We start from the raw sequence: 124,363 nt of genomic DNA, 5'->3' as shown, positions 1-124,363 counted from the left end.
TATTTAAAATAGATGTAAATTGTTGAAGGAGCAAAAGAAAATGCACTAGTGCCTAAGAACATATGATTGAGACTTTTTATAGTTGGCAAAGCAGCCTCATGTCAGCTGATAATACTGTTTACAAATCTGGGTTGGTACGTGTGGGAAAGGATTAATATCGAATGGTGAAGCTAATAGAAATAGCCTGAGAAATTGACTTGAAAGTAGGCACTTATTTCTGGGCTAGCGGTGTATGGTTTTATGTTGTCTAGCTGCTCTTCAAAAGGGTAACATTTTCCAGCAATATATTTGGAAGCTTATTTCACAACAAGAAATTTATTTGATTTTGTGAGGCAGTAGGCATCATAGATCAATAGACGGATATAAAGTAGAACTTCTTACTAGCCTGATAAAGAAGCAGGTAAATAAATTGAGCAGGTAAATAGGACTGACACATAAGTAGAACTGAAATTACATGAACAAAGGAAAAAATGGATTTTGTTGCAAAAATGAGTAACAGTAGATCAATTAGTGTATATAATATTTATGACCCAGCTGAGGAGGACATTGTATCTAATAGTTTTTAATTATTGAAGTAGTCAAAGTTGAAGCTGACAGCAGTTACATTAAGTATTGTTTTAATTAATGATAGAATGAACTACCAAGCAGTCCAAAAGTGTCATCTGTAAATAAATAAATCTGTATATGATGACCAATGTCTGATAGATAGTGGTTCCCTATTTGAGAGTATTTTACTGAAGCATTGCAAATATGCAATAGAATAAATTAGATTTGGATTGGTATTAAAGGGCTTCATTTTAAATAATAAATATTCATTAGAGCACCTGTTTTCATAAAACAAAGTCTAATTCAGGATTTAGGGAAAGAACTAGGAGAACTTAGCAGTAGGTTACTAAAACCCAAAGATTTATGAATAATCGAGAAACTATATAAATAAGGGCAATTTCACAGATAGCATAGTCCCGGTAATAACATGAAGCCCCTGAAGCATGTAGTATAGAAGGTGTTATTTAATGCAAAGATTCTAAAACCAGGAATCGGACAAAGAAATCTAACTTCAAAATAAAGGGACTAATGGTAAAGCTTATTTCAAAAGATGAGGAATGTGAAAATGCACTAGAAGCTGCAAAACACAGGTTTTAATAGAAGGAAAAGTTCTCCTATTGGGACTAGAGCTCTATGAATGGCGAGCAGGTTAGCGCATGGATTTCTAAAGGTGCAGAACAGACAGACCTTGAAGAAAAAAATGGGCTTAAAAAAAGCGGGGGGACAACGACGACTGACTGAGCATCTCTGAGAGTGGTGGCAGATATGTTAACAGAGAAAGTCTGGTCAGTGGTGTACCAGAAGATCTGAAATTGCCTACACAAAATCAGAATGAAAGGCACTAAGTGTCTTGATAAGGAGACAAAAATGGAGAATAGTGCTGCTGTTAACTGTGGTGAAGAGTAAGTCAGACTGCTGAATTTCTGAAATAAAAAACTTCAAAGTGAACCTTCTCTCCAGTGTCCTATTTATATATGCCATGGAAGCTTTCTTAATATCTTTAAAAGCCTCTGAGCATTTGTATAATCAGACTCGAGACGGAGTGGCAGAACGATGAGCTGGTGCTAGCACATCTCAAGCAATCCTCAATAGTAGCACAGAGCAGACTGTTCCCAGGGGGGAATTCTAATGGAAATAACCTGTTATGGATAGGATTGGACAAAAAATATGGAAACCTGCCCTTTTTATGTAATTGTGTATTAGATGATATTCCAAGGCACTTCTTCTGAAGTGTCAACTGCTATTAAAAGTGTATTTAATCAATTATAATTTAGGAAGCACCTAATAAAAAGAACGGTTTTTTGTAAAATACAAGGAAGAAATAATAGTAATTTCAGACCTGGACCAATTAAAAGGAATATTTCACACTTACTGTAAATGGAAAAATGTATTCAGGGACGTGCTTTAAAACCAGTTTTGGATTGTTTTATATATGTAAGTACCATGTGTCTGCTGTAGGGAAGTAGTCCAGCAGAAATACTGAAATTATGACAATAATTTGCAAGAGATACGAGAACCTTGTACATGTGGCAACTTTTAATAGCCAAGGACTCGTACAAAATGGTCTGTAAACAAATAGTTACGGATTTAGGCATGCCTGCTTTCTGTCTTCTGAGACTCCCCTCCCCATTCCCAGAAAATGCCAGCTTTTCGGTAAAGGAGTTTAAAAAAATGTATGAGTTAAATATTTCATATACCAAGTTTTGGTTGTGTTTATTTTTTTGAAAAGAAGAAAAAGTAATGATGTGATGTTGTACAATTAATAGCTTAAAATATTATTAATTGTGTAATAGGGTGCATTGTTATGTATTACAGATGTTTTATTGCAATATCAATAAATAACGTATTTTCTTTTTAAAAAAAGAAAAAAACTTTAAAAAATAATGCTTAATATGTCTCCTTCACTGGACTGATTTTGCAGTACAGATTTTGGGGAGTTTGTGGTTCAGCATCTTTAACCTACTTGAAATAATGTTAAAATAGTGGGTTTAGACTCACTGACCTACTAGTTTTAGCATAGTGAATTTTCTCGTATCTGTAAACACGATGAAATTGCATGTATTTGCCTCAGAATTCTGTTATTTTCAGAAAAATGAATCATAACTGTATTTATGCATACCCTGATTTAGCAATACAGGTATTTTAAGGTTATTAACTGGAACAGTTGGCTTCTCAAACTCAGACACAATTCATTCTCCCCTGTTGTATCTAATTCTGGAGGTAAAACATACCCAGGATTTCCCAAGCAATTTCATGAAGTATGTCCTTTAGTTTTAAAACTTACTTTATTCTGGTTTCTTCTTTTTTGTAGCATTTTGTCTTTTTTGACCCAGTGGAATTACTTTATTTATTTAACTGTGGCTACCTAAAAAAAGCTTCGCTTCATTAGCACTAGTTCTCCCTTATACTGAGATCAGAATGGGGTTTGGCATGTAGTACTATAGGGAAAAGGCTGTACGCCCATTTTGTCTCTAGAATTTACTTCCTGAACTAAGCTTTTGCTTGTTCACATCAGGAGGGGCTTGCAGGTAGTTCAGGAAGGTTCAGACGATCTGCCTCTCTTCCCTGAGCGGTACTGAGGAGTCCCTATCGCGTTCTCCATCATCACTGCCGTAGGTGGCTCCAGAGAACCCCCCCGCTGTCCGAGATGTCACTGAACAAATAGCGTTGCAGCCTGCGTTCCCTGAAAGACTCGGGCTCTCATCGGTGGCCTTTTGCACCTTCTCCCTTGTTACAGACTGCAGGGACTTGCTGGTGTTGAGGACCTCAGCTTCTTGGTTCAGAGTCTGCCCCGCTATCAACTCTGTACCTGATCTAGGTAGAGAAGCACTAGAAGTCTGTTCTGTGTGGCTGGAGCTTCATGATCGAAAATGTTTGAGTGATGTGGATGGCATGTGACAGGAATACACGCATCCTACATGAACAGCAGTTTCCAGGGTGATCTCTGTACCTATAGGTAGCAGGCAGCCCAGTATCATTTTTACTGCTGGAAATTCCTGTTTCTCTACAGATGTTTCTCTACAGCATTCTCTACAATTTTGCCTGGTTTCTTTTTCTTTTTTCAGCCCAACTCTGTAAAAGGCAATTTGACCCGGAGTTCTGTGATAGTCACAATATCCACTGAGAAGCTGAGAGGCATTTCAGTTTAGATAAAAGTGAGGTTTATCCAGCTTGCTCCCAGGTAACTTCACACAAAAATATCTGCTGTGGTCCTTTAATATACGCCTGGTAAAAGCAAATTATCATAGAATCATAGAATGGTTTGGGTTGGAAGGGACCTTTAAAGGTCATCTAGTCCAACCCCCCCTGCAGTGAGCAGGGACATCTTCAACTAGATCAGGTTGCTCAGAGCCCCATCCAACCTGACCTTGAATGTTTCCAGAGATGGGGCATCTACCACCTCTCTGGGCAACCTGTTCCAGTGTTTCACCACCCTCATCGTAAAAATTAGATTAATTCTGACTGATACTAAAGAACCTAAATTGCAACTGGTAATTTTAAACCTTGTATTTGAGAAGGATAAAATGAGTACATATTTCTAGAGGTCTTTGATTTAGAGAACTTTGCTTACTTTGAAATAGGATATTTCAATTCTCAATGTTAAATCGTAAGAGTAAGATCACTTCATAATAAAAGCTGTTTGCCATTTTAAGTAGTTTCAAGTAAATAAGGAGTATCTGCCTGAGAGAGAAGGGACTATGTCCGGCTTGTATTTATAGTTTAGGATTCAAGAAATTGAGTTGAGGAACATATACCACTAATTGTTAAGAACAAGGTAGATTAATCTGCATACTAACAATGTAAAATGCATGTGAAATCTGTAGCTCCGTATGTGGAAAGCACCACAAGTGAGACCACCAGTTCTGCCAATCAGTCATTCACTGTTTTCCTCTATTGTAGCAAAATGTGAGAAGCTGCTCTCAGGCCACACAAACAATGCTCTTTATTGGTCTTTACTGAGGCATGATCAGGCGTCTATGCTGAGACTGCCAGCCTCAAAGAAGTGCTACTGGATGACATCTGGCAGCCTGGCTTTGCTACAGATAGATTTATGAGCTGTGAAAGATGGTCAAATTAACATCTTCTGCATTCTTGATAGGATTAGGGTTTCTGGGACATGCAGCCATTTGCATATTGCCCTGACTTACCACATTAGTATTGTGTTTGTGGCTCATTTTAATAGATTGGGGGGTGGGGGGCTTTCTCCCTTTACACCCTACCGTTTTTCAGTCACTATTGGCAGTGGCACAGCTGTGTTGGTTTAACAGACCTAGCAGAAATCGTACTTCTTGCTCTGACTTCTTCCAGTTACAATCTTAATGCAAATCAAGAGCAGCAGCAGTTGTAATAAACTCTTTCACTCAGGGAAGGATGCTCTTCACTAGGGATGAGCGCACACGCATGCACACACACACACACGAAATTGAAAGACTAATGCACTTCTATGAGAGTCCACAAGAGAGAAGATCTGACCCAAGCTATCTTTCTACAGCCTCAAGCAATTATTCAAGTTCTTGGAAAGCTTAATTTCATCAGTAAAAACTTAACTAAAAACCCTGTTAGCATTAAATGCCTGTTCCTTTCCCTTTACCCCTCCTCCCAAATACACACAAGACTCAGACCACTTTTGGGGGTTTTTTTTTGCAATGCTGGTCATCCAGTGTTGCTAAAATACAGCCTGTGCTTGTCACTAGGCTGGGGATGGCATCAGATTGCTGTGTGTGCGCTGAGTGACAATGGCCACGCACCCCTCAGCAGCTCCCCAGTGGCCCGCCTGGGTGGTGGCACAGGACAAAGCCTCCTCCTGGGGGACAGGGAAGGGTCTGGGCTGGAGACATCGAGCCCTGGTCAGCACCAGGGCAAGGCCGACAGCAGGGGTGGGAGAGGGGGCTCGTGGGGCCCCTGTGGGATGGCAAAGCAGGTGAGGGCTGGTGGGGCAAGAGCATGGCCAGTGCTGGCAGATGCTGTACGAGAGCACAGGCCACCAAGAGTGACCATCGTCCCTTCAAGCCTTTAGTGTGGCTCTTAGCCTTCAGGTGTGGGTAGGAGTGATAGTGGAGGATGTAAAACACAGCTTAGATGCACCATTATAGCCCCATTAAATGCAAGGCCAAGGACTGTGTTGAATTCAGCTTCTGATCAAGATATTAGCAGGCAAGCTTTTAGCTCATGTCAGTGAGGCCATGATTTTTGTCATTACAGAAAAAAAATATCACATTCTCGTCAATAGTCTAACTGGTTGAACTTCTCTGAGCGATCAACCCCTTTAAAAAGCTATTTTTTCAGCCCTCCAGCTTTGTTTTCCAGCTAGAAATAAGCGGTGTAAGTGAGACACGCTGTGGCAGGATGCTGGAAGGGTGGTTTTGGCTGCACAGGCAGCTCACTGCCTGTGGGGCTTGGAAACAACAGCAAGCGGCCAGCCCAAGCCCAAAAAATACAACTCAGAGCATTTACAGATAGAAGGCAAACAGAACTGCAGTTGATTCTGCGTAACCGCATAGATTTCAAGTTTTTGGTGAGCTTTAGAGCCAGAGATCCATGGCCTTTCCATGCTGCTGCTGGGACAGCCTGGCACCCTCTAGATGCTCTGGCAAATGTGTGGGGGGAGTTTGGTAGTTGCAGTGGGTCATCTTAACTCTGCTGTGTAATTCACTGTACATGATGTTAAGTGAAACATCGCTGGTAGCTAGTTTGAAATCACCCTTTCCTCAGACCAGATATAGGAAAACATAAATAAATGGATCTTTGTGGACCCCTAATTGCATTCAGTTGCAAGAAACGAACAGCTTATGCTGTAGACTTACAGCCATTTCAAATGAGATTTCAGCTGTCCTGTCACTGAAAGAGCCAGGCTCGCCTGCCTTTGGACACTCACTTCAGCTCCTGTGCCATCCCTTCCCTGATGCTGATGTGACCATCTGGGGGATCCAACCCAGCCGAAACCTCTCCTGCCCCAGAACGCTTCAACCCAGACTGGTTCCCTGATCTCGTTTGCGATGTGGCTGCGTAAACACTTGCACTGACATAAAAACATGGGCAATAGCAAAAAAGCAGAAGGACAAGGCTGCCTTTTCCAGCTGCAAGGCCAGCTGCTCCCAACTGCAGTTGATGGCGTAAGCAACGTTCCCCAGCCTTGGGGTGCCGGTGCGAGATAACCAGGTTAAATGCACAAACGTGCCGTGAATGGGATTTCCAAGGTGCATAGAAAAGAGAGGGCATCCAACAAATCACTATTTAGACTTTATAAATAGCACTTATATGTACTTAGTCCTTACCTAGAATATGTAATACTAAAAAATAAATGAGCTATTCTTCTTCAGGAAATGACGACTTTTCCAGCCTTATCTTCTGATCTCCCCACTCCAATTTTTTACACTCACTTCCACTCTGATTTGAAGTTAGCTGGTGCCTTCTCTCTAGAGCCAATTACTTTTGCTGCAAGTGATGCATGAGGAAAATATTGTCATAAACCTTATTCAGGAGTTAGCTCTGAATTTCCAACGAGTAGTTCACTCTGCTCTGGCATCTTAGTTTAAATAACTTGAAAGGGTTTAGCATCTCTGAGGGTCTCATCACACTGTCAAGTTGTGGGCAGAGGAACTACATAGGCAGAAACGGACACAATCATCTCAGTCTAATTTCCTGGGGCAGCAAAGAGCACGGAGAAGGCAATGAAACACCTGCACGACCATGGCAGGTGAGGACCCACACAAAAGGCAGAGCAAGCTGTGACAGATTATATTCTGGTGGCACTGGGTGCGTACTCCTAATTTTGTGGTGTTATTTCATTCCTAAGCCACGTTTGCTACATGGGCACATTAAAAGGAAGAAGGCAGCCGGTGCCAGGCAATTCAGGCTCTCCCCACCATCCTGGCGCTGGCAGAAAGCCTCAGCCAGAGCCTCTTGGTGGCCCAGTGATGTTTTGTCCCCACAGGTGCCCCCTCCACACGACTGGCCCTGGCCCCAGGACTGCCTCATCTCCCAGAGATGAAAGTAGGAGCCTTTATCTCCCTTAGATCTATAATAACTTCTTAAACCAAACTCTTTTTTTATTTTCTGGTACTGTTTTCCTACACATCTACGGCACTGTAAAGTTCCTGGCTCAGAGACGTCCATTGAAACAAACCGTCCCATTACCACTGCTATTTACCATGAACCAATAAAGCTTTAAAAAGCCCCCAGAAGCTATTAAGATGCCGTTGATGTGTACGTGTGTGGTGGAGCCGGGTGCCGGAGGACGTTCATTGGCCCCGCGCTGGGTGGGATGACATCAGGCCCCGCTTTCCATAGGGCCTCCAGCTTGCCCCGACGTCTGCTGAGGGCTGCAAGAGAATAGAGCTGAGGGGAGAAAACCTTCACACTACACCCTCTCGGCTCCAATGAGAACACAGGCAGCTTCAGCCAGGGATAAAAGAACTTTTAAAAAAGAAAGAGAGAGAGAGAGACTGTAGTCTTGGAGCTGCTATTAACAGGAGATGAATCGCAAGAGACCATTTCATGCCAAGGGACTTTAGAGAGCAGCATCCCCAAGAGCCATTAGCTCTCAGCGAGAGTCGTGCCAAAGCCCTTTGCTGTCAGGACAGAAGCATGCATATAAATTTTATACCATTTGTCTTTGAGCAGAGACAAAAGATCAGCTCTAAATCCTCAACATCTTGTCTTGACTAACTCGAAATAATACTCTCTTGTGTGGCTGTCTTGTTACTCTTTTCCCATCAAAAGAATACTAGTGATAAATTTATTCATAATTTTGAAAGGTTTTGCTCTTAAAATTAAAAAAGAAGCAGCAAACACATGGGGTTGAGACTATATGTATTCCTGTTAGTGCAAATCATGCTGCTGGTAAGGATGGCAACTTTGGGAAGCGCACAGTACTTTTTTTAATTGAAAAGTAGCGTAGCTTTAAAAAGTTAGCCACTAGGTTTTCTTCTCCTCCTTTTCACTAAACTAACTCTGAGGCTGATACATCTCATGTATTTTCTAGTTACAAATGCAGACTGAAAAAAAAAAAGAAATTACTGCAGGATTTTTTGCTCTTTTTCAACCGAGAATTCAAACCCTATAGACTTTTTGGGACCTAAGACCTTCACTTACTCATGCAAGAAAATCTGCTGAATCCAGTAGTCAGGCTAAATAAGGGCTCTGGATGTAATTTGCAGAATAAAATGCTTTAAGATCTTTTTTATTAAATTAACAATGTGTGCCAAAGTAGATATTACATACAATTTTACATTTTAGGATTTGGATCTCTTTTATTGGACCAGATTTTGTTCTATGTATTTCCTTTGTTAAATAGATATTTTAACTTCAGTACTTTGTGAACATGTAATAAGAAATTATTTAATTCTGTGGTCACCATGGTACTTTCATCAAACATTTTCTCATTTTATGACAGTTTAAATACAAAATAATATCATGTTAATGTCTGAAATTAATTACAACTTAATCCTAAGAAGCCTTTTTTACAAGGAGCAGTTATTCCCAGATTTCCTCTGAGAGATGAACATAAAACTTCTCCAGCTGATCCAAAAGCTCTACAGTGGGTGTAAAATGGGTGACTGAATGGCATGGCACCAGTGCTAGCATGGCGATGGTGCTGCGCGTCTCGGGCACTACCCGAGCAGGCAGCAGAGCCCTCTGCCCAGGGCACATGTCGACAGCAAGCCATTATTAAATGCATGTACCCGTACAGGGTGCAAGGGCCAGCAGCAAGGACAGAGCTCTGAAATATATGTATATATAAAAAACATAATGTATATATAAAAATATATATAATTTTTATATTTGAACATAATTTTTTTTTCCTTTTTTTTTTGCTGTCAGTGAAGCATCCGTGTGTTTCCCTGGTGCGCTGAGACCCCACGGGCCAACCCTCAGCATTTGTCCCTGGCAGCCGGGGCTGCGTGGGAGCCCGGGGGGAGGCCGGGGCCGCCCGGGACACAGGGGGGGTCTCTCCCGTGGGAAGGCTGGAGCAGACAGTAAAATCAGAGCCCGGCGGTCAGGCCATGCCGCTATTCAGCCAGCGGGAATGTGGGCTGCGCCTTGCCGCCCCTCTCACGCCCTCTCCCCCCTCGGAGAAACATGCATCATTAACCTTCTGAGTGCTTGAAATAAATTGGGCAAAATATTTGCCTTCCGAGAGGCCAGCGCAGACTGTACACGCTTCACAAAGCACGGCACATACCAAACAAGGTTAAGCCCTAAAACGCTGAATTATTTCTAAAGCCATAGATATTTCATACATGCTTGTACTTAACAGATCCCTTCCACGTAAGGAAGGAGCGTGAGGGCTGGGAGAGTTAATCTAAACTCTGTAATACTGTACGGTTAAAAGCCTCTTTCATGTAACTGCGTTCATGAACTGAGCTTGGAATTCTTAAAAATCCAAGTTATTACAAAGGAAGGGGTTTGATGTTTGGCAAAATGACAAAGCCATTCACCCACCTCTTGTGTTGCTTGGCTTTACAGTGAGTCTCAGACAGGGCTCGTGGCACAAGCGAGAGCCTAGAATACGCCAGAGGCATTTAAAGAGAAATTCCCAAAGATTTCAGGTTCCGTTATCCAACCAGCTCCCACTCGAATGGTTGCAGGGTTGGTTTTTTTTGTGCCTCCACCTTATTCTTATTTGTTAATAGCCTGATGGCTTTTAAGTTGCACGACAAGTCTCCAAAAACATAGCATCTCTTTGTAGGCTCCCCCAGAACAGGCTGGTTGTAAACTCAGGTAGAAAACATCAATGTCAAACAATCAGATGTGGAAACATTAAATATGCAAACACAGGCATGTGTAGCTGGTAGAGCTGATAGTTGAACTGAGACTGCCTGGCCAGATTTCACTTGTTGAAACTGTGAAGTGTTCAGAGGAATTGTGAAGGCATGAATGAGATGGAAGTTCAGCTCTCCTCTTCCTACGCGGTGCAGGAAAGCGGGTTAAATCCCAGTTTGTGTCAAACACCTGACAATTAAGCTCAGTTTGTGCCGGACTCTCTTTAGCTCTTGTTATCTCATAGGAAGTTGAACTTTCTCATTCAGCCCGTGTGACATTCAGCCTCAAGGAGGGTTGGGACCCAGGCTAAGCATAAATCCTGGTAGCCCAAAACACTAGCCGCATCCCCTCTTCCAAAAAACAATTTCTCACAAATATCTGTAATAATTAAAGGACTTCTCCAGCCTAGCTGAGGCCTCAGTTTAACCAGCTTTTGGAATAAGCAAGATTTACACACATGCCCTCGCTAGTTGTACAGGGCCTCGAGCGCTGGTGCTCGGAGGCAGTGCTAAGGGCTCCCACAGAGAGATGGCGGGGACATGCGGGTGCTGAAGCCCAGGCCTAGGAACCCCACAGCACGCACCCCTTGGCCAGGGCATAGGGGTGCTGGGGGCAGTCTGCGGGCTGGCTGGGACCAAATATGTCGCAATATATAGTACTAAGTACATTTTTGCACTGCTGCACATGTAAATAATGACATCTTGCTCAAGTATATTGCTCCCTATTCCATCTTCCTGCTTTTTGCCTGATATCGGGCATTTTCCACATGGAAGTGCCTAGTGCAGAACCTGGGAAAGAGTAATTCCTGTTGTGCGCTGGGATAAAAGACTGAACTTCTCAAAGTTTGGGGTCTGCAACCCCAGAGCCATCCCTGGAGCAGCCACCTCGGGGCTGGCAGCTGTGCCGGGGATGTGTGTGCCGCCGGTCCCCACACCATGTCTCCTGGCAACCTCCTCTGGCAGTCCCCCACTTTGTTTTAGGTTTCATGGCCACCAACATTTCTGGGTGAAACTCTCTGCGGCTTAGCCATTTCAAGGGTTTTTGTCTTTTTAAATGGACCTCCATAGACTGCTTCCCGCAGTACCATGCTGCTTGTGCTGGCAGTGATCCAGTGCCACTTGCGGGAGCGTCGTCCTTTAATTGACTGCACTGAGCACAACCTCGCTGCCTTTCGATACTGTGTCTAACTCTGCATGTCTTGAAATGGGTTGGGAAGAGAGGAACAGGAGCAGGAGCAAAGCTGGGCGCTGTTGCTGCAGGTCCTGAGATGTAACAAATGAAAACAGGACAGAGAAAGTAATTTGCAGAGTCAGTATTAGTAATGTAGGTGTGTGCGAGAGTACTTGTGTGCTCTGCTGCAGTAAGTAATCCACTGAGGACGTACAACAGCCAGTGCCTGCTAAGCCAAAACTGTAAGTATTTAAAATAAGCTTATGACAACTCAGTAACGCTGTGGCACCTTAAATTGCAACAGGTATTCTATATGTGGCAGTATATTGGCATGCATTGGCTTATTTTAGTTTCAGCTTCCCTTTACAAACTGAGAATAAATGGATGGATGGTCCTTCAGAGGACAAGAGCTAGTCCCGTTGTCCAGACAGGGCTGAGCACAGTAGCGTTTTGTGGATACTGGACTTTTCTCCCACCTCAGTCCAGCATAACTCACAGGCGTTAAGCTGACTTACAGAAATGGAACGCTTTCACGTCTGTCTAAAGCTGCCGCCACTGTGAGTATCACTCCTATGCTGAACCTTTGGAGATTCCTGGTTTAGTTCAGCTCTGCTCAGATAGTGAAGAAAGATTTATTTCATTTATTAATTTTGTGATGTCACTTTATAGGAAGGGATTGTTGCAAACAGCAAGACAGATTACTGCCTGCTTTAACCTCACAAATTAGAGTAACATCTTGTAATTGTCCCTTCAAAATCAGAAAGTGGTGAGAGATTATTAGTTTGCTATTTAATAAGATAAAGGGTTTTCTGTGTATAAAAAGAGTAATTAAAGCCAGCTGCACTAAAAACATACCCCGATTCAGCATCACTGATTTCTCTCCAAAGGAAAATCAATAAGTGGTATTGCCAGCTCTTGAGATTCTGTTGGAACCTCCAGACACTGAGATATCTGTTTGTATGGTCTCACGAAGACATGATGAACTGTGAATTCAAACCGGCTATGATCTCTACTGAGCAGCCAAAGGAAAGAAAACTATGCTGTGTGTGCAATATGGCACAAAGCTGATTGTATTTTTTTTTACCCCTGAAAACTTCAGAAGAGTTAGATCTCCCAGAATTCAAAATCCAGAAGCTAAAAAGTCAATTGATTCTTTTTTTTTTTTTAAGGTAGCCCATGCTTTTCCTTGAAAGACAGACTGAGTATCCTGATACGTTTAGCTGGCAGCACCCTTGTGATGATAACCCAACCTGCAGCTGCATGTGGGGAAGGTGCCCTCTCATTAGTTATGCCCAGGACCATCTGCCTCTGGGCTGGGAGAGCTTATCAGGCCTGCGGGGCAGGCAGCCAGGGTTTGCTCCTGGCAGGTTAGCTACACTGGCTTTTCTTGCTGAGGACATTGGGTGGCCAGGAGGAGCTGAGGAGGGAAGGATGAGACGACAGGAGCCAGCCAAGCCAGGAATCAGAGAAGTGGTGAAGGACCACCGCAGCTGCAGTGGGAGAGCAGAGGTAAGGCTGGCTGCAGAGCGGATGTGTGGGCAGATTTGGGTGGCTGAACTAACCCTGGAAGGGTGACAAGTACGTGTTGTGGTGGAGCTGTCACAGGGCTGGAAAGGAACAGATTCTGTTGGAGGTGAAGATCTTGGCTACAAAGCCTCCCTGTGTTTGGTTGGCTTAGCTGGTGGTGTCAGCTGTCACCTAATCATGGGAGAGGATGAAAAGGTTGAGTTAGGAAGCAAAAAGCCACAGTCTTCCCCCTTAAAAACAAATCTGAGGATCTGACTGTGGTTTTCCAGCCTTTGGGATCTGCAATACCCAATACACAAAAACGGAGTATTTGTTGCTATTCAGCTCTAGGCATTGGTGTTACTAACCACAGTACATGCAGCGAATACAGTCTGTTGGGTTGTTGTGTTTCATTACTTGGTGGTGCTATAGGAAAGACTTTGAGCCCTTTTGGAGAGTCAGGGGAACAATGTGGTGAAACACAGAGCAAGGGATCCTCCTCTTTCTTCTTTACCCTCTCGGGTAAAACAATGAATCTGTTCAGAGTTCCTAGTTGGGTTTTTCAACACAGAGTGGTGTGGGTAATCAGATCAGTTGCCATGGTATTCCACCTTTGCATCTGATGGTGTGAAATGCAAGCTCCAATGGCACTGCACAAAGCTGCTGTGCCAGTGCCATGGAAGTAAAACAAAGCTGCGTATTATTGCAAGATACCATGCAATGCTATGGCCCACAGCCTGCTGTATGGCTGTTTGTATGACACGGGAAGGAAAGGGAGCTGTAATTTTTTAAAAAAAGTGTGCAAGTTACATACATTGATGATGAAGCTTTTGCATAGTGCTGCTGAGGATTATCCAAGCTACCTGCTGTAAAGGAAAATGCCTTGGGACCAAGAGCTGTATGCAACAGTCCAGATGCTCTTGAGAGCCACTGCACAGATCCTCATTGCCTCTTGGTGTCCTCCTCATAGCCATCCTTAAAACCACACAGAAAGAGTCTGCAAGTGTTCCCAGTCATGGGCAGGCACCTGGGGCTGTGTAGGACCACAGGCACCTAAATGTGCCTGGGGCGGCGGAGGAGGGCTGGTTTGCAGAGCAGGGCATGCTCGTGGCTGCCCTCCAACCCCCCCTCACCTGCACTGTGACCGTACTCAGGTGTATCTGTGGCACTTGGTATATGAACCAGGGTCTGGGGACTGCAAGCAAGGCGTTCAACTCAAATACTCCTTCTCTATTAAACATGGAGATTAATGGTGCAAAAGAAGGGCTAAAGGACAGATTGCGAAGGTACACACGCTCTTACAGAGCTACATAAGCAACGGTTCTGTTTTGGTGCTTTTGTTGGCTTTTCCCTTTTCATGTGGCTTTCTTCAAGCATGTTATCCTGTAGGTTGGGTGCATTTAGAGGTTGTCTGAAGGGGCCACATTTAGGATTAGCAATAAGCAGCTCTCATTGCATAACCTTTCTGAACACTCTGTAGTTCAGCTTTTAAAAAATAATTTCAAAACTAACACTGAATTTGTCCCTGGGCAGTATTTCATCAGTCTCAAATTCTCTGATTGAACAATTATGTTATGAACCTACATTAAGGAAAGTGAACGCTACTTGTTATCTTGCAAGATTTTGAGCATCCAAGTTGCAAGCGCTGTAAGTCAGAAGCTTACGCTGTTGTCTGGGTTAAATTCAATTTAAAATAGCTAAAATTCTGATTTAGCTCAGTTGCATCATGTCTGTAGGCTGCTGTGCCTACCTGTGAGGCCGAATAACGCTTTGTCCTAATAAGTTTGCCAACAGCTTAGCTGTGAAATTCAAACTTTTGCAACACATTGTTACCATTTCCCTTGTAGGAAAAGGTGAAATTCTGTAATCCAGCAAGGTAAATAACGCTGCCCTAAGAATATATATGACATGGCTGAACGCTCACTTATCTGTAGCGCTAGAGCTTTGACAGAGGTGTATTTTCCCGAGGCAGAGAGCTGGTTAGGCAATGACCGCTAGCCTTGTAAAAATAGTGCTAGCTTCCTCTTCTAACCCAGCTGCTTTCCCAAATGATTCTTCAGGTTAAAAAGAAAATACACCTGGTGCTTCCTGATGTGAGTGCTCCTTTGAACCCTCTTGTTTGAGGGGGACAGGGTTTTATTTTTGACTTTGCCCTGTCTGCTTCACCCATGGCTTATGTGGTTGTTTTACTGCACCTGCCAGGGATCTGATGTTTAACCACTGGTCCTGTCTCATGTGAGGGGACCACGATGGGTGCTCTGCTGCTGCTGGGATACTGCTCCTCTGTGCTCGGTCTGCCAGTGCACTGAAGTGTTCTGGTTCAGGAATAACGTATGAGAAGCAGCCCTCTGAGTGATTGCTGGGGTAATTTCGAGATATCTCTGCGGAACAATTAAATTAATGTAAGCCTCTCTGCAGACAGGTATTGTTCCAGTTTCTGCAGAAGTGACTCCCGAGGAGCTTCTTTTCTTATGAATGAAGGGGCTAGGTCCTTCCCACATTTACCTCAAGTGCAGTCCTGCTTTCTGCACAGCTGTACTGGGCAGTGGGGCAGAGAAGTTGTTGACCTACAGTCAGTTATGGGCTGTAGAAATCACAATCCCTTTTTTTAGAATCTGAGTGGGATGTGTCTAAAAGAGAGAAATCGGGACTGAGGAAAACCTGAGCTTTCCTTACCAAAATGTACCACAGAATTGTGCTGCAGTAAGTGGATAAAGTATTTAACATCTCAAACCCCTCTTCCCCCTTGGTAAAACAACTTGCCTACTCCAACACTACGTCCCTCTAAATGTGACTGTTGCTTTGCCCTTAGCTCGTTAGCTAGGTGAAACACCATTAATCTCCCAAGTCCAGTTTGTGTACCTAGCTGCTTCTGAGTTTCTCAGTCTTTCCACAGCTGGTTTCTCACCCAACTCTGTTCGTGTTCCTGTTTGAAGTCAGTCAGTGACCGTCTGCTCTGTGGGAACAGGACTGGATTGGCTTGTTTAGCTTGTGAAATCTTTGTAAGCAAGAAAGTTTTTTTTCTAGGATTTACTGTTTAGTGAAGTCTCAGTTATTCCTCATTTTGGTATAAATGTCTGGTTTTCTAGCTGAGCAATTTCAGTGTAACTTTAACTTTTAGGCTTATAGAAATTGATTTCGGGGAGGGAATAGCTGTCCCTCGGTGTCTGTCCTTTGAAAAACTTTAATGTACTCAAATACATGAACTGTCCCTAGATGCTCTCATCTCGGTTAGCTGACAGATGTCACGCACGTTGTTCAGCAGGGTAATGCTGCTGCAGGCATTACAGGGCTTCGACGAGAAAAGAGTAACGTGAGCTTCTTGTCATAAAATAGTTACCGCTTTATTGGAGAGGAAAAGAAGAAAGCCGGCAAAGTCGAGGGACACCGGTGGCGGGCGGGTGAGGGCAGGCAAGGCTGGGAGGGCGGACCGCGCCCGCCGGCCGGGCGGAGCAAGCCCCTTCCCCGGGGGACCGGCGGCCGCGCTCCCCTGCGGCGGGGCGGGGGCGGCTCAGCCCTCCCAGAAGCCGACGAAGAAGCTGCACAGCGAGTGCCACCGCTCGGCGCAGTAGCTCTCCGCCGGCTCCGCGGCGGGCTCCGCGCTGGCGGCCGGCGGGGAGGGGCCGGCGGCGGGCAGCAGGCGGAGCTGCGCCTCGGGCGGCGCCCGGCCCGGGCCGCAGAGGCGGGCGCTGAGCGGGCCGCCCCGGGCGCAGGGGTGCCGCCGCCGCCGCAGCCGGCCCAGGATCTGCCGCCAGTACTGGCGGCTGCGGGCGCCGTAGGCGGGGCAGCGCCGCGGCTCCCCGCGGTAGGCGCAGCTCCGCGCCGCCCCGCCGCCCGCCGGCGGCCGGCAACTCAGCCGCAGCTCGCTGGCCCCGGCCGCCGAGCGCAGCTCCCAGCTGCAGCGGTGCTGCTCCGGCGTGGAGAACCGCCCCGCCTGCGCCGCCGCCTCCGCCTCCCGGCCCGCCCCGCTGCCGCCGGCGGCGGCCCCCAGGGCGGCCAGGGCCAGCAGGGCCAGGGGCAGCCTCATCTCCTCGGCGCCGCGGGAGCCTCCTCCGGTGCCTCAGCGACGGAGCGTCCCGGCGCGGGGCCCGCCGGCCCGCCGCATCCTCCGCGCCCTGCGGAGACACGGACACTGGCGGGCGGGTGCCCCCGCTGCTCCCGCCCGCTGCCCGCCCCGGCGGGAGCGCAGCCCCCGGGGTCGCGCCAGGCTGAGCCGGGTGGGGTTTGTTTCGGCAGAGGGGCGCAGAGCGGGCTTGTCCCTCCAGGGTCGCAACCGCCGGGGCTTTTAGCTTGGTTCCCCCCCCACACTCCCGGCTCCGCTGACGGACCGCCGATGGCGGCGGGGCCCCGGGACCACCCCAGCCGGGAAGTCGTAACCCTGGGGCGGCGTGAGCCGAGAGCCCGCACCCGGCGGCTGCAGCATCAAAGCAGCGAGCGGCCGCCGCTCGGCAGCCAGACCCGGCTCCAGGCAAACCGCTCCCCTAAAGCCCCGTCGTTTCTCCCCCGAACCCGGTTTCCCCCAAGGCACCCCGGTATCTTCCGCTCTGTCCCGAGGGCACTCACGGTGCGCTGTGGGGTGGCTGGAGGTGCCCGGGGACGGGCGTGCGCGAGGGTCTGCGATCTCCGGCTGCCGGCGGCGGGGCCGGGCACGGGGGTTATCAATGGCCGGGGGCTGCCCCCGCCGACGCCCCTCCCCGGCCCGCCGCCCGCGGGGGGACAGCGCGGGGACACGCGGGGAGCTCTGTGTCCCGACGGCACCGACTTGCGGGAAGTTCCCCGAACTCCCCCCCCCCGTCCCCGTCCCCTTTTGTTCGAGGAAACCGCACGCCGGTACCGCAAAACCATGCGGGGGCTGCGGCGCCCTTGGGAGATGGCCGAGGGAGCGGGGTCTGGGTGCCGAGTCGGGCAGCAGCGGCCGTGCAGAGAGCTTCCCTTCGGGGGGTGGGGGGGTGGGGGGTTCTGGTGGGCGAGAATCGATTTATTTATTGTCCTTGGCAATTGATGGAGTTAGATCACGAAAAGGGATCTTCATTTAGGAAGTAAAACACCAGTGTGTGGATTATTCTAGGATGGTTATTTTTTGTTAATGTGGAGAGAGGCTTCTACGTAGGGAGGATGTGTTTAAAAAAATGTCAGAAGTTTCAAGAGAACGTAGACATGATCTTTATGTTACTGCAGTTTCAGAGGTCTCTGGTCGGAATTAGGCTTTCAAAATCCACATGTGCTTCAGTTTCATGGGTGATGATGTACTTTGCACATCTGTTCCAAACTACTTAGCACTCTGACCCTCTTACGAAGATCGAAGACAACGAGCCCTCGAGTTGCCGGCAGCTCCCCGCTGTCTCCGCGGTGGCGTGTCACCAGAAGACCGTGTCCCTGCTCGGCACGCCGAGCCCAGCACCGCACGGCAGAGACGCTCCTCGCCCAAGGCGCTTGCAGGGGAGGTCCAGGCCGTCCCCTGAGCTGTCACAAGCTTTTGGAAAGATTATTACTGAGCTCTGTGTATAGATACACTCATATCCCCCGTGTATATTTATACCCTGTGTTTACACTGATGTGGAGATACTATCCAGACCCATCGTACTGTCGGTGTAATGTGATAGTTGAACCGCAGCTATCCTAAAGCGGGCAGGGCTGCGGGTGCAACACGGGCTGGGACAGCCCCGGCTCTCGCCCTCCCGGTGTGCGGGGACACCTCGTGTCAGCCACCGCCTGGGCCAGAGCGCGGCAGCAAAGCTGTTGGCAGAGCAAAGCCAAAACGTAGCTGCCTTTGCACAACGAGGTAAATGTTGCTGTAGTGAAGACTGACTGGGACAGTGACATCTGCTCTAGGCTTTCTTCTTGTGTCATCCCTCTGTTACAGTGACCTCTATAAAGATCCCCCGTGCTTATAGTAGGGTAAAGTCTGGCAAAGCATCCCAAAAGAGTGCCTCAGTTACAGATGGATATTTGGGGGTACCAGTACCCCTCTAATCTTTCCTCATGGGGCTGTTCTATTTTGGACAAATACTATTCAGTGGGACTCAATGGAGGAGAGAGAAGCTGATATTGACTCATTTACCTTTCTGTGCAATAAGTCCTAAAAGGAAAGACTTCTGCAGAGACTGAGAGAATGACTGCTGGAGAAGAGGTGGGATGCAGAGTCCTTTCTCCAGTTAGGGGGAGGAGGGAGCATTTTCAGATAGATCTCCCATTTCCTAGCTGCATTTCATACTTAGAGCTCTCCGTAGTTGGTTGGTTGGGGTGGAGGGGAAACAGCAGAGGAGAGAGGGTCATGAGAAGGAAATAACATAGCTTAGGCAACAAACCATAGGAGAGGGTTTACAACCAAGAATCTCAAATGGAAGCTTCTCCTTCTGTCCTGGAGTTACATACATAACTCTCTCTGAAGGACAAGGCTTGGCTGACCGTTAGCTGTGCGTGGCTCCTTGCTCGGCATGGTGGATTGTGTAAATCCCTTTTATGGGTGCTGAGGACTTCCTATGGGCTGTAGGAGGAATCTTGGCATCTAACTTAGGGCTGTGGGTACCATGAAGCATCGTAAAGAACTGCATTGTGACTTTTAAAACCCTCTGTGGCTCCAGTGAGCATAAGGCACATCATGTGCCTTAGCTTATTAGTCCACCAAACCTTGGAGCTGCTTTCAGATTAAGTTCTGACCACCTGTAATTGCTATATAGTATTAAACTGAGATCCTTGTCCATGTTCCACATTCTTGCTATCACTTATGCAATGTGAAATGGAGTTGTCGGATATGTTTGAAATCACTTTTATAGCAGGTTATCCTAAGTGTATCAGGTTTGGAGGGAAATATTACTGCGTGTTTTAATGAACGTTTTGCTGTTATACTTTCTGGACAGTTTACTTTAAATCTCATACAAGTTATTACTGTTCAGGATCTAAGGAAAGAAAGTGAAACAGAATGAAAGCTTGCCTAGCCTCCCCGTATAGTAATTTTATGCTCCTTAATCTTCTTCACCATGTTCTCCTGGTACCTATATTTACACAGACATTATCTTCCCTGATTGAGACTCATCTTTTGCAGCAAAGCAGATGTTAGTCTTTGATACTCATTGCTTCTATATTATTTTTTCTGCACATGCTACAATTTTACCTCTTGGTTTTGATGGGCATATGGGGGGGGAGATCATTCTTACATTACTAAAATCACTGTATCCTTTTGATCTGTGTTTGCAGTTAAAATAATCTAGTTAGTCTCTGTTGCTGCTGTAGCTGGGTTTTGACTTCTCTTTCCCTACCGTCACCTCCTCCTCACCACCTACCGTCCTCCTCACCTCAGAATATAACCTTTATAGTTCTAGAAGTCAGCTGGTTATGGAGTTATCTTTGAAAATATGGTCAGTGTGCACTGTGGCAGAGATACTTGCCTTGTGTCTGCAGAGAGCCTGAAACAAATCTCTGAGGAGTTAATGGGCCTGTCCATCTAAGCCAATGAAATAAAGAGTGGGCTTACTATGTGACTCCTGCAAGGAGACTAAACTGGAAGGAATTACAGATGTACCGTGTTAGATTGCAATTTGGACTCCAATCCAGATTCTAACCCAAATTCAAAGTTAACGTGAACACTCACAGGAACAGTCTAAACCATGGGATTCAGCTCAGTGGAGAGAAGTGTAAGATACAGGTCTGAAACACCTACACGAATCCAAGATGATGGATGCTGACTAAGTGACATGTCTGCAGAAATGCATGTAAGAGTACAGTGAATCACAAGCTGAATGTGAGACAACATTTGTCATGCAACTGCAAAAAAGGCAGACACATAAATAAGGATATCACCTGTAAGACAAAAGAAGGAAGGCATGGGCTAAATCCAGGCTTTGATTGGGGATTGTATCCAGTTTTAAGCATTACTCTTCAAAAAAGATAAAGCTCGACTGGACTGAGTCTGCAGAAGAGCAATGAGAATATCATAGAGCTAGAGAACTTGATTTATGATGAAACAATTTAAGCAATGGGCTTGTTAACCTAAAGAAGAAAAGAACTAAGAAGGCAAATATGGCAGTAGCTGTCTCCTTATGCATCTTTCCATTTCAGAAGTTCGGACCATAGCTTTAATCACATTTTTCGTTGGCCAACGAATAAATTATCCTGTTAAACTTTAACTCTGAACTGAAAAACCTATGTTCTGTTTATAGGCCACTTTGCCCACATTGAAGATATTGTACAGGACACTGCGTCAGGGCTTTGACTTCAGCGTTTTGAGCTTTGAAAATTCAGTTGAGTTAACCATTTGTTTTTTACAAAAGCACCAGTCACTGTGAAGAATAATACTTATTTCTCTTCTTCTAGCCCCTAGGATTGCAGCAACAATTGCTAATGATTGCAAGAACAGTTTTGCTTTACAAGTGGAAAGTAGCCACAGTCTCTAGCCCTGTCATTATAAGCTCCTTTTCAGAGAAGTGGGTAGTGCAAAGAACGTTGATGATTCATAAACCTAAATTGTTTTAAATATACAACATGAGCATAGCTGTGTTTAACCTACTTGAGCTATCAGTTTTCTGATTTCTTGTTACTGGCTCAAGAGAATAAAATCATATTTAATGTGGTAATAAGCATCGCCTACAGGGAGATAGACTGACCCTCTCAATTACCTGGTTTTGTTCAGGGCAAGCCAAGCTCTGCAGGGTATAAAAGACAAAAACTGGTGGCTGCAGAGCCATGCAAAGACAGATTTCTCAATTTGGTCATGAAGCAGAATAAAATATTACCTTACACTGGGAGGGTGCCCAACAGTTCCATCCATCTCTGCTGGGCACCTCAGAAGTTCAGTCCCTGAAGGGTATCATGTATTTACTGGCTTTACTGGCAGAGGTGTCTAATGCTTCATGTCCAGTTATGCTGGAGGATCTTCTGAGTGCAGACAGTTGAAAGGTCCTTCACTCTGAGCCAGAGCACTGCAAGGCAAACTTCTGAAGCATTTTTCATCATTTCTCATCCTTCCATCACAAGGTGGCAAATAAGTGTGACTACTGAAACATTTTGTAAGATTATTTACAGGTTAATACATTATTAACACCTTTGACCTGCAGATAGCTGAAATTCTGGCGTTTGCGTCCCTTTTCCAATAGTATAGAAGGAACAAAGTGAAACAAGAATTTCCTTGCTCAAATTTTCCTTTCTTGTTAAGTCTCTTCTAGATCCTATTTAAGCACTTCTCTAGGGTCAGACTGATGCCTTTGTCTGGGTTTTTGGCATGTTTGTGTGTTGATTCTTTCCTTCCCTGCTAATAAAGTTCCAATGAAGTTCAACCCAACCTTTCATTCAAAAGACGGCTTATTGCAAAATGATAGAAAAGTTAAAGAAACTGCATGGTATTGATCAGAGATTAGCAGATTTATAAGTCAGCTTTTTATGCTGCAGCATCTGTTTGAAATCCTCCATATGTCCACCCTTCAGTCAACAGATCATGCTGATGCTGAATGCTCTCTTGGAAGCCAGGGCTTCAGAATCATCCCAGAATACAGTTTCTCCTCAAATAATTTGCTTTAACAAAAAATGTTCCACATATGTTTCCACCATCTTTTCCATCTCGCATTCCCTGCAGGTTTTTTCACAAGCTGATCTGAGTCGTTTGCCTTGTGTTCTCCAACGCTGTGTTTCTCACACTGGAGTTCAGGAAATCTTAGTGATTTGAGTTTTTGGTAGTGGTTCCTTTGCTCCACAGGAACCGCTTTGTTTCTCACCATGTGTATATATATTCCTTTCTTGCTTTGACTTGTATATTCTCAACTCAAATTGTTGTATTTCTGATTAGAGATACATAACTACGTGCTAATTTTTCTAAGCATGTGATTTTTCATATTTAAAATGCCACCTATTAAATGTTTTCTTCTATAACCTGCCTTCCACTGTGAGGATGCCTCTTTTTCAGTCCTGTAAAGGTTACCATGCTTATTCTTTACTTTCATAAGAAAACTTATGAAGTTTTTTCATTTCTGTTTCTCAGATGTTTGTCAAAGAGTCATTGTTGTCTCCTTTTGCAGAGAACCCGCATGACCACTATTTCCTACCTTCATTCTTCACTGTATAATTAGCGGACTGACCTCGGCATTGACAATGCCCCTTGTTGAGCTTGGTATGGGAGCTGCTAAAACAGCCCTACCGCTCCAGGCTTTTCTATCAGCTGATCAAAATTTTAAGTCTTGTGAAAGGCTGAACTTCAGCTTTGCCTGAAGTTTCATTCTTTAAGCTCGTTCAAAATAAATCAGCCTCTGGCCTCTAATAGTGAAGGAAATCACAGAAAGAATTGATTTCAGCTACTACTAAACAGAGGCCTTCATTAGGATACCAAAAAGACCATGTCCTTTCATAGAACATATGGCTGGTCATCCTACAGTCGATTTAAAGACGCAGAAAATATATTCCTCGTTGTAGCAACACGCATACAGACCTATACGTAATTAAAAAACCATGCAAGTATTGTAGAACGAAAATGAGTTGCCTTTTAAATTGATCTTGGCCACTTATTTTAGACACAGACAGAAGGGGTGGGGGGAACCCATTTATTCTGAACATTTCTAGAAATATGAAGTGTTAAAATTAACTCAACAAATGCATCTTGAGACTATTTCTTTGCTGTCTTTCACAATGTGGTGGAGACGACCAATGTGCCATGAAAGGCTTATTTCATCATTTAAGTGAAAAGACTAGCTAAAGGGGGGTGGGGGGGAGGGGAAGCTAAAATGATGCAGGAGATCAACTATTAAAATGTTACCAGAGAATGCTTGTATCAGATGGTGTGACAGAGCATTTTTATTCAAGAAGCAGCAGGCAGAGCGTGAGGATAGCAGACGGCTGGTAATGTAAAACCTGGTACTGCAGCATGAACTCCCCATTCACGTGTGGGAGGAAACGTGTTGTACAGATCACTGAGAAAACTCAGAGGGGTGGGATTGCTTCTTAATTTTCTTCTTTTTGTGAAATGCGAGGAAATTTCACATCCTGAAAATGTAAGTTGTGAGGGTTTCATTAACGAAATGTAGTTGCAGAGCTTTTCAAAAAGGAAACAAATTATAATTATTTGACAACCAAGTTGTAAACAGAAGACTGAGTTCTTTAAAATAGATTAAATGTCTTGTGGTTTGAGTAAAAAACTTCAAAGCTATATATTGGAATACAAGTTTAAAAAAAAAATATTTCTAGAACAAAAGGTCTGATCTGCCAAGTTCCAGTTAAAATTCCAGAAACCCTAAATGGCAAATTCATAAAACATACAATAAACTGACCTGGTATGTTTAATTTTATTTCATTAAAAAAAATAGAAATACTCTATTTTTTCTGAAGAAAAATGTAACGTGGATAATGCTTTCTGTACATCCTCACAGTAAAGTACCTCACCTGAAACTGGAGCAAGTTCAGACATTTAACTTGTCCAGACATTCAGTTTATTCACAGCTTAATTCTCTTACCAACTGCTCACAAACTGAAGGCTGGAGATCGGTTTTCCGTGGTGTGAGCTGATATGTAGACTATTACAAGGAAGAGTAAAAGTCAAAAGAGATAATTGTGAAAGATGTCATATACCTAAAAGGTGGATGTTTTTCTTAAAAAAACTACATTTTTTAATGGGTTATGTTTATTTTTATATTGTGGTTTTATCTAAAGATCTGAGGTAGTGGGGAGAATGCTGGTGTATTAGACACTAGCAAACAATGAAGTTGGCCCTGCCCTATAAATGAAAGTGATTTTCATGGGGCAGAAATGCACAGGCTCTACAAGCCCGTGTATACTCTGATGACATATGATTCATGGCTCTTGTATTACAAAATTAAAACCAGTTTGATATTGTGTTTTTTAAGTAGTACTACACTATGCATAAGTATCAAATAAAAAACCACACGATAACAAAGAAACATCAAGGAAAGACATGTGATTAAAAGGAGAACTAAGAACCTAATATTAATAAAAGCAGCTGAGCAGCATATTCTTGCTCGTGTGTTTGCCTTGACACTACGCAGGCCACTGAGTTTCCAAAAGTGTGTTTTCTGGTTTGATACAAACGTGCATCCTGTTACCAAGCATTTGCTGCAGGCACAGTTTTTCAAGCAGTTCTGGCGTTTTCTTTCGTGTGTTAGAAAATATGGGTTATATAGAGATTATAGCTCGCTGGGTGACCACTGAGCCTCCAAGAAGGACCTGGAACTTGTTAAGCCTGGAAAGGATCATTCTTTGGGATCTACATTTTAATCTTTCTAAAGACCTGATGTTTCTGAAATAAGTCTTCCCATTGTGGACTAAGTGCATCCAGAAGAAAGCTGCTTGTTGGAGACAGGAGACAAGAGGTGTGCAGAGCGTTAGTTCCATCGTTGGACAAAGCACCTCGTGCATGCACTTTGCCCTTTCATGCAATCTCTCTACATCCAACATGGTCAGGTTTGTGTCTCTTCTGTTAGCAGATTATAGTTGCTTTCCCCTTTCTGCATCCTGGTCTCTCTGGGCCTAAAAGGCTCCATTAGAAATGGAAAATATTTTTTCCACACCCTGGCTTATTAGGAGAGCATAGTGATGAGACCTTTATAATTACCAGGTCAAGCAGTAACAGAATCACAGCAAATACCACAGTATCAGGCAGGGAAGGCACTGCTTGTAGTGTATGGAGGATGCATGCTAGCACGGTAGGAGGCAATATAGAGCAGGGGGATTGCATGCAGGCAGACTGAAATTTAGGAAAAATCTATTTTGTGGGTACAAGATTGCATGATGTTAGATGCTTAGCGTAAAGGCTATCAAAATCACAATGACTCGTTCTGCTCAATACATCCAGTTCTTCCAGGTTAACCCCCTGGGGGTGCTGAAATTCTTTGTATTTTCCATTGTAACATGTATCAGTAGACTGAAGTTATAGAAGTCTTTGTTGCTGGAGCAATATGCCATGAAGAGCTTTTTTCCTTTCTTACCACACACGATACCCTTGCCAAGAGTGATGGGTCTTCTGCCTCTAAAATCCTATAGCCTAAGTCAGAGTATAATGTTAATGATGAAAATTGTCTGTTTCATTGAAAACACACTATAGCTGAGGCTAAGAGACAGTGATAAGCATTTCCTGAATGGAACTGTATGATTTTTCTAAGTAATACAGAAATACTAATGTCAATACTCAGTGGTATTAAACTACATGAAAACTTTCCCCTGTACTGCTGTTCTGCCTTCAAGGTTGGTTCTTTTTTATTGTATATAGATTTCCTTCATCTTCCATCAGTGTGTTTCCTAGGAATGACTCTTTTGACTGGACTGCAGGGGAGCAGGCATGTTGTAGCAACACCTAGGGCGAAAAAAATATATTTGGAAGCATATGACTTGAGGCATTGTTTGAACTCAGCTTGTGTGACCCCAAAATTACACATTTCAGCTTTATAAGGCAAGACATACTAAACAACAACTGAAGCTCAACAAGACATTTACAATTCAAATTTTTTGCCTGTCCAGCGTGCTTGTCTCTGAAAGTTAGGCTTAAATTCACAAAGGGGATTATTCAGAAGCTAAATAAAATGTTGTTTCTGTAAAAAAAAAATAAAGGTAATGCATATTCAGATAAGCAGCCATTGTGCATTATCTGGAAGAAAAAAGTTACGGTAGTAGTAAGCGCAGTGACCTGTGCTTCAAATAAAATCGGTTTATTTGAATTGTCAGATATCAGCGCAGCACAAAAGGCATTGCACTTCATCTCTATTCCCTTGTCCCTGGACTAGCCCCCAATGTGCTAAGACGGTGCCTCTGAGCATCATCACAGCAACTTTTTACCCCACCTCAAGGAAATAGCTTCCACTATAAACATCTTCAAAGCTACTTTATGCTCCTTCAGTAGCATAAGTTGTCAGCAGTACAGTGAAAATCTAGCCCCTTTTTGAAAGAAGCCTGCAGTAAGCTGTTGTGTCCTAAAACCACCCTATGGTTCCCAGTAATAGTTGCTCTCTATGTTATGCTTTCTTGTGCCTTGTATATGCACATTTTATGAAGTCATTTAGGCAGCTATCTATCTTGAGAGCTATCTATCTTAATACCTATTAAAATCTAGCCTTAAAAGGTTCTGGAAATGCATCAGTGGTGCAGAACTTTTATTGCAGCTCCATCAATAAAAATTGCCTTTGTTTTCAAGAAGAGTCTTCCTATAAGTAAAATGCTGTTAGGCTGGGTTAAAAAGTAGTCTAGGTGGCCAGACTGGCCCTGGGGTGAATACCTGTGGTCAGTGTTAAAGTGTTAAGACGAAACAGGGGGCCTAACAATATGCAGCTGGAAATGAAAAGTGGGAAAGGAAACAAAAGCAGAAGTAGTCACTATTACCTTTTAAAAACTGTTTGAAAGGAGAACGTCACACTGAAGGAACATCTGCATAAATGTAACAGCAAATGTGGCTTGTGTTGTTGATGCCACTTATCTAACGATTTGGTTTGTAAAGGATTCTCCTCTTTCAAGCTTCTTCATGGACGCTGTGAAGAAGACAGCGAGACGGCACCGTCAGTCACACAGCAAAAGGCGGCGCAGTCGCAGGCCCGGCAGGCCGGTTCCCTGCAGCACCCGCTAACTGAATGGCTGCCACGGCAGGAACAGACGTACCCGAAGTAATGCAGCCACAGTGCCGCGTGAAAGGACACGAGCAGAGCGCCTCAAGGATGTCCTGTTCACGTGGAACAGCCACTGTCCCCAAGTGCCAGCGCCCTGGGAAAGGGACAGGCTTTTGAGAATATGGGCAGCCTTTCCTGTTTTTTGGAGGTCCATCTAGCAGAGCAGAGGATTTCTTTTGGCCATTGCTGTGGATGTGAAAGGCCTAATAGTGGGAGTGACTGTAGCAGAGGGCTTTCTGGGTTACGATGGTGCAGATGTTTTCTTTTAAGCTCTTGAAGAGCTTTAGACTGAAGGCTGGCAACACACCAAGGAGGTATCAGTTTGGTGCTACTGTAATTCATGGCTTGGAAGCATTGGTACTACATGATAAGCATGCTTAGAGTGCAAACTACGGTTATTAATTACCACTATCAATTAATTTATTGTCACAATGTAGTTTGGCAGCACTAATATTCTGCTATAGTCTAAAACATGAGGCAAAATGTCTGATTAGCAATTTGCTGTCTTGAAACTCAGCTCTGTTATATATTTCCCTCCCTCTGTTAACAAATGTGCACCAAGAACATTTGCCGTGATGTTGCCTCTGATGGCTATGTTACTGATTTAGGCATTAGTAAACACTCTATGCTCTGTGTTATTTTATGCATTCATTTATTTAAACTACTTTGGAAAATTGATAGTTCTTATCACTTTGATGGTTTATATCTTTTTATTTCCTGAAATCTAAATGGTAAGGTTAGAGACACTTTTCAGACTGACCATCAAACAAAAGAGCACATTCAGCTCTGTGTGCATAGTAAAGATCATTACCTCTTGTCAGGTTTTTAGTATGATCTCTAAGTGGTTCAGCTTTGTTACCAACAGCAAAAAATTGCAACTAGTTTGCACGCTTGATCATGTTATCTCCTGTCTGTTCCTATCCCGCATCGCTGGCTTTTTTTCCCCCTTCAGCTAGTCAGAGTCTAGGGCGTTTTTCCTCCCATCCCAAAGTAGGTATCTTCACCTGCTCCAATAAATCACTCTAGACATGTTTGACTGTTTGGCCTAGAACTCCATTGATTGTAATAGAAGCTCAGACAACTTGCTCACATGTAGTTAGTTACCTTTCATGCAAAAGTCATCACAAGATTTGAGCCCATGAAATGGTGTATATCAACTCCGTTTAGCCAGTTCAGATTTAAATATGAAAAGAGTAAAGTGAAGTGATGTGTTCTCACTGAGGGTGGGTGCAAAGATGAATTTAATTAGTTAAAAATATGTTACAATGTTGAACTGCAGAAAACTCTATGAAAATGATCTTTAAAGAAAAAGGGGAACCTAGCAACGGTTTCTGCAAATTTTACAAATGGAAATGTCTTCTCGCTACCTAAACTAAAATAAAACTGGCTCAAGATGAAATCTGCTCTTCTGGTTGATGAAGATAAACCTACATTTTCCCTAGCATCTTCATTCATTTTATGCTATGCACATGTAAAGATCCTGCATACATGTCCACGCTTCATTTATTTTGTCAGTAGTTCCACTGATAGGCAGTTTTCCTATCAGGTAGCTAGTTAACTTATAAAAATGTGAAATGCAGGCATAAGCCCTGGGTTTTCTAAAATGTCTTGAATGATTAGACATAGGTAGGGATTGGGGAGGGATAACAAGCCCAGATCAGGATTACCGTAAGTTTTTTCAAGCCCAATATGCTAGAAAAAGTCATTACTTTAACATCTTTGTGCCTTTCTTTGGTGTAAATGCAGATCGGTTCTTAAGAGAACTAGAAATCTGAGGAGCAGCCCGTGCCCAGGGCGTGCATCCTGCTGTATGTCCCTTTGCAGTAGGAAAGGCGAGAGGATTCAGGAAAGTGAGTTAGATTATAACAATGAGATAAAGTTAAGAGTTATGTGGTGGGAGTCTGTAACCATGGTGATGAAACCACTTAAGTACATCAGAGTCCAGGGGGACTGGACTGATTGTGCTTAATATCCAGAAAGCCGCTTCAGCCTCACAGGTGAGGAAAAAAACCTGTTTATAAAGAATAGAGAATTTTTCACAGAAGAATTTTTACTGAGAAATACTCAACTCATTGAAATATACTTAATATGGTGTGCGTAGGTGCATCATCTGAAATCCAACACAAGAGGCATGATTTTGGCAAAAGCAAAACAACAGATGCTTCTGACAACCAAGTTGTATAACAGATTTCTCTTTTTTGCTACCTAGGTCAGCTGTTTCTCACTGAAATTAAAGTTTAACTGAAATGTTAAGGCATCAGCTTAGTATCAGAGGGATAAGAAAAAATATATACAGTTGAGGTATGATATTCTTTTCCTTTACGTTGATATTTCCACTGAATTCAGCACTTGTTAAAGTTACACCTCACTATAAACTTGTGGATGAGGTTTTTTGGTTTTTGGGTTTTTTTATCTTTATCATAGCAACTATATGTAATAGTTGCTAAATCAGAACTATATAATTCATTTTCCATTTGTACATATATTTGGATGGAGTTTCTAAGGACACAATGTTATTTAGTCTGTATTCAACTCAGCAAAACAAATTACAACAATTTAGCAAGAAATAAGGGGAGGAGGAGGGAAGACTAATTTTGGAAAAAGATTATTTCCTCTGATGCCTTGGAAATATACTTTGCAATACATAAGGGCTAATATCCCTCTGCAATATCCACATGTCTGTGGGCATTTGTGAAGGAGAAAGAAGATGGGGAAGGTGGAAAATTTTCCCTGCAGATTGGATACATGGGTAGACTTTTCAGTCTGAGGGGAGGGGGAGATTGGGAGGAAATCTAGTCTTTTTAGGTTTTGCTTATTAGGATTTTGCTAATGGGGAGTTTCTTTGAGAATGTATTTTTCTTTTATTATGGTTTGAATTGCAGAATTGTCCCAAGGCATTATGTTTTCTCATGCCAAGTGACACATGCTTTCTCAGTCCCTTCTTGTTCCTGGAACTGATACATGTAGAGGCAGTGTTGTAGCTGTAACAAGCTGCTTAAAGTCAATGGCGATCTCTGAAAGTTTGTCTGTAATGCAAAATAAAGCCCTACATAAATAAGATGATAGGCAAACAGATAAGCAATAAACAACAGAGCACAAAAATGTAAGCATAATGTCAAGGATGCATGTGTGTTGTAGTTAATCTTTTTTAAATAGTGCTTGGGAAACAAGATGAAACTGCATCAACGTGGTGTTCACGTACACCTTTGCTGTCCTACTGTTACCTCCTGCTACAGAGGTGCTGCATGTGACTGGTGGCACTACATTTGTTTTTAGAAACAACACCGTGATGGCTGGTTACTGAAATGTCACCTGGCACCTCTGCCACGCAGGGGTGTGGGACCAACCTTGGCCTTTCACCAGGAAGGAGTTCTTGTCCTTGCCCTGCTGTATCTCCTGCTCCAGACAGCCCTGCCTTGAGGTTTAAGTTTCCTTTTCATTGAAGAATGTTGTTTACTTTCTATCCCAGTTGTCTAAGAAGGCATGCACACCTGCATGCACGTATCTGTCTCCGTTTACCCCCATGCTTAACTTTTAAACCCAATGAACAATTTCAGAGAAATCTGACAGCAGGGAAAAGCTTTCAGCTGGATAAGCACCTCTACAGCCACCCAAGGAGGCTACAGAGACATTATCCGTACTTCTGATGTGCAATGTAATAGTGAGAAGGGCTGCCATGGCAGCTTGGCTACATAAGCTTTTAATTGACCACAAGAAGTTTGTATTCATTTCAGTTGTGTAATAAAGAAATAAGATCTGTAGCTGGTTGAGAACTTTGTAGACTGACAGAAGGAAAGGGAGTAGGAATTATTTGAACAGAGAAGGCATTTGGTATACAGCGTAAAGCCCTACCACTGGTACTTTACTGAACTGGAACATGTTTTGATTCGGATGTTTAGACGTTGGCTAATAAGAGTGTTTAGATAAGGTAACTGTGAGGTTGGACAGTTTTGACACCAAGGCTATTTTTTTAGGTCACTGTGACGTTAATGGTATTCTAAATGTGGAACTACTAGGCATGGAAGTGAACTGCTTTTAGTCAGTGAAATACCTTACATATATTGTGGTGAATCCATAAAGCAGCATGTAGATTTGATGATCCGAGTTACAAAAAGTGTGTTTGAAGAACAGCCATAGATCTCCCTAAAATAATACCTTCACCATTTGTGATTCATTTTGTCCTGCCAAGCCAAGAAAGTTGTGATGCAGAAATGGATAACAAAGCGCTGCCAAGTTTTTGCTTTGGAAGGTGTTTCTTTTGAGTGGCTGCAATGGTGTAAATAGGAAATAATTTTGCCTCTTAATTTCTGCTGAAGCAAACCTTTGGCTTTTTGTAATAATTTTAATATATCTCATCAGACTTGAACCTAACAATGCTAATTGAATCTTGTGTAATCTAACACAGCAGCTTGCCCTGTCATGAGAAAAATGTCAATTAGAAATCACAGTTAATCACTAGAAAAAATTCTTGGGAAAATAAGTCTTGCTCGTTTACTGTTCACAGAACTGTGGTCTGTAGTATGCTTAACATTCAGGAGCCTTCCCAGTCTAGGAAAATAAAAATACATACAGTATTAATATTTATGTGTTACTAAATCAGCACCAGCAGAAGATGTATTCTGAAGGGCTATGCGGTGTAGCTTTCATATGAAGTACCTTCAGTAACATGCCACTTAAAATGAGTATAAACAGTTTATAATATGCAATTTCTGAAATTTATTGCAGCCTTGAACATTACACTGCACTTACTACAATGGACCTTGCAGCTGTAAACTATTGTAATGTGTATCATCTGCACATCAGTAATGACCATTATCAATTAGGTACAAACAATTATTTCCAGTGTCACTTAAAAAGAGCAATTTTAAACTGGCCCTTTAAAAAGCTTCAGTAAAGACCAGTTTTTTTCTTCAGGTAAATATCCATTTATTTTCAGGTACAATCTGACCTATTAATGAACCTTATTTAAACTATAGCCACGAGCACTGATACAAATAGCTTTTTCCATTCTTAACACAAATATAGTTTCATAAATCAAAGCTACCATGCATTTCTGATTATTCTTAAGATAAAATGTTATTCAAATACATTTTTTGCTTAATTTCTGCCACCCACTCTGTCATACACTAAGTTTTCATCACTCTGTGTAGTTAAGTCCAGACTACTTCCTGGGCAAGACAGCTCCTATAGGCAGGGCAAACACTGTGAGAAGGTAAATCTCTCCCTTCCATTAATTGACAGCTTTTATCACTAATAATATGACTGTACACACACTAAAAAAAGAAAAAGCTCCTGTGCATAATAATTTCATGTGTGGCCTTGACTGCCAGAAGACTGCTTGCCCATGAGAAGGAAGATGTGTGTGGGCAGGGAGAGTTAACTCTCTGAGGGATGGAGCCAGCTGAAGCTCTTGCAACAGATACAGAAGTGTAGCAGGCAGCGAGGGAGTCACACTTCAGGATAGTGTATTATCAGGTGTGTCAGTATATCCCCAGGGTGGGTTTTGGTGTGGAGCGAGTGAGATGAGAAGTCTCTTACAGCTCTAAGATATAATTTTGGGTTTTTGGAGGAGATAAAAGATGCTGACACTCTTACGTGTTTCTGGTTTGTGTAAGAAGGAAGAAATGTAGCAAGGAAAATCCTCTCACAAATTGATTGACCCTTTAGCATCTGAATCCATGTACAGTTCACGTATGATCACCTAGAAAATAATCAAAGGGAATAAAACCAAAAAACACAGATGTTGTGTCTCTTTTAAGGAAACACTAGGTTTATTTCAGGGCTGCTCTCCAGATGAGGCACTAGGCATCCTGAATTATAGTTGTTAAATGCTAAGAAAAATGGGTAATCACTACGAGAAGAAAGGAAATATACCAATGGGGTCTCAAAGTTCTCATCTGTATGCTTTTTTGCCTTCAAGAAAATAGCTAAGGATCATTGTATGCAAAAAAAAAAAAAAAAAAAATCAGACATCTTGAGCTCAATGCTTAAGGAGTCATGTTGTCATAGTGAGGCAGGACTAGAAAAGATCTCAAGAGACCATTACACTATGCCTCTGCCCCCAGACAGGATTAACAATGCCAATGTCATTTCTGACAGATGTTTAGCAATGTCATCTTAAAGATTTTTACTGAGAGAGATGTTATAACCTCCCTAGGCAATTTACTCCGGTGCTTAATTATCCTTATTCTTAGGAAGTTTTTCCGAAGTCTAGGCTTTGTCTTTCTTACAGTTAAGCCCATTACCTCTTGTCCTGCCAGTCTTGGCCATGAAGAACAGATTAGAGTCACACCCAAGTATCCATCAAGGACACATTCCTGAAAAGAGCAGGATAGCAAAAGCAATTTTTCCCATAAGAATTAATGTGATGAGGGGAAATGCGTACAGGGACTTAAGAACTACGCACGGTTTAAATTCACAGGGAGCAGGAGCAGGATCACTGGGAGGAGAGTCTGGCTTTTCAGCAGCTGGCTTTTCAGCATGGATCACTCTTCTGAAAGATATCAGCTGTGCCATCTATGAGACTGAATGTCCAAGAAAATTCTTGTAGTGTAAGCATTCTTGATGTCTCTTTCTGGACAGTTGCATCTTCATCATCTTCCTTAGATGAATCAAGGTCAATCCACTCAATCATAGGTGAAGGACAGAAAAATGGGGTAATGATGGTGATTAGTGGAGCACAGTATTGAATGGGCAGCAGCAGAACTCCTAAGTGGTAGACAGAGATGTGGAAGACAGTGAGGTGCCACTGTATTCCCTTAACATCTGCTGAACCCTTTTACACATACAGAAATGATCGTCAAGTTCCCCCAGTATTTTCTCTCCTGCAAGCCATCCAACACCCACTTGCTCTGCCTTTTGTTCCTGTTCACGTCTACAAGTAGTGAAATGGGTTCAGAGAGATGACCTGGTCACTTTTTATTTTGTGGACCAGCTTGCTTTCTGGAAGGATTGGCTGCCTGAACTAGTAGGAGAAAGGAAGGATTGCAGCTGCCTCAGCTGATAGCAGCTTAAATCACTCTGCAGTTGTAGTGTTAGTTCTCAAACACCATCCTGCTGTAACTTCAGCCTAATACAAGAATACATTTTCTAACATTTGAGGATGAGGAAGATCCTAGCTCAATATCATCCAGCCTGGATACCAAAGTTAGGCACCTGAAACTGTGTTTGGGGTCCTACATAAAAGCAACTTAATTTTCCAGGGTTTTGAGCCATCTTTTGACTCAACATAAGATAGTGATGTTTTAATAGAGCAATTTTTATTTAAGAGCCTAAACACAGATTCAGACATGTAAATCCAGACACGTGGCTTGAAATAAACACAGAAGTAGAACGAAACACAAACCTTTAAGACCAGAACTATGCATATGTATGATGTGAAACCATGAGAGGGGGGAGAAACGAGTTTTAGCAATGAAGCTAAATCTAAGGTTAACTTATCTAGGTAAGATTACATTATAAAGTCTCAAACTATGAGTTGTTTTTATTTTGATCTAATTATCTCACTATTCTTAATAAATATCACAAGTTTGATTGAAGAGTGGGGGTAAACAAATGTGTGGGAAATGTCTACTGACTGTGAAAGAGAGTAAGGGGTGAAGGCGGCCGTGGGAAGAGGTTAATATGTGGCTGCTATACGCTTTTGGAATGGACTTCATACGCCTCTCACCCCTCTGGGGTAAGAGCAGCAGGTGGGATGGGACTTTGTTTGCTGGGGGACGGGTGCAGCTTATGTGGAGGCAGAGTGAACTCTCCCTGTGGGACGGCTGCGTGTGTGAGAAACGCGCCATCACTTATCCCTCTGGAACAGGGTGATGGGGTCCCTCACACCGACCAAGCCCCGTACAGGGGGTAATAGTTTCCAGGGATAGCTCTGCCTCACAATCCAGTTGCAAAATAGCTGGCACCTGATGACTCTTGGGGCTGCTGTCAGGGGCAGCCTGTGTCTGAGAAGTCACAGGCCTCTTTTCCATAGACATCTCCTCACTGCTGCCCTCTCCCTGAAGGCTTATGGCATGGGGTACAGGCTGCACCCAGGCAGTGATGGCAGGGGGGGGTACTGACGACGAGGCAGCTCCTTCCTTCTGGCAGGTGGTGTCATGGTGATAGGAAACCAGCTCATTGCTGAAGTTGACCCTCTCCACAGTGGATCTGGGTGTGCCACAGCAGAAGCACCGGCAGCCCAGGAGGTTGCTGAAAGCCCGTCTGAAGTCTGCGTTGAAAGCATAGATCACTGGATTCACTGAGGAGTTGGCCCAGCCAAACCACACAAAGATGTTGAAGGTGGTTTGGCCAACGCAGGGCGTCTGTCCTTCGTGGTCTCTCTCGAGCTCGGGCTGGCAGAAAGGCAGCAGACAGTTGAGCAGGAAGAAGGGCAGCCAGCAGCAAACGAAGACTCCCATTATGATAGAGAGGGTCTGCAGCACCTTGGTCTCCTTGCGCAGGCAACTCCGCAAAGAGGAGGTGGGCTCCTTGCCGTGAGCTGGCCACTGCCCCCCTGCTCGCTCGAGGGTGGAGATGCGGCGGATCTGGGCCTGGGCAATTCGGTAGATCCTGGTATAGGTGATGATCATGATGGCCACGGGGATGTAGAAGCTAATAAGGGAGGAGGTGATGGCGTAAGTGCGGTTCAGGCTGACATCACAGCGGGGCGTCCCAGGCAGCCAGGAGCCCGGGTATCTCCTGTCCTTGGCTTTATGCCAGTGTAGCTGCACTGGGACGAAGGAGATGAGGATAGAGAGGGCCCAGGCCATGGCTATCATGGCGCAGGCAAGGCGCTGCGTCATCCTGCGCTCATAGCGAAAGGGGCTGGCGATGGCCCAGTACCGGTCCAGGCTGATGATGCAGAGGTGGAGGATGGAGGCGGTGGAGCACATGATGTCGAAGGCCACCCAGGTGTCACAAAAGCGGCTGCCGAAGAGCCAGGAGCCGCCGGCCACCTCGGTGACCGCCTTCCAGGGCATCACCAGGAGGGCCACGCAGAGGTCTGAGACGGCCAGCGACAGCACGAACCAGTTGGTGACCTTGGCGCGCAGGTGGCGGAAGCGCAGGACGGCCAGGCACACCAGCGCGTTGCCCACCAGCGTGCTCAGCACCAGGGCGCCCAGCAGGCACCCGGTGAGGGCCCGCAGCGCCCGCGGGCCGCCCCCCGCCGCAGCGTTCCCCATCAGGGGCGCTCCCCCGGCCGCCGCGGCTCCGCCTGCGGGGCAGCGCCGGCGCCGCTCCCCCGGAGGGAGGGCCGGCCCCGCTCCCCCGTGCCCCCCGGGCCGCTCCTGCCGGCGGGACGCCCCCCGAGGGGCGGCGGGGCTCCTGGCAGCCGGCGCCGTCCGCGGCTGGGAGGGCGGCCGCCCGCGGGGGCATCTCCGTCCGCCGCCCCCGCCGCCTGCCTCAGTTTCCCCCGCGGCGGCGGCGGGCGGCGGGGCGGGCTGCCCCGGGGCTACTCACCGCGCCGGCTGCTTGGGGCCGCCCGCCTTTCGCCTCGCCGCGGCTCCGTCCGAGGAAGGGAGCGTCCCGCTGCGGCGCGAGTGCGGGGCGGGCGGCGGCAGCCCCTCGGCGCTGGAGCTGCGTCGTGCTGGCTGGGGGAGACCCGCGGCTTTCGGCCCGGAGCGCTGGGATGGACGAGCAGCAACTTTCCGTGGCCTTCGTGTGCCGCACGCCGGCGGGCTGCAGCTCCCCGTGCAGCGGCGGGGAGCGGAGGGACGAGCCCGCGGTCAGACGGAGCTTGCTGCCGGGTGGGGAATGGCGTGGAAAGTCCCCAGCATCAAGCGACCTTCGTAACTGCACGGAGGGAGATTTCCCCACAGCATCGCCCTGGGAAGAGTCCTTTTTCAGTCTTCAATTTGTACTTGCGTAAGTGTCAGGGACGAGGATCTGGCGCTTTCCAAGAATCTCCTTCCTTTGGAGACCACGATCAAATTTCAGGTTTCTTAAAGAGCAGGATAGCACTTCGCATCTGTTTACACTGAGAATGCTATCAAATCTGAGTATTAGAAGCTGTGTTTTCACCCAAACAGTATTTTGCTACTTATTTTTTGTTTTGAACTGAAAACCTATGTAAAGAAACCAAAAACGTAGACACCTAAGACATCTCTAGTTTGGATTTGTTGCATTTTGGCAGAAGGTTGTTCATGCATTTCCTCAGACACAAGCACCCAAAACCTGCCTCTTTATTTTTCAGCCAAAGGTGTTTCCTGATGTATTTCAACAGTCTTTCATTTGCTGTTACAATAATATACATGTTGTCATATAAATGTCTTGCATATATTTACAGCCTACTTTCAATAAAGTATCCTAATGCAAATAGGGTATAATCCTTTCTTTTGGAAGAATTTATACAGCAATCCTGTCATGAGAAAAAAGAGATTGGGATATGAACAGAAAATATCAACTCATGTAATTAATTAACACGACAAACAGGTATTTATTTTTAGATGAGGTATTTTATATTTCCTTGTTGCCTCCTAATTAAAACTACTTCATCCACTCGTGCTAATACAAATAATTTTCAAGCTAGTAAGTACCTGATTTCCATTGTACTGTTATGATATTCTTAGTAATTAGAACAGACAGGAAATTTTATAAACAAATTTTGAACAGCAAAGCCTGCAGCTTAGCCTGTAAAAATCAACATATTTAAAATAAACTGGCTGGATTGTACAGTTCATAACAGATTGTTAACATTTGGTCATGTTTTTTAAGATCCTAGTTGCTTTGTGCCTTGGAGACCACAGTCTTCATAATGCAGCCCACTGTGTTATTCCTGCTGTGACACTGAAAATTGGAATACGTTGCTTGTTAATGTGTTTGTCTATAAGACTAACTCATAATTCAAACAATTTACCTAGAATCTTCTCTGATAAAATATGTATTTTGTTAAAACAGTAGTAGCTGTCAAAATAACATACGCTGTAAGGTAAGAGCCAACTCCACACCTTGTCTTATTTGGAACCATCTGTAGTTCCACATACATGGATTTTGCCGACATCTGCAAACCACAGTAGGTCTCTGATTTTCATTCCAGTACTAAGGACGAAATCTTAGTTTGTAAGAATTATCTACACACTTGCTAATTTGATTCAATACATTTACTCTTATTTAACAATCAATAAAATGACCCTGAAGAACAGAATATATCTGTGAAGAATTGTAAATGGGACAGTAGATGGAATTAAGGCAATATAGCACTGAAAAAGAAAGAGCAATGCTTTTGCATATTCAGCAGATAGTAGTGCTACAGGGCTCTGTAGCGGAAGGTAGCTAGCATTATCCTTATAAAAACAACTGTTTTCAGTGTCTTTGTGTATCTCCAGTTCCCAGGATCTCATTATGCTCTACAAGTATCTCTAGCTCCTTTTTAGCATGCATTATAAAGGGAAGTGTATGTGATCATGCTGTTTTGTGTGCATGTTTTTATGCGAGTGCCCCACCCCAAAATTTTGAGGCTGTTGGCTGAAGTAAAATCTGACTGAGAGGTAGGTGTCTCAAAAAGTTAATTTCCTACAGTTGTAATTAAAGTAGGCATCTGGGTAGAAGTCAGAATCCCTCCTAATATCCGCACCAACAGGAAGGTTGCAGTGCACACTCAACCCTTATTAAACACAAGAGAATCCACACAGCGGGAGACATTATGAATGCTCTTATCCTAAAGAAAACATCAACAGACACATTCATCTTCTTAGATACCAGAGGATCCAAGTGCAAGATGCAAATGCTTAAGAAACTATACAGTGAGTCAGTGGCAAAGACAGGAATAGAAACACTGCCCTGCTCTTATTCCTATATTGGGCATGGTGGAGTGAAGTGTAAGCTTATCGGAGAGGGAAGAGAGAGAGACACGGGGGAGAACACAATGCTGTGTGAAAATCAGTGTACGCAGTGAGTTCAAAATGCTGTAAACTTTGATTTTAAGGCCTGTAGCTATTTCTTGAATTAATCTTACTCGGGATAGAATAGGAAGGATCTGAGCAAAATAATGTAAAAAATACTGATGGACTGGACAAAATGGTCTCTTGTGACTCCAGAAAAGTTGCAAGCTCATTCCATCTGTGAAAAAATAAACTTACCCAGAGAATATATGTAAAACATATTGCAATGTATATAAAGTCTCTATATTGTACGCTTTTTAAATGCAGTCACTGTATTCAAAATCTCTCTCCCTCCAAGAAGAGAAAGAAGGAAGCCTGGACAGACAGACCTATATAAGAAACCAAAATCAGTTTCCTTCTCCCTCCCCTTTCCTTCTCCTTGTCTTACTTGTCCCTTGTAAACCTATCTCATCCTAGACTCAGTGCTCACGTATTTACAGCACAGATTATGATTAAGAGGATATCTGATTCAGAACTTAAGATTAGGCCTTTAATGGTTTACTATGATTGCATTCGGAGCTCATGCCTCTGTCTAGGTCCCTGATGTGCTAGCTGGCTGGACAACTGAACCAGGTTAAAACTCAATGCTCAACAGGACATGACATTTCAACCCAAGCCTCAAGGTGCCTCCTGGAAGGGCACGACAGTTCTCAGGTCCTGCACTGTCATGCTGCAGTCGGCTGGGGAGAATGAGCCTCCAGCAGGTTAACGACAGGGTCCGCACCATGCTCGCAAGCTGCGTGCAGACTAATGCCACATCTCACTGACATTACGTGGTCTCATAAAGACAGCGACTGTAGATTTCAGCCACATTTATCCAGGGCCAATCATTACTGCTTTGTCAAACGAATATAATACCAACAGTGGTTAATTAAATAGTTCATTTAATTTTGAGATCTTGTCCAAGTAGGGGAGCATTATTATAACCAGCTTCATGAGGTGGTATCATTTAATGGAATGTGATCACACTGTGTAAAGCTGTATTGAGATACTGGTAGAATGATGCTCTGAATAAGTTTTCTTCCTTGCAGTCTGAAAAACCATTGATACTATGTGAATCAGACTAAACTGGGTTTTGTGATTACCTTTACAGCTACTTTTGGGGACTGATTTTAAATGTCTTGAAAGAAAATGTCATTGAAGGCAATAATGTTACATCTGAAACCAATATGATTATCTGTCTATCCATCTATCCATCTCTGTATAGCTAAAGAATCTATCCAATTTTGTACATGTATGTGTGTGTGTGTGTACACTTACCATCTTCGCTTTACATATTATATTCATGCTTTCAATGCCATGTGAGTTTTGTGAACTTGATCATATACTGAGACTGCTAATCTATTTGTACAGTGAATCCAGCATTTACTGTTGAAAATAAATGACCTTTTTATTACAGAGATATGGATTAGCTGTATGATAGAATTGGAAGTCACTGAATAATTCATTGTTTCAGAAACTGTCTAGACAAGTTGAAGAAAGAATAACTAAATCAACAGCTAAGTATCAAAAGCATGTTTAGTCTGTTCAGGCTTAACAGAAATAATTTGAATTTGTGATGTCCAATACAGAGTCCACTGTAGCTCTTCACATCATTTGAAGTTAATATGGTTCTTACAGTGATTTCACTATGAGTTGTTTAGTAAATCAGCTCTTCAGTTTGGAATACCTTTAAAGTCAAGTAAGGAAGAATAAAAGTGATGTAATATCTAACTAAATTACTTTTCTGGGAAAAGTGCCTGGCTTCTCTCCCAGATATTGAGGCTAGAGATGTCTAATTCACTTTTTGGAAAGGCCCTCCAAGTGTCATTATATGATAGCTTTTGAATATCAGTCTGTGGGGGTGCTGTGATGCTTTCATATGATCTAATTTGGAAGACAGTCCCTATTCACAATTGGGATTTCCTGTGTAAGGGCGTTAGGAGAACGATAACTACAGGTAAATGGCTTTTCCACAACACTTGCTGGTATCACAGCGCAATGAGTACTCAGCAGTGAAGATGCTACCTCTTGCATGTTTGGACCACTAAGCAGTTAAACAGATTTCCTTGAGAGATAAAGGGAAGTTTCTTAATGTTTTTAGCAGTCTTTCATGAAGGATAATATTTAAGGAATTTTAAATGTCAAAGAATTATTGCCATCAATTCTCCCTTGTTGCTATTTTGACAAAATCAAGACAGTATTTTATACCAGTTCAGCAAGAGAAGATGGCTCTTTGCAGAAACTTTGCCGATCAGATCCTTTCCTACCATAATCAATCAGGTGTTCTATTGTAGTGTGGTTGACAAATTGACTGGATGCAGGGTCTCTGCATTATCTGTGTATCTGTTTTATGCAATCTAAACAGAGTGGCTCTATGTTCTTCTAGTGACTGGATCATTCAAGCTTTGCCTAAATTGAGCTGTAGGTGCGTATTGCAGCATGCTCCAACATCCTCATCCAGACTGGGAACTTCATTAGAGCATGTCCTGGATCCCTTCCTGCTGTTGTACCCGAGTTTCCTTCCCGTGGACGCCAGCGTGCCCAGGGAGTGACGGGGTTAGCACACACTGGAGTCTCTCACTGCAGCTGGGTCAGGACATATCTAGGCAGTATACACAAGAGTATCTGGACCTAAAAGTTTGGAAGTTTTCAGAGGTTCCTCAGCATAGAGATCATGGGTGTTAGTTAGGGGCCTGATACTGGCTTCTAGCAGATACTGAGGCATTTGGCCGATACTCTACTGAGCTATCCTTTTCGATCCAATGTCTTGAGTAAATCCTTCATTGGGAATGCCTGGAGACAGCACTGTAGAGTTATAATTTAAATACAGGTGCACTATTTTGACCCTTCATGTCTCACACAAAAGCTGCGTATTTTTGCTAACAGCCTAACCACTTCATCTATAAGTGCTTTCAGAGTTCTTGGGTATGCCACCTGGACATGATAACTCTTATGCTTTTAAAATTATAGGATTGCTTGGATTTATCTTATAGCTACTCTTCAGTCTGACAGAATGCTTTATTTTCACTACTAAAAAAGATTAGGTCAAGGGTAGCTGTCTTCCCATCGTGTTCTCCAGTTTAGAACTGAAGTAGAGAAGACAACATTCCCCTTCCTAGGACTGCCTAAATCTTCTTTGATAATTCCCTTTAACCTCTGGTGATACGGGAAATGCACAGATCCATTTAGGGCCATGCCAACCCTTCTAATTCCTTTCTTATCCTCTGTCTGCTCTAGTTTACTATTCCTGAGGCTGTTTTCAGTAGTTAGTTTTGGAGCTGGATCCCAGAATTCAAAAGGACTGCACTTTGGCTTAGCTATCGCTGGACATTAATCATTTAGCCACATTGCGTTTTTGGCAAATCGCTGTCCTGGTATTCAGAGGTACGCATCTGTTTGAACATCTCTGTGGTTTCCTTAAGTAATAGCTAGCGCTAATGTAAAGATTCTGCCTCCTTCACTATTCCCTTATTTGAGCATTTTTATTAGTTTTGTCATTTTATGGAAGTCTACAATTTCACATATAATTAAAGTGATTAAAGTGATATGACTACTCTAAATAATAGCTTCTGTAAATAACAAAAGAGTATGAAATATATTTAAGTAATAAACTGGTTTTTTTTTAAATAATAGGTAGATTGAAAAAATCTTTTAAAAACTATAAAAATAAATATGGGAAGACTGAAGCAGTATAGGAGGTTCAATCAACTGTCATTTGAATTGCAACTTTAATGTGAACAGCATGAAAGAAAACAACAAATTCAAAAGGGTTTGCTTTGCAAAGCAACATTTCCTAACTGTGCATTTAGCCTCAGCTATCTTACTTCAAATTTCTATTTAATCTTTTCTGTTAACGATAAATATACATAAAGAAACTTAACATTTCTAGACTTTTTCCTTCAAAAAGTCAAACAAATGAGTTCAGTATTGTGCCAAGAAACAAGTGAATACTTACTACTAAATAGAAAAATCATGCTCTCATTTCACCACAGATAGTGCTAAAAGGAGTCTTTGTCCTTTATTTTAGTCTGCTGGGTAAGGCTTAGTTTAAAGGCAAAATCCATGTTTCGAGCATCCTGCTTTGCATGTTTTCAATAGGTCACCTTTGGTGATGGCACTTTTCTGACCAGCTTCAGTAATTCAGCCGGTTCTCCAAGGAAGTTCTGTGTTGATATCACACTGATAACGTCATCCTATTGTTTTCTTTTATCAAGATATTATTCCTTCCGTTATTCTCCAGAACTAGCATAAGTGAGTGTGCTGGTTTTGGCTGGGGTAGTGTTAATTTTCTTCACAGTAGCTAGTATGGGGCTATGTTTTGGATTTGTGCTGGAAACAGTGTTGCTAGCACAGGGATGTTTTAGTTACTGCTGAGCAGCGCTTACACAGAGCCAAGGCCTTTTCTGCTCCTCACCCCACCCCACCAGCGAGGAGGCTGGGGGTGCACAAGAAGCTGGGAGGGGACACAGCCGGGACAGCTGACCCCAACTGACCAAAGGGATATTCCATACCATATGACGTCATGCTCAGCACATAAAGCTGGGGGAAGAAGAAGGAAGGGGAGGACCTTCGGAGCAATGGTGTTTGTCTTCCCAAGTAACCGTTATGTGTGATGGAGCCCTGCTTCCCTGGCGATGGCTGAACACCTGCCTGCCCATGGGAAGTGGTGAACGAATTCCTTGTTTTGCTTTGCTTGCGTGCGCGGCTTTTGCTTTACCTATTAAACTGTCTTTATCTCAACCCACGAGTTTTCTCACTTTTACTTTTCTGATTCTCTTCCCATCCCACCGGGGGTGAGTGAGCGAGCGGCTGTGTGGTGCTTAGTTCCCGGCTGGGGTTAAACCACAACAGTGAGTCTCTTGGTTTTTCCCTGCTGGTGTTCTCAGTGGCCCAGCTTTTATCAGCTCCCTTGGCTCATCCCTCCCCAGCACAGTTCTAGTTAGCTGCTTCCACCAAAGAAGCTCAGATCAGAGACAAGGGCTGGCGATTTATCACCTCTGGCCCACTGATTTGGACCTTCCTGGGAGGGTGCCAGTGACTGAACACTAGTATTTTTCACCCAGCACCTTCAAAGGCAAATAGCTTTGAGCGGACACCCTTCGCAACTCAGGCAGGGATGAAATGCCCATTGTGACATTTAGGTACAGTCCAAAATCCAGAAGGTAAAACCAGAAGCTTTAATGCCCAGGGAGCCGTGGGACAGTGCTCTTGACTCTTCTAATCTTGAGCACCATTCACTGGCAGCCGTGAACCACTCCTATAAGGCAAAGCAGCATACAAGCTGACTGCAGTAATGGTGGGGTTGAGTTGGCTCCTGACACAGCCCATAATTTAGGAGGCAGAAAGATGGTTTTACTGCAATCTTTGCCCTCTTGCACGTGAGCTGTATTTTTGAGTTGCACAGCACAAAAGCCAGCACTTTCTCTATTGAACAAAGTAATGTGTCCAGCTGCTCGGGTATTTTATGACAGTGGCTGCCTTTTTCCAGAGAGGCAGAGCACAGTAAAGAGCTTTTTGATTTTGCTTTTTAAACAGAAATGCAAAATACATTACATTGCTATAGTAATCAGTACCTATGTTATTTTAACCAGTGTTTAATCTAGATTAAAGCAATCAAGATAATAGCAACGTGAAAACCAGTCTATAATAAAGTGTTGACTATTTCAAAATGCTACCTCTGTATAATTTAGGATACAAATGCTTTATTGACTGTCATTGCATTTATAAAACAAGCTTTAAACTTAAGATTAAAAAATGCAATCCATCATATGTTTCCAATAGAGGGCACACATAGCACTTTGCAGAATGAAAAAATTTTAAATCCGTTCTTCCTAACTGATGTGGCAGAACTATTGCCAAATCATGCTCAGATTCCTAAAGAAATTAACAATTTGTGCTCCACTTCTGACAAAGTTATCTGCTAAGTTGGGAATGTATCTCTTTGGTTTGCTTCAGAATATGCAAATTTTAATTATTCAGAAAATCAGCGTGAGTTTTCCTTACTTTTTTGCCCACGTCCCCACAATGTGCAAATAGTTTTTTGAAAGAAGATGTGTGATATCTTCAAAGGGTAGACTGCAAAGGGATGTTCTGTCTATACGGGACAGTGCTTAGCACTCAGAATTAAGAAGTGCACTTTAATCTCTACTCAAAATGATTTGACTTTAAAGAATTCCAGACAGCCACAGCATTGCTTTTTGTTTTGTTTTGTGTTCGCTTATTTTAGAGATTTAGTGAAACAGAGCCTGTCAGCAAGCTGGAAAGCTTTCTAGCACCCAGCAGATGTGATACAAGATAGCCACTGAATTTTAGTGTTTCACAAGGACCATTTCAGTCTCTCATCTTGTTAAAAGTCTGCATGCAGCCACTATCAGAACTGGTTGGACTACACGGTCAGACAACAGAGGGATGATGCGCGATTGTTTCTGTCCTGAAGAGATGACCACGCCACTGCCACCAGTAAGGCTTGGTGCTTGGATAACCTGTGTTTGAGGAACAACAACAATTTGGTACACAGAATGTAAGCAAGGCAGAAGTGATGCCAGGAGGCAGATAAAAGCCTTTTGAAGGCTTCAGAACCCTATATTCACTCTTCTTTCTTTGAAGATCCCGCATCCCTACAATCTATCCAACGTGTATTTTAGAACAATCTTTGGATTCTTCTAAACACTCATTTGACAGCACAAACTTTCTATTATCTAAGCTAGATTATTAGCCCATACTGGCAAGCAATGGCAAGCCTAATTTACCCACTTACTGCAAGCTCATGGCTGGACTACAGCATTTAAAGTAACTGGGCATTGATGTTCAAGGACACCTACAGACATGTGGGCACAACAGATAAGGTCTCCACAGCCTACACTGGCTACTCTGAAAATTGATTCAGATTCAAGTTCTTGTTCTTTATCTTCAAGGCTTTCCCAGACTTCATGCTGGTAAAAGCCACATAAAATGTTCACAGTAAAGATCATGGTTAATAACTACTTTGGAACTGCCCCTGGTCAGAAAAAAATGTATCCTGCAGGAGTCACTTGACTGCAATCTTTGCCCCAAAAGTTCCAGCACCTCGCACACCTTGCCACCTAGTGCTCCATGTTTCTTCTCTAGCAAAAGCTGAGCAAATTTGTGTTTGAATACAAAACAAATAAACAAAAGTCCTTGTCTGTAGTATGTGCTGCTTTCCTTGTGGTAGAACATGGCAAATATTAGTTGCACTGGCTATATCTTGATTGCATGGTAGGTACTTCTCATGAGACACCCCAACCATTTAGACTGGGGACAGGTCCCTTGCAGCCTTTCCTTGGCTTTCCATCTATGGAAACCGTTGCATGAAGAAGTGGAGGCATGATGTATGATTAGCTCTTAACATCGAGTCAGGATAAAATGAGTTATACCCCTGGAACGGAGAAATGAGAAGTGTTCCACTGTCCCACAATTCAGACATAGCCATTATCTAATGGCTGCGCTTATAGCCATTACTTAATGCAGTGCTGGATTGGGACACCGCAGTGATGAGCACAGCATTAAAAACTGTATAGAATAACTCAGCAACACAAGCTTTCAGTGCTCTCTGGAAAATAGCTCAGGATATGTGTAGGATGCAACACTGCATAACTAGAAAGTGATATTTCTGCATAGTAAATATATGCCTCAGGTTTTTTTCTCCTTTTCCTCATTCCTTATTTCTATCCATCCATTGTGCCAAATGTCGCATGTTGGTTTTTATAAATAGACAAACATTTCTTAGTAAATGTACTTAACAAATGGCTTTAATAAATAATACACTTAAGAAGTTTCTCCCCTTTTGCACTGCCTGTGATTAGCCCCAGTCATACTGGCTGTGCCTGGCTGCAGCATTTCCTAAGGGACTGTCTGCCAGTTTAGTGCAGCTTAAACACAGAGCAGTAAATTGAACCTTACCCTTTCCAACCACTCCCTGTTATTCTGTTTGCCCAAGATAAGGGAGACCTGTTCTTTTAAGGATAAACTCTTGTTTACTACTATTTAGGACCTGGTTCAGCATTCACAAGCAGCACTTTGTAAACTGAGGTAGACAACTCTCGCTTCCAGCTATTTATTCATGTGTCTGCATCACCCAGCTTCATGTGCTGTGAAACCAACAGAACTGCTAGGACTGTAAAGTAACATGGCAAAAAAATCAAGTTATTTTTTATCCATATCACCTTCTCAGTCTGATTCATTGCATTGCCACACAAACAACTGAGATGGCATAACAGCAGGCAGGATTAGGAAGGTGCATGCATGACCAGGAGCTGGGACAGAGTAAGGTCTGTTCACACCAACATTGTCACTGAAAAATTGTTCACTCATTTGCTTTTATACACCCTGTGACAATTTCTTCAACTTTCTGTGAAAGGTTTGAAAACTTCTATGCTGGTCATATCTCAAGAAAATAATTTATAATAAAATTCAATTAAAAGATTTCATCTGCAGGTAGTCCTAAGCCCAGTTCAGTTCTCACTGAATTCAGGAGGAAAGACTCTTTCAAGTTTCATCTGTTTTTCTTAGTGGACTCCTCTTGCCACTAAATTTAGTGGACAGAATTCCAGAGTGCCCAGGACCTGATGCTCAGCCTTGGCAACATTTTACAGTCATGCTGTATATATATACATAGCACCTGTACGTTCAGGGCAGCATAAAATCAGATCAATTAGATTATTCCTAAATATTTAATATGAACTTAGCTTATGAAGCAAAGAGAATGTGTTTGGAGAATGCAAAGACAGATTCCTATTCTCATAGCCCCTGATGTGCATTACAACACTTTTTTTTTTTTTAATTTTAATTTAAGAACACAAATCCAATATGACTTGGCAAAAAATTAAAAGGAAAAATCCCAAGAATCCTTTTTTTTTTTTTGCTGCTTTTGCTTTATCAGCCATAGAAATGATTTTATTAGTATTAGTGACACAGTGAGCAAACAGAGCACAAGACTGAGACAGGAATTTGTGATAAGGTTGTAATCACCATGGGGGAGGACTAGCAAATCTTTATCAACTACATATTAACTTTAGAAAAGTAAACAAAAAACCTATAAAACACTCTCATTGCATGTGACAATACATGTTGGTAGGAAAAGTACAAAGTAGAGTCCATGCAGTTGAATGAGCTCCCACAAAAATATTTACTGCTGTAGGCTAAGGACCATGCTGATATCCTGCCTGAAAACAGGAAAGGGTTGAGGCTGAATGTAAGTGATTCAAAATGGGTCTAATTAGTGGATGAAATAAGTAAAGGAAGAACTGCTGTTGGGCCTAAAAAAACCTCTAAACAAACCCAAAAGGGTTAGGTGGAGAATAACTGACCAAAATATTCTCAGGGAAAGGAGAAAAAGGCTCAGCTCTCTGCTTCATTACAGTGACTCCCCTTTCATTTCACCCGAAAAATATGCCTCCACTAACAACACAGGGTTACTGCCTGAGTTGAGGGAGGATCTCAGGCTGGGGAATGTGAGATCCTGTGTAGCCTGTTTACCCTCATCTGTTCCTTTTCTTCTGCTTCATCTGTGTCCGCTCTCTGCCAGCCAGCTTGCACCTATTCCTTCGGTGGATCTCAAAGGGTGGATTTGAACAAAAAGAAAGAGAAAACTCACAGTCTCTGGGAACACAACCTGAGGTTTCTGGTAGGCAGATGGACAGAGCCTGTGGATCAGGTGTGTGTCTAATTGATTAGCTGGGTAGAAAGAGGAAAGTAAAAGCCTTTTGGATTGTAGCAGAAGCAGATCTTTTTTTTTTCTCATTTCCCTCTTCTGTTCTATTAAGAACCAGTGTAACTACATTTCTGGTTTGGATGTGGTAATAAATACTTCTGTTTGTTTCTATCTTAACCTGGTTTCAGATAAGGGTGATTTCTAGGTAACTCTCTGTCCCTATGACAGTGACATTTAAACCAGGAATACTGGGATATGTTAGCAGTCTTTAGCTTTTCAGCATCTTGATGGTGCTATCCAGAGGGTAACAGGAGTCTCTACATAGGTACATCATCTACATAGACCAGTCTGGCAGTGGCAACATGGAGGTTACATGGAAGGAGAGTCTTCCAGTGACTGTCAATAACCTGGAAAGCCTTCTAGCACCTAGCAGAGCAATGGCAAATACAGCTTACCCCACTGCAGTGCTCAGGGAGGTTTTGGCACTGTTTGAACCACAGCAAGCATAAGCATACACAAGCAAAGCAACACAGGCTGAATTATCTTAATACAGGTATACAGCATGTTTGATCCACAAGCAGTGTAATTTAATTCTAGGACTGCAGCACGACTGGGAGTGTGCTAAGGAGAAGCTTGCAGTGTGCAGGAGTCTGCCAAACATCGTGTCTCTGAACATCTTAATTAATTGTTAGTTATACTCTGCAATGAGATCTCGTCCAGAAGGCTTTGTATTAAAAGTGCAAACTGCTGTTAGCGGGGTGCAAAGATGTTCTTGCCAAAGTAGCATTTCCAAAGAAACGAGAGCCTCTGGAGTGAACTGCCAAAGAGCACAACTATATTGCAAATGGAAGAACATCTGAGGTTTGGGGAGCCCTAGGGTACAGTTCTTCCTATATATTGATTTGAGGAAGCCATTCTGTATTTTAATTACAGAAGTAATGAAACAGCACTGGGAAACCACCAGCTACATATTGTTTATGTGTGTAACTATTAAATGTGTATTTCAGTTATCAGCATTGCTTGGCACAAGAGGTAAACTAGTATCTGAGTCCTTGCTCTGTTGTTCTTTTGAAGAGGAGAACCTAGTGATGGGCATTGGCTTACTTATGGTACAGTTTGTTGGGTTTTTTTTTTACAGAGTAGTGTTGTTTCTCAGCACTTGGGAACAAATTATAAATTGACAGTTTCCTCATTCATAATTTCCAGAACTGCAGAAAGTGTCTGATTCATGAGCTACAGACGGGAATTGGAGAGAACTTACATAAGAACATAAGAAAAGTCATTCCTGTCAGACTAAGGGTCTGTTTAGCCCAGTATCCTGCCTCTAAACCAGAGGCTGGGGCTCTCTTACCACCGCTAGGAAAATGTCTGAGTCTCCCTGGGAGCACAAGCAGCTCCACGTCAGTGGCCTAAACTTTGAAACGATGGATGAGAGCCCCTGCAACCTCTCTGAGCAGTGGCGTGCTCTGACTCACTGTACCTTGCTGGATCTCTCAGCCAAGCACTTGGCCGGTTTCCCCTTGAATCCCTGTAAATGTTTTGCATCCATAGCACCTAGCCCCGAAACTTCCCCTCTCACTCTTTCCTAGGAGAATGCCCCTTGCTTGTGTGTTGCCTGTGCCCTCCTTCTGTAGACAGTGCAGATGGGCTTGTGAGATTGATTTCAAGCAAGCTAACTTGCCCTTTAGATAAGTTCTCTCTCCATTGCCTATAAGGGGACCTGTAAAAATGCTTAGAAATAAGGAGGATGAGTCTGGGCCTTGGACTGTTCATCTCTTGGCCTCAGTACTGGGGTGCCCTGAAGTCCCTGCACAGTAGCTGTAAGGAAAAGTAAGTATACCTCACCACTCTGTAGGAAATTACTTTAATGACACAGAAGCACATCACCTGTCTCCTCAAATCATTTGCTGTTCTTTTCCTTGAAGAAACTTAAATACAGGAGAAAGGAAGACTGGCTGGAGCTTAGGCTACTATATCTACTGTGGTAGACAGCCCTGGCCAAAACAGTTGTCATGATTTTGGAGTCAATAGGGATATTCTCTTTGCTTCTCACCACCAGACCTGTTACATAAAGAAAATTATTTTTTAACTATTTCAGGCTTAGCACTTCCAGTAGCCATCCTGATGTCAAAATTTACTGGTTTATTACATTTTGTTTGCAGGCATTCAAAGTACAAAGCTGCATCATCTTCTTGATGGCAAAGTGCTAGTGATAAAAGACTTAGGTGTTTACTTTTCTTCGATCGGTTTTCTCAAGTTTCATTCAACATTTCAGCTGGCTGGCATTTGCATTGGGATATATTAATGCTAAGACTAGTCCAAAAAATCTCAGATATCTGGCCCTGAAGAGGAAAGATGGTTCCTGGTTTATGGCAAAGGCGTGCTCTTGAAGAGACTCTATCAGCATTTGATGAGCAGTCTAGGTAAACATACAGTGTTACTGCAAAGTAAGAATATTTATAGTAATATTAGTTTGCAGGCTTTGCTATCTAAATTCACTGTGCTAAAACGATGGTCAAGAGAATTGTAGCCACAGCGCTTTTTTTGTTCTTGTGGTAGAGATCAGCCCTGACAGACCTTTGAACTTAACTACTAGATACTTTTGCTCAAGGTGTTAACATCTGAGGTTTTTAAAATTTCACACTAAACCTGAGCCCCCATGGAGATGTCAGTTTGGTGGGGAAATTAGATCATTACATTCTGCATTTCAGCAACAGGTTCTTGCTCCTGAATGAATGCCTTACAATTTTCTCCATACTGCCAGTAGCATTGTGTGAGTCTAGTTCTGCAAGAACCACACACCAACGTATGCAGAGTTCACAACCATGTGTTTTTAGCACTGCTAACAGTATACCTTGTCATAAATGTTTGCAAGATTAGATCCTTTGCCTGTGTTCACAGCCTCCTTGAAAACAATTGCCTGGCATATGTTATTGCAGGATATTCCTTATGCTTTAAACTTGGGAGTAAAAAATGGTCCGTATCACTAAAATCCATAACTGCATGGGGCAACACAGATCAAAATGGAAACCAGAGCTGGAACTAACGACTTAGAATTGTGCTAATTATATGAGAGATGTGTGACATTTCCTAAGTGTTCATAACTTTGAAAGGGTGCAGTTATAGACAGGGGCTATTCCTAATGTGGGACGGTGTTGAAAGGTCAGCTGTTAAAAACAGACAAGGACGCACACAGGTCTAGTTCTCTGTTGCCGGTGCATTTAACAACCAAGAAGGCTGCCTCTCTCGGGCATCAAGTCTGGGTCACTGTAGGACACTATAAATCTCTGGAACAAGGGGCAGGGTTGCAGTTCGTGCAAACCTTAAGTAAGGAGTATTGAAAAGCCTGACTTGTTCCTTACATGGTATTTTAATTGTAAACTCTTTGGAACGAAGTCTACATGCATTATTTATTTGTACACTGACTCAGTGAGAACTTGTTTAGCTGAAAATTGTACGTGCTGCTTGCAATATAAAATAATGAATCCAGTGAAGATGATTGCTTCCTTTCTCTTTCAATGACTAACAGTGAGAACAAACTAGCCAGATTCCTCTCACTTAGCTCCTGTTTCATATGTATTCTCTTGCTACCACCCCAAAACTGGCATAGCACTCAGAGCTGACAGCCTTCTAAGGTAGAAAAGATACTGCTCTCTTCTTTCTGACATCCAAAATGCCTGGAGTATCATCTTCTCCATAGCTGAGATATTTTATACATTGAGCTAGAGGCTTTGTTACTGCAGAAAAGTTTTTTGCAAAAGAAAAAGAACTTAGCTTCACATTTATGTAACATGACTCACTCTTTCTTCACAGAATCTTATTTGGTAAAGTTGCCTCCTTTGTAAGGGTCACCTTAGAGAGCCAGGAGCACAAAGGATCTTATGACATGCAAATTGCCCTAATCAGTTTGAGGACAATACAAAATCACAATATTAAATTAAGCAGCTATTTTCTGTTCACTAATAAATTACGCTATGTCTCATGTGAATATGTCTAAAACATTGGATACTAAGGGTCTCACTACCAGATCAGAACTATAGTATAAATAATGTCATTTTTAACAGTATCAGGCAACACCACAGTTACTATACGGTGTGGTGAGGGTAGAATCCCATGTTGTAATTTCTTCAATGTCAAGGTGAAGATAAGAGGTCCCCACTCTGGCCAGTGATTCCCAACCTCCAGCCACAGTTTAACTCTCTTTCACTTGTGATGATTCAATTGTTTGGGGGGCCTTGCCTTAAAATGAATCAGTGAAATGATGTGGGATTTTGATTTTCTGAACCAGATGATTTCACAGATCTGCTGTAATAATTGTAACATGGGACTGCACTCTCACAAGGCACAAAATGTGTTCCTTCACTCCTAGTCCTTTCAGCAACGCTGCTCTTAAAATTCCTGGATTTTATAACCACCTAGCTGCTGTTTAGTCCCCACTTCTTCCCTGCGGATTGCTGACAACCCTCTACAGACTCCAGATTACCTGCTCATCCTTGCTCATCCAAATCAGAATGACTGTCTAACATGAAACTAGTTGCCCGGGTGAGCATGCACTTTTCTGTGAATTATTGCCTTGACTTTCAGATACTTGGCTCAAAGATGTTTCATTATCAGCTGTGTGCGAACTGTATAATACATATCCCTGCTAATCACATCTTTAATTCTTTAGTTCATTGAGACATTCCTCAGGATTGAGCATTTCTGGAAAATACAATACAGAGCTTCAAAATTCTCATTCAGCTCTAAACTCCATCCTACAGGAGCAATTTAAAATCCAAAATATTATTTGGAAATCTGTTTTTTCTTTTTTTTTAAATATATAAGATTAATCTGCCTGTCTAGCAAGTCCTAGAGGTGGAAATCAATGCAAACGCAGTGAACCAAGTGGTTTTATTTTGTGCAAAACAACCTGCTATCCTTTGGAATCCCTGGCATAAGTGCAACTATCCCAGCTGCACTGACTGAAATAAGTTCACCATAAGCCAATCCTGTGTTACAATCTCAGTGCCAGTCTTCATTTTGCTTAGCTTGCTTAACATCTGGTACTGTTTTGCAGGTTCTGCACTAATTAAATCATAGGAGTCTATTCAAGAGTGACACTGCCATACAGCATCCCAGGTAAACAGTGAACACTTTGTTGAAAATGAGCACAAACATACAAAACCACAAAGTGCTTCCTTAAATCTAAAATCCTCACGAGTAAAGGCAGAGAGAGCCTCTATAGCACCTACAATGTGTTATAGAGGATGTTCACTTGGCAGGCATGCTGATCAGACCCCACGTGTCTGAAATGACCCAGATCATAGTGGAGAACAGAAAACCTACCATCTTAGTTACAGCAAAAAGCTTAATTAAAAAGCTTTAGTTAACCAAAAAGCTTAATTAGTTCATCTTTGCTAATGGTTTGTTTTGACCGAAGTAGCCTACAAAGTGCTCCCACAAGCACTTCAGCTGGCATATCCAAAAGATAGGTAATCCTGGCAACCTTTACTGGGCATTTTTGCAAGCAGCTGAGGCCAATGGTCCTTTATATCTGCCACAGCTGTAGCTGGATGAGGCTGCATGCCTGCCATCGAGATAGGCAAGGCAAAACAAAAATAACATTTGTTTCTTCTCCAACCTCTGAGTTCCCAAGTATTTCCCAGCTACTCAAGTCAAAAGGGGTGAGATCAGACTTGCTTGTTACAACACCCAGTGTTGCACGCCTGACCTCAGAAGTACAAGACAAGAAGGGGAAAAAAAAAATCACAAATTCCTTTTTCTAGTTTATTTCTTTACTAAGGCAAAGCCCAGAAGGCTTTATATTGCAAAGTCCTAACAAGAAGTCATAACACAACAAAATGCATCAACTTTTTATTTAGATGAAGATTCTCAGTTTAAACCTTTATTTCTAAAATACCCACAAATTTAAGAAAAAAACATTAAAAGAGGATGGCTGTTCCTTCCCTGTTTCCCTGTGGTGGGTGAGGCCTCTCTCTCTGGGCATGCCCCACTTGCCTGCCTTTAAAAGCAAGGACCTCCACCACACTGCAGGACCTTTCAAGGTGGGGTTACCAAATGGAGGGCTTCTCTGGCCAAGGATTTCCAAGAGAATGGCATTTCCCTTGTTACCAGCTGTGAGTATTTACCGTAGGAATACAAAACTAATCTGTTGTGTTGAGGTGCTACCTTTGGTGTTTGCCTAGGATAAGCAGTAGCCTACTAGACCTTGCATGGGGCCGATGTTGTTACTGCATCTCTGGGGACTTGAAGCCCCTTTGCCTTTTCTTTTGCCTGTGGCTTTTGGCCTTGCTTCCTCACTAGGCGGAGGGGACTGTAATGATGTGGTTTTCCCCCTGAGGGATGCGCTAGGAAACACAGGTGCTGGGACCTGCCTTCCTACATGTCCTCCCTCCACCTCCCCCCTGTTAACCTGAGGAGTTGTGAGATCCCATCACTGCTCTGGAGAGAATTCACCCCATGATTTCAAAGTGCCCATCCTATTTCTCTTTTCTCCCTCTCGTTCTCCCCACAAGCTCAAGTACGCCCTATCTCCTCAAAAAAGAGCCACAGGCAGGCCCGGCCGCTGCCCTGCGCTCGCCCCGTCCCCCGCGGCCACGGGTGCCATCCGTTGGGCAGGCGGCGGCTCCGCAGCGGGGGTGGCCGTGCCCTGCCCCCGCCGGCCCGAGGGCTCGCACTTGCGACGTCCCCGGCTTTCTCCTGCCGCCACGGCCGCCTCTCCCCTCCCTCCGCAGGCCGAGGCGCGGCCGCGGGACCGGCTGGCCCGCGCCCTGCCTGAGGCGCCGTGCCCCTTTTCCGCCCCGGCCCCCCTCGGCGGCTCCGCGCTCACCTCCGCCCCCCTCCCCTGCCCTCCCCGGCGCGGCTCTCCGGTGAATAACGACACCGAGCCTAATCCCCCTCTCCGCCGCCAGTGAGCAGGTAGCTCTGCTGCCGCCCGCCCCCGCGGGGAAACCGGTGCCGGGTCTCCGTGCGTCCTCCGCCGTCCTCAGAGCCCGCCCCGCCCCGCTGCAAGGCCCGGGACTGCGCTTCCCGGGCTCCCGGGCCGTGCCGCCGCTGCAGCCCCTCGGGCGCCCGCCGGTCTCCGCGCAGCCCTGCCTATGCGACGCTGCCGCCTTCCCCGTCCTGCCTCGCCTCCCGTAAGCACACCCTAACCTATGGTACCCGGCGTCCCTCGCAACACCCTCGCTGCTGTTAAACGTCTTTTTATTATTGTTATTCCTTCAAAAAAAGGAAAAAATGTCAAACTGCTGAGCGTCCTGCGGGTCTCCTCCGTAAGCCCCGGCGTCCTCTGCCACGGCCCCCGCCCTGGGGCGGGATGCGGTGCCCCGTGTGCGGCCTTGCCGGGCAGGACGCTGGGGTGTCCGTGGGTGCGCGGGGCAGGGAAAGGCGACCGCGGGGCGCGTCCGTGCCGTGCGTCTGCCCGGCTACCGGCCCTCGGCGCGGGTGGAAGCGGCGTGCCCGAAGCCTGCGGGGAGTGCTGGGGCAGCCGGAGGGTCCTGCAGACTGGTTTAATCCCAGCACGGGCGGGCAGGCGGCGAGGCCCGGAGCGCTGGCTCAGGCGGTGGGTGTTAGCTCGGCTCTGGGCGAGGGAGGAGGCTGCCGGCCGCCGGGCTGGGCTTTTCTGTAGCAGAGGGGCGCGGCACGTCGGCGAAATGCGGTAGATGCGGTAGCGGGGGGGGGGGGCGGCCTCCGAGGCACCTCTCTGGCGGGGAAGATCCTGTCTAGTTGGCATCTCTATGGTCCCGGATGTGGTTGCGCCGGGGAGGGCGGGCGCGCTCTTCCTGCCCTGCCTCTCTATGGTGACTTTCCGGGGGAAGGGCCGCCGCCGGCGCCGCGCGCCTGCGTGAGCCGGGCCCGCTGCCCCCCCGCCGAGGCCGCTGTCCGACGCGGTGAGCGGCGCCGGCTGCCAGCGCTCGCGGCGCCGCCGGTGCGGAGGAACGCGCGCGCCCCGCCCCCCTCGGCCCCCGCCGCGCCGGGGGGCCGCGCCCCCGCCCGCTGCGCCGCTGGCATCCCCGGGGCTCCGCGGCGGCAAATGGTGGGGCCGGACGATGCCGGAGCTCCGGGCAGCGCAGCCGTGCTTCCCGCGGGCCGGCAGGAGGCGGCGGCGGCGGAGGAGGCGGAGGAGGAGGAGGACGGGGAGCGGGATGGGAGCCGGGGCTTGAGCCGGAGGAGCGGCGGGCCGGGGCAGGAGCGGCTGCTGCAGCGGTACCTGGCGGCGCTCGGCCCCGCCGCGGCGGCGGCGGCGGGTGGGAAGCGCTGCCCGGAGAAGCCCGCCAACGGGGCCGCCTACGCCCTGGGCCCCCGCGGGAGGATGACCAACGGGGACGTCGGCTTCCTGCGGCTGCCGCCGCCGCCGGAGGAGCCGCCGCCGTCGTCGCCGCCCCCCCGGGCAGGACGGGCCGAGCCGGGGCGGGATGAGCCGGGGTCGGGCGAGGAGGAAGCGAAACTGCAGAACGGGGGCTTCCTCCTCTGCCCGCCCGGCCCGGGGGCGGCGGCGGCGGCGGCGTCCCCGCGGGAACCGCCTTGGAAGAGCCGCTGAGGAGCTGCCGGCTGCGGAGCGAGGTGGAGCGGCGCGGGGGGGCGGCGGCGGCGGCCGGCAGCCCCCCGCCGCCCCTCGGCCCGGGGGACGACGCCGGCAGCCGGGCGCAGGCCGCCCCCGGCGTGCGGACCTCCCGGGGCCGGGCGGAGCCCGCTGCCCTGTCCCCGGCGCCCCTCGGCTTCACGGACGTGAACCTGAACTCCCGCAACACCTACGAGGTGAGCCGCCGCCGCAGCGCCCCGGAGCACCTGCCCCACGGAGGGACGGCGCCCGCGGCCCCGGTGCCGCCGCAGGAGCCGGCGGAGAGGGCCCGCCGGGCGGGCATCGCCGGCGCCGGCAGCAGCTTTGCCGAGTTCTTCGCCAGGTAAAGGAGCAGGCGGCGGGGCCGGTACCGGCGCCCCCGGCAGCGCCCAGCCTTGAGCCTGCGGGCGGGGGGGGGATGCCCCGCGGGGCGCGGGTGGGCTGGGCGCGCTGGAGGCGGGGGTTAAGGTTTGCCGGGCCAGTTCACGGGGGGCCGGTGGGGTTGTCCGAAGGACCGTGTGTCGGGTCAGCAGTGTCTTGCTGCCGGTCAGACGATGAGCGATTCCAACCCCGGCGGGCTCTTTTGCCACCAAGTAAATATTGCTACAGCAAGAAAGAGGCTTTGCGTTGGATGTGGGGGTAATATGACGAAGATACTCTTGCTGCTGCTGCAAACTATATGGACTTTAAACTGGAATTTGCTTCCTGTGCCAGAGTGTTTTACTGTCTGAATGAACACAGTGGTACCGATAAAACTGCTCGGGGAATAAGGTGAAGAAAATTGTTCGTATTGGAAGCTACTTTTGGGTGATTCTGAGAATCGTCATGAAAGTTGCAAAGGCTCATAAAGCTTTTGCTACCTGTTGACAGTGTAGATACAGTTTACTTACCTGTTCCGAAGTGTGCTGTGGAGAGCTTCAAGGACTAGGGTTTGTGCTCAAATTAATTGGGCTTCTGTTAAGTTTCTAGCACAAAACCAAAACCTTTAGGACATTCAGCTTCATTATGTGGGGACTCTGTAGCATCGCTCACTCTTTAACATACTACACAAGAGGTGCATCTTGACTATAATAGTTTATAGTGTACTCTATATTACTTTTATTATGTTTGAAAAAGGGAGTTTAATTTCCAAATTTCTAACAGTTCTTATTCTCCAAAACCTCAGGGTTATAGTTATTGTGTGACAGTCACTCTGATAGCACAGTGGGGTCTCTAAGTCTTTTGAGAAGACAGAATAAGATTAAATCTGTTAACTGAAGAATTGATATAGAAGAGGAGAGGTTTGATCTCAAGGCAGGATCCCAAATTGAGAAACAGGCTCCTTCTGCCATCCCTCAGGAAAGGGAGAGATGGATTCCTGCCTGAGGATAAGGATAGTGGCAGTTGCAGGGTAACTTTGATGCCTCCACTTTGTTTCAAGGATGGATTGAGAGATGTCCCTCTGTTCCCACTATTTCCTGTTAGTGTTCTTCCCTCCCACACCCTTTTTTTCCCCCCCGTGGTATGTGGACTGCAGTACATTACCTTCCCTTTGCCTCGTTACTTGAACGCTTTGACCGGTGACATTGGTACTTGTTTTTTGCCCCAGAGCGATAGCTTAATGAAATTCTGGAGAATTTTCCTCATAGAAAAGACTGAACTTGGTGCGCAGTAGAGGTTGTTGTCAATGTCCAGTGACGTTTGCTGTTTTCAGTGAAGGCTTGGCTAATACATGGAAAAATTTAATTGCTTCTATGCTGGCAAAAGCTATAGTGCTGACACCTCAGTGAAAAAAAGGATTTGCCAGAGAGCCAGTTTCATAGCTCCAGACTGGCCCAGCTGGCTGTGCCTCTTGTACATTTGGCCTGGTGAGCAATATTGGCCTCAGAGACTTTACCTTCAGCTCTGCCTATACTTTCATAAAAGTGCCTTAGTTACAGCTGATTTCATCTCGGCAGCCAAAATGAGATCATCTAATAAAAACCACTTTTACTGATTTTTAAAAACAAACCCAAACTTCTCTTCCTTGATAGATTTGTCTCTAGATACAGTAACACTAGAGTTTGCAGTCTCCACTGCTTAGAAAAGTGGTAATAAAACTTCCTTTTCATCATTTTTTTGAGTAGTTAGTTCATGTCTTCTGAATTATTTCTGGTACTTTAAAAGCTTAGACTTCTCACTTTTTTGTTTTTAAACTGCTCAGATTAATTCAAAACTGACAGTTGCCATTGTAAGTGGATTTTTCTCTGGCTCTTAGAGAAATACCTTGGCTCTCAGTAATGAGGACTCAAATTGTATAAAAATTATCCTGTGATTGAATGTTGGTAGCAACTATACTTCCTTGTGAAGCTTCTCAGCAGATGGTTGCTTGTATTTTTGAATGAGCACAGAGCCATAAACGATGTTGCTCCCCAAAGTTTAAGTTGTACTGGGTGGCCGTGTTCTATCAAAAGTACTTGCTAAGAGAGAACAACTCATTCATGTTTTGTCAGAATGTGTACCTGCTCCCACAGTGTATGAGAAAAGGTACTGGATGTGCTAAACACAGGTGGTTCAGCAGCCTGGAGCATCTTATATAGGATGTTTTGCACTTGTAATGCCCTTTGTCTAGTTTACAAACTGTCTAAAATTTGGTAGCTCCCATTGTTTTTTCTAATAGTCACAATTACATGGAAATCCTTTTGAAAGGTGGATGTTTCTTGCTGTTACTTAAAGACTGAAAGAAGGCAAGGGGGAAGTCCTGCTGCCTTCAGTGTGAAAGCTTCGTTGTTGTAATTGCCCAGTCAGACAAACTGTGCAGTCATGGCAGATCTGGGTTACGAGGCTGCTGCTTCCAGCTGCTTGTTCCCAGCTTTTCAGTTATCAGACTGGCCTGCTTCACAGTTCTTTGAAATCATCCATGTTAATTGTCTGTCTTCATTTCACTGAACCGGAGGAGAAACCGATGAGGTGAGGTAGGGGGAAAAAGTGAGCAGCTGTCAACAGCAGCATCTTACCCGAGCTCTGTGACAGGAAGAGTGGCTGTGCCCTCGAGATTGTCAGTAATAATTATTCTAAGATCATGGGAAAGATTACATCAATGATTAAAGCTTCCCCCCCCCCCGCCCCAGGTAAGTATTAGGTGTAATATTTGGCCCTGGGATCTTAAGTTGTATTTGTGCCAAATTATTAAGCCTGTCAAATCAATTCTAACAGCTTTTAACTGAAAAATAATCATTTTTGCTGTCTTTTTGTTCTGCCTCTTTGTTTCTCTCAGCATGTGAAGTGGGATGCCTCAAGTAAATCAGAGGTATGTGGAGCAGAGTGCCGTGGCAAGGAAAACTGCATGACTATGGTCACTTGTCTCCACTGTGCTACTGTTATGGTCAGAGCATTAAGTGGCTTCTTGAAAGTCACCTGTCAGTGCTTCGTACTCCTGTGTATGATTCATAATACAGTCATATATAGGCACTGTTCTTGTGGTTTGTGGTCTTACATAGCAGCTTACAAGCGCCATGCTCTGTTCTTGGGTTATTGGATCACTTTTGGGTAGCCCCAGTGGATTGCTGTTGAGTACAGAATGGTTCAGTGAGCAGGAATGTTGTGTGGACAGTTGAATTAAAGCCATGATGATTACCTTGATTGCAGTATACTTCATCCCCCAAAGCAGCACATACAGAGCAGAACAGTAAACCAAAAAGGGCAAGCAGCAGTGAGTATTCCAGGGCTGAGATAAAGCCACAGTGATTCTCAGCCTCTTTTAAAGATGAATTGTACTTCATAGTTCCACATGTATGTACCAGGCATCTTCTCAGCTTGTGTAGATACTCTTCCTTTCTGAATTGTGTATTTACTAGATAAATTTAGGTATCTGGTAGTTGGCAAAGTTTCTTATTCCTGGATTCAAAGCTTACTGTTGACAACGGCAGTGATACTTACTTTGTTGTAGTAAAGCACCATTTTCCCAAATACTTGTTTTCCACAATTCATCTAACAAGTTTTCCTGATAAAATAGCAAAAAGCTTAATTCATAACTGCCACTTCTCATCGGTCTTTAGGATGTGCTGTGAGCAGTAGGTGTAAGGGGTTGTAAGCATGTATGGTAGTTGGCACACATATCCTTATAAAAACTGTCTTTAGTCTTATCCTTCCTTCCTTACCCAGAATGGTTGTGCTTGTTGTCCAGAAGTTTTGAAAAATCTTCACTGGGGGAGATGATGGAAGGTTGAAGGGAGTCAGTATATGTAGGAACAAAGAACTGAGAAATCACTGAAGCCCACATCTTTTTCTCCCTCTCTGTAAATACAGTTCTGTGGTTCAGTAAGTAGGTAGTTCTTCAAAAGCTGCTAATCTTCTTGCTCCTACAAATGTCCTTGACAGAGACTGTGGAAGGTTGCAAAGTGGTTCACTTCCCTGAGTATCGTTACTTGTGTACATAGTAATGTCTCTAGATCTGTAGTTTATATGTCAGTTTATTACTGAATAGCACTTGCAGCTCTTTGAGCTATATAGGCATATACCTAGTCCACAGTTGCATCTTGTGAATGTTTAATACCAGAATCAATGTTTCTCTTGTATACAGAGCTTTTCTGTTTCATAAATCATCATGAAACTTCAGGGGATGTACCGTGCATCTATGGGGAGGAAATCTGTTTTGTGGGGTTTTGGTCAAAAATGAGAGTCAAGTGGGGAATGACCTGTCCTAGTTGTGACAGATCTCCCAAACCTTATGTTTGTGTAAAGGTAAAAGAACAGATTGATGGGGGCACTTCACAATGCTTAATTTATATTCCTGTATTGCCTGTGCCTGTATCTTGGTCAGTTCTTGCTGACATCCTGAAAGACTTGTGTGTTTGTTTTGGATTTGGGGGTTGTTTTTTTTCCCTGTCCAGATTAAAAAAAAAAAAGTAGAGTGCCTCTAACAGGTCAAGGAAATATACTAAAAATATATTGGAAAGATAATTGGAGAGAAGAGCTAAGGGAATAGAACAAAGCTTCCCCCCAGAAATTGTGAGGGCACCCTCCTGTCTTTGTCAGGCCTAGTTTTTTGCTTTCTCTAAGCAATCTTGTAACTTAAGTGAACAAGTGGATACTTTTAATGGATTTGAATTAAAGCTGACTGGAGAAAGTAGGCAAGAGCACCTGGAACCAAATCTGTGACTAACTTCAAACAGTATTATTTTTTCCTGAGTTAGAGACATAATTAACTTGATATAAATAGGAAAAATCATTCATATTATCAAAATGAGAAGGTTTTCTGTAGATTCTTCATTCACTGTTTACTAAGAATGATTTATGAAGTTGTCTTGACATGTTGGCCAGTTTCTGGCTTTCAGTCATATGAATAACAAATATAATGACAACTTGAGTAAATGTAATGTCCAAAGTAAAACAAACTGTAGCAAACTTTGAAGACTAATGCTCAGCACTTATTTTTTTCGGCTCCCAACTTTTTTAATAGCTATGTACCTAGAAAATTTTATCCAAATTATATAAACTTTTTATTCATAAAAAAGTCAAGGAAATATCTCCGCACATCTAAAGTTTCTCACACGTGTGGATCCCACTGTAGCAAATTAAATCTATATGACAGCAGCCTTGTTTTTATTAGTGAACCAGTTCCAAGCAGCTCACAAAAATGAGTAAGTCCTCAAGGTCTATGAGTTGAAAATGCCTGTTTGAGAAAGTTTCACTCCCAGGCCTCATGACATACAGGTTTTATAGAGTTTTGTGTTTCTGAAAAACATTAGCAATGAGTGTTTCACCATAAGTATGTAAGATGCTGTGCACCCATGTTATCATTTTGGCTGGGATGTCTGTTGAGTGCACAAGTGGAAGAATCATATGCTGATTTAACTCTGGATAGGTATCAGATTGCTATATTGCTCCAGCTTCTGTCTGCAGCCCCCCCTAAAAAGCTGACTAAATGCATGTCACTTCTAAGACCTTAGAGCCATACATCTAATCTTTACCAATTTAAACTACCCAAAGTATTGTTAGCAATTTCTCTGCTCTGCTTGGTAGACAGTGTAATATTCTACATTGGTACAGATATTTGTGCTGGGAGTCTTACAATCGTAATAGGATTTTTTCTGAAGTAAGTTCTCCTTAAACTAAGGCTGCAGTTTGGGGGGGGGGGGGGGATGATGTGTATAGGTTTTTTTCAAGACAAACAGCTGAAATTGCTGTTTAGTGTGCAACAAACTGCTGGAGTCGTAGCTTGTTTTGCTAAGGAGTGTTTTACAGAAGCATTTAAACTTAACCTGAAAGTATCTTCTCCCCCCTCTTCATTTTGCAGAAGGCCTTCTTCATTCCTTGGTCTCTTCTGCTTATTTTGTGTCACAGAATTTCTTACAGACTCAATATATTGAGAGTAGTGTGACAAAGTGAATGGGACCTCTCTTCTGAATAGGCTATGACTAAAAGGAGAATGTTTTACATAGAAAACAACCACCAAAGGAGGTCACTTTAATCACAGCTGGCCTCTAAGAAAATGATAGTTTTATGCTTTTGCTCTCCTGGCTGTTCAGTTATTCATTAGGCTATTTTATCTTGATTGTTTAAGAATAAAAAAAGGAGTTTAAGGGTTTTGGTCACATTTCATTCACATGGATGCAAAAATTGTTATTCCTCTCTTCCGTTTCTGGGACCTGCTGAGATGTTTGTGATATAAAGCCTGTCCTTTTTTTATCTCTTACTGGTCTTGTTTGTTGGTCAGCTAGGAAGGGACTAGATTTGTTAGACTGAGTGGTAGGCATTGCTTTAAGCTTCTCAGCCTCAGACTGTGCTGTGCTTCTCAGCCTTTTTATTATTGCTTTCTAAGGAGGTGAAGCTTAGGCAGTTACTGCCTGATCTCTCTAATACTGCAGCCTGTTAGCCAGGTTCAGTCAAACTTCTCTGAGATCGAGAGGACTTGAATATAAAAATCCTACACGTTTTTGAATGAAGGCTGAGCATAAGGAGAGCCTGCAAAAGAGAAGCTCTGCTAATTTGGCTCTGTATTTGTAGAAGCTGGTCAGCTGTGCAAAACACCTGCAGAGCATATTGCTTCTGGCCCAGCATTGGGGTAGCAGTGTGAGAGGTGGATGGATCTTGTGTGGGTGAACTTATGACTTCAATTAGTAGAAAACTAGTTTTGATGGTCATAGATGAGTTTATTCTTCCAGAACTTCTGAGAGCCAAACACTCAGCCTGGTGTTCTTGTAAATTCCTTTCCTGCTTTCTTACCTCCTGATTGAAAATAATACCTGTAGCCTATAGGAGGAAGCTCTTTTCAGTTTTTCTCCATCCTTCTCCAAGGTGCTCCTTTTTGAAGAAAAAATCATGTTCAATTTCCATTGTTATCTTGGGAACTTTTATTTAATGTGATCTTGGGTAAGTGAAAGAGTCTCTCTTGATCATATAGTATAATAAAAGCTGCATTGTTGGCTCCCCTTGCCTAGAGCAGTTCTGTTGATCTAAAACTTCCTGAAGGCCAGCCATGGGAATAGGCAAACTAAGTGATTGTCTAGAAGTAAAGGAGAAAAGACACCAGAGAGAGAGAGAGAACAACAAAACATCTATAGCCCTTCTGCCTCTGCTGGAGCCACAGAAACCCAGGCTTGCTGCTGCTGCCTCTGTTGCTCAGGTCTGGTTTGATGTGCTGAGGAAGGTGCTATGGGAGAAGGGTGTACTTCACACGTCTTACTTGTGCTCCAAGAACAGCAGAGTTGTTGATGCCAAGTCCTCTGCTTTCTGTAGCAGGGGAAGCTTGGCCCTGGCCAGGTCTCAGACCCCGCAAAGCTCAGTCCTGTCTGTATTGCTTCAGTTGCCTAATGCATCCATTAATGTAGGATCTTGTCTGTCTTGCTGCTGGGCAGTAATGAAGCTGTTTGTATGCTGGATGCCAGAATGCTTTAAAAAACCCAGACAAACCACGAAGTACCAAAGGTATTTGGGTGGTTGGTACATCTGTGAAATGGGAAGCAGTGGAGATTCCAGAGCACAAAGTATCTCTGCGTTGGGCGGCTGAGGGAACTGGGGTTGGTTAGCCTGGAGAAAAGGAGGCTCAGGGGAGACCTTACCGCTCTCTACAACTACCTGAAAGGAGGTTGTAGTGAGGTGGGTGTTGGTCTCTTTTCCCAGGTAACAAGTGATAGGACGAGAGGAAACGGCCTCAAGTTACGCCAGGGGATGTTTAAGTTGGATATTAGGAAAACTTTCTTCACTGAAAGGGTTGTCGAGCATTGGAACAGGCTGCCCAGGGAAGTGGTTGTGTCACCATCCCTGGAGATATTTAAAAGATGTGTAGATGTGGCACTTAGGGCCGTGGTTTAGTGGTGGACTTGGCAGTGTTAGGTTAATGGTTGGACTTGATGATCTTAAGGATCTTGTCCAACCTAAATGGTTCTATGATTCTAGCTTTTTGTTATTGTAAACTTTAGGTGTTTTGCAAGTTGCTTGCTGTTCCTCAAATTCTGTAGGCAGCTGAGTGGTAGATTGGGAAATTTCTTCCTCGCTTTGTAAAAAGCCATCAGGCAAAACTGAAAGGAATCAGGCTCTTACATATTAATATCAGCTGTCTAAGATAAAAAAATGGATTCTTGCGTTTTGTAGTGTTTCTGCAAGTTATCACTGAAGCGGTGACATAAAATATATTGTGAATTGCTAACCACAGCAGAAACCTGATACACTGAGTGGCTACAGAAGTAGTACAGTAGTACTTTGTAGTACTACATTACACATTCGAGTAGTTGACAGGCACTCTGTCTGGGACCAGAAGGGAAAAATATTAACTGAGGCTTAACCAGGCTGGTCGGAGTAGTAAGCATCACTGACTCTTGGGACAGTCTTCAAAATAAAACTCTGCCCCGTGTTTGAACTTACAGTTCACAGAATTGTAGGCTGTGTGAAAGGCTGGAAATCTTTCTGACCTTTGTCTTGAAAACATATCTCATATAGGAACATTTGGACTATAGATATAGTGACTGCCCTGATAAAGCTGGTGACTTTAGCCTTAACTGAAAGTGAGTCACTACTAGAACAGTTTTAGGCAGTTTGCTTCATTAGGTTGTACTTTCGTGAGAGATCTTGGTGAGCTGATTGAAGAATTTGCTGTTGTCAGGAAACAAAGGGAATGTCTCTTCCCTGCTTCTGGTATTTATTTGATCCTCTGTGAGCTGCTGTAGCTCACTAAACTGGGGAGTGAAAAAATGTGGATGTGGGATTAGTGAGTTGAATTGACTTGCAAGGTATGGAGAGTCTCGGAATCGATGCAGCAAAGGGAGTGTAGGACATTACTGGTGCAAGGAAGAGAAATGGGCTTCCCCTTAGTGGAGCTGAAACAGCTTGGCCATTATGTGTGTGTGGGGGAGGAAGGGGTCTTATTCCTCTAGCACTGTTTTGGTTAGAGTATGTTGCTGGTTAACCAGCTGTGGCTTTGCTGGAGTAGGTATTCCTGGCCATGCCAGAAATAGCAGAACATCTGTAGTCAACTGGTAGAAATTCTCTGCTTCTTGCAGCTGTGATCTAGGACTTAGGTTTAGATTCTGTGGACAAGTGGTTGTTATTACAGAAGATTGACCATAGTGTTTGTAGTGTAAAAACAGCTGCTGAACTGCCTGATAAAATATGAAGATGATAGAATAGTTTGACATAGAGCTCTGTTTCGCTGGTTCACTCTGAAAAGTAAAGGTGAGACCACCCTGATTATCTTCCTTTACACTTTACGTGAGCGTTCTGAAATTTAACCATTCTGAAATTTAACCATGTCTGTTACCTTGCATGTGTGTCTGCTTGTTTACATATGTTTTTGAATGCTTGAACTTGTTTGTAAAGCTGACCTGTGCAACAGCTCTTTGTTAAGAGTATAATGTAGACTGTTAAAACACTATTTACCAGTAAGTGTTCTATACAGAGTGTTCTGTAATATTGCTAAATGCTTTTGACTCTTAAAGCTTCCCAGCTGTTTGTGTACCTGTAGAAAAACTGTTTTGCCAGCAGAGTTTGTAAAGCCACTTTGGGACTGGTATCAATAGTTCTGTTAATCTTTGTGGCCTCTCTGAGGCCAGAAATCGCCTTCTTCCCTACCCCTCAATCCTTAGCAGCGGCTCCTTGACAGTTGATTAGATTTCAGGTATACCTAATTGTAGCTGAGGCTTTAGTTGACCAGGAATATCAATGGACATGTCATAGTTTCATTTAAAAAAAAGAATACTGCAAGCTTGGTCTTGCTGAAGATGCACATTCTCCGGGTTAGGATTTTCTGGTTTCCTTATCTTAATTTTTTGGGGGGAGGAGGAGGAAACCAAAAACTTGCTTGTATAGCACTTAAGGCGCTAGTTTTAGAGTATTACAGATGCAAACATTGAAGTTGCTTCAGAGAGGGTGATTTGGGATACTCTTTGGGTTGTCTTGGTGTGGAGAAAAAGAAGAGATCTTTGTACTGCTAAAAGTTGCTAAAACTAGAAACATCCTGTAATAGATCTGTGTTTGGGGGTAACAATTTAAAGAGAAGCTGGTGTCTAGCTTCTTGTAGCAAGGTGGTGGAAGATGTGAACTGTAAAATCGGTTGGGTCACCTCTCCTCCAATATAGGGCAGAGCTTGGAAACTTGTGCTCCGAACAACTGTATAAATGTATTGAATCAAAATGGGCTGATGTTATTCTAAGTTATTGAAACAAAAAATGTAGAATGTGTAATAAATTCTAAATTTATTACTGTTTTGTTCTAAATCTCCATGTTAAGAATTTTAAACCTAAAAACAGTTGCATGCTAACTTACAAATTAAGGTTGAAATGTGAGAGTAAAGGATGAGTTGAAAAGTATATTTGTAAAGTAGGGGGTATTTGCTCTTAATATTTTTATGTTCATGTCACTTCTCCACTCATAACTAATAATGTGAGAAAACACTTCTGAGCATGTGAAAGTGAGCAAATAGCTCCTGGACAATGTCATATAATTCAAATCTAAAATAACAGGAACACCCTATCCATTGGTCTAAGAAATAATTACTGTGTGCACTCTGAACATACATTGTAACTTTTTGGACACTTTTTTTTATCAATTCCTACAAACGGTGTACTGTATATAAACAGTTTAAAATGTAGAAATAGAATCCTACTTTGGTTGCTCTGCAAGCTTTGTCAGTGGCTAACCAAAAAGGTTTTATTTCCTTTTAATGATTCATTATTTATGCTTAGAGTTGAGTTTGTTTCTGTATGTAAATTCTTGAAAAGTCTTGTTTAAAGCAGAGGAGCTAATTGTCTATAATCAGGCAATGTTTTTCTGCTGTTATTTCCAAATTGTTGCACATAAGACCTTAACAGAATGGACAAGACTTGAGTATGAAGAAAAATTCTGTTGTGTTCTTAAGCAGCTTTTGTGTTCTACACATGGTAAAAACATGCCAATGTGAATGTAACAATTCTTCTTATGTACTCAGTTATAGTCATGAAGGAACATGGAATTGCAGGCTTGCAGGGGTCTTCAGAATTTGTGCAGACTGTTCTGAAAGTATGGTTTTAAGTCAAAATGATTCATTTTAATGTTATACCAATAAAAATGCATCTATAACAATTCCTGGGATATATCTCTTCTAACTCCTCACTGATGCAGCTCTCTGGGTAAAGATTATTAGGTACCTAAGTAGTTTCCTTATCAGTTTGTCTTTCAGCTAATTCACATTTCAGCAAATTTCAAACATAGACCTATTTTGTACACCTAGGAAGCTTATTTAAAAATTAGCATAGGGATGGAGCAAGAACAGACTGTGTGCACAAGCAGAACTCTATTCTTTCTGGAGATGCAAAATCAATTGTATCGTAATACATACATGTTTTTTAATGAGTTTTGTTACTTCATATTCTTTTTACAAATTCTGAGGTTTTATTGGAATCAGTGGATTTTTAACGTACTTCAGTTATTGCAGAGAAATGCAACTTCTAGGGTTTTTAACTGCATTTTTGTAATTATATTTAAAACAAATGGAAAACCTAGACTGTGTTTTGTCCAACTTGGTGCTCATTTGTAGTGTTAATTCCATGCTGGATTCCCCCTCTAAGCCTTTGTGATTCTGGGAGGAAAAGTTATATAGGATAGAGTGAGGACGCTCCTGATGTGATGCTGATTCCTTCCTGTTTGTGTCTTGCTTCCCTGGATTTAACATGAGATGGTTGTCTTATGCAGTGTCTAATAACCAGTACTAGATGCTTAATAAAAAGGAAAATATAATCAACCCTTACTTCCTTTGTCAGTTCTTGTGGCTTTCAAAGCTTGTTTTCTTAGCACTTCCCTGTTATAGATCTTGAAAGGTAGATGCAATGAGGAGAAATGATTGAAAATGACAGTAAACCAGGTTGTTATATGTGTAAAGTCAGAAAAATGTTTTAACAGTAACGGGTTTTTTTCCTGAAAAAAGTGATTTTTAGTACTCTGACTTAAGAGGTCACTTGTTGAAACTATTTTATTTGTAGATTAATGAGTAAACATTTTGAGCAAGGTCAAAGTTACCTTACAAGGGAAATTAATTAGAGAATAGTAGTCTAGCTTTCAGCATCAAGTTTTAAACGCAGTATTTATTTATAAGATAACCCTGAATTCTGAATATTTTATTTAGAAAAAATTGTTTCTTTGGTGCCATGCTTCAAGTTTTGCAAGGATTGCTTTCCAGGGATGCCCGCTGTTGTTTGTTGTCTAACATGGTGCAGCATTTTGAATTAGATTTATTTGTATATTAAAGTGAACCATAAGGAAGCATGCCTTGTTGCTCAGGTGTAACAGCAATGATGATCACCTGTTTTATGCTGTCTTCTGAGACCATGTTCTTGTCTCAGTAGTTGATAGCACTGGATTTTTGCCATTTTTTGTAGTGCTGGATTAACAAACTGGAGAAAGGTGGGCTCATCTTAATATGTGTCATACTGATACTCATCTTAAATGTCTCAGGTGTAAGATCCAACATTCCTCTGCACTTGAAATTTGTATGTAGAGAACTAAAAGCAGCAGAACAGGTGAAGCTTGAGTCTGAAGGTGGAGTTCTTATGATTTGATTCTCTAACACCTGATAAGAAGTAGAATGATGCTGCAACCTTTCCTTCGATGCGGAGGAGGCAAATCCCTATTAGGATACCTGTCTGCTTTGGCTGACTAATTATCTTTGAGTTTGCTATGCCTTTTAAAAATCTGATTGAAACTGTATTACTAGACTCACTGGCTAAACAGTTAGGATGGCTTTCTAGGTAATACTTCAACAAAGCAGAGTAAGCTATACACAGCAGGACTGCGTTTTAGCTTGCCATCTTGCAACTTAGTTGCCTTTCACAGATTTCTAAACTACTATTTTCTTTTTCCTTTGTGGTTCTAGCACAATTCATGCTCCTGCTCCTCTAACAGATTAGAATAGCCGTGCTACCAAATGACTTCCTTTAGTCCTGTAGCATTGAGAGCTGGGGCTGGCACTTCACAAGTGGTGTTGAATGTATGGGTTTAAAGGCTACAGGTTACGGTTTTATGGAGGGAGTGGAGAGATGAGTCAGGATCTATATCTTGTTTTAAAGCTAGAGGACTAAGGGCAAATATAGGCTTGTGAACGCTGTTTGCAAGTGTTAAGAATGCTGGACTCAAATGGGAGTTTTAGGGAAAAATGGGAGGTAAATAAAGTTGATTGCTTCCAATAATGCCGTACTAGATCTCAACAACATCAGAGCTCTGAATCATCAGAGATTATTCTCTTGGCAGGCTCCTTTGAGGCTCAAAGTTCAGATTGGAAACCCAAGGATGTGCATTTGGAGTGGGAAGGAAAGCAACTTCAGGTTTTGTTGGGATGCGCAAAGCAGCAAAATACTCATAGCCTGTTGTTACTGATACACAGTGGAGCTGTAGAAAGGGAAGATCCGTATGTGTGATGTTTGTTGAAAGAACTGTAGCAAAAATGACATCTAGCTTGAAACTAGGTTTGAGTTCGACATTTTTGGTCAAACAGAAGACTATCACAAGACTACTTGGTCTTGTGGAGAGGTGAATCAGTTATACCTAGAGGCAGAGTACTGGAGTTTTATCTAGCCTGGTGCCTTTCCTACCTGCTGATGTTCATGGTTGCTGCTATTCAGAGCACTTCAGCTTTCTTTTAGTGGCTGTTGTGCAAATATGGCAGCCCAGTTTCTCGTCTGGTGTTGGATGAAATTTAAGATCAAGCTTGAAGTAATTGTCTCTGGTATTTTCCAGTAACTTCCTCTAAAACTTGGAAATCTTGGGCTGGCATATAGCTAGCTTGTAAAGTGGGGAAAAAAAGCTTTGTGTTCAGATTTTATGGTGGGAGGGGGAAGCCAAAACCCCCAAGTAAACAAAAAAAAAATCCCATTAAAATATCAAGTTCCGCCTATCCCCCCCTGAGGCTAATTCTAACTGCATTTAGACTTCACTAATTTATCTTGAACAGCAACAAAAAAGTGATTTGAAAAGCAGAAGCAGAGTGGAAACAAGCAACTGCATTACTAGAACATCACATTAATGCCATCTGTGGAAATGGTTAACACCTTTGAATTACTGTACCATCAGTATGGTGAAATTCTTGCACAGAGTGCTGTGAGCACAGGCTGGGATAGTTGAAGCAATGTTGTTAAATAAGGAAGAAAACTGCCACTTGTAGCTGTTACAACAGCTGTTGTGGTTGTGTGATCAGAGCCCACAGGTTTTTGTATAGTGTAATCCAAACAATGTTAGGAATAGATGTCTTGGTATGTGCCAGTAATGTCTTACTCTGTGGCACTGCAGTTACTTTTCAAGCTCTTCAGTGCACCTACTGAAACATTTTTGAGTGTCATTTGAGAGTGTTAGTATGCGTTCCAGTGTGGTTATACAAAACTAGCAGGGAAAAAAACTTGCAACTTTTCCACTGGGCTTTTGTAAACTAGAGCTGAATTCAATGAACTAATTTAATATTTGTATCCCATAGGTTCTTTCAACAGAAAGCATTATTCAGTTCTAAAGTGTAGGCTTCTCTTTAAGGAATTTTGAAGTTTTCAAATGGATTTTGAGATTCTGTACCAAAATGCTATTGACTTTTCAGTCCATCTCAATTGATGACTTCTCCTGGGATCAGTGAAACTCATGAATATTCTAAGCAGCAGCAAATATATCAAATCTAGTACACTTCCTGCAATTCAGTGAATGCATCTTGTAAGCATCCACAGATGCTGTTCCTTAACAGGGCTTTTGTAAGGCTTTACTGTTGTCAACAACACATCAGATGTGATGCTGTTAGCTGCCAAAACAATGTATTAAAAGTGTCCTTCCATCTTCAGTAAAGCTTATTTGTAAACCTCCCATTAATTTCTCTTGGATTAGAATTCCTGTGTGAGGTTTATTCTGACATGATACAAAGTTTGACCAGCTTTTTGCCTTCACAATAAACAGACTTCAATGAATATCTACTCAATAAAAGTAAAATTGTATATTTTCACTTGTGCAGTCATAAAAAGCGAAACAAGCCTTTGCTTAATTCAGTATACCAAAGAATATTAAAAAAAACCCCAAACCCAAGATTCATTATGATGGGGACTATGTTCTGGAAGGTTTGTTTTGACGTTATATTTGTTTAAAAAAAATTAAAAAATCAAATCTCGTAAGTCATGAGCATGCCTAAATCTTTTGTACAGAAATATTAATTAAAACCTTTTGTGTGTTTACATGTTTTTCCTTTTTAAATCTGTGGGCTTCCTCGTTAATCACAAAACAGCTTTGATACAGTGACAGATTGCCATCAATGTTAAAGGCATACATCTTTCAGCTTCTACAAGTGCTAGAAGCAATTTTTCTTTTATGGATGGACCTTTTCCTTTCACTAATGGTATGCAGTCCTGGGATTGACTGAGGACAGTGTCTTTTAAAGATGTTGGTACCATGGCTTGGCTTTTTCATCAGCTCTTCCTTCCAGGTCGTGTCAGAAACTGCTAGTTTGGTGTTCTGGGTGCTTACTTTGCTTCCACAGGGATGGACTAAGATATTGCAAGTTTTCCTGATGGGGACAGAGTTGCGGGATGCATGGATCACAACCAATGCTTACTAGAACACCTTGTATTAATTAAGCTATTATTAATAGCAACAGCTTGATTCCATTAATGGCAGGTAACTATTCATACAGTGCAAGCAATTATTCCCAAACATGCTTACTCAGTTACTGGGTTGGAACAACAACTGGGAGACCTTCACAGGAGTGGCAGGGTGTACTGATGCACCAACGGCTTCTATGTGGGTGTTCAAAAAAATCTCTCAAGGCGCTCTCTCTTTCATCAGGTGTGTACGTAATCCCATACTCCCTGCCTGCCTATAGCAGCTGCTGCTTTCTTGAATGCAGTCCAAGCTGTTGTTGATGGTAGTGTGTGCTGGTGGCCTCGGACAGACCGAGCAGAGTCTTGGTGTTCTGAGTTTCTCGGTTCTTCTGGATTCTACAGGACTGCTAGTCTTGAGCTTACCGATTCTTGGGAGACTTTCACACTTTATCAGCATCTACTTCTACTCTCCAGCTTGCTGTTTTCCGGTGGCTAGATCTTCAGCTACACACAAGTATCTGTAGAGTGCATTCATGCAGACTTGCACAGAAGGGATTTTTGTGACAGGCGTTTGCTTGTTTCCCAAATAACAAAAAACATTCTGGGAACTGAAAAGATAGTTTGTATTTGAAAGCTATACAATGTCTTACAAACACTAACAGTTGCTAATTGTAAAACTATGCTGCATGGTCAGAGACCTTGACAGCACTGGAATTTAAGAGCGACTGTGCACTTTTTGGACAGATTGCGGTTGTTGAAGCATGCTACTTCTATCTGGGCAAAGCCAAGTGGCTGTTTTCTGTGCACAAACATGAATGCCTTCAATTTGAGAAGGAAATGTATTTTAAAATACAGCAAATGCTGTAAGTGAAGAATAAATCTGGGGATCTCTTTCCAGAGGAAGAGTGTGAAAGTTCAAGGTTAGCTAGTTAGCACTGCATGAAAACATCTTCCAGTAGAAGTGCTCCATATTCTGTTTGCTCAGAGGTCAACTTGTAAGCATCCTGAGAAGTAACCTTACAGACTACTTAACTTTTAATCCCTCTGTTTTTCATAAGTTTCTGGAAAGTAACTTTCCAATATTCAGAATAAATGCACTTCTTTCATTTTCAAAGCACTTGTACATAGCATGCTCTGTGGGAGCTTGTGATCGGAGTCAAATAGTACAGCCGCGTATCTGGACGAATGATTGCTAATATGATGTTGTGATGGTTGGCTTTCTAAGAACTAATAGAGCAATGTAGTCATCTACCTGTTTGCCAGTGCCTAAAGCAATTACAGGCAAAGGTTATCTGCTAAACTGAAGCTGTGTGCATGTTCCTTGGTTTTCTAGTCCATGTTATGAAAGTTGAAGGTGTGAAGATTGCAGAAGATGTTAGTAAAGTAATAGTTCACAATTTCTTTTTTAAATCTAAGTTACACAGTGATTTCCAGCTGTTTTCTTTTCAAGCTCCAAATAGCTCCATAAGATACACTAAAACAAACCCCAAACAAAAGTCTGAGAGCTATTGCATGCTGCTAACTTACATTTAAGAAATTAAATGTATTTAGTCCGGTATTACTAAAAGAGCTCTGATATTGCATAAAGTAGCTTAGAATTCAGAGGTAAAACTGAGTGTTAAGTACAAATATTAGCATCAAAGCACCTGTAATGAAAGCTGCTCCATTTCAAGTTTATTATTTTAAACTATAAGAGAAAGCTAAGGTAGCATTTGGTGAGCAGTAAACCTCTACAGTGGTGAACTTGGTTTAAAGAAATGTAAGTGGGTACAAATACCATTTGTGTATATGCTTATAATAAACAGAAAGAAAACCCTCCTCTCTTTTTCAGAAACTTTTTCACTAAAAGGACAAAGGAACTCAAACCTGCTGTCCAAAGCGCTCCTGGTTGGAAGTTGTTTGGGAAAGTCCCACCCAGGGAAAACCTTCCGAAAGATTCCAAAATTATTCAGCAGGTGAGTAAACATCACACAACTCTAGGTACAAAACTTTGTAAAAATTAATGCATAGGTATTGCAGTTCTCTGCTGTTATCTACATGTTGTTACTGTACAACCATAGAGTGCTCTGGGAAGACTCTGTTGGAGCTTTGTCTAAAGAATAGTAGTTACTGAGAAGGAGTGTGAGTTTTATGATTATCTAGTACATCTCAGTGCTTATAAAAAGGTGATATGTGTTCAAAAAGCATTTAAGCTGTTTCGGTCAAAGCATCAGAACTTGTATTAATTTCCCATAAAACTTTGCCTTATTTAACATGATATGCTACAATTTTTTAAATGGCAAAGTGATTGTGAAATACTCTAGGCTTCCTTTATGAAGTTCAGTTCTGAGTTACTTTTGCCTGTTTTGTGCAATAAAACTATAGTCGTATATTCAGTTTTTCTTCAAACTAGGTATTAATCTAGTAAAATTTATCATCTTGAAGCATTCTTGGATATTCTGTGTTACAAAAGTGGTGGGGGTTTTTTGTTTGTTTGTTTTTTTTACTCTAACTCATCTTTCCATAGTCCTTCTTGCCTGAAAGACTTACTACCTGGGTAACTTGTAACAAATTGCTTAGAATTCTGAAACATGTAATCTTGTTTCATTTAGACTTTTAATCTCACTCAAGGTATTTTTGTTTCAAATAGTACTGTAAGTTGAACTTGTTTTGGAGTTACTGGGGTACTACAGAAAGGTAATTCTGATTTCCTTCCTCTGATACAAAGTTGTGCTTCCACATATTCATTCCTGTGGAGTCTGTCTCTAATTTTATTATTATTTTATCAAATGGCATAGTCTTTCAAGATGAGCAATTGGTAATGTATCATTAAGTTAACATTAACATGCCATCCTCAAGTTGAAAGATTTGTTGACATAAGAAATGTGAATGTGTCTTGAGTTGTTGAAAACAGTAACTTCAGTCTCTTGAGAGCTGCTTTCTCTATCTCCTGTCTTAAATCCCATATAAACTGATGTGTTTGGCAGGTGCAAATGGCTGTGAATGAAGCAGCGTTCATCCATCTTCTAGAAAGAGCTTTGTGGCGAAGAGGGTCTTTTGGGAGCAACTAAAGTGAAAAACGAGAGGTTCTGTTTGAAGGACTTCAATGTAATGGGACTTGTCACACAATAAAATGTTGTAGGAAAATGATGAGATTACAGAAAGTGCAATCTTGGGGGTTGGACTAGATGACCTTTAACAGTCTCTTCCAACCCAAACCATTCTGTGATTCTGTGATTTACTCTGAAGTAAACTGAATGCTTTTTCAACATTTTCAAATACAATTTTCCTTATTTAAATGGTTTCCCTTTTTGGGTGGGAGAAGGCAAGCATTCTTAGTTTACTTGCAGATGAATGCTGTTGGCCTTGTGCTATGAAAATACTGTGGTAAAAATCCAGATGTCTCTTTCATCCTGAGCAATGGAGAGTGTGCACAACACTACCAGTCATCTGCTTCCCGTTTTCTAGTAACGAAGATGTTTGTTCTGGAGACCAAGTCATAATCTGCAAAAATAGTCTTATTTTCTTATCCTTTTGTCCCGAAGTGACTGTTTTTCTTTTAAACTTCCCATCTTTTTAACTTCTCCAAAGTGGCAGAAAAGCAAATATAGTAAAACAATGTATTGTCTTTAAACATGATTGAGTTGGTCCTAGCCACTAGTCATGCGGTTTGTGTTACAGTGGTTGCCAGATTAGGGTCACTACTGAATTTATATAATCTTGAATAATGTGTAAGTAATAGCTAATATTTTTAGCTAAAGCATGCATGGTCTTTAGATAAAGCATCATGAGCTAAGATATACAGATATCAAAGGGGAATCCAGATTGACGGTATACTCTACACAGTTAGATCTACAATACCTGAGAAACTTTAATTCTTAAATTGAGAGGTGACCCTAATGTCTCCATATTTAACATATGTCAAATGTCTTGTATGTGTGTTTAAAATTTACAATATTAGCTCCTTGTGCATATGCCTTTGAAGAAAAGCCAATGGTTTCTTTTCTGAAAAATGTTCAAACTTGCTAAGCTGCCGATGGGTTAGAATGAATATAGGCACACTTGGTTACTGAAGATCAGTGGAAAATAGTGTCTTTACTTTTGAATGGCTGACCGAAGTCCCTAGACTAAATTCCTCACTATGCAGGAGATGTGAGCGAAAAGAATATAGGCAAGAATGCAGTTATGAGGCCTTTAAGAACTTGATAGAAATATGATTAAAGCTTAATATGTTCTATTCACAAGGAATTCTGTGAATCTGGCAGAATACTTCATATCCTACATGGAGTGTCTCTCTACAAACTTCGACTTTCTAAATTGAAGTCAAGGGATCAAGTGTGAGCTGAAACACAAAACCCGCGTTTTTCCCCAATTCTTTTAGCCATCTGTGGTCAGAAAAATGGCTACTCACTGTTTACCAGCTTTTGTAAAATGAGCTTCTAGATGTAAGACTATGCAGGTAGAATGGGCTTAAGCTGTAGTCAAGCTGCCTGTGAGGGAGTTTACGTTAGTTTATTATTAGCAAAAAATCTTGCCGTTCATGAACAGCTATGGCATTCTCCATGGTTGAACACAAAGTTCTCTGACTTTACTGATGCTAGCGGCCAGCTTTGGGAAGGTGCAAATAAACCCTTGGTTAAGGAAACTCAGTAATGAGTCGGCATCCTTCAGATGAAAAATGAGATCTTAAGAAGCCCTTTTGCAGGAAAAATTAATTCATGACAGGAAAAACTTCATAATTAATAGAAGGAGGAAGCCCTTTGGGTAAGGGTAATACTTATATCAAAGCTTTACGGCAATATTGCAAAGCTTAAAGGAGTTTCCTATTAGTAAAACAAGAAAAAAGTTGTGTCATTGTAGACTTAGAGTCAAAAGGGTGGTAGAGCTCCCATGCCCTGTTTCCATCTTGGCTGATGGAAGCCTCCTTTGTTATCTTTATTTTGGTAAGGATGATGTAGTAAATTGATAATTACACTTAAATGAATGCTTGTGGCTCCCAGTCACTGTCTATCAACTAGACATTGCTATATATGCCTCTGCAGAGAAGTCAGGTAGTGATTCTAATAGCTTGAATAACTTCCAAGAAAATCTGGAAACTTAATTTGGGATGCTGTTTCAGACATTTTTCAGACAACGACGCTAGCCAGCTCTGCCTTCAGAGACTGTTTAATGAATATTACTGTAAATAATTTCTTTGCAAGTCTCTTAGCATATGTGGAAGAAGAGAAATACTTTTGTTGAAAAGCAACCTGCAGGGTTTGCCTGGCTGGGGAGATGGCAGAGTCCCCTGCAGCTGTGCTGCCATCAGCGTGCTTTGGGCGAGATGCTCTAGCTCAAACTGGATCAGAGGTTGAAAGTTCTTGGCAGCTGCATCTCCCCGCTCGCAGCTGCTGGCACGCTCGGCTCTCCTTGGATTTAGAGCTGCCCAAGCAGGATGTGATTGAGGCCAACTCTTTTGCTGGACATCTCCCTCCTCTGGGCTTCCTTCCTTCGCTGTTTTTTAAAAAGGGAAAATAGCAACTCCTTAGGACTGCAAATGTCAAATGCGTTTGATGGTTTTAGGAAGTGTGCCTTTTTTCGTGGACTGCAGCTAATAAAACTGGCTATTATAAGAAGTATGTGGTCATTAATGATCAGTCCGGTAAATTCTTTTCGATTTGTACAGAAATCTGCTTTAAATTAGACTGCTGAAATATTTCAATACAGAAGCATTTAAAGCAGAAAGCAACTTGGGGGCTGATGTGTAACATTTTGGTCTGTATTGACTGAAGTCCAAGTTCTGTTTAAAAATGCAAGCTCAATTTCACTTTTTGTGCTTACAGTTAAAGAGCTTTTGATTTATGATCAAAATGATTCTGAGTATCAAGTCATTAAGTTTAGCTCTTGTTTTTTACTAAAGCAGTCTTGAATACTCTTTTTTATTTGTTTAAAGCAGTATGGTGATTTTTTCCTAATACACCCAAATTAAAGTAAACTCAAAATATGGAAATACACATTGCAAGATAAACAAAAGTAAAACATACACCAAATTCACTTTATCAGCAGTTCTAACAAGGTACTGTCACTGGCAGCCTTAAATGGGGGGGGGGGGGAGCTTCTTTTCTATTTAAATCTGACACACCATGAAAAGCTTGCAGTGATTTAGAAATGATTGCTTATTCAGAAGTGAAGACTTCTTTTCCAAAAGCTGTCACCTTACATACAAAATGGAAGGTATTAATTTTAGACAGTCTGTTAAATACTAACGCTGATTTTGATGACTGTGTCACTGTCCTGCAACTAACCTCTGAAAATATTTTTGGGTGGCTCTGAAATCTAAAAAAAAAAAAAAAGGTACTTGAGGGCTAAAAAAACTCAGTGTCTTCAGTTGCATATTTTTACAATGTCGTTATCTTCAGTCTGAAATCTAACAGAGAAATTGCATTCACTGAATTGCCAGAACTCCCATGGTCTCTCAGGGACAAGAGTTGTTGGAGATTTCTCTTTGGAGGAACACATGCATTTTGAATTGGTTTTTGTATGACTCAGACCTTCTAACGTGCAATATTAACTCTTCCCTCCGATCTTTGTTGTTTCAGTTTAACAGTGCATGAAGCTCTTAATGCTTAAAAAGTGTGCATGGCATGTTTGTCACAAATCTAAGGACTGAATATCTGAAAGAAGTAGGTAAATACAATGCTAGATGCTTTTTCATAGGAGTGGTTCTTAAGCAGATTATTACCTAGGTAGAGGTCATGTTGGCTCGTCCTGTACTACTGCTGGAGAGAAGGGAAAGGCAAGACTTCTGCCTGTCTAGCAGATATAGGGTAGAAATACATTGGTAACAAACTGCCTTGAAACCAGGACAGACAATAAATGGGGGTATTGGGTCTTGCAAGGAACATGTAACACCGGAATAACAATTTGTCTACTAGCAGCAGTGAGAAGGCTGTGATGGTTTTCTTTGTAGATACTGTAGCGGTCAGATTCTCAAGAAATGTCCCTCATCTTTCCAGAGTCGCACATGTAGTCAGTAAAATGCTATGCTAGAGGTAAAACAAAGACATACCCCAGTGTTTTAGACTTTTGCAATTATTATCTTGTCAGTAAAATGGTAATGAAACTGGTAGGACCTCAGTGAGACAAATGCATCCTTTTGTTTGCATAAAGGACATAAAATACTGTTCAGCTCCTCATACCAGGGCTTACCCAGCTGCTTTGACAAGGGAAACTTGTCAAGGAGAACTTCTTACGATGTCAGTGCTATGTTGGTGGCATAAATGCATCTTCAGGGGAGTACTCTACAGTGAGCATGGGATTAATGTTTTGAAAATACCGCAGAGGTGTTGACTCTGCTGCTGTGAATTCTTCTGATTGCTGTTTTTTTAAAAAAAGGTCTTTGAGGTCAACTACGAAGAGTATTGAAGCAAAATATCTCTTCCTAAAGCTTGAAAAGGAAAGCAAAGGGTTGAGGGGAAACAAAGAATATAGAAACAATCTTGAGGTAATAAAAATGATAGAACTTCTTTTACTTTGATTTGGTGGGACACTAGATTTTTTTTTTTTTTTGGTCTTCTGGATCCTCTTTTTCATGGGATGCCTCCCCCTCTATTGGGCCTTTGAATTTCTTTAGCAAAGGATGACACAGATAAAAATAATTTTTTTTCTTCTCTTGAAGTGAGCTTTTGCAGGTTAAGCAGACTTATGCTGGTGAGCTTGAGGTGCTGCAATAGCAAAATCATCATCTAGGCAGACTGTATCAAATTCCAAAAAGATAGGATTTAGCAAAAAGATTCAGGTGGTAAAGATGCTGTCTTTCATGGACTTTTTTAAAGTGTTGTGTTGTTTTTTGGGTTTTTTTTTTTAGTACAAGCCTTATCCTTCTGAGGCTGGCATGGTATTTCAGTACTGGAAAGGAGAAAATAGTATGGCAAGGGAGAAGGAAGCCTTTAAAATGCTTTTTATTAGTCTGGGGTATGCATGGTAGAAGAACACTGCAGATATGTTCAGAAATAACATTGAAGGCATGATAAAAACCTTATTTTCCTCCTTCCAGGTGCTGTAATCCAATACTTAAAAGCAATGGCTGTGTCTTTCCCCCCATCTTTAAGCTTGGCTTTTCCATTAGAAAACCAGCTTTGACTTTTGAATGGAAACCTGCAGAGCTGTGGTTGTACAGGGTCTCCTGTAGTTGGGCGTGCTTTTGCCTGATTGCCTTGCTGCAATGTGGTATGAGGGGTTTCAGATTGCTGCTTAGAATCTTACTTTTAATTTAAGTGCCTGTTTCTCAAAGCCTTACAAATGTATCTTTGTTCTCATCAACTCACCAGTGAGGTTGAGATGTAGTCCACTTTTGAGCTTTTAGTTTAGAAATACTAATTATAACATGGCGAGGGGGAAGGTGGGGGACTTAAAGGCCCACTCTAAGTCACTGTGCTATTTGATGACATTTTCTACACTCTCATGTTAAATAGAAAAACGCAAACCCTGAATGTGGAAGTTCTGTTTGAAAGTTACCCTAGTATTTTGTTTCTTGCCAAATGCTTATCCAAGTCCAGTTACGTTTTTTTTCCCTTTCTCCACAGTGCAAGTACTATTCTTGAGTATTCATTTTAAGCTTTAAAGCTAACTAGCTTATAGGTAAAGATCTAGTTGGGTGTGAGATGCATTCTAAGATGAGCTGAATGAAAGCAAGGTCTTCAAGATTCATTTCCAGAGCAAACAGTTTCTGTTTTCTTGTGTCAGCCTATAGACAATGTTTTGTTCTTTCCTTTTTAACAGCGTATCTTCCAAGGCTAGTGTTTAAATAAGTGTAACTTTTATGGGTGATGTGGACTTGGGAGAGACAGTGTATCAGGGAACGCCTTTTGTCATGTACCTGAGAAGTGCCATGGAAAAAGATCTCCCTTCGGGCAAAGGTGCTGATTGTAGAAAATATAAAACTTCAATTAAAACAGAAAAATAGTCCAATAGATGTCTATACACATCTTGCACAAGTGGGAAGTCTTTGTATGTGTGTTTGTATATTTTGAGGGCTGGAGAAGAAGAAGGAACAGATGCATCTATGTTTCTTGAAACATAGAGTATAAATACTCTACATGTGAATTTAAATTTTGGCTTGCATGTTGCTGTATTGTAATGGTCTTTTCCTTCATTTATTCACTAAGGCTTTGCTTCTGTTTTTCTCATTAGGATGACAGTTCTGGCAGTCTTGCGTCAATATCTGCTCTCAGTCTATTAAACACAGGGGTATGAAATTTAATATTTTTTTTTAGTTGTATTCAATGCCATGCATGGGACTATGTAGCACTCATTAAAATAGAACAAACATCACATTTTCACAGTAGCATGAATATTTTATGGCACTAACCATCAACTCATTAGATACCATTAGTAAAATAAACAAACAAATAAACTTCACACATGAATCTCACTAACAACTTAGTGATAGAGTATTATTGTTGTTTATATTGCATGTTCTTGAATAGTGGGAAATGGGTAATGCTAGAGCTTGACAGTAATTGACTTTCTATGTTTGCTGTGCCTCCTTGCTTAATGGTAAAAGTTGTTAAAAGGCTTAATTTGTAATATTCTTTAACACCTTGTATTAGCTTTGAAAATTAATATCCTAGAATCTTTTTTCCCCTGTCACTAAGTCACACGAGCTGTTAACAGTGGCACTTCAGAACTCCAGATGCTTTTAATCACTATTTCCAATATGAAATTGGAAACCTAGAAAAGTGTAGCTATTGAAACTTTTGTTATATGTTATGTCTTCTACTTGCTGTGACTGGTATCCTTCTGAAACTGGTCCAGTGCACATGCCTGTTACTTCGAAAACTTTTTATGTAGTCCCACACTGTGTTTAAACAGGAATAGTACAAGTTGGCCTTTTTTTTGTGGATCTGTTACTCTGGCTTTGTGAAATAGAGCAGCGATGTAACTGCTAGTTGATATGTGATGCCTATGGTTCACGTTACATGGTCCAGCTGCTCTCAGCTCTTCTTTATTGGGCCCAAAGCCCATGGCTTCATGCTCTTTTGTAAACAACAAAAGATGAAACTTGATGCAACCTGTTAAATATCCAATTGAGGAAGAAAATAAAGTAAACGAACAATTGAAGATGGATGGCATTACTTTGGAAGGTTGACCTAGAAACTCTTCAGTGTCTGTTTGGTTGTTCTCTTGTACTATGTGAAGATTAGTATTTTTTCCCTTCTTCAGTATAGGTTCTTCCTATATCACCTGCAAGTTAGGAAAGAATGTACTATTCTGTCTGTCCTGATAGCATCTGGCATTCTTAGTTCTGGGAAAATGTCTGGTTTATGACTCACAGAATTTTTCAGTGACACCTACTCTTGCTATAAGCACTTCTTTGTTTATAATCACCTTGTAACCAGTGCTAGCTCACCAATTTTAACATTTAACCTGGGGGACACACACATGATGACATAGGAGGGAATCCTATAGAATTCTTCTTACATAAATTTTCTATTAGTTTTATTAAGGTGATGTAGATGGGTGCCCTCTTAAGTGATTCTATTAATACTTCCATTCTTGGATGATCAACCCTGCTTGAAAGGAAGGGAAGTAATCTTTCTGATTATATTTCTAGTTAGCTCTACAACATTGTGAAAATAATCATATAGATGTTTTTAGAGGCCCATCTGCTCCACAGAGGCGCACGTGTGTGTAGAGGGGACAGAGGTTTAAAACCGCTTGCAGAATATATGGCAATCCCCATTGTTTCCTCAACAGAAGTCATGATTGATTGAGTAAAACCTGTTTCTGTATCAGGCTTAGAATTTTGGGGGAGTAAAGCATGTTAAAAGAAACTGTCATACACAGGGTGCATGCTTTGTTTGATTGGAGTGTTAGTATGCCTTGACATCTACTCTAAATAGAGGCAATCCTTAAGGTAGTGAAAGTTAATTCAGTGTTGCCTATCAGGTCACTTTCTCCTCCTTGTAATCCAAGGCTTTTATCACTCACTTCCAGGAGTTCAGCTTTTGTTGTTGGATCCTAGATAGATCAAAACTTATCCCAGCAAGATGCATACTAAATCTCATGGTCAATATTTATTCCTTTAAAGCTCTATAGTTTGGGCACTGTAGATGCAAGTTTGTCTTCTAAAATTGAATCATTATGTGCATGCTTAGTTAAATACTTTATCCCCACAAGCATACCCTACTTAAGGTCAGCTAATGCTGTTGGAATGCTGCGATGCAGCTGGTTTTCCTTGCTGTAAGGTAGTTTGCTTAGATGCTGGAAGAAGCAGCTATGGGCAATTACACGTATGTTACACAGTGCAATCCAGTAGTGTTTAGAGATATCTTAAATAGCTCTGAATGGTCTAGCTGTCCTGTATGGTGGTTCTGAGGAACGATGAAAGAAACTTAAGTTTTGTATGTTTTCCACGTAGATATCAAAAAGGTGCAGGCAATAAAGACCTCTGCAGGTTTATTATTTTTCTTCTGTTTAAAACACCAGGGGATTTTTTTTTTAGTGTGGGGTTTTTCTTTTTTTTTTTAAAGAAGATACAACTTGGGATATTTTTATCTTCTTAAGCACAAAGGCACTTCATAAGCAAAAGACTTTTTTCCCAGCCCCATTTATCTGTTACCTGTCTGTAGGTTAATAGGCTTATCTGTATTTCTGTAGAAATAAACACTGGAAATACAAGTCCCTCCACATATCAAAGTGCTCTTAAATATATTGTCACAGTGTTTTTCAGGAAAAACATGCTTTTAGCCTGTTAACAGGTTAATTATTGGCAGTAGATGAGAGGATGCAGTTCCAGCCTTAATAAGGAGATAACTATTCTTACATGCTATTAAAGCTGAGATTTGTTTTTCTTTATTTTGGGATTGTGAAATGTTCTGTAACTTTCAATAAATACCAGATATGTGGCAATAAAGAATTTAACTACGTTCCCTAAGCTACTGAAACCTTACAGATGACACTTCCAAAAATTTATTTTTTTTTTTTTTTTTTTTACATAAAGAGGTCTTATGTAGTCTTTAATCTTAGCTGTCAACTGTTCTGTCTTCTGGCGTATGCCCTGCATGTTAAGCATTTGACAAGACATTTGACTTTAAATTGTATTTTTACTTTGTTATGGAAGAGTATTAGCTCACAACTTTTGAAGTGAAATTCCATGTCAGCTCAAGCTTTTTATCCCATGCCAAGAATTTTAGATTCTGCATCAAATGCATGCGTAAGGCTATTGGATTCTTTACATCTAGTCATACAAAATATTCCAGAAAAAAATGGATATTTTACTTGCACAAACTAGTGAGTTCCATGCATGTCTGATGGTTCTGGGATCTAATCTTCAAATAAGTTTCCTAGAGCACAGGCTTCTTGAGGAAGAAGCATCTTCCATTGGGAAGTTCTGATGCTTTGGAATATATTTCATCTTGGGGAATGTGCAGCCATAACAGTTTGAGCCTGAAGCTATTTTGATCTCTCCTTTGACTCTAGTAATGCTTACAGTTTTCCCTCTCTGTTCATGTGTTCTTTTCTTGCAAAAACCAACTGCTCATAAACTGTACTTACTTCCAGAAACACAGTTGGGTGATGAGTTCCGCCTTTTCTGGAAATCCCTGTTAAAGATTTTTTTTTTTTTCTTTCTCTGTTGCTTTGGAAAGAGTGTATCAGTTCTTAGCCTGTATGATAGCCAGAAGCACTAGCACCATTCAAATGTGTTGCTTGTAATAAAAAGGTGAGAGTGGCTTCATTTCTAATGTCCATCTTGCAGTGCTTTTTTTATTTAACTTGCATACAAATTAGGTATGTAGGAATGTTGAAAAGGTTGGTACCGTTTGAGCTTCCTCATCTCTGACCACTAAATGAACTTGATTTTGTGGCTCCAGTTACAAAGTACTGGAAAACATGACAGTAAATCAGAGCTTCTACTAAGAATATGAGGGATGGCATTGCTACTGTACTGCAGCCTGGATGCTGACCTCCGGGTGCTATCACAGGATACATTCCTAACTTAAGAATGTGCTGGGGTATCCTGAGGTATAAAGCATGGCAGGAGTGCCTATAATGTCTCTGGTTTTAGGTGGAATGAAATAATTTTAGGCTTAAGAATACATACATTCATTCATACAGTGAATGCTGGTTTTCTGATTTTTCTCGTGCTTGTGTGAATTGCAACAGAACTCTGCCAGTCCTATACGTCCAGTTGTACAAGATACTTGTTTGAAGGTGCCAAATGATGTTGAATGCATATTATTTTCAATCAAAAATTGTTTTGGGAATTACCCTTCAGGAGAGGAATATGTTCTAGGAAATTTGTGTAACCACTGTTCTTGACCAGAGACTTAGAAATATTTAGAACTAAACTGTATTTAAGAACAGTTGGCTAGTAACTTTTAAGTCATTGTGTTTACAAAGAATTAGGTTTTTAGTGTGAATGTATGTATAAATGATGATAGCAAACAGTTGCTCGGTCTTTTTCTTTACAAGGTGCATATTTGGGCTTTTTTTTGAAGACAGAAAAGCAACAGAGCTTCTCCTCTTGTTGAAATAGTAGGCTGGTTGCTATAGATTTGTGCCTGTCTTTCCAGGGTGCTAACAAAATGAGTTATTTGGTACGCTGCCATGGGGCAGAGTATGATACAGTGGTTAAAGGGTGGATAGCTGGAAGGATAGCTGAAGAGTTTGGGGGGGTGGAAACCACTTCAAAAGATACTGAGAATGTTTCAAAACCATTCTTTGGCTTGTTTTGTGGAGGTGCAATCACCTTTTCTCATCAGTTAAACTATTGTTCTGACTGCCACAAACTAGAAAAAGAAAAGGGCAAGATAACTCCTCAGGATCTGAAAAGTATAGTGGCATATAATGCATATGGCCTTACCACTGTGAACACACCCGATCTCCTCTGATCTCTGAAGCTAACAGGTTGGGCCTGGTTAGTACTTGGATGGGAAACCACTTGGGAATACCAGGTGCTGTAGCCTCTGCCTAGCAAGAGTGGAGTCTCCATCCTTGGTGATATCAAAAATCTGGCTGAACAAGGCCCCGTGCAACCTGCTGTAGTTGACCCTGCTTTGACCAGGGAGGCTGGACTAGGTGATCTCCAGAGGTGTCTTCCAACCTCAATGACTCTGTGGTAACTTCCTCTTGAGATGAGAGTAACATGACATCATTGAGGTTATACTTTTCAGATCATTTAATGTATTATGCCCAATGTGGAAGAACAGAAATTTTGTTAGAGATCATTAAAGTGGGTAGGGTAAGGAGGCTGTTGAGCAGAAAGCTTTAAGTCACCTTAGTGTTGGGCAAACACTTTGTGCCTTCTCTGGAAATCTGAGGCTGCATTGTCGTGTTTGTAAGAGGTCTTTTCCCATTTAACTTTATGGACTTCAACTGTGTACTGAACTTTTAAGCTGTATAATAGCTTTAAAGTTGTCAGCTCTGTTTCTATAATACTGTCAATGAACACTGAATGTATAAAGCCCTCTGTTTCTCCATGGGAGAACTAATGTGTACAAGAAGCTGTGTGTTAGGTGTGAGATTAATTTGGGAGCAGTTTCTAGAGAAGACTTACGTTTGATTGGGAAGATACATGACCTAATTAGTAATTGATCAATTTTTTATTTTTGGTGGGTTAAACATAAGATATTTTGGTTAATCTGAGACTGAATTTAGTTACACAATTATTAAAGCAACAGATGTACAAGAACAAACTGTCTTTGGATTAAAAAAAAGCTTCTACAAGTTAGAGCTCACTTGGCTGTGCTTAAGAATAGAGCTGTGTGATCTGGGAAAGTACATTACTAAAGTACCTTGAATTTGTTCTCTTAAAAAGGTGATTTCTCAGATGTTTGAATTTCAGCATGTGGAAGGCTTGCAGAGAAACTAGTATTTAGCCTTCACGCCTAAGGAGAGTGTTGACACACAAGCTAACTTGGTTTGGGAATAAGTTGAAAGTCCTCTCACAGATAACCTTTTAAGATTTGCTGGATCGTAAGAATGGGTTTCCCAGTAACTTGACAGTAAATTTTTATATATAGAGGCTAAAAAAAGAGGGAACGTGAGATTTGAGGTTTTCATCTGTCTCTGTCTAGCCTTTTTCCTGAAGACTGTCTCATATTTCTGTTTCGTTGAGTTGCTCTTGTAGAAAAAGGAGCGGGATTCTTCCTCAGAATCTTCTGTCTATTAAAGGCTGTTAAATATTTCTTTCTAAGTAGATTGCATGTTTTAACCTCTGAGAAAGAAATTATGTGAAACAGACTTGTAATGATAAATATTGTTATATTGTCACTGAGTATAGTGTAGGTAGTTCTGGATAATGTGGGTTTGATGGTCTTGCTGAAGGCTTCAGAAACGTGAGGAGTACCAGATCTTAAGGGTGGCTAGAATCAAAAGGAAAGAAATGGGAAGAGACACACATTCTTGGTTAGTGGTTTGTGGTGGTGGTTTTTTTGTCAACTTCACACATTACTTAAATGTACTTGTGCACTAATTAGTTTGGGAAGATTATGCAGATTTCCTAACTAACTGACCCTTGGATGCTCAGTAGTAATATTGAACTAGAATAGATCAAAGATTAAGTTGATACAAGAAACTGCTTTCTCATTCATCTTTACTTAGCAGTCCTGGAAAGCTGCACTGTCTTGCTATAAACAATTTCAACTTGTAATGTTAGCTCCTTGCTGTCTTAAATTCTTTAATATTATATATTTTAACATTATTAAATAAGTGTTAAACAAGTAATATTATTCTTATCAATTAGAAGTGAGGCTGAAAGTTGAAATTTAATTTTCATTAATAATGTTGTTTAGGAATATGAAGCACGGACAGGAAGAATGTATAAACCTCCACCTCCATCAGCAAGACGTAAAAATATTGAATTTGAACCACTTTCAACTACTGCTTTGATTCTGGAGGATCGGCCAGCGTAAGTATGACTCTGCTGTGGACCTGATGATGACTGAATTTGTTAGATATGCTTCTGATGAGCTAAACTTCACAAGTCTTACACAAAAGTATCATTGGATTATTCCATCCCAGATAATAGCCTAACAAATACCTCCAGAAGAACCTTTAAGTATATTGTAGTCTATATGAGGAATTCTATATGAGGAATTCTTTCTCGCTGTAATGGGGTCACAAGTCTGTTATCTACTGTATATCACAGCTGCCTGTGACAGTGTTGTGGGCATCCTTAATCGGGAAAATTCTTGAAGACTTTTATGGATTTCTTCACTGTCATCTCAGTATGCACTCCATTCTCCTTCCCCCATTCTGGAAACTTAATTTGCTAGACCAGTTGGGAAGACTTAACAGTGGCAGTTGTCACTTCAGCAAACCTGGACTTGGCTTACCAGAAGAGTTTTTTTAAAAAAGAAAACGTATTAGGTAGGTAACAGCAGGAGTGGGAAGAATTGCCTTTGAAACACAAGAAATACCTTCCTGTCACAAATTGTGAATGCTCATTTTGTATCTGGCAACTACAGTTAAATGCTTTGTTGGTACCAAGATGATAGTGTTCACTGAAACTGTTCTTGCCCCTGGTCTGGTTATGTTTTTGTGGCTCTGTAAAACTACAGCTGAAGGCAAGGAAACAGCAGATGAAGATGCAACGAAAACTGCATTAAGTACAAAGAAGAATAGTAATGAAAAATGGGTAATAAATTGGTCAGTATTTTCAGCTATACAGTTTCAACAATTTGAAAGAAAGAGGAGGACCTGCTGACTAGGAACACATGCTGGAGGAAAGCAAATGGAGCGAAGCTTTCAAATTGCAGCTTCAGAAAGCTTGTGATGGCACTGTTAAATGCTTGTTCTAATCAGTTCCAATTAGGAAATGGAAAATAGAACATACAGTGTTTCCTTCGATATTCTCTCTAGTGGTATATAAGCTCATTCAGTGCTAAGACAGAAATATCCTGAATGGAGGTACGGATTGCTATGATTATTTTTTTGTAAGTGCATTATTTCTTCTACTGTATGGTGGAGAGTAAGGTATGCAGTAACTAGTTTGCTGATGCTTTTCTGTACTGTCAGAATATAACAATTCACAAACTAACATAAGTGTGTTTTTACAAATTACACTTCCACTTCTTTCAAATTGGAGTGCCATCCCAAGTGTGTTATGTGTTGCCACAATCTCATCCTTGAAAATATATTCTGCTCTCACTTTCATTGGAAATCTTAATAAAGTGATCATTTCTGCTTGTGTAAGAGGAGATGGAAAACTTTTTTTTAATTTCATATTAAATTGACAAAATTGTCTTCTGTTTATTTCAAACCGAAGTAGACTAGAGATTGGGTAAGAGACTAAGACCAAACATTGTGTTCTGATTTGTTTTGGAATGAGTCTGCTTGGTCAAACGGAAGTGTGTGTTTGGCTATTAGGGGATCACTATGCAGCCAAAAACCAAACACATTTTAAGCTGGTGAACTTGTAGCACTGCAGCAAGCTTCCTTAGCTTTAGCTCTGACATAAATGGGGATCTATCCTTTCTTCATTTGGTAAACGTATCTTCTTTTGTGGGAGTTTTAAAGGGCTAACGATAATGAATATAAACCTTTACCCTTTATTGAAAATACGTCATCATAGATTTCATATGAACAAATGGACTATCAATATGCAGGTATATTTAATGATTAAAATATGCATGTGCAGAAATGTATTGGAATAAATAACTATATGGAATATCAGTATTTCCCTTTTGTCACTTCATGCAAACTTCATTTGAGCATCATTCCAGATGTTCAACAAATCTAATAACCCTGCTTTGGGGGAAAGCTATAGGAGAACTAATAAACAGAAGCAGTAAACATCTGGTAGTTCTCTACTGCTGTTACTGAAACACTGGTAGTGTGACAACCCCAAAGCTCACAGTAGAGAGAAGCCAAATTAAAACCCGTTTTGAAATGGTTCAGAATGTCATTTGTGTGAATTGAATTCAGGAACAACTTGTTTTCAGAAATCTTCCTGCCAAATCAGTGGAGGAGGCTTTACGTCACCGACAAGAATATGATGAGATGGTGGCAGAGGCAAAAAAACGAGGTATGTTAACTGCCAATAATCACTATAATTCTTTTTAACTGTGGAGCAAAAATAAAGTAATTTCTGGCTTGTAGGCTAGTAGGTACAGTAAAGAACAGCCTTGTTTAATATCTAGGTTATTCTCTGGTACATATGTGCACACAGTTTAAAACAGAACTCGATTATCAAATTGTTTTCTTATGCCACCACAGTGAATGTAACTAGGTTCATAAGTCAGTTTAACCTTTTCTTTAATTTTTAAGTAGAAACTTGATGTGTTGTGTTTTGTGGCTTGTTTTTTTTTTTTAAACTACTTGTGTAATGTGATCAACTAGAAACTTTCTGGGTACTCAGACTCTTTTTTTCAAGTTGTGTTGCTGCAGTTGCCACTGAGAGCCAAAGTATAATAAAGCTGACTGCTTAAAGATCTGTTTTTTTTTCAGGAATTTGAGATCAATTTCAGTGTGAAGACAGATGAAAACTTTGGGTGGTTTTTTTTTCCAAGCAGCTGTACCTGTGTGAACCTTCCTACTCCCACTAGATCTGTTTTTTAAATTAAACATATCTGTAGCATCTGGTACTGTGTCAATCTATGAATAGTTGTTGAAAGGACTTCTGTAGTCTCGTGCCTAGTATTCAGGGAATAAACTATTTTAAGAATCTGTGCTGCACATTTTACTTGGGCTGTTGTCAGAGATACAAGCTTCTGAACTGACTGAGCCTCTATGGATCCGTGGCAGCTTGCTCTGAAAGATGTAATAAGAAATCCAAGGCATTTGACAACTCATTTCTCTCTGCTCTTGTGGTGTGCATGTTGCAAGGTGTGATCTGTGGTCCGTGTTCTCTAACTGCACCTTTGGAGAGTCAGCCATGGTGTAGTGTTTTAGTATGTGTGCCCTAGTATTCATTAAATTAACTATTACTACGCACACAAAGCTTCAGTAAAAACTTAATGAAGCTGGTCAGCTATATCAGTTTACCAGGGGTGGCATGTTTACTCTGATGTGTCTCATGCATACATAAATAGAAAATGTCTTGCAATTTCACAGTGGTTCTTAGTGATGTCAAGATAGCACTGCTCTGTCCTTCTTTTAGCCTTTTTAATAAGAGAGATCTACAAATGCTCCTTTTTTAACAGAAGGCAGAATACTCTTCTCTTGTTCAGCATTGTGGCTTTCTCTCAGATCTCTAGGTCCTCTTTCCAGAAAAGAAAATACATAATCCTTCTAGGTGGAAGTTTCAGGAAAATTTGAATAATTTTAAAATAGATGTAGAATTGCACTTTTGAATAATAATTTTATCTATAATTATTGCTGATTAGTCTAAGTAATAAGTAAGGTTTAGGTAGAATGTGGTGTGAAATTCATTACAGGAAAAACAGTGCTGCTGATGTGCTTGCTTTTTTTTAGTCATTCTGTGTACTGCAGAAAGAGTCCTATGAGTTTTCTAGCCAGACTTTTGCTTGTCTAAATCGCTGTGTATTTGAATAACTTAAAGACAGCTTAAATTTAAAAAATTCCTGAGAAATACACCTACAATCAACAGAAATAGTACCAGCTATCTCATGTGCAACTGTAATTTACCCTTGATCTCTTTCAGACATCTAAATAATTAGATAATAGCTGAATTAAATAGCTGAATTATTTACCTAATAACTTATATACACTAATACAGAATTATTAACATGTTATGCCTAACAGAAATTAAAGAAGCACATAAAAGGAAAAAAATAATGAGAGAGCGTTTCAAGCAAGAAGAGAATATTGCTAGTGCTATGGTGATTTGGGTCAATGAAATACTACCTAACTGGGAAGGCATGTAAGTAAAGTTCTGTTGTGTAATTGAGGCAAGGCTGGCTTGTTTCTCCTCTGGCAACAGAGGACCCACATACCTTATTTTCCTTTTCCTTTCTGTTTTGTCAAGAAGTCAGTTTTTGTTACCATGATATAGTGAGAGGTCGTCACAGAGCAACATGAAATGTGCTTTCTGGGAGCTTAATACTAGTTTTAGGGTTTTTTTTAATGGGGCTTTAGCATAAGCAGAGATCCTTGAATATTGATTTGGGAAATAGTATGTTATTTTGCTTGTAAGTTGCCGAATGACTTTAGAAAAAAAGATGTGCAATATGTGCCTTTTTTTTTTCTTTTTTTTCCCCCTGCTTCCCTATCTTAGGCGTGCTACCCGAAGAGTTCGAGAGCTGTGGTGGCAGGGATTACCCCCAAGTGTACGTGGGAAGGTTTGGAGTCTAGCTGTGGGAAACGAATTAAATATCACTCCTGGTATGCCTTAACAGATCACATTTTAATGCAAAATTGAGTTGGTTATTTTCAAAGAAAAATTTTAACTTTTGTTAAAAAAAAATAAATTGGGGTATATTTGCTTTTTGAAGAACTGTATTTAGCAACCTTAGGAACAGGTGTTTTTTACAATTAGACATCATAGCCTGGTAAATTATGGAAACAAGGTTCAAAACCTGCTTACAAAAACATTTTAGTCTTATAAGAGTTAAGGTGGTACTTGCTCCCCAAAAAATAATTTTTATGTTTAAAATTGAGAATTTGTAGCTTTGCTTTCTTAAGGGGGTGGAAAGGAGAATTGCTTTATTTCCCGACTAATGATTTTGAACTGGAAGTGTTCTAACCTATTCACAAAAATAAAAATCTGAATTATTTAAGACATGACTTCCCTCTTGTAACTTTCATGTTCACCACAGAAGAAAGCATAATACAGTGCACACTATGAAACTGTGTATAGTGGCACTCCAGTGGTTAGTGGTAACCATCTAATAGATTCTCCCCCCGCCCCCAGTGGCTAAGATGAAACCAAGCAACAAAACCAAAGCCAAAAATATTTAGTGTGCTTTTCTTTTGGATGGGTGGTTTTCTTACTTATCTCTTCCTTTTTTGTTGTTGGTTTTGTTTTGCTTTCTTGCAGAACTTTATGAAATCTTCTTGTCGAGAGCTAAGGAACGATGGAAAAGCTTCAGTGAGACAAGTTCTGAGAATGACGTAGAAGGTGAGATCTCCTGAATGCTAGACAGCCTCCTAGTCACTTTTGCAAACCCAGGAAGTCTCACAAGTTCAGCTGCAATTGCAGCGTTAGGAATGCTTGTTAAAAGTGCTCTGAGTCATTTCCTACTTAAATGTTTGCTTTCTTAGAACAAGTCAGTGAGTGACGGGCTTAACAGTATTTACTGTATCAATAAAAGTTGCATTAAAATATTGTATGTCCTAGTTCACTTTCAAATGAAGTGTTTTCCTCTGAATTCCTGAAATACGAGGACTAAGCTCTCAAGAAAATTTTAGATGAAATACAAAAAGAAGAAATGGGAAACTAAATTACGGTATGTGCTATTGCTTAGCTCTGCGTAGATGGTTCTTACATTGGTATCCCTTCCACAATTTTAGGAAGGAAAAAAATTATTCTCTATTTTTTGATTGTGGAACTGAGAGGTGAAGAATGTGTAACATTATACATTTCAGATCCCACTTGGGTTTCCTTGGCTGCCCAGATGGCCTTTCCTCCCAAATCTATTAAGTGGGGATGTTAGCACACTTGTATGTGTAATGGAGTTTTATCACTGGCATATTGCTGTCTCCTGTGGATATTCTTTCCGTTAAAAATAGCATCAATGATGTTTTTAATGGTGGATATATCCTTTTTATAAACATTAACTCCTTGTGCTGTTAACAGTTACTTTTTAAAATGCTGTCTTACGTGATATTGTCAGTACCAGCTGCTATGAAATAACTGTTTTTTTGAGTTGGTCTCTCTTTTTGGGGAAAGAAAACACCATTGTAATACAAGAAGTACTTTTTTTGTTTGCACTTGCCATAGCCAGTCCTGACTAACTGGCTATTTTGACTGTAAATTATTTGGGTCTTGCTTACACTCCCTCTGTGACTCATCTGAAGCTTGTCTTGAGACAAACTCTTTGTAAAAAATGCTGTGTGTACGTGGCTGTAAATATGCTTATCCTTGGAAAACATGTTTGCAATGCCCCTTGGTTTGTGGGGTGGCGGTTTGTTCTTTTGTTGTGGGGGTGTGGGCTGCACGTGGGGGAAAGCTTAGGTAATTCGGTTATTTTGGAAAGGTAGCAGTTCTGGATGGGAATGAAAGGGGGAAGGGTCCATTTTGATTGTGTCAGACGTTCTGGGAAATCTAGTAATAATGGAAAACTTAGAGTTAATAGGATTTTCATCTCTGGCTGAAAAGCAAGCCAACCCACCGTGCTTATTACTAATCTTTGGTAGTGAACTCTGGAAGATAATTACTTTAGCCTCATTTAGCACATTTGAGTAGTTCTGAGGGTTTTTCCTGTTCAAATATCTTTAACACTTTATTTTGGCAGATAAAGATTAAAGCACGAAAAGTATCTTTTTGTTCGTCAAAAGATGTGTTATCTGTCAGATCTGTTCAAAAGACCCCCAGCAACTCCTCTTTTGGAGTTCAAAGAACTGAATTTCCTGTATAAATCTAGAGTTTCTTGTGCTCTGTATCATAGATTCTCATCTTCCTTGGGAATCACTGTAAATGGATACTGTCCCAAATGAAATGATCACAAATTATCCAATATAATGCCTGTTCCTTTTGAAAGAGAAAGGAGGGATTAAGCAGCAGTTCTTGAACTTTTTATTTTAGATTGTGTATGTTCTTTCTCTATAGTAATAATTGCCTTCTTTCTCCCAAATTCCTCTAACACAGCCTGCGCAGTCCTACTCACTCCTGAATGCAACTATCCTAGTTTTAGGAGGACTGGAAGGAAATGCTGCTTTCCAGGCTTCAGCAGAGCAGGTTCTGTTTAGCCTATTCATCAAATTCTGTGATCGTCGCTTCCCAGATGGCTCTTGGCTGGTTTAAGCCCTCTGAAAGAGCCTTTTCCCCAAGTGCCACATGTGTATTTTTCTCCTTGCTATCACTAGTATTTGCATCATGTCCCTATGGAGAGGACAGGACAGAGATAACTCTAGGGCCAGCTGAATTTCTTCTGGAGGTTCTTGAGTGAATGCTGCCTTCTTTCCTGCCGTTTGAAGAATGCCAGTCCTAAGGATTCAAAAAAATCTGAGTCAAATGAGAGCTAACGAGAGCTCAGAAGTAATGTAACTTCTGCAGATCGTAACTGTGTGGTCAATTCTGGAAACTTCAGTGAAGTTTCTCTGTGTATTTTAGTTACCTTCAGTAAAAGCGGGACATAAGAAATGCATGACTTCGAAAGTAATATGCTTGACTTTGCAGGTGAAGAAGTGCTGGCTTCTTGTGATAACGATGTAATTAATCTTTTTTTCCCCTCTAGTGTACATAGTATATTTCAATGCTGCTGGTTGAAATGAGCCACCAAATGAGCTGACCAGGAATGAAAAATTTGAAAAGCGAGATCCCACTGGATCACATTTAGATCAAGAGCAGTGCTCTTGCTCTGTGCTCTTGAACAGACTCAGTAACTGAAGTCACAGTAGAATATAAGAAAGAGAACAGGATTTTGAGGACTGGGCAAAGTTCAAATTCTAGTGAATGCAGGGCCAGTCTGGGCCTGGAGAGAGTGTTATACAGAAGTAAACGGTAACCTATTGGTTTTAAGTCTGAATGGTGTTAAAGGTGTATGACTTGAAAAAGAATGAGTAGACAGGTAGTAATTACTGATTGTTTCCCTTACTTTTTGGAGTTGATGGCATATACCAGGTATCAGTGGACAATTTTAGCTCTTGAAGTACAGTACTGTAGAAGTGCACTCCAAGAATTACAACCAGGTAACTTTTTTCCTTAGACCTTAAATGCCTTTATGTGCTTATGGGAGTTTTCTTCTGAAGTCTGTAGAATTTATCTGTCAGTTTTAATAAGCGTTGGTTTTGCTTGCAGATGCAGGTGCATCTGTTGCTGATCGTGAGGCCAGTCTGGAGCTAATTAAGTTGGATATATCACGCACATTTCCATCCCTGTATATTTTCCAGAAGGTGAGATTTCTGTAACGTTAGTTATGACAACTTTCAACTTCTGAAGACTTAAACAAGAAAAGAAACCTAGCTGGCTAAATACGGAGTAGTTTTTAAAAGTTGTTTGTATAAAACAACAAAAGTAAAATTAGTTCTTCTCTACATACAACAGCAAATAGTCATCTTTTTTTTTTTTTTTTTAATGAGACTAAAGTAGGGCCACTTAATGATGGACTATAAGGCTTTTTCTCCTGGAAAAATTGCATGTGGTTCCTATTAATGTTTATGAAGTTACATGCAAAAATGAGAATATTTTCACTGCTTCTACAGAAGAAATCTTGATGCGTTTTAGTACACATTTTCAGGCTTTATGATTTTCATATAGATATATGCACACACATGTATATAAAATAGCATGCACTATTGTAATACAGTAACTTGTGTTACTAAGAATTAAAACATCCACTGTCTCTGAAAAGGAAAAACCAACCCTTGATGTGTGCCATATATCCTCATTTTCCATTAGGTACTGATTTCCACTTAATTATTTCATAGGATTATTGGTCTGTTACCTTTCCTTTAACATCTCAAAAACATACATGGTAACGCTTAGAGTAAAAAGTGGTGTTATTCTAGATGTGAACAAAGCAATAATTCACTGGCTCGCATCTTAAAATACTGGCTTCTTACCTTCCTATATTTATAAAGTGATTTTGAAAAAAACTTTTTTTTTTCTTTTCCCCCTCCTCCCTCCCCTTGTATTAGGGTGGTCCTTATCATGATCTCCTGCATAGTGTTTTAGGAGCGTATACATGTTACAGACCGGATGTGGGATATGTAAGTATTTGCTGTAAAATGTTTATAACATGGCAAATAAGCTTAAGATGTCATGTATTAGAGTGTATTAAATAACTAGGTTGTCTAAACTTTATGCTACTAGCACTTTAAAAAAAAAATCAACTTTGGCACTTATTCATTTCATAGCAGTTACAATGATGGTAATTCTTAGAGATAATTAAATAGCTGAAAATGTACTGAATGTCAAGGATGAGTATACTATCTGGCTTTGTCCTGGTTTCGGCTAGGACAGAGTTAATTTTCTTCCTAGTAGCTGGTATAGTGCTGTGTTTTGGATTTAGTAGGAAAATAATGTTGAAAACACACTGATGTTTCTAGTTGTTGCTAAGTAGCGTTTATACTAAGTCAAGGATTTTTCAGCTTCTCATGCCCAGCCAGCAAGAAGGCTGGAGGGGCACAAGAAGCTGGGAGGGGACACCACCAAGACAGCTGACCCAAACTGGCCAAAGAGCTATTCCATACCATATGACATCATGCCCAGTATATAAACTGGGGGAGTTGGCTGGGAGGGGCGGATCGCGGCTCGGGAACTAACTGGGCATCGGTCAATGAGTGGTGAGCAATTGCATTGTGCACCACTTGCTTTGTATAGTTTAATTCTTTTAGTATTACTATTGTCATATTATTATTCTCATTGTTTTTCATTCCTTTCTGTCCTATTAAACTGTCTTTATCACAACTCACGAGGTTTTTTTTTCCTTGATTCTCTCCCTCATCCCAGGGGTGGGGGGGTAGTGAGCGAGCGGCTGCGTGGTGCTTAGTTGCCGGCTGGGGTTAAACCACAACAGGCTTGCACGGAAAATTTTTGAACGGATGTGTTCACAAGCCATTATAGTTCTGACAGACCCAGAGTATCTACAGGAAAAAAAACCCGCTACCAGACTTCCAGTGAGCACTTAGCCTGTTCTGTCCTAGTGTTGCTCCCACTGCTGCCATTTCCATAGTTGATACTCTGCTTCACTACCACACATCCTAAAATCCAGAAACTCCTTAGTGGTGTCTTGTTGTCAAAGATCAATTGCTCCATCTGAGTTCAGTGAAGATAACATTTTTGCAGCAAACATTACTGTGTTTTAAAAAAAAAAAAAACAACCACCAAACAAAACCAAAACCCATAAAAAACTGCCAAAAAAACCTGCAAACCAACCAGCTAAACCTAACATCTCTCTGAATGGTGTCAGCTTACAGAAGCAGTTAAATAACAGATGCTTTTTTCTTTTTCTTTCTGTGTTCCTGGGGGTAGCTAGGAACACCTTTCGCAAGCTCTAATCGCTTCTGGGCTAAAAAGAACTTGAAGAGTTTTAAGTCTGATCCATGCAACAAAGCATTATTTAACACAGGGTGTGTTTTCCTCTTTAAATCAGATATGCTTGGGACTCTGCATCAGTATCTAGTTGTTTTTTCATGTTCAAATGTTTTTAGCCCTGAATTCTGTCATCTGTGACCTCATTTCTTAAGACCCTCCCATATTCTTTAAGTGAGATTGCAAACTCTGCAGGTTCTGAGACAGCTCGTTCCCAGGGTGGAGTTTTAAAAGGCAAATAAGGAATTTTTCATAGATAGGTCTTCTCTTTTTCATTAGGAACACAACTAGCCTGGATATTTCTGATCATAGATTTTTTTTTTATGTTAATATGGCAGTAAACTTAATGTAATCTTATTTCTACACCCATCTATCCCACAAAAATGGAAAGCTGCTGGACTGCTTCTGATGCATGTCAATACTCTTCCCTAGTTGGTTAAAATACTGAGTGTTTTTTTTAAATGAGGAGCAGGCAGCATAAATGCCTAGAAGCAGCAGAATAATCATAATTGCAGTTGAAATTGGTAAAATTATTTTTAGTATAATGGGTATTCAGATCATCAGTTAACAACTACGAGAATAATGCTCTTCACTTTTATTGCAGGCTAAAGTGTTTTTGAGAGAGTAATCATGGAAGAATGTAAACTTGCATTGTAGCTAACCACTTAAAAGTACTTTTACGTATGTGAACAAATACTGTTTGGCAAGTGGAAAGATACGTATTGACTGTTCTGAAACAGAATTTTGTCTCAATTCCAACATATCTGTCTGGGTCTAAACTGTCCCATATGTGAGGTTTTTCTCCATGTCTGCTTTTCCCATAGCTTAACAATGAACTTAAGGCCAAGTTTTGTCTCTTACGAGCTCTGCGTCCAGCCTGTGTGGTTTTAACGTTCTTGCATTCCAAGTCCCGAGGGCTTGTGATCATGAGACCTCCCAGAACTTCCATCAAGCACCTAAAACCAGCATCTGAAGAAACACTCTATTTCTTGCTGAAATCAAACTGACTGCATGCATTAAAAATTATTTATCAGTGTTGTTTCTGTTCATCTGGAAATGTTTTGCAATGGTATTTGATATATTGCAGACTGTAAATATTTGCATTTCCAAAGATATAAGAAGTACTGAACCTACTCACCTATATTTGCCCAATGCTTTTCCCACTTGAAGGTACAAGGGATGTCCTTCATTGCTGCTGTGCTCATTCTCAATCTGGAAGAGGCAGATGCTTTCATTGCCTTTGCTAACCTTCTAAACAAGCCATGCCAGCTGGCCTTTTTCCGTGTGGATCACAGCATGGTATGCACAGAGTTTTCTGGTTTTGAACCATAACATTCTCTTGACTTGAAGCACAGTTGATTTATTGATGACTTCCTTTTGTCCTATTGAATAATGGAGAACTCTAACCTGTGGCTACAAAATTGAGAATACCACATACTAATCTATAGAACACATTCTACTGTTTTGATTTTTCCCTCTAGAAACACTTAATTGTTGTACTTACCCTAAGAAGTCACACTGTGCTATGTTGACATCCTCAATTCTTGGTGGGGTTAGGGTTATTTTACAACTAAACATTCTTTTGGTGACTGCTTATGAGGTGCTTTACTATCTCTACAGATGCTGAAATACTTTGCAGCCTTTGAAGTATTCTTTGAAGAAAATCTTCCCAAATTGTTTCTTCATTTCAAATCATACAGTCTTACTCCAGACATATATTTGATAGACTGGTGAGTTCAGAGACCATAGCAAACCTAACTGTAGAACCGTTGGAACACTTTCCATTTTGCTATAGGTTTTTCAGGAATAGAAACACAGCATTAAAAAAACCATTCAGTAGGTGTTTGTGTACCTCAGCTTTCTAGGTCTTGTGAAATCGTGGTGCAGTGTTTTGTGCAACCACACTTCCTCTGGTAGGATTAGGAGTGACATCTAGTCAGATAGAAAACGAGACACACAGGAGTCCCGTGTGTCTCATTTTATTGCTGCAGGTTAGAATCAGCTATGTGTAACATAAGTAGGGGAGAGGAGGTTACTACACCGTAGTTGTCTTAGGACTGATTGTAAGTGACTTGATGAAATGAGCATAATAGCTACTGAAGAAAATATGAATACAGGAATATAGACTTTAAAGCAGAAGGAGGATGAAATTTAGGACCTGGTTTGGGAAGGGATAAACTTGGAAATACAGTGAACATTTTGAAGTTATGAATCTTCTAAAGCAGAGAGTACCAAACTACACTATGTGCCTGTAATGGAAGGCAGTAATGCAAGCATCCTTGAAGTGTGTGTAGTGCTGCCAAATATGGAATGTCTATTCATAAGTGTGTGTGTGGATAAGGATGTGCTTCATAGAGGATTATTATATGGGTTAGAAGTTTCTAATAGAGTAAACTGAATTGGGTGGAATTAAATAATACAAAAACGTCACGTTATCTGAGCTTCAGCTACAAGATGCACCTTATCAGTAAGCAGAAAGTCTCAGCAGGAGCAGGTTACACGATAGCAGCATTGAGTCAGGAGTGTGCTGCAGTCCTGAAGAGTTTAGGCAGATCGAGAGAGGTATGTCTGTTGCAGAAATAGTGCTGCTGTACAAAGTACTAGAATATTCTGCTTCCAGTTACCTGTGAGAAATGAAGATTGATTCCTGCACATGTTCCAAAGTGGCCTTGAGATGGAGTGAGCTCCTCTTATAAAGAGAGAGTAAAAGAGATTATGGTAGTCTGCAGTAAGGAGTGTTCTGAGGTTCCTGAACCACTTCCCAATAGGAATAATGGGGAAACAGAGAACACTGTGCTCTGTATCAAAGGAAGCACTACAATATGGTACGTACAGCAGACTGAATTCTCTGCCCATGTATAATGAATGCTTTTTAAAAATAAACTTTGCAATAAGAAATGCAATTGTACTCTTCCCAGTAAGAATAGAACAGTGACTGCCTTTAGATTTTGGCGATTTTTAACGCGACTAGAAATTCAAAATGTATCATGGAAATGCAGTTACTGAATTCTCATTAGTACATTAGTGGGATGTAGCCTTCTATTGACATGATTTGTGGCTTTAGATTTAGTTTAGAAAACAAATGATGAACAGAGCTATTAAACTGAATGGCTTAAATAATGGGAAGGGTTAAGTTGCACAGTTATCATCTTTGCTTAAGTTCTTATTAGTATATTATACCCTGTTTGAGCGTAAAGATGTTTGTAACTTCTCTAGCCAGAGCTTCCTAAAGGAGGTGGCTTTGGAATGGAGGATTTCCTGTAGCATAGAGATGCGTTTCAGAGTAGGAGTTCTGACTTCAAAAACTAGAGACTTGTGGATCTTTGAAGTATGGAAAAAATAAGAACATATGAAATAACTTGTCATCTGCTCACTCTCAGCTAATGTAACTGAGATTTAAAGGAGGTTGTATTTTCATCTTTCTGAAATATGTTAAAGTTATAGCTGTGCCTTTTTTTTTTTCTCCTCAATTGTAGGATTTTTACACTCTACAGCAAGTCATTACCACTTGATCTGGCTTGTCGTGTCTGGGACGTTTTCTGTAGAGATGGAGAAGAATTTTTGTTTAGGACAGGATTAGGAATCCTTCGGTTATATGAAGATATTCTCCTGCAGATGGACTTTATTCATATAGCACAGTTTCTAACAAAACTTCCAGAAGACATTACATCAGAAAAGCTTTTTAGTTGTATTGCAGCTATTCAGATGCAGAATAGTAACAAAAAATGGGCACAGGTGAGTTTCTTGGATACATATATCTCAAAACAGACATGTCAGTACATGAGTATATGGGGCACTTGTCTTAATGACTACTTTATACTGCATGTCTGACTTCTGAGCAACGGGCACTTCCTTTCTAGTGTCTCATTCTAGAAATTAATCTCCATGCTAATATTGTGGTGGTTAATATTGATCTTTTTTATTAGACTGGCTTTTTTGTATTTATTAAATAACTTACTTTTCCAGGTGTTTGCCTCACTGATGAAGGACAACAAAGAAGGGGACAAGAACCATAGCCCAGCACTGAAAAGCTAATCGTTGTAATGTTGAGGTCAATTGAAAATGTGGAAAACCATTTGATGACAAAGGGCTTTTCACATCACTTCTATGTGGAAAAGCACTATAGAAAATGTGAAAGTGAGATGGAAAAATGACACGGCTCTCAGTGGAGTAATGAACTGATGAAATCTTCACCCTTTTGCCAGTATTAGCTTTTGTCGTGGGAAGATTTGTTTTCACACAGAATACTAAAACGTATGAAACTGAGAAGCGGGGGAGTTCATATTTAATACTTTAAAAGAATCAGCTCAATGCAATAAACATTTGTAATAACTTCTGTTGGTACTTTAAAAAAATTTTGAGGCATAACTTTTTTTACAAATACCACAAAGGCACTTTTTTTGGGGGGATGAGGGAAATGCTAAATCTTAAGGCCCCAAAACTGCTATCCAAACCAAATGCTTTGGTACAAATATTACCTCCAAAATTAACCATTTGAAAGTATTGAGGACCAAATAAGGTTGTTTGGTATGTTCATGTGCAAGATGGTTAAAATTTGGGAAGGGGTATTGTCTTTCTTACTTGTGTTTTGTTTTGTTTTTTAAGTTGCAGCTTCATTCTTCAGTCTGCACAAATGTAATTTACTCAGGAACTGCGGAAGTATTGTGCCCAAACCTGTTAGAGCAAAAATCACCTGAATTTTAAGCAGTGGTAAGATCGGGGCTGCTATTTTCAGAGTGTACAGCTTTCAAAGTGAGTAGCGTTAAGCATTTGTTTTGGTGTATTGGTTGTGCAGCTTATTAAAAATGGAGTGGGTATTCTGTGAAGGGGTTTTGCCACCAGAAGTTTTATTTTGTTGAGCCATTTCCGACTAAGAAATACTTGTATGTAAAGGTGAACACTAGGAACTGACAAAGCTATCTGCAGACTTTGTGTTGTCAAAGGAGCAGCCACTTTTAACACTTCGGAATAATGCAGACACAGAATTGTTTTTGAAACTATCTTTTATTAGTGTGCAATACTGAAATCCAAAAAGCATCTGGTTTAGTGATACTTAATTCTTTAACATCTTTTAACTGTGAGACATAAGGTCATATTGTATGTGTCACAGCAGGTATTTTTAAACATTTCCTATTGAAGATGCTGTACAACAACTTGTGATTGTAGGGGATGGAAATTTAAAATGGATAGCACTGCAGGTGAGGAACACTTGCACTCTCTTGGTCCATTTTTGCTAATATTTAATGTAAATAAATTCCTTACATGTGGGTTTTTGTAACTGGTCCCTCTGTGGAAATCAAGTCACAATTACCATTATGTATTTTTAAGTGCAGGAGGCTTCCAGTTGTCTGGTGTTTAAAAGCAGAGTCTACATAATTGGGGTAAAGATTTAGTGTGGTGTAACTTACATTGCTATCTGGTTTAAAAACTACATATATGCTACTTATAACATTACAATTTGAAATGTAAATGTCAGATTTTTCTTAACTTATGTATTCACTACTTTAATTGGATCCAATTTGTCTTATATTTTTGTGTTATCTTGTACAGTTTTCTTACTTTTCAACTATAAATCTGTATATAACTGTAAATAGAAGGATCAAGCCTTCCTTTAAGACCACTAGTAACAATTCCTGTGTAAATAAAACTTGTAGCAGATGTGAGCTGTGGTTCTTTTTGATTCCTCCATAACTTGCTACTAAGTAGGGCAAGAGAGTGCCTCAAGGATAGTGTTGTACTGATGAAAACTGAGCTGGTTACTGCACTAAGTAACCACGCTTTTCTTACCTAGATTTCTTGCCTCCCTGAGGAGCTGAGGTGAAGGGCAGCGTAGTACGCCTTGAGGTTAGCTTTGCTCTTTTTGAGGCTCGGAGGCGGACACTCTGCTCCCGGAGGGAGCATTTTGGTGCGGGGCAGAGGGTGGAGCATTAAAATAAAAGATTTATTTATTTATGAAGCGGGAGCAGCTCCCCGCCGGAGCGGGCGCCCCCCCCCCGTCCCTCAGCAACGGCTGCCGCCCCGCCAGCCGGAGCCAGCTCGGCCGCCGCCGCCAGGAGCCGCTGTGGCTGCGGCCGCGCGAGGCGAGGGCGCGCTCGGCTCGGCTCCGCCCCCACCCGGCGCTTCCGCTGCCCGTCGCCGGCACGGCACGCGCTCGAGGCCGCCGCCATGAAGCCGGTAAGACGCGGCGGGGTGGGTGGGTGGGTGTGTGCGCGCGCGCGCGCGCTACGGGGCTGGGCGGGACGGGGGAGCGGTACCCAGGCCTCCCGCTGCCCCCTGTGCTGCCGCGGGGCTGACATGGCGGCAGCGTGGCGGCCCGGCCCGGCCCGGCCGGCGATGCGGGGGGCGGCCCCTGGGCCTCCGCCGTGGGCTCCTCGGGAGGGGGCTGCTTTCCTGTGCCGGCTCTGCGTCCCCTCGGGCCGAGCGGGTTTGTCCGGTGCTGCTGCGGCCGTGGGGCTGTAGGGAACGACAAAACGCCGAGCGTGGGGGGGCGGGTGGTAAAATGCGGCGTGCCTAGAGCGGGCAGCAGCCCGCCCCTTCGGCGGCGGGTTCCCGGCAAAATGCAGGTTCGTCTCTCACCCTTCGAAGGTGATTTTGCCAAAACTGAGGCGTGGAAGAAGAAATGAATCGCCATTGTTCGTTATACTGAGGAGCGTGGCGTCGGAGCTGTAATGGAGAGCAGGGTAGTCTGCAGCGTGTCCTGCTCACATGCACTCGGAATGTGAGGTGGCATCAGGAGAGCAAAAGCAGAGTCCGAGCTGACTTCTAGGCAGGGGTATTGCTGTCTGTAGCTGCTCTAGCTCAGTGTTGTGTGTATGGCATAGCGACAAGCGTCAGTGTTGCTTCTGTCTCTTCAGCGCTTTCCCAGTAGTCAAAACTAAAGGGAAGCTAAAGGTGAACTGACAGAAATTCCAGATGCAAGGAGCCCCACACTGGTCCAGCCACTTGTCCCGTTGCTAAAGGGACACATCTTCCCCTACCAAGACTCTTAATACGATGGCCCATTTTCTCTCCACAGCCCTTGCCTTCCCATGCCCGTTAGTAGGTAAGCTGTGCTGCGTCCGTCTCCATCCTGAACACTCTTGGGAGTGTTTTGCGGTTTTGGCACAGGGTGCCTGTATTGATCTGCGCCTCTGGGCTCTCCCTGAGCCCTCTTTCTCGTGACCGCTGTGGCTCCCTGAGCTTTGGCACATGTAACACGTACATAGCTTCTGCATCATGCTGTTCTGAGCCTTGCAGCGGGCAGCCTCGTCTCATCCATGCAGCTACCGGTCATGGAGGGTTTGGGGCAGGAGAGCGCCAAAGCTCAGCATGGGGAAGTGTGCTGCAGGAGGACATTTGCCAGAGGCTGTGGCCTTGTACCAGTACCTTAAGGTACCCTAAGGTACCTTGTACCTTATCGTGTGTTGGGGAAGAACGGCATCCTGAAGAGAGGAGACAGAGTGCTTGGGAGCATACAGGGCAAAGAACTGTGCCCTAACAATCTGTTTACCGTACTTTGAGCGTTCATGTGTCTAAAAGTGATGGACATAGAGTTTAATAAAAGAGTTGTCAAAGAATGTTTCTGTAAAACATTCTTCACAGGTCTCTCTCCTCAAAAATGTAAGACAGTTGGGTAAATGTGCAGCTAACTGATGATACTGCTTGGAAGAAACATGTTGTTGAGCCCTGGTAGAAATACGAACTTAACGAGATCTGAAACAGTGAAATAAATTTCACAAAGACTATGAACGTGTCAGTTACTTGCAGCTTTCTGTTTGTTTCCTAGAGAAGAAACACAAAACGAGTTCCAAGCTTTCGCAAGTTACTGAGAACTAGTAAAATAAAACTTGACAACAAATTAAAGAATAAACAGTACAAGCAGCAGAGTGCTGCTAAGAAGTATCGAAAAGAACAAAAGAAGCTAAGGGAGGCTGTCAGAGATGCTATCTCTAGAAAACCTTTTCCATTGGAAGAATGCAAGAAAAAACAAGTTGGTAAGTGTTTGCTCAGAGTTATTTTTGTAAATGAAAAGGCACAAGGGTTACTAAATATCCTGCTGCTTCATGTTGTAAAATTATGTATCAAGAAAACAACATTTCATTTTCTGTGTACAAATAATTGTTGTTCTTGTTTAAAGGAAAGAAAGAGAGAGTTAAGAAAAATAAAAAATGTAGCTATTCTGGCAACAAGATCTGACAGTTGGAGATGGTAGAAATGTGTTTGTTCTGATCATTATTGGATGTCACAATAAAGGGGCAGTTTTCTGGGATAACACAAAACACATGCATGAAGGTTGATGAGCTCCAGGTTGAAGTAAGGTGTAAAACGGTCTCACAAGTGTAGGCAGGGTTAGGTTTTCAAGTTTGAGTATATGTACGGGATCTTGATCTGTACACATCATCTTCTAAAATAGCTGAAAAACGGGAAGAAGATGAGGAAGAAGATGCTCTTCCACTGGACATGATGGATGAAGATGACTTAAAATTAATGGAGGATTTGGCTCAAAAAGCATCCTTTTTAACCAGAGATCTTTCTTCTGAGTGAGTGTTATTGTGATGTCTACTTTTCGTATTAATTCAGCTTCGTGTGGTTAATATGTAACGTAATACATATATCAGGAGGTCACTTTCAGTCTGGTGTTTCTTTGCAGTTCCAGTTTAGTGTTTCCTTAATCTGTCAGTACATTCAGTATTAATGTATTGACGTGTATCAGTACATTCACCTGCTCTGCCTGACCTTCAGGATACTGTTTCTGCACAGTGTTACTTCCCGTGAAGTCCCTGGCTGTGAGATGAGTAGCATTCCTCAAACTGAAAGAAATGCTTTAATCTGTATACAGAGTCTTTTTTTTCTATATAGAGTATTCAGGACGTTCCCTGGACTTTGGGCCACTATACTTTCCCTATTGCATTGCAAATTGCTGTTAAAAAAAAAAAAAAAAAAAAAGTAGTTCTGGAAGCCGTGTCTGTAAACACATGCAACTCCAAAACATTATACAAAAAATTCATTGCCAGTTTTCTGGAGCAAGGTGTTAGGTAGAGTTTACAATGAAATACATAGAAGGATAGTGCTCCTAGTTGTAGAATTGTAAGTCTTTACAAATACACTTCTACAGAGTAGTCTGGTTACATGATTGTTTGAAAATCTTAACTTGCCTTTTTTGATGAATGTGAAAAGACTCTGTATGCCTAGCTGCTGTAGGGTGGTTTTAATTTTCCCTGTAAACTTCAGTTTTCTTTAGTTCTGGAGCAGTTGTTTCAGACTAAATGATGAAATGAGCAAAAAGCATTTTTTATTCTTTTCAAGAAGAGAGAGCATTTCGTCTAGCTTTTTTTTTTTTTTGCTAATTCCACTACATATTAACTTGTTAATGCTGATTATGGTTACTAATTAATAATTTAGTCTAATTTTGAAGGGAAGTAGTAAATGGCTTTTTATTTCCGAAGTTGTAATTGTGCTGTACTCTACTGTATAGTCTCTAGTAGCCATATTGTAAGTTCTTGACTTAAAAGAATTTTACTTTAAACCTTCCCCTCCCCCCAAACTAACTGGGTGTCACATAAGTTTAAAGTCTTGCAAAAGTCAAAATTTATTGTGTGTTTTTATTTAGTGACGTTTTGCAAGATGCAGTTCTATGTGTCTTGCATTCATTATGACAAGGCATTTTTAGAACAGTGGAAAAACACAAACACACTTTTACCTCTTTTATTGTTACTAGCTTTTAGCTCCTTTCATAGTGTTCCCTTAAACTGGAGAATTTGTCTTTTTAATCTGCTTTACTCTGATCAACTATAATCATTCTTAAGAACTTGTCAAATATTACCTCGCTTATAAATTCCGTGTTCATATTAGCACAGACTAAATACTTATATTCTTATATGCTTATGTGCAGGTTAGGAACATGTCCTGTGAAGGGGTACACCACACTGCATTATTTCTGTTATCCTTGGAGAGTGGGGTGTGACACAGGCTTTCCCGGTGAGCAGAGCAGAAAAGTGATAGTAGTAGTGGTAAAAGTTAACATGGAGTAGGGATAAATAAAAATGCGCGCTGACCCACTCATTATCACATCCTGGTTAAGCGTCGCCTGGGGGGTCAAGGCACGGTAGGGGAGAGTGAGGCTGTGGGACATCTTAAGGAACACACTGGACTGTTTGTCCAGTGAGAGTGTCCTAGGCCTGCTTGCTTGCTGGTGGAGTCCTTTATGGCAGGACTGCTCAGGGTTAAGTTTTTAGTGAGCCTCAGTCCTACCAGGGCACCTGCTCGTGCAGTGGGGAGGGAGGCAGGTAAAACAGGACTCTGGCCTAGGTGAGAGACAGGCTGTGCAGATATCTTAATAGTTTCTGGTTTGCATCTTTGTATTTTACTTACTCTTTTCCAAAATTTTTAGTATTTTAGGGCTGAAATCATGTTTCCCAAGGATGTTTGCCTTTACAAGCTTCATCTGATTTATTCCCTGTTGCCTTACTTTGAAGGGTCTCTGAGTCCCTTACTGCTACGTGAATGGGAGCAGTGCCATCTTAAAACCCATCAGCTAGTACTAGGGTTTCCAGATGTCTGTTATGACCCAGAATTTCCCTTGTTTTCACAGCAGCTGTATTTTCTTCATGCTCAACAGATCAATCACAGACGTGTAGAATTCCTGTGCTCGTTGCGTAGGATTTGCATACACAGGAAAGGTTTGGTCTGCACAGGAACAGCAAGGCTGAGGCTGGTGCACTGTCCTTACAATGCATGCGTAGGGTGACTGTGTCGTGTGTGCAGGGAATCTGAGTAGACCCTGGGATGTAAAACTACTTCTCAGAAAGTAAAAATCATTTGTATGAAGCCTAGCAGTCTCTGAGCCCAGAGCTTTCAGAGTCCTTCAGATGGCCATAGTTGAAACTCTGCCCCTTACAAGAACAAAAGCAGTGTTCCTGTTGTAAGACAGACCATGTAGCTTCAACAATGTCATTCTTCATCCCTGGCTTTTACTTTTTAAATAAGATAAACAGATAACACACTTCATAGTGTGCCTGTACTATAAGCAGTTACAGCATTTAATTAAATTTTTTTTTGTAAATTCAAAATCAATGCAAGCATTTTGCATGCATGTGTGTGTTTACACTCGTATGCCAACATTTCAAAATTCATGAAGTTGGCTGACCTGCCAGATTAACTAAATCTCATTTTGTCTTTGCTTATTTCACAATTAGTTTCCTATAAAAGGAGATGGGAAGCACTGTATTGTCCTGAATTCAAAGATTCTATACAGATACACAGTAACATTGTTTAACTGAGTGGTGACTGGTGCTGTCAATGGTGAACACACTCAAACATTACACTTAATAAGATCAGCCATTATTTATTTTTCTAAGTGCGGACACTTAATCCAGCTAGTATACTGTCATACATGGTTCTTGTCTCATTAGGTGGCTAAGTCATTTAGTTTGCCTTGTATTTTTCAGTGAACCTGTTCACATCAAAAAACGAAAACATGAAAGTGTGATTGACAAATATGAGAAGGTGCCAAGACGCATGCAGACTGAGCCAGAAAAAGAACTCATCCATCTGCTCCCCATCAAAGACAAGGGTGGCATTATTCCCCAAAGTATGGAAAAGCCAGGTAAGACACAGATTCTGGAATCAGTATAGTAGCCAAGAGGTATATAATTTATTCTCTCAGAATTCCACAGTGTTTATTACATGCTTGACACTAGACACTCTGTTTTTGCAGTTCTCAATGTTGCACAGGACGAAGAAGAGGATACAGAAGAAATGGAGGAAGCAGAGGGTAATAAAACATCATGTTTGCTTTTTGTTGGGTTTTTTTTGTTTTGTTTTTGTTTTTTTCCAAATCACTGACATATCTGAAGAGTACTTTGCTGTTCCCTAAGGAATTTTGTTATTTAAGTGTACTTTGTTTAGGGTGTTTTTGAATATGTTTATTACCATGTTGCCCCCAAAGCATAACAGTGATTCACAGCTTGCTTTCTTACCTGTTAGGATCGCAGGACCTGAGGAACAGCTGGCGTCAGAGTTTCTTTCTTTAAAATTATTTTGATTTTCGCCTGGAACTGATGTTTGCATGAAGTTCCTTATATCAGTTGTGTCATCTTTGCTAGTGAGAAGGGAAATCTTGATCTTACTTGAAGAATATGTGCTGTGGTTCTAGTTTGATTACTCTGAGATCATTTTGAAATGCAGTTCAGGACACAGACTTGTGTAGGCTTTTGAGTGTCTGTCTTTGTCTTTGAAATTTTTTACTTAACACATCAGAATACCAGGAAATTCAGATTTTGATTTGCAGTTTGCCATCCAGTTAAGAGTCATATTCAAATAACAGGTGCAGTTGTAACTGCCACTTCTGGGTCATTATTCTCTAAATATAATCTGAAGTTGAGGAAGGACATACTTGTAGCAAAATAATACTCAGAAAACACAAATAAAACAACTGTATTTTTAAAAGAAAAAGTGAATGGTGAATAATTTGCTGCAAATTACAGAGCACTGCAGTTTCTTGGCACAGTTAGGGTCGTATGTTGAGTTTGTCCGTTCCCACTGTACTTAGGGAATACCATTTTCAGATTCAGAAACATTTGGTCCATTTCTTTTTGCAAGCATAAGATTTTGGAGTGGAGCAAAAATTAATCTCTGGATTGATACAAGCTCTAGCAAGGTCATTCTTAAAGTTTCTTTTACTGTGGAACTGCGTATGCTACTCTTGTGTGGGGTTATTGCGGTAGCCATCTGAAATGCAGTATCTAGAACTGTAGTTTGCAATATGGTGTTTGTTAAGCGGCTTCCCTAGTGACCCTCTTTTCTAACTCTCACACCTTGTGCTAGACTTCAGTGAAGAACCACTGCCTGTTCTCACTCCTGAGGAAATGGCTGCTCAAAGGAGACAAAAGCTGCAGGAAAGGAAGATGCACATAGCCGCCTTAGCATCTGCCATTCTCTCTGAGCCAGACAACAATGTAGGTAGCATTTACTTAACGTGCATGTATGTGTGCCTGTGTTGAGTAGTAAGTCAATAAGTAAAGATCTGAAGTGACCGAATGATAGCAAAGGCAGAAAAAATACCTGGGTAGAACAAGGAAAAAGGTCAGTGTTGTATCACTTATCAGGGGGTGGCAAACAGTGAAACTGCTGCCATAGGTTGGTACAAAGGATTTGAATCAGGTGAAGATCCAAGTGAGTGTGCTTACTCTGTTCAGGAGTAATTTGTCCCTCTGAATACTTGTGGGTTTAGGAATAATACTCTCTGTGGTATTTCCTGTCCAAACTACCTTGTTCCTTAAGCATGACGCTTACTTAAGCGCTGATTTCAGGGTTGTATCTGATAGTTCTCAATGTTTCAGGATATGCTAGTAATTTTCTATAATTCTGTGCAAGTTTGTAATAGCAGGATAGTTTGAACATTCCCAAGATAAAAATTTTGTTGGGATATCTACCATTTTTTGGCTCTTTATGCAGTGCTAAGTAGCATCTGAGTAACTGCTGAGTTAATGGCTTTCTCTTTATAGTATTTAAAAATGAGGCAAGTTTCTTGTGGCAAACTTTGCTGAAATGTACATTGTGTTTGTAAGTTGGTTTGTGGGTGATCTTCAGCTGACTTTGGCTCTTTTCTTAATCAGATTAAAAAGTTGAAGGAGCTGCGTGCCATGCTGATGGAACAGGATCCTAATGTGGCCGTGATTGTTCGGAAGCTGGTCATGGTTTCTTTGATGGAGATATTCAAAGATATTGTGCCTTCTTACAAAATTCGGCCTCTGACTGAAGCAGAAAAGGCTACCAAGGTGAAATATCAAATTTCTTTATAGATTATTGTGAGTAGTTCAGATTTTTTTAAGTTATGCCAAATACTAATACTGATTTGTTTAATATGAATTTATAGTTTTGAGCAAAGGGTGACAAATACACAAGTACTTGCAGAAATTCTGAAACTGCGACACTTTCGGGGCCAGAGGTCTTTGTTTTGAACCTTTAATTCTTATGTACTTCCTTCAATAAGTAGGTGACATGCTGGTGGTAATGGAGGGGAAAAAATAGTACATGAAAGTCGTATGCCAAACCTGAGTGACTTTCATCATAAACCTTGGAATAAGACGGTGTTTTGTGTCACACTGAAGGGAGCTAGAAGGAAAGTAAATTATGCAACATTGTCACCTAACTGGCACAGATTTCTTTGAAATGTGTTCAATAATTTGCGGAACAGATGCAGAGTTTTTCTGGCGCTTGTTTTTAACCAATTCTTTAGAAAGTTTCTTGAATATAGGTAGTGCAGTTTAGAGTCATGGCTTTAAAATAACATCTAGTTGACAATTTTGCTTCAATCTCTATAAATGAAATAGGCCTAGTTGGAAAAGGCCCTCTGAGCACAAGAACATGTATAGAAATATTTTATTTTTAATACATTTCTAGGAATGTCTGTCTAGAAGAAAAAACTACTTAGATATCTGACATTTGTTTTAAAACTTTTTTTTTCACCATTGGCTAATTTCAGGATTTAGCTCTCCAAATAAAATTTCATTTGTATTATGTTTACAGGTTAAAAAAGAAACTCAGAAACTGAGAGAATTTGAAGAAGGCCTTGTGAGCCAGTATAAATTTTACTTGGAAAATCTGGAACAAACAATTAAAGGTACAGTCAACACTTCCCATTTTTTGTAGTAAATGCAAAATTGTTTGCGACATCACAGTTTACCTCCTCTGATTGTATGCTACCTGCTGTCTTTGAAATAGTACTTGCATGGAGTATGCAGGAGAATGCCTGCAGTAACTAAAAACGTAAATATTTAGAAGCTCTCCTACATTCTGAACACTAATCACTAAAAATAATATTTTGTGCAGATTGGAAACAAAGGAAGTTGAAGAAAAGCAATGTAATCTCATTAAAAGCATACAAAGGTCTAGCAGAGATAGCAGTGAAGTGTCTGTGTGAGCTGCTTGTGGCCCTACCCCACTTTAACTTCCACAATAACATTATTGTTCTCATTGTTCCGCTGATGAATGATGCATCAAAAATGGTAAGTGATTTTCTGATTAGGGAAGAAGTTCTTGTTTTGCATGAAAAATAATCTTATTTCTGAGCTTTATTCCACAATATCCAGATCTTGTGGCCATATCTTTTTGCTATTTTAGAGGCTGTGTCCACTTTCTAATTAGTAAATACCATCAGTATTATCAGTTAGCTGTTGTCATGGACTTGGCTTTACAGAAGAATTTCTTTGAATTCACTTTTCAGATTTCTGAACTGTGCTTTGAGGCAGTTAAGAAGCTCTTTAAACAAGACAAGTTGGGCTATGCTTCACTTGGTGTAGTTAAGGTCATTTCTGGCCTTGTGAGGGGTAGAAATTACGATGTCAGACCTGAGGTAAGAGTCTTTCAGTTGTACTACACAATTTTCTTCTGTCAATGGTTTAAAAAAAAAAATCTGAAAGTTAAAGTTAGTGCAGCTGCTGGCTACAGACAAGCAGCATTTCCTCACTCTGTCAGAACACAGGCAGCTTAGGAGTGGTCTGAGCCAGAGGGTTAGAAAGAGAGAGATGGGGCAAAGGAAGGAGACTGGGAGGAGGAGATCAGATCCCGACAGACATGGGTTAAGTCAGGCAGGGAGACTTGAAGTGAGAGAGGCAAATGGAGGAATGGATAGAAATGGACAGTGCTGGGGAAGGAACTGGGAGCAGAGCTGAGAGATACAGGTATGAAGGAACAGGAGGGGAGTAAACAGAAGAACCTTTGACCAGCAAAGCCCACTAGCTGGAATGGAATTCAGGATTTCTTACCCTCCATTCCTCTGTTGTGGATCACCTTTCATTGTATTTCTTTTATTTTAAAATAGGTGTTAAAAGTATTTCTTCACTTAAGAATTAAGGAAGTAGAATTACAAAAAGATTCCGAAGACATTGCACCAAAGAAAAAGTTCATGACTTACAAAGAGAAAAGAAAAAATCTTTCAAGAATGCAAAGAAAGGTATGACGTGTACTTTCTCTTGCTCTACTTCAGTGACTTTATGTAGCAATTTGTTCTAGCAATGATTGCACTTCTGTTGCCGTTGTTACCTCTCAGCATCAGTGATCAGTGTTTGTGTTGTACTTGAACATTTATGAGGTTCTACAGGGAATTTAATTATCTTCCTAATGTTTTTCTCTTTCTGGTGTTGATAATGCCTTTGATTAGTTGTTTCTGATAGGAAGGAATATATCTAAGGTGGTTACCCTGTAGCATCACAGGGTGACTTAAGCAACTCACCAAGCATGGAAGATTTGTTCTCTGGCTGTCTTTGGAACCTGGATATCCAGGCTGGTTGGAAACATTTAATCTGTTGTCTTAAAATCAACTGTATGTTTTCAGTGGAAGAAGGCAGAAGAGAAACTGGAACGAGAACTCTTGGAAGCAGAAGCGTCAGAAAGTAAAGAAAAAAAACTGAAGCTGGTAAGTAATTTAGAGATTATTTTCGTATATTTGCAAAGTAGCAGCTCCTAACCCTTTTGTAACCAAGTGTCTCCCCTCCATCCCAACCTGTCAGCATTCCACACCTCTAGATAATGTTGGCAGCTTACAAACGTTTTGCCTGTGCCAGAGGTCTAGGTTTTTGTAAAGTAAGCCCTCTCGGTTTACCCAGGAAAGCCAACTTAGCCATTCCTACCTTCTGTTCTCTGCACAAAAAGGTATTTGAATCCATTGACATACGTCCTCCAGGTGCCCTGTTCCAGATGACACTATGTAATGGCTGTTACCAGCCTCTCAGAGTGGCCTTTAGGCAAAGGAGAAGTGTGGCTAGCATGGACTGAGGGGCAGAGAGGCTGTTTAGCTAGGACAGTGTGAGGGGACAGAATAGGGGGCAGGAGAGCAGGACTTGAGCTTTTCAGCATAAGAAGAGCAGAGGTGGCAGTGCCAGGATGGTTTGGAAGGCCTGAGTGCAGGCTTGGACGGAGAGGAGCATTTTCAATTGAGTTTAAGTGAAGTAGAAATGCTTAAGTATTTTATTTTGTTTTCTTTCCTTCAGCACACAGAGACCTTGAATATTGTATTTGTAACTTACTTTAGAATCTTGAAGAAAGCTCAGAAGTCTCCACTTCTGCCAGCCGTGCTAGAAGGTCTTGCAAAGTAAGAACTGAATCCACCTTCTTTTATGTGTGTTAGAAAAGACATAAAGTGCTAAAGGGATTTTTGACTTTGGAAGGGATTTATAAGCAGTGAGAGAAGACAGTCCCTGACAAATTTGCTGAAAGTGTTTTATATCTCTGCTGAAGTTTTCACCTACTTCTAAAAACATTTCAATGTGATATGAAATTTCCCATGATAGAATTGGTGTGATGCAAACCCAGCAGGGTGTGATGCGATTCCATTGTTTTGTCTGATTACTTCCTGAAGAACACGAGCATGTCTCTAGTGCTATATGGAAGCCGTGATTAGCAGTTGGGGGCTGAGTCATCCATCTGTGTGAAGATAATAGATACTCAGCATTTGATTTAGCTCCACTTTTAAGGTGTGGATTTTGGCAATTCAGAATACTTTGAACTAAGTTTGCAGATAATGTCTATAGCTTAAAAATAAAAATCTTTTTGATTGAAGGTTTGCTCATCTCATAAATGTGGAATTTTTTGATGACCTGTTGATTGTCCTTCATTCTCTTATTGCATCTGGGGTAAGTTGAGCTTATTTTTGTTACCGTTGTCTTAAAATTATGTTCTTTTGGGTACTTCATCAGTTCTGTATTCTTAGGGTTTAAGCTATCGTGAGAGTCTTCATTGCATTCTCAGTGCTTTTCATATACTCTCTGGTCAAGGTAAGAGATCTTCAAAAACAAACTTTTGTTTAGTATTGTCTGATAAATTAATGGAGTAAATGCATTTATTTGGGATTATGTTAATAGGTGATGTTCTTAACATTGATCCGATGAAATTCTACACACATCTTTACAAGACACTGTTCAGCCTACATGCAGGTAACTCCAGATTATTATTTTCAGTGTTTACCTAGATAATGCTTATTCTGCTTGTTTGGTATCATAGCCTTAATATAGTGTTAATAAACTACAGTTGTTTTAAGATATCTGAGTTCTGAAAAGATTACTGTCTGTTTTAATCTACTTTTTTCTCAAGCTGCACATTGCACTATTGCAATACAAATACTAGAAGTATTATTGCAATACATGGTAACAGGTTCTAATTATGTCATTTCATTAGGGGAATGCCGAGTATGTGATCTTTGGATGAGTATTTATCCTGTCCTCAGTTTTAAGTTTTTTGACTTCCTTATAATTGTTTCTTTCAGTGGCAATTTAAAAATTCTCTATTTTTTCTCTAATTCTTTCTCTAATAGAGAAAAATATCTTAATTTTTCTAATATAATTTTAAAAATAATTTCAATTTGAATTCTGTTTTTGAAAATCTTCTGGTTTGTATTTCTGATTTTTACAATTCTGGTGTTCTATTTTTCTCATCTAAATTTTCTAATAATTCTGAGAAGCTGAATATTTTATGAAAAAAGATAACTATAAAGTTTGAAATTAACAATTTTAATTAACTTCATAAATGTGTATTCACTAAGGAGGAAAGATTGAGAAAAAACATCCTACAATTCTGGATGGGTAAAAGACTAAATCTTTGCACCATTTAACAATTTATAGAAGATGATACAATGCATGCCCTTAGGGTTAAAACAATAACTGCTTCTAATGTTTAGACATTTTTGATGGAACAGATATTTTCTTAGAAAGGAGCACAGAAACAATGATATGTTTTTTATGTTCAAAGCTGGACTATTTTTACCAAAAAAGGATGGATGCTTATGTCTGTATCGCATTAGTGCTGTGTTTGAACCTCTCAGCTTTCATGCTGTTTCTCAGGTTCCAGTGTACAGTCAGTAGCAGAGTATTTAGCTGTATGTTCCTCGAAATGGTTATTTACTCTTTGTATGAAATTCTGCTTTTGAGGTGGTACCAATGATGATATAGGGATTGTGCTCCAGTGCCTGGATGTCATGTTTGCCAAGCGGAGAAAGCAAGTTTCCCAGCAACGAGCTCTTGCTTTCCTAAAGCGACTTTCCACGCTTGCTCTTCATGTACTTCCAAACTCCAGTGTTGGGATCTTGGCAACAAACAGGGTATTAATGCAAGTAAGTCTTACGTGCTGGAATTTCTAGCTTACTGGAATTTCTAGCTTACTGGGTAAAGGTTACTGAATTTTTTGACAAATTGATTTTTTGCAAAATACTTTGAAGCATCTTAAGAGTGATGAAAACAAAATATCCTTAAATGCTGCTGAGACTGAGTAACGTGGAATGAGTCCTGAACTAGCTTAACCATGTTATAATTGGATGTGTAATATAAGCGACTCAGTCCTTTTTTTTTGTGTTGCAGACATTCCCAAAGATGGACCTCTTACTAGACAATGAATCTCAAGGCAGTGGAGTTTATCTCCCAGAACTAGATGAACCAGAGCATTGCAATGCTCAGAACACAGCTCTGTGGGAGCTGCATTTACTGCAGGTTAGTGAGTAGCTGAGTGATTTGGGAAGTAAAAGTCAGCAGTAAATAGCTGCTAAATGTTTATATGCTTTACACAAATAGAGAACAGAGGTCTTCAGGCTTATCAATCAAATCTGGCTCACATGAGCCTATTCCATACACAGAGGAAGGAACAGTGGTATAGGGAAGGAATGAGCTCAAAAGGGGACGTTGCACATCCCCTATGATAGTACCACACGAGATCTTACTGCAGGTTGCCTAATAAGACTCCTTTGGAGGCTTTTTCAATCTGTTAAGTTCCCTTGCAGTCCACCCCTTCTCCGGGGAGCAGCTGACACCTTGATCTGTCATTCCAGCCAGGGTTTAGAGTTTGGGGCTTGGGGAGGGCTTCCTCTGCCCTTTCTCCTGCCTTCTGGGAGTAGGAGTTGGATTAACTGTGGAGAGTTACGCTCACAGCATGACATACTAGTTAATAAATGTATAACTGGGTGTTCTCATTCACTTAACCCCAGAAACTGGCTGATCTTGGGGTGCTCAGTTTCTCTATCTAAAACAAAAGCAGAACCTTCCATCTTACTGAAATGGAAATAAATGCGAGAATCCATAGGTAAATATGTTATCCCTTATCCCTCAGTCAACTGCCTTCTTTCTTCCTTTCTTTCAGAGACACTATCATCCAACAGTGCAGAAATTTGCAGCTCACCTTCTTGCTGGAGCTCCAACTGAAGGCTCAGGAGCTCTTTCACTTGATTTGAGCCAAAGGTGAGTTATCAAAGAGTTCTGTTTTTAAAAACAGTGCTCTGAAAAGAAGCTGTTGCTCAAACTTTATTAAAGGAATCCCTAAAAATATTTATCCGTAAAATTAAAAGATTCTGTTCTTCAAACTCACTTTCTTTGTTCTTGTGCCAGTACAGAATGTTGGCTGCCTTTTTCTTTTTTTCTTTTGAGGCTTGTTGCCAGGCTGTGACAAGGGCAAAAATCTCAAAGTGCAGTGTGGTTTCTTCCCACGGGAGCAAAATATCTGCTTTTCCTCAGTAGGCGCCCTGATCTGAATATGGATCAGGATCACTGAACCGTGGCTGTCCAGTGTAAACTGGAAACGAAGTTGCAGTGTAATGTCCATAGTATGTTAAAACATAAGAACAGCCATCCTGGTTCAGACTAAGGATCTAATTCAGTATCCTGTCTTCAGCAGTGGCTGGAAGCAGGTGCCTCAGGAAGAGTAAAAACAGGGCCAGCATATAAGACACATGCTCTGAGCAGTGTCCCAGCCTCTGACTGGTTTCAGCCTGGTGGATTTCCTGAACCTGATACCATTTTCTGTTTAGTACCTCTTCATGGAATTCTTTTCAAAACTGTTCAGTGTGCCTTGAACCAAAGCACACATTTTGCAGATACAGCATTGTTTGGTAAGGGTTCCATGAGTCTACAGCTTGTTACGTTAAGACTTACCTTCTTTTGTTTTGAACCTGGTGGCAGCATGCACAATTTAAGAGTCCCTGGTTCTTGCTCTGGGAGGTGAAATGGAACAGTCTGCTCTTTCTGTGCCTCACATGACTTGGTAGACCTCTATCATGTTGTCCTTCTGTCTACCATCTCTTCTGGCTGAAGGGATCCAGCCCAGACAGGAGCTGTGCCATACTTTTCATCATCTTTGTTGCCTGTTCCTGAACTTTTACCAATTCAAGTATTTCAAGATGAGGAAATTGGAGACTCACATGCAACATTTGAGATGTGGGTGATCTGTGAATTTATATACCGATGTAACTATTTTCTATGCTGTTCTCTGTTTCTTTTCAACTCCAAACAGCATTAAGGTCACAATCCCATGAAAGTATCTGTCATAACAAGATTTTTTCCCTTAACTGATAGTGGTCAGATCAAAGCCTATTGTTTTTATGTGAAGCAGAGATTGTTTTTCTCTATGTTTTTTTTTTTTCCATACTAAATTTCATTTGCCATTTTACTGACCATCTCATACAGTCTATCTGCAGTTCTTCACAGGCAGCTCATTCTTACTACCACAAATAACTTCGTACTCTCCAGCTCATTTTTGAGTGTGTTGAAAAGCACAGGTCCTGGCACAGACCTCATAGTTTCTTCCTGCCATTGCAAAAACTGATCATAGACTCCTGTCCTCTGTTTCCTGTCTTTTAACTAGTTCTTTTCCCGTGTGATGGTCTTCCCTGTTCTCCCATGGCTGCTTAGTTTTCATAAAACCCTTTTGTAAGGAACTGTTGGAAATTCTAACAGATTGTATCAGCTAGATGACCTTTATCCACATACTTTTTTTTACTTTTTCAAACATGTATAGGGCAAGCAGTGACTGCTTGTAGCTCTGGCAAGCCAACAGAACAATTTTCTTGTCTCTCATTTCTTCTTCTGTCCCCCAGCTGAGTATTTAGACCCATTTTACTTGCTTTTAGTTGCATTGTTTCCCCGCTGTTGGCTTCCGATCTTTTCCAGGTGATGCTCATTACTCTGACGCCTTCTCTTACAGCATGGTGGAGGGTGTGAATGGCGTGTGGGTGGGAGAAGCTGCTCTTGGTTTCGTGATATATTATTTGAAAATGTATCTAATGCCATTTTTCTTTCACTGTGGTTTTTGCTATAGGCCTGCTACAGAACTTTTTGAGGCATACAGTATGAGAGGAATGACCTTTAATCCCCCTGTTGCGTCAGTAACACCCAGAAGAAAGGTACCATCTCATCTCTGTGTCCTTTTTTAACCACATGATATACCAGTATAAGCTGTGTTTGCTGGCTCACTATGCAGCGCCCAGGCATTAGCGCACTTAGTTTGGCTTTCTGGTTTCTGTACTTTCTGTGTCAAGTATTTTTTTTAACTGGCATAAGATAGCACTGACTATAAAGAAGGAAGAAAAGCTGTATGAATAGTTCCACCTCCCATAGCATCAGTTAATGTAGCAAGATGACTGTGGTAGCTATTATTTTACTTATCTGACTAATCTTCAGTGCAGATTTCTGTCCCTTTTCTGTAATGATGAACTAATGTTTGTTCAAAAAAGCAGTAATAAAAAGCCAGCTGTCTTTCCCCAGTGTGGGTAGTTGGCAGGACAGCTGGATTTCCAGAGCCTTTGATTCAGTATGTAGAAGGATACTGATCCCCATTAGTGTCACTTCATAGCTTTAAAGTGTAAATTTGAAGGGAACAAAGAGCTAATGTATAAAGAGCAGAAATGGGTGAACACTTTTTAGATCCTCAGCACTGGATGTGTTCCACATGCCAGCCTCCATTAAATGTCCAGTGAGTGGTGTGTCCTCTAAAAAGTGATAATTAATTTTCTTTCTTCCTAATGAAAACATTGTAACCTATTAACCTTGTTAGTGCCTCCAATTTGTAACTCAGTAATGTCAGTTAAAGCCTTTAAAGCACAATTTTTTTTTTTTTCAATTTTAGAGAAGCAACTTCTGAAAATGTATTTGTACTTACTTATTCTGTCCTTTTACAATGACTTCTTGACATGTCTGTCCTGCTAGGGTGTTAGATAAGCAGCCCTGACAGAACAAGGCTGGGAACAGCAGATAGGAGATTTGTAGTGCTTGAATAAGGAAATGCAGAAGCTCTTTAAGGCAGCAGAAACAAAGGAAGAGGAAGATAACAGAACAAACTGTCCATAGGTGGTTATAATGGACATAACTGGGAAGATTACCTTGGAGTCTTGCCTACTCTCTGGCTGTTGGGCTCATTTAACAACTTTTGGCAGTATCTAAGTTTTACCCTATCTGTCCTGCGTATTTTTCTCTGTGTGCCATGCTGCCATTGTCTGTCAGCACCTCCCCCCTGGTGACAGCAGCTCTGAATTGGGGCTTGCTTTCCCTGTGCACCACTAAAGAGAGGATCTCATTTGTCCTTGAGTGCACAAAGTACTCGACTCTGTGAGTGTTAAGACTTTTAACAGGGAGGTATAAATCATGTGCGTGACCTTCCTCATCTGAGCACCAGGAAAAAGTGGAGGGCTCCAGATCTGGCTGCAGGCAGAAGGGATCTCTTGAGGCAGGGTCAGGGCATTCCTTTCTGCCTCACCACCTCTGCTGTTAGCATTATTGCTTTCACTGGCCTTCTGAGCAGAGATGCTTGATTTATTTGCATAAGGTGTGTTGAACAGGAAGCAGTATGTAAGCGCCTTCAGAGCTGGAAGCTGTGGCTATGTGTAGTAGGTATTCTTCTAAAGTCCAGTTTGCAACAAAACAAAAAATCCTCACCAAAACCATGAGCTTACGAAGGACTGCCTGACACATCGCTTTGTTGCTAGCCAAGTGAAACTTACTGGCAGGCCAGATATACATGAGCTGCCAGTTCCATAGGCCTCGTCTAGATGACTGGGGACATGGGCAAGAAACAGGACTGCTAATTTAAGCTATGCATGGAAAACACATACTGGCCTTGTTTAGTAATGCAACTAATATTTTGTAATTTTCAGGATACGTTCTCACAAATGGATTCATTTATAGACGAAGAGCTAAACAAACAGCTTCAACAACGCATCAGTGAGACTGTTGTTCACAAACCCCTGGATTTTGCTAAACACTTGAAGGAATCATCCTTGTCGTAAATGTATCTACAGGTCACGTTCAGTTGGCTTCTTAATTATGGAGAAAGATTGGCTGAAAGAAATTTCCACTCATTGTTAAAGGAATTCAAGTAGGCTTTTGTTTGAGTATAGAAACACACACTAAAATGTAACAGCAGTTTTTCACACAGAGTCACAAGGCCCCTCCACTTAACCACTGAGCCCATGTTCTCAGGGGTTGGGAACCACAATGAACAGTCACATCAGTAATTTAAAAAGATACAAAAGCAGGTCATTTTAAGATTGTTTGCAACCATGCATTATAGTATTTTTGTTTATATATTTTCTGATTTTTATAACAATATAGACGTACATGTTTCTGAGAAATCACTGAATTGTGTTGAGAAATGAATAAATGTTTTTGAAATTTTAACATAATGTTGACGTCTTTGATGTTTAAGATACCTAGAGATTTGGAATATGTATTGCATTTTTTCTGGTTTTCTTCGGATGTCTCCTAACCATTTACGTCATCTTGAAATGATTTTACATTTGGTGGGGTGTTTTCCCTCCGATGAATCTTGGTATTGGCAAATGGAGATTACTGAATTCCAGTTCTGAACTATCATCATGATTGAATGCTCTACTACAATGTCTTCAATACACCATCGCTGTCAAAAATACTGGACAAATTCAAGG

General features: G+C 41.5%; 4 protein-coding genes and 1 pseudogene across 4 annotated transcripts; 3 read left to right on the top strand and 2 right to left on the bottom strand.

Annotated features, from left to right (window-relative positions):
- Positions 1-16,449: 16,449 nt before the first annotated feature.
- On the bottom strand, positions 16,450-17,610 carry FGFBP3 (fibroblast growth factor binding protein 3). The gene is made up of 2 exons (XM_050899410.1): positions 17,551-17,610; positions 16,450-17,102 (listed from the first exon to the last, which is right to left on the bottom strand). Exon 2 carries the CDS (start codon positions 17,012-17,014, stop codon positions 16,499-16,501), a length of 516 nt encoding a protein of 171 aa, XP_050755367.1. The 5' UTR covers positions 17,015-17,102; positions 17,551-17,610; the 3' UTR covers positions 16,450-16,498.
- A 17,755-nt stretch (positions 17,611-35,365) lies between these two features.
- Positions 35,366-36,739, bottom strand: LOC127017961 (D(1)-like dopamine receptor). Its single transcript, XM_050899290.1, has one exon. The coding sequence runs from the start codon at positions 36,737-36,739 to the stop codon at positions 35,366-35,368; it is 1,374 nt and encodes a 457-aa protein (XP_050755247.1).
- A 20,381-nt stretch (positions 36,740-57,120) lies between these two features.
- On the top strand, positions 57,121-105,356 carry TBC1D12 (TBC1 domain family member 12). Its single transcript, XM_050899284.1, is given in 15 exon segments — positions 57,121-57,582; positions 57,585-57,991; positions 75,466-75,589; positions 82,785-82,841; positions 89,390-89,505; positions 91,541-91,623; positions 93,303-93,420; positions 93,775-93,881; positions 94,537-94,617; positions 97,459-97,553; positions 98,298-98,369; positions 100,864-100,992; positions 101,314-101,423; positions 103,170-103,428; positions 103,660-105,356. Coding segments are annotated over 15 exon segments (2,289 nt in total). The 3' UTR covers positions 103,729-105,356.
- On the top strand, positions 87,446-87,562 carry LOC127018104 (uncharacterized; annotated as a pseudogene).
- A 502-nt stretch (positions 105,357-105,858) lies between the features above and the next one.
- On the top strand, positions 105,859-124,091 carry NOC3L (NOC3 like DNA replication regulator). Its single transcript, XM_050898903.1, has 21 exons — positions 105,859-105,867; positions 107,459-107,666; positions 108,086-108,212; positions 111,120-111,277; positions 111,389-111,445; positions 112,498-112,628; positions 113,289-113,450; positions 114,202-114,295; positions 114,505-114,680; positions 114,899-115,027; positions 115,496-115,627; positions 116,009-116,089; positions 116,664-116,764; positions 117,233-117,305; positions 117,383-117,446; positions 117,534-117,605; positions 118,596-118,777; positions 119,022-119,150; positions 119,794-119,891; positions 121,744-121,828; positions 123,575-124,091. Exons 1-21 carry the CDS (start codon positions 105,859-105,861, stop codon positions 123,704-123,706), a joined length of 2,400 nt encoding a protein of 799 aa, XP_050754860.1. The 3' UTR covers positions 123,707-124,091.
- Positions 124,092-124,363: the final 272 nt, after the last annotated feature.

The sequence above is a fragment of the Gymnogyps californianus genome, chromosome 6 (genome assembly GCF_018139145.2).
Source record: "Gymnogyps californianus isolate 813 chromosome 6, ASM1813914v2, whole genome shotgun sequence".
Lineage (NCBI taxonomy): Eukaryota > Metazoa > Chordata > Aves > Accipitriformes > Cathartidae > Gymnogyps > Gymnogyps californianus.
The sequence above is the reverse complement of the archived record's forward strand: the minus strand, read 5'-3'. Positions and strand labels throughout refer to the sequence as shown.

What these genes read in the sequence shown, in the direction of transcription:
- NOC3L (XM_050898903.1), top strand. An exon ending in ACCAGAGATCTTTCTTCTGA is followed by an intron (nt 108,213 to 111,119) that starts GTGAGTGTTATT and finishes TGTATTTTTCAG; the next exon opens with TGAACCTGTTCACATCAAAA. An exon ending in ATTACGATGTCAGACCTGAG is followed by an intron (nt 115,028 to 115,495) that starts GTAAGAGTCTTT and finishes ATTTTAAAATAG; the next exon opens with GTGTTAAAAGTATTTCTTCA.
- FGFBP3 (XM_050899410.1), bottom strand. Translation starts at nt 17,014, where the DNA reads ATGAGGCTGCCCCTGGCCCTGCTGGCCCTGGCCGCCCTGGGGGCCGCC.
- LOC127017961 (XM_050899290.1), bottom strand. Translation starts at nt 36,739, where the DNA reads ATGGGGAACGCTGCGGCGGGGGGCGGCCCGCGGGCGCTGCGGGCCCTC.